This window comes from Saimiri boliviensis, chromosome 19 (assembly GCF_048565385.1).
Source record: "Saimiri boliviensis isolate mSaiBol1 chromosome 19, mSaiBol1.pri, whole genome shotgun sequence".
NCBI lineage: Eukaryota > Metazoa > Chordata > Mammalia > Primates > Cebidae > Saimiri > Saimiri boliviensis.
Genome location: NC_133467.1, coordinates 16,275,804 through 16,419,982, shown reverse-complemented (window position 1 = coordinate 16,419,982; position 144,179 = coordinate 16,275,804). Strand labels below are relative to the sequence as shown.

At 43.4% G+C, this 144,179-nt stretch overlaps 2 protein-coding genes and 1 long non-coding RNA gene across 6 annotated transcripts; 1 reads left to right on the top strand and 2 right to left on the bottom strand.

Moving 5' to 3' along the window:
- Positions 1-25,135: 25,135 nt before the first annotated feature.
- On the bottom strand, positions 25,136-66,120 carry SEC16B (SEC16 homolog B, endoplasmic reticulum export factor). 2 transcript variants are annotated; one of them, XM_074389533.1, is made up of 26 exons: positions 65,981-66,120; positions 63,817-64,179; positions 61,970-62,082; positions 61,077-61,197; positions 60,180-60,288; positions 57,844-57,988; positions 57,046-57,197; positions 56,592-56,653; positions 55,066-55,201; positions 54,353-54,587; positions 50,182-50,275; positions 47,688-47,769; positions 43,830-43,947; positions 42,521-42,632; positions 40,774-40,879; positions 38,065-38,205; positions 36,769-36,873; positions 35,862-35,937; positions 33,470-33,769; positions 32,558-32,625; positions 29,498-29,650; positions 29,231-29,329; positions 28,695-28,806; positions 28,492-28,568; positions 25,912-26,010; positions 25,136-25,297 (listed from the first exon to the last, which is right to left on the bottom strand). In XM_074389533.1, exons 2-26 carry the CDS (start codon positions 64,110-64,112, stop codon positions 25,226-25,228), a joined length of 3,183 nt encoding a protein of 1,060 aa, XP_074245634.1. In that variant the 5' UTR covers positions 64,113-64,179; positions 65,981-66,120; the 3' UTR covers positions 25,136-25,225. The 2 variants fall into 2 exon arrangements, with proteins under 2 accessions (XP_074245634.1, XP_074245635.1); XM_074389534.1 differs by having other exon boundaries at positions 28,695-28,803.
- An 84-nt stretch (positions 66,121-66,204) lies between these two features.
- On the top strand, positions 66,205-69,620 carry LOC141582122 (uncharacterized). Its single transcript, XR_012514956.1, has 3 exons — positions 66,205-66,545; positions 67,532-67,612; positions 69,333-69,620. It is a non-coding gene; the product is annotated as an uncharacterized LOC141582122 (long non-coding RNA).
- A 12,192-nt stretch (positions 69,621-81,812) lies between these two features.
- On the bottom strand, positions 81,813-133,227 carry LOC101049252 (quinone oxidoreductase-like protein 2). 3 transcript variants are annotated; one of them, XR_012514954.1, is made up of 11 exons: positions 133,122-133,225; positions 132,920-133,028; positions 131,781-131,877; positions 130,247-130,305; positions 129,647-129,712; positions 128,736-128,845; positions 127,782-127,863; positions 123,361-123,542; positions 119,829-120,057; positions 105,160-105,316; positions 101,155-101,545 (listed from the first exon to the last, which is right to left on the bottom strand). XR_012514954.1 is itself a non-coding variant. In XM_074389538.1 (10 exons), exons 1-10 carry the CDS (start codon positions 133,169-133,171, stop codon positions 81,895-81,897), a joined length of 1,005 nt encoding a protein of 334 aa, XP_074245639.1. In that variant the 5' UTR covers positions 133,172-133,227; the 3' UTR covers positions 81,813-81,894. The 3 variants fall into 3 exon arrangements, 2 of the variants coding, with proteins under 2 accessions (XP_074245639.1, XP_010334473.2); XM_074389538.1 differs by lacking the exons at positions 101,155-101,545; positions 105,160-105,316 and adding an exon at positions 81,813-81,915 and having other exon boundaries at positions 133,122-133,227; XM_010336171.3 differs by lacking the exon at positions 101,155-101,545 and having other exon boundaries at positions 103,585-105,316; positions 133,122-133,224.
- Positions 133,228-144,179: the final 10,952 nt, after the last annotated feature.

The following is a 144,179-nucleotide window of genomic DNA, read 5'->3' as shown; positions in this document are numbered from 1 at the left end:
TCTTCAGCATTTCCAGGGGGCCCATTCAGAGATAACGTCAAGAAGCAGAAAGGGAACTCACTTCTCCCTGTGTCCCTGTAGAAGAGTGAGACAACATTTCTCATAAGCCCTCAGCATATTTATCACATCTCATGGGCCATAACTGTATCACATATCTATATCTAACCAATAACTGGCAATAAGAATGGGACCGCTATGATTATTAGCTTAGATTAGTGACACATAGAGCATGGTCCTCAGACCATGGTCCTCAGCAGAATCAGCATCACCTAGAAAGTTAGAAATGCAAATTCTGACTCCACCAGAAATTACTGGTGAGTCCCAGTAATTGTTGGTTGATTCCAAGGTGACTGATTCCAAGGCAGATTAAAGTTGGAGAAGCACTGGGTTAAACCAATCAAGACCTGCTTCTGGGTGAAAGTCTGCCTCCCTTGAAACATGTGATCATGAAAAAAGAGTGTGGATGAACAATACCGGGGCCCCTTAATGAGGGAGAAAGGAGTGATAGAAAAATAGATGTTGAATAGGTAGGCAACATTATCTGTTAGAATCACCATGTAATTATTCCCTTTTTTAAGACCCAGCCTTCTGCTATTACAAGCTTTTGTTGAACATATTCTCAGTAACCAATAACTGACAAGGATATTTTCAAAGAACATTTTTTTTTTTTGAGACTGAGTTTCGCTCTTGTTACCCAGGCTGGAGTGCAATGGCGCGATCTCGGCTCACCGCAACCTCCGCCTCCTGGGCTCAGGCAATTCTCCTGCCTCAGCCTCCTGAGTAGCTGGGATTACAGGCACATGCCACCATGCCCAGCTAATTTTTTTTTGTATTTTTAGTAGAGACGGGGTTTCACCATGTTGACCTGGATGGTCTCGATCTCTTGACCTCGTGATCCACCCGCCTCGGCCTCCCAAAGTGCTGGGATTACCAGCTTGAGCCACCGCGCCCGGCCTCAAAGAACATTTTTTATATGCTTAGGAAAAGTTTCTATTTCTACACAATATCCAACCAAAACAACGACTCTTCAGCAATGCACACACAGTCTTTAAAATTATTTCCCATAAAGGGTTTTATGTTATCCTCAGGACAGTTCTGTAAAAGAGAAAGAGCAGTTACTATTTTTATTTTCATTTTAGTGGTGGGAAAACTGAAGCTCAGAAAGGGCAGAATGACATAGCTCAAGGCCAGGATGCACTTCACAGGTCTTTTGCTGCAGATCTTCTGGAACATCCTCCAGCAGAACTTTGTGGGGGGTGACCTCTTTCAAAAAAAGTCTTACATGGAGAAAGCTATAAATGTTTCAAAGACTTTCATCTGCATGGCCTTCTCTGATGCAAGACATTGGAATTCCATCTACAAGGAAATTTGACAGCTAGAACAAATGGCACAGATTTCCCCACCACTGTTAATTGTACAACAGAGGGATTTCGCATGCTGCTGCCCAAGAAAATGAGCATTTTCATTCCCCACTATAGCTTTAATGAATGAACTAAAGGTGAGCAAAAGAGATGCTACCTTGATCACACTGAAATTACCCAAGAAGATATTTTTCTCTAGAAAATCCAAAGCATTTTTAATTCTATTTTCGTGAGCTAGAGATATGAATGTTTTTAAAAGCCTAAAGGGGGTGGGGGGAGGAAGAGGAGGAGGAGGAGGAGGAAGAGGAGGAGGAGGAGGAGGAGGGGAGGGGGAGGAGGAGAAGTAGGAGGAGGAAGAAGAAGAACAACAACAACAGCAACAACAACAGAAATAGCATGTACATTACACACTAAAATAAATAACACTGACTCTTCAGCCAGAAGACCCAGGCTGTCATATTCTTAAAGAGCCACCAAACCAAGAGGTCAACCCTCAAAGATCACATGGGGATCCGAGGGCAACAGAACCCAATAGACAGGGCCGACATACTTCTCAGCCTCAGAGGCTCCAATCCCCTTGTATTCTATCCATTCTGCAGGCCTGCCAGGAATGCCCTTCAGATCCTAAGAGCACTTTTTACTAGAGCAGTACTACCCAAGATGGAAATTCTATGAGCCTCCCAACCTCTATCCCACCCTGAGTCCACCCTGTGAGATTCTGGGGCCCAGGAGACAGAGGATGTCATATGATGGGAGCTTTTCAGAAGAAAACAATTTTCACCCAGATGAATCTGTCAGCAGATTTCAGTGGAAATCCTGAATAAAGAACAAGGTAACATTATCCTTACGTCCTTGCCCTAGGGCTTTCAAAGATAAAACAGTCATTTCCAGATTCTTTATTCCTGGCCCTGCTGATTTGCCACTACTTTTCTTCATTCTAGGGACTCAGTTTACCCAAAATGCCGATCTCTGAGCCTTGAGGTTCTATGATTCTGTGCTGGACCAGCTCTCCAGCTGTAGGTTTCAGCATCTTTCCAACATGATGTGGCCTAGATCTAATGCTTATCACCAAGATGCTCTCACCAAGAAGCACTTTGTTTTTGATAAAGAGATGTCCCTTCTCCAGCTCCACCGGGTCCTGGCCCATCTGCCAGGTCCCATCCCTGACCAAAGTCATGCATCTTCCCGCAGGTACCCAGGTGGAGGAGAACACATTCCCATCTCAGCCCTGCAGGAGCACAGGAGTTCAAAGCCCGGCGAAGAGCTCCAGCTCAGCTGGGTTCATGAATGCTTTATCACTGTTCCGCTGAGCAGTTACCCCCATGCCAAGCAAGTCAGAACAAGACTTCTAAGCTATGGTGATGGATGTTTGCAGGGAACCCGTGGGAGTTATTAATATTCATATTCCCATCACACTTTTGCAAGTAATGGAAGCTTATTTTCTGTAACAAATCATTAGGTGAGGAAGACAAGTGACCTCCTAGAATTCTGAAGCACAAGGTGTGGCCACCCAAGACCCAGACTGAGAGAGGAGTAGACAAGATGAGGGGACTGACGGTGTCAAATTTTCTCCTTCTGGAGGCTTGCAAGAGATCCTTTCAGTGAGTGCAGACTTTTGTGGGCCCCTACCAAGTGAGCAGTCGTGGGGCCTGGGCGCTGTTCACAGCCTCTCTCCTCTCACTGAGGGCAACAGGACTCAAAATGGGGTGTCTGAGACCGCAGGTGTGAGAGATGGAAGTGGGGAATTTGGATGTCTGGGTTGAGCCATCTCGCCTGCTATAGAACACTGAAGGGACCTGCAGACCCAGGACCAAAATGTCAAGTAGTCACGTGGGCCAGAGCGAGACTCACCCACTGCCACTTTGAGTTCAGGGGAGACCAGGTCCAGAGCAGCAAAGGATTGGAGGGTGGAAGGGTAGACGTGTACAGCAGCTAAAAGAGCCGGTCAATGGGTGTGGGCAGGAGAGCAGTGATTCAAACCGGCCTCTCAAAGCTGCCACTTCCCCTCTCTGCTCTAAGGAATAAAGTGCTCAGTCAAAACGGAAGTTGCGTTCATGCACCCCAACATTGCTCGCACTGTTCTGCACCTGGGTGCATTTCCTCATCTGCAAAATGGGCCTAAGAGTAGCATCTTATTTTGCTGTGAAAGTTAATAGTTAATATACACAAACATGCTTAGAAGAACGCCTGACATGCAGTACACTCCATTAAAAGTGAACTATTGTTACAACTACTATGAAGATTACCTGTGTCTATTTTCTTCTGTAGGCTGAGTTCTCCAGAAGCAGGAACTGTGTCTCATTATACTTTGTACCCCAGAGCCTGGCACTGTGCCAGACACAATTTGGTTGCATAATAAATACCTAATAAATCAATAACGTGATGAATAAGGGTGCATTCTCTAACCCTGCCATGGTGGGGAGGCCTCACTCCATCCCCAGGCTACATGGATTCATTTCCTCCTAACAGCATTCGTCATGAATCCCTTCAACAAATATTTTTTTGATCACCCGCTCTGGGCCAGGTACTGTTTTAAGTGCTCACGGAGCAGTGGAGGCTCAGTTATAAACAGAGTGGTGAGGGGAAACCTGCCTAAGAAGGTGATATTTGCAGGAAGCCCAAAGAGGTGAAGGAGCCAGCCACGTGGCCGTAGGGAGAAGATCCTTCCAGTCAGAGGAAACAGAAAGTACAAAGATCAGCTTGCTTTTACTGTAGAGCCTCGGGGGTGTCTGTCACAGCCATACTAAAATGGAGAGTGTTTTCTTCAGCACCCGGGTTGCAGAAGTCACTTGAGGGATGCGTCCTTCCACAGAGTCAAAGCACAGTCCAGGAGTACCAGCCCTTCATTAACTAAGCGGTGTTTGTAGAATGAAAGTGGCTTTCTCAGCCCAATGAGGAAGAACGCTTCTGAAAAACCCAGATCTGTTTCTGTCTATATATCACAAACCTCTTTTTTCCCTGGGTATATCAATTAAATAAGATATCTGGAAAACGCTTAGCCCGTTACCTGGCACATCGTAACTGTTTTTAATGGTTAGTACTGTTAGTCCAGTGTTCTCCCTTCACTTTCCCCAACCCCCACGCTTCCAAAATGCTACAAAGGAGGAAGAATCCTGGAGGGGCTTTTTGCTGCATGGCTACTTGGGGAGCGTGGGTGGCGATGGAAAGGAAAGCGACAACTGGCTGTTACTGTGTTTGTTCTGCCCCAGACTGTGAGCAGCTTGAGAGCAGCGATCTCCAACTCTGTGACTGTGAACACTGCCCAGAAGAGCACCTGGCACACAGTAGATGTTCCACAAATGCTGGATGAAGGAATAAATGACAAATACAGTGCCACACACTGGAGCATGATGCTGTGACGTGTTGCTTCCGGGAGCCCTGCCATGCCTCTCAGCCAGCAGGAGCCGGTGACACCCAGGGAGGGAGGCTTGACCCAGACCTCACATCTCAGGAGCTTAACTCTCCTACTGTTTCTCATGCACACTCCCTCAAATGCCACCTGGTGTGTGGGTTGCCTGTGAGTGGCAGCCCACAGAGGGGTTTGGGGTGATTTTCTTGCAGTTTAGCGTTGTTGGCGTTTAGATCAATCATCCCTTTCTGTAATATTAAACTTTAGCTCCGTGTTCTCAGAGAAGATATAAATTATTAAACAAAGGAAAGCAACTCTGGCTTCAGATCAGATGGTAATTAGCATCACCTAGCACTGAGACAAGCCCCTTCATGTGGTCCATGTGTCAGCATAAGGAGCTGAGGATTTGGCAACAATGCTCAAGCTCTGACTGATATTCATCTCAGTTGTGCCTGGACCCCAAAAGGACTAATTGAAACAATTCAGGCATTCACCCTCACTGCAAGAGGGAGGGAAGGGGAAAACGGGAGGAGAGGGAAGGAGAGGGGAGGGGAGGGGAGGGGAAGGGAGGGGAGGGAAAGAAAAAGTAAATGTTGGTATAAGAACAAAGAGAATTTACACTGACTGCACATCTTCTAGGTACCATACATGGTACATATAATCCATGGTATTCTATATACCATGTAGGGTACATGGCAACACATGGCTTCATTTTAATCTATCCATCATGAAGTAGGTGCTACACTCTCTGGTTTGCAGATGATGAAATCACAGTTCAAAGAAGTGAAGTGACCTACCCAAACGCACACAGCAAGCAGAGGAGCTGACACTGGAACCTGGGTGGTATGGTTTGGATGTGTCCCCACCCAAATCTTATACTGAATTATAACTCCCACAATTCCCACGTGTTGTGGGAGAAACCTGGTGGGAGGTAATTGAATCATGAGGGCGGGTCTTTCCTGTGCTGTTCTCATGTTAGTGAATAAGTCTCACAAGATCTGACGGTTTTAAAAACAGGAGTTTCCCTGCACAAGCTCGCTCTCTCTTTGCCTGCTGCCAGTCATGTAAGATGTGACTTGCTTGCCGTCCACCGTGATGTGAGGCCTCCCCAGCCATGTGGAACTGTGAGTCCATTAAACCTCTTTTTCTTCCCAGTCTTAGGTATGTCTTTATCGGCAGCATGAAAACGGACTAATACCCTGAGTCTGCCTCATACTAAGCTGCCTCTTCTCAGAAGATGGCATGGGACCCTGCTGGTGGCCATAGAGTCCATGCCAAAAGGCTCCATGGGTGATGAGCAACAGTGCCCTGGGAAAAGCTTGACTGTGGGCTACGCCCGTCGAATGAGTACACTGAGAAGGAGGAAGGAGTCTTTGCACATTTCAACAGCATCAGAATATTCTTTACTGTGGAAAGAGGAACAAAATCTTTCCTTATAGCAAATTGAGTGAAAGTCACGTAGTCCTAGAGCAGTTTCTCAACTTCTTCTTCACTATGGTCCCTCTAAAGCAGCCTTTTTAGATACTTTTTTCCCAATCATGAAATTTTAATACCACATATACACTGTATATTATATATACGGATAGACAGTGCTTTATACATAAAAATAAGATGTTTTGCTGCCCTTCCCTCTCCACACCCCAGCAAGCATGAACTTGGGTCCCCCTGAGAACACATGCCCTACGGCAAGTTGGAGTCAGCGGTTCTTTCATTCATTGCACGGCATTTGTTGTGGGCTTCATACGTGGGCTCCAGACCAGAGCACCTGACGCTCATTTTCCCTCCTGAAAAGTGCTGGGACTTATTCTAAATCGTCTCATCGAAGAGAAGGGCAAGCTCAACTGAAGTCAGGAAACACAGGAAGCTGGGAGCGAGGTGGAGTACAAGAAGTCCAACATGTGGCAGAGGGTCTGCGGGGGGTGGACTGCGGCTGAAGCTGGCTCAGTCCATCCAAGTCTGGCAGGACCTCGCCTCCACATTAGCATCCATAATGCCCCTGCCCTAAGGTACAAGACCCCAGAAAGGCAGACCTCACATGCCCCCACAAGAGCATGCTGAGGCATGACCACACTCACATTAAAAAAAACCCAGGAAATTGGGACAGGGAGGGTCCTCAATTCTCCTCTAACTAACGTTCTTATTTTACCAAGAGGTAAGTGGAGAAGAGACTCAGCCAAGGTCAGACTGGCCTCATTAATGGCACATGGACAAGACAGCATGTCCAGATACCCTTTCCAGGGTGTTCAGTCAAATCGAACACAGCATATCTCAGCAAAAGATGCTGATCACATCCAGCCCAGTGCTCTACTCAAAGCAGGCTCCACAGCAGGATAGAAATATGCAGAAGTTTTCCCCACCACACAGGTGGCGATAACAAATGGCTTGGAGCAGTGGTGCCTGAGATGCCTGGGCCCAGGAAAAGTGAGGCAGAGAGCCAACCATGCAAATCAACACCAACACACTTGACTCCACTCAGGAATCCTGCACTGATGTTGCTCACAAAACAGCAAGAAGCACCTACAGTAGTCTGAGGCGTTATTTGGTGAACACTGATGTCTGAAGCAGCTTGTTTGGATGCTTAGAGCCAGATAAGCAGAAGAAGACTTACCCTTCAAGCCACAGCTGTAATACCACCTCTTCAAGGAAGCTCTCACCAAACCTTCCCTCCATTCAATCAGAAGTAAACCCTCCCACCTCTCAAAACACTCAAGTTGTATCATTTTTGTGGCACTACATCGCCTTGCATAACAATTACTATTGGATTCACTTTTGCTTACAGTGTGTCTCCCTTTCTAGATTATAGTCTATATTGTAGGTGTAGATATAGAGCTAGACTCTGGGCATGGTGGCTCACACCTGTAATCCCTGCACTTACAGAGGCCAAGGTGGGTGGATCACTTGAGGTCAGAGGTTTGAGGCCATCCTGGTCAACATGGCGAAACCCCATCTTTACTAAAATTACAAAAATTAGCTGGGCATGGTAGCGGGTGCCTGTAATCCCAGCTACTTGGGAGGCTGCAGCACAAGAATCACTTGAACCTGGAAGGTGGAGGTTTCAGTGAGCTGAGATTGTACCACAGCACTCCAGCCAGGGCAACAGAGCTAGACTCCATCTCAAACTAAAAAAAAAAAAAAAAAAAAAAGAAAGAAGAAAGAAAGAAAGAAAAGAAAAGAAACAAAAAGTTATAGATGTAGAGATGTAATATATATTTTAGATTCTCCTTCAATGTCTAGAACTGGGCCCTGCCCCAGCATATACTTAGTAAGTATTAGTTGAATGAATATTCTTACGTAAAATCTATCAAGGGAAATAAAAAATTACAAATGATTCAACAAAATAGAATTCAAAGAAGAGAAGTTTTTAAGCATTGATTTTTCCCCCCCAATTCCAAAAGCAAATCCTCCTCTTGGAATTCAGAAAGTCACAAGAGTTGTTGACACAGGAATATGGGGGAAGGAGGAGTTAAATCAATCAGGGATCAAAACAAACGTCGTTATTCACCCAAGAGTCCCTTGGCCTCTGCCGGATGCTTTTTAGGAGGAAGAGATTTCACTTCTCAGGGATGATCCCCATAGAAGTGGCAGTGAAATTCAGTTGAAAGGGTAAATAAAAATAAAAGGGTTAAAAGAACACAATTGGAAAGTCATGTAGAACTCCCAAGTCAGACTTCTAATTGGTCAGGCAAAAGGGGATTGTGAATAGAGTGGAAGGCTGCATTGCAGAAGACCCTCAGACAGCCAACAGAAATTTGAAATTCTGAACACTGAACACCTGCAGGTTGGGAAGAAAATGCTACTTCAAAGTTTCCTTGTAAGACCTTTTTTACCCATCTGGAGAGACCACACACACACACACACACACACACGCAACACGCACGCACTCACGCATACCCACATATGCCTGGGATGAGAATGTTCCCAGGCCTTCGTAACCTTCCAACCACCATGTTGCCAACTGCTGTGCCCTTTGGTGCCAAACCACCTGCTTGATGCAACACAAGCCAGAAATTCCAGCTGAGCATCCCAGGACCATCAAAGTTCATACCAGCCAGGTGACTTCCAAGCCTGAGGGAACAGCCAGCTCAAACACTTCACTTGGGATCATGCCAAAAAGCAGCTGCCTAAATAACAGGACCATAAGCAGCTCCAGCAAGATATCCCCTCTGTTTGAGAAGGGTCACTGGTGCAGCCAGGATATGAGCTGTGAGGCAGGAAGAAATATTCAGGGAAAAGAAGCAGAGAATGTAATAAAGTGTATGTATTTCTTTCTGGGGAATTTCAAACCATCTTAGATGCAAATACCTAGACGTGACCAGTGACGTAGCTTCTCTTTGCCACTCCATAGCTAGCCTAATTCATAAGACAGCTAGAACTTATCCAAGATTGCACAGCTCTGCAACTCTCACTCTTAAGAATATACTATACCATGTCTTCAGTTAAGATCCCAGGGAAATCCTCATAGTTTTCATCTCACATGCTCTCACTGACACAGAATAACCCCTCAATCTCTCCATTGGGATATATGCATGTTTCTGAGTATTTATCCAATTCAGTAAATTAAATGAAGCCTTATTCAGCACCTGCTAGGTGGAAATCAGGACTAGATGCAGGGCCAGCTCCATCTGGTGGCAGGAGTCGGGGCTCTCCTCATTGCAGCTCGCCCCAAGGAGAAGGTGCTTGGGACACCACTGGCCATAAGGCTGGGCGGGATGTTCTGTGCAACGAACAAGAAGTTAAACCCTCTTGCATCCTTGGTCTGCTCTCTGCCTGCCTTGTTTAGTCTCTGTCTCCATTTCCAGATCAGGTCCTATTTTGTTAGTGTGGTAAATTAAGCCTTCAGCTTCCTACCAGCCCCCACAACCCAATGCCTCAGCGGTATAACTTAGGCCAGTTGTGCTCTAGGCTACACTTCCCTAGACCATCTCCCTGTTAGATTCAGCTGTCTTCATCCTTCCTACCACCAGGGTGTTCAAGATCTGGGGATGGGCCTCAGCACAAAAGACAAAGGAAGCCAGCTTTTAGTCCAGTTCCCGAACTCTTCAGGATGCAAAGAGGATACTGTGACACACATGGTGAAGCCAGCTTGCCCAGGCTCTGAGTTCTATGTGGGCTTTTAGTCACCACTCTGTAGCAATAAATAACGTGCAATTGTCTGACCTCATCTTCATGCATCTTCACCTCAAAACCAGGAGTGGTGAACGGTGACTGAGTGAGGATTCTGGTTTTCAGGATTTCACCCATGTCCATCTCCATTTTAAAGATACAAAGATCAATGAACCATGGTCCTCGCCTTCCTTTGAGGAACGTACAATCTAGTGGAGACATAGATTTCTGGCAAGTAGTCAGATAAAAGGTAGTCTGTACCCTGGGGACACAGAATAGGTCAGGATGGATTTCAACTAAAACATTAGAAGAGGTTTCACAGTCCTTGAAGGATGAATAGGATTCTGATGGCAAGGAAGGGAAATACGGTCCAGGTCAAGGGAACACACGAGTAGAAACTATGAAGCATGAAAGGGTGTGCAGTTTCGACTCTGACACACTGGGTGTAGGAAAGCTGACACCCTGGTTGTATGAAAGACTCCATATTAAATGACCTGGCCTTTATTCTTTAACAAGTAAGCAGACACTATAGGTTTGGAGTATTGATTTTCTGAAAACCCTTCCCTATCTCCCCTTAAACTCAGGGCTAGCAAATCCAGCTCATGGGCTTGGCATGCCTCTACTTGTCATGGTCACACACATCTCAGACTTAATTTGTCCAAACTCTTCCTTGTCTCCCCAAATCTGCTCTTCCTGAAGTCTTCCCCGTCTTTCTGCTGCTTGAGCCAGAAACCTAGGAGTCAAGTTACACTCCATTCTTCCTCTCACACTCCGTAGCCAATTCAACCGCAAATTTTAATAGCTTTAGCCCGAAAACATATGCAGAACCCAACCACTTTTTTACCACCATCTCCACGGTTACCACCTTGGTCCAATCACTATTATCTGTTGCCTGAATTATTGCAAGAGCTTCTTGTCTGCTACCCAGAATCTAATCTCCACTCAGAAGCCAGAAGGATCCTTGAAAAATGTAGGTCAGATTGTGTCCGTCACTTTTCTGCTCAAAACCCTTCAGTGGTTCCCCCGTAACTCCGAGTAATGGCCAAAGCCCTTACTTTGGCCTCTGTGTCCAACAAGACCTGACCCTACCATCCTCTCTGAGCTCTTCTCCTACCATGATCTCCTCCTGCCTCACCCCCACATGCTGGCCTCCTTGCTCTTACTCATTCACCAAGCATGCTCTGCCTCAGGGCCTTTGCACACGCTGCTCCCTTGGCCTGGCTGGTTGCTCTCAGGTACCTGCACAGTTCACTCTATCACTGCAGCCAGGGCTCTACTCAATCACCTCCTTGTCAGAGAGACCATTCCCTGGCCTTCACATGTGAAAAAGCAACTCCTGCAGCAATCACTCTCTTCCCCTTGCTTTATTTTTCTTTGCAACATTTCTTGCCATTTGATGTATTACACTTTGTTTTTCATCTATATCCTTCCACTAGAATGTAAACTCTGTGACAGCAAAGACTGTTATAGTCACGCATATATCTCTGTGACTAGCATGGTGGCTGGCACATAGTAAGTGCTCAATAAATATGTATGGTGAATAAGCCCAGAAGTACACTCAGTGCTATTTTGTAATGTGTAGATCAAGAAGGTTCATGTCTAGAGTCAGAGACACCATTAAAGACCACTGAAGAGGTTCTTATAATGATCCATGACAGTCATGGCTGAGGTCCAGGGCAGATCCAGGACTTGCATGTGTTTATACACACACTCATGTTATCAGAAGCATAATCTAGTGGGTCTCTGGTCATGTCTAGTAGCTTCAAGTCACAGCATTCCCAACTCAAAGGGACTAGAACACTAACAGGGTTCTTTATGTCCACCAACAAGCATAGAGAGAAAGCTTCCAGAGACGAGTAATTTAGCAGCTCACTGATAACATTAAGGACCCAGTTTTTTCCATCTTCCTGTTCAGACATTCTCAGCATTTTTTATGTCATCCTCAGAATTGTCCCCTCATGGTCACAAGACAGCTATGGCAGCTTCAAGCATTATATTCATTCACAACTAGCAATCACCAGCATCCAGAGACTATTTAAGAGAGAGCATCCCAGGGCCAGATGCAGTAGCTCACACCTGTAATCCTAGCACTTTGAGAGGGCAAGGCAGGTGGATCATGAGGTCAGGAGTTTGAGACCAGCCTGATCAACATGGTGAAATCCCATCTCTACCAGAAATACAAAAATTAGCCAGGTGTGGTGGAAGCCACCTGTAATCCCAGCTACTCAGGAGGTTGAGGTAGGAAAGTTGCTTGAACCCAGGAGGCAGAGGTTGCAGTGAGCTGAGATGGCACTATTGCACTCTAGCCTAGGTGACAGAGCAAGACTCCATCTCAAAAAAAAGAGAGAGAGAGTATCCCTTCCTCCCTTTCCTAGTACCACTTTAAGAATGAGGGGAGCTCTCCGGAAATCACAGAGCAAATTTCTCCTTCCATACCACTGGCAGAGTTGAATCCCATGCCCATTCCTAACCAGTGCCTGGCAAGGGAATAGGAGAGCTGTGACAACCTTGGCTTAATCAAGATTTATACTAGGGTTGGGAAGGACCACTGTCCCCTGAAACCAGTGTCTTAGGATCCCTGAACCAAATCAAGGTTCTCTTAGGAAGGAAGGAGGGAAGAAGAGCTATCACCTGTCTGTGACCGAATGAGTAACAGCCTGAGAGACATCCGGTTCCTCATCCCTGGGGCCTACAAATGCTGCTTTCTATAGCAAAAGGACTTTGCAGATGTGATTGAATCGAGGATCTTGAGATGGGGAGATAAACCTGGATTATCCGGGCACAGCCAATGTAATAAAAAGCCTTCTTAAAAGAAGGAGGCAGAGGGAAATTTGATGGCTAAGAGAAGAAGGCCATGTGATGAAGGAAGCAGAAGTTGGAGTCATGAAGCCACAGGCCACCGGGAGGTGGAGGAAGAGGGGAACGAGCCTCCGGAAGGTGGAGGAAACAGGGAACAGATTCTCCCCGGGAGCCTCCAGTAGGCCCAGCCCTGCAGACACCTGGATCTTACCCCTGCAAGACTCATTTCAGACTTCTGGCCTCCAGAACTGGTAATAAATGGATGTTACGTGAAGTCACTAAGTGTGGGGATGTGTTACAGTAGCCACAGGAAGCTGATGCAGCTGGGAAACCAACGATGTCTATCACAAGTAGAAAAGCACTGGAATCTTCAGGAAGCCTTTCACTCAACACCAGGGGCTTTAATAGAAATTCATCACAGCCCCGCCTGCTTCTGGCTTCCTCCATAGCGAGACGGCGGAGGCTGAGGCCAGCCCTGGGCCAGTTCTCTTCCACTTGGCTTGGCCTCTTATATAGCAGTAGCTTTAGAAAATACTATTTTCAGACCTGACTTAGAAAAATCATCTTATTTTTTTTAAGAGCATTTGCTTCCCCAGCTTTTTCTTTCTTTATTTTTTTCCCCAGTGGGAGGAGGAGAAAGAGAAGACATCACGCCCTTAAGTAGAGATAATTACCTTCAGGATTTTAAGACCTCATTCCTACTGCTTATGCCATTCTGATCAAAGTCAATCATGAATGAAAAACAATTTGGGGCCCTCTATTCACTAGTTCTTTAAATAATCTTTCTTCCTCTCCCCTTTGAGAAAAAAAATTATAATCCGAAGACTAATGATTAACTAATGATCATGTTTCACGTTTATATTCTCCGAGAACATCAGCATCATTAGGCAGTTGATGCATCTGCCACTTTTCTTGGTGAGGCAGGTCAGTACCATTCTCCTCTCTTAGCAACAGCCATGCAGGTGCCATGAGATTCAGCACTCACTCATCAACTTGTCATCCATCAGTCACAGAGTCCGGGCTGGAAACCAGGTCGACAGAACCTCAGATCTCCCCAACACACACAGGACCAGTGATGGTCAATGGCCTCCAGAGAAGATTGAGTTTAAAAAAAAAAAAAAATAGTTGCCGGGCGCGGTGGCTCAAGCCTGTAATCCCAGCACTTTGGGAGGCCGAGGTGGGTGGATCACGAGGTCAAGAGATCGAGACCATCCTGGTCAACATGGTGAAACCCCATCTCTACTAAAAATACAAAAAATCAGCTGGGCATGGTGGCGCGTGCCTGTAATCCCAGCTACTCAGGAGGCTGAGGCAGGAGAATTGCCTGAACCCAGGAGGCGGAGGTTGCAGTGAGCCGAGATCGCGCCATTGCACTCCAGCCTGGGTAACAAGAGCGAAATTCCGTCTCAAAAAAAAAAAAAAAAAAAAAAGTTTATCAATTAATAACAGGATTTAAATGGATTATTTCCATTCTTTAGGAGAGAGAAGATTTGTGTCTAATAAACAGAGAATAGAAGACAATGTGAAATCCAAGTGCTGCATTGTATGGCATAAGGCAATAGAGCTGCAGCAATTCAGAGAAAGGAGAGGTGATTAAGGAGGTATGTCCCTGAGGAGTTTTCTTTTTTCCACGTTGTATACCAGCTAGAATTGTCATAGCTCAGAGAGGTGCTCTGTATTACACAGAGCACATACATGTTCTACCTACAGACGAAACTGCGACTACATCCATGGCAGAAGAGAACACATTAGATGCTGGTGAATCGGGCCTCTGTGCCCCTCTGTTACTGACTGACTTTGATTTAAGAAATTTCCTACGTCTTAGTTATGGCATTGCTGCAAGCCTGTGACCCAGCCTGGATCCCTGCTCTGAAGAGACAACACAGAGAGGGACTTGTGCGACTTAAAGCATCTTATCATTTACTGAAATGTGCTATTCCTTTTAAGGAGCCCAGTGTCTCCCTTAAGGTCAACAAGTCATTTCAGTGAATTTTTTTTTTTTTTTTCAGAGAAGACAGAATTAAGTCAGTGGTTAAGTCACTAAGTCAGTGGTTCCAGACTTTCAGATTTTATAGACTCATGAAACATCCTCTCCTCTCCTTCTCAGAAAAGTGTGGGTGATTCAGGAACCTGCCAAAAATTAGGAATTTTGTTGTTTTGCCAAATAAAGGGACTTGAGAGAAAAAAAAGCAGCAGCTATCTTTTTAAAGACGAAACTTTAATGCCAAATAGAGTAAAAGAACCTAGTCTCAGAATTCTAACAGAGAATACATTTAGCTCTATGAAAATCCCACTCTATTGTTTTTATTTTTTCATCTCATTGCAGACGGGTGAAAACTTTGCAGTGTTCTGGCATGAACTGCACACTTGCGTTTGGAAACCACTGGGGTAAATGCTTCCTGAGGTCTCTGACAGCTCTTATTTTATAAGATCCCTTTTGCCATTTTATATTTTTATACAAATTCAAGAAAAGCCATGCCACATACCTATCTTCTTCCTTCAGGCCACAGAGGCAGACTGTGCCTGCAGAGGACAGTTCCTGAGAAAACAGTTTTATCCATCCACCCATCTACTCATTCATTCATTCAACATATAATAAGTACTTACCAACTATCAAGGATTATATTAGGAAATGGAGAAGCAAAAAGGAATTTCCAAGTCCTACTGACACACAAATCATGAGACAAGGAGACAAAGTTGCAGGAAGAGCTACAAAGCGGGGCCAGAGCCCACCCAGGCAGGACCGTCGGAAGGTGAGGCGCTTTGGGGAACAGGGAGGGTGAAGCAGCATGTACATTCTGCCCCCACCAAAATGTTCATCTTCCATTGTACATACCCCAGTAGTGATGCTGAGCTAACAGCAGGCATATCTTCAGTTAAGCAGACAATGATACATCCCACTCTTCTAATTCTGGAACTGCTATGCCACCTCATTAATATGTGAAAATGTGTTTAAAAGCTGCTGATAAACAGCTGCACAGAGGCAGAAATAGTGGCTCCCATCACATTTGCAAGCTTTATTGGCTTTCCAACATGGCGTAAGAAAGGAAGCCTTGCCTGCATGTATAAACTGGGTAATTTGCTATAATGCTCCACTTTATCGGTAGACATTTTGCCATATCATGTCTCCCCAGCCACAGTTTAAGGACACTTCTGTTTTACACAGCTCTGTAAACTGCCTCTTTCTTAGGAAGAACTGTCATGTTGACTAGCAACGTTGCTTTAACATTCCAATTTATCAATAAAATAGAAGGTTGACTAGCTTCTATGCATCGCACAGTTTTTAACAACTGAATTTCTACTTGCTCAGAGAGCCTTTGATTAAGGAATGAAGTGCTAGTTATATATGAATCAGTGCAAGCCCTGAGATGACTGAGGCCATGGAAAGTGCAGTTGTTAGGCAAGGGGAGCAAAATTTTATCCAAATGCAAGACCAGCCCAAAAGTTAGAAAAGAGGCTTATCCAAACTGTTACAGCCAGAGCAGATTTTCAAACCTCAAGGGCACCGCTTTCCAGCTCCAGGAGCAAAAGTCCCAATTTACCTGACCTCAGGGATGGCTCCACTTCGTATTTCTCTGGCTACACTTCCAGATAGAGAAAAAGTCCCACTGAAGCACAATCCAATTACCTTCTTTCTCCCGCCACCTCTCCCCTTCCTGATGACAGATTGATGGGCTCCTCAGGTGCCTCCTGAGTATGCTCTGAGACCTGGGACAGAAGCATTGAGCTCGCTGAATTGATTTCCACCTGCTACCTATTTAGACCAGCCCGTGGAGGTAATTTTCATCACTGACCTCCCCTTGACCCCCATCCCCCGCCCGACCCCATAGAGGAATTACAGCCTGTTGGGGGAACCCTCTGCTCTGGGTAAATACTAGGCTCTTTGCCGTTTGGTACCAGGTAGCAGCTGCTCCCTTCCTTCTGGGTTGGGGATTATAGATTTGTATAATTTTTATATTATGTTCGTTTTCTTGGCGGATGTTTGTCTCATTATTGGGATAGTATGGTAGAAAGAAAAAGGGTGTAACTCCAGGGGCATGGTCTGCTTGACAAAAAGCAGACCATAAAAATATGCATTTTTTTAATCCAGAGAAAGTGAAACTATGTAATTTAAACAAATGCTAAGAGCCTTTGATCCAGCAATTATCCAAGCAATGCTGGGAGCAGGGTAACTTAGAGACAGGATTTTTTTTTCTAGAAGCATTTAGATGACTCGCCTGGCACACACATCTCCTTCGGCCCGGTTCCCCTTGACCCCCATTCCCACTCTACCCCCTAGAAGAGTGCCCAAATGGGCTTATCAGGGTATCCCATCCCCATCTCTAAAAAAAAATGTGAGTGCTTCCGGGCAGTGCCCAGAGAAGGGGGCCTTAGAATTGCAAATACAGCATTAACTTTAAGCCCTTGGTATAAAATTTGACCTAATTAAGACACTAGTAGGGCAAAGCATTCCAACAGCAATTACACAGGTTCTAAAGGGGTGAAGTCGCTTTTAAAACCAAGAAATGCTTTCGCCAGTAATAAATGCCCCAAGGGTCAAATGAGGAATTGTGAATGCAGAACATCACTTGCCTTGACCTCAAGTAGGGGGCTTCCCTTCCCTCAGATGCCCCAAATGCCGCTGGCCTGGGGACGAAGCACTAGACTCTCTCTTCCCTAGACCTCCATCATCTCTTTCATAGTTTCTCAGAAGCTGCGAGGAGCCTTTCATTTTACCCGTCCTTACTAAGCTAATCTCCCTTCACGGACTTTGTTTGAGCACTTACCATACAGCGACACCTGTATCAGCTTCTAGCGATGCAGAAAAGGATCTAACAAGAGAATGACGTCACATGACACTCTCTAGACCAAATAGAATCTGTGGGCATTTCTTGCAACTTCTGCTGAAGTTCTCATGGTGGAAAATTATTCACTCAGTTCTGTTTTGAATATTGAGCATTTATCAGGCATGGGTACTGAGCAAGGTGCCAGAAATACAACAATGAGTAAGTTATAATATCATCCCAGTCCCTGAAAGTTACAAGTCTAGGGGAAAAAAGAAGCATACAATAAACACTTGAGACAACAAATAATATCCCTTGGGAAATTGGTACTTGGGAGATTGGTACTTGGGAAAGAGAGGCACAGAGAATCACCCCCGCTGAGACAGAACAAGACTTGAAAGTTCAGTGGTCCCTCAGGTTTACCCACTTTAAATTAAGTGAACCAGAGATAAGAGTAGAGGCCAGACTGTGTAAATTCAAATACTAGGTCCTCCACTTTCCGTGTGTGGTTGTGGGGTAGTTACTTGCCCTTTCTGTGCCTCCATTTCCTGATCTATAAAGTGAGCTAATCAAACCCCCTCTCTGAGTTGTCATCAGGATTAAAGACAACATATGTCAAGCACCTGCCTTGATTCTCTCCCAGTTCCATCATTAGCTGCGTAATGTGGGATGAGTTATTTGAACTCTGTGCTTAGCATCTTCAAAATATCTACTTCCTAGAGCCATTAAGAGAAAGTAATGAATAAACACATGTAGCCGCATATATAAAATGTATGGCACAAAATCTCAGTTATTAGTATTGATGTTTTTATTAACCACAAATATACGCTCAGTGTAATAATAAAAAAGTTTTATGTTTTAAATTATGTTCTCCTATTCAAAGGAAAAGACCATCAGCCTGGAAATCAGAACTTTAAGAGGATTTAGGAAAATTGATTCACCTCTCCAGACCATGGTTTTTTCATTGCTAGAGTCCCCTCCTTCAGAGCCTTCCTGACCAACTCCTTCCCTGGCAGGCCGACTTGGAGGCCACCATGACGCACCAGGAACACCTGGAGAAACTACTATCCTGGGTTGCACTGGGTCGCCTACTAGTTTCCTAATTTATCTGTGAGCTCTTGGAGGGGTGGGACTCTGACGTCACCTATGTATCCCATAGAAGTTCTAAAGAAATGTTTGTTGATAAAGCAAATCCCAAGTCTTCTGCTGAGACGTTTGGGGGCACTGAGAGATTCAACTGACCTAAAGTCAACCATCTAGCTAGCGGAAAAGTGAGCCTGAAACTGAAAGTCTTCTTGTTCTTACTACTGTATCTTCCCCCAAAGCTACAAAGTCAGCATCTACAAAGTGAGAAAGTGGGAACAATTGTTTTCTTTGCAAACAACTCTTCATGTTAGGGGTTTAACATCAATTGCCTTTAAATTGCAAGCTACTCCAGTGCATTTAAAAATGAATTTGATTTAGGAAATGCCACTGTGTCGGCAACTCGTCTGTAATATACCTGTTGCTCAAAGCAAATGAGGCCAGATCCCGACTCACCGCCTTAATTGATGAGTATTATTAGGATGACTAACGCCATCTGTGGGCTTGTGGTTGGTTGGTTGGTGTTGTTTGCAAAGAGAAGCAGCTGAAAAATTAAATAAAGAAATCATGACTGTAAGGCTCTCATTGGTTCTTAATTCATGAGTATTCAAATACTTGAAGTAGAATGAAATCTTGAAGCACAAAACTCAAATTATTTTCAATCCAGGACAATGAGGTTTTCTCATGACCCCAGGTCATGACTGTAGAACATTAAAACAATAAAAACCAGTGATTATCTTTTACATTCCAAAATGGGCCCTTAAAACTCAGAGACAAGTTTTAAAAGTCAAGGCCTTGGATTTCTAAGAACCCAGTTGTGGGAAACATAAAAATTAGTTAAAATTTTCTAGCCAAAAGTCTGGATGTATTGACACACAATCTGTTCTGTTCTGTGCTGGTAAGTGGGACTTCACGGAATCTTCATAGTATCGGCCACTTGGAAGATGCTTCATGGAGAGGCTGTCTTCTGGGTAATTCTCTCTTGGGAATAAAGATTAATTGTGAGGAAAAGGAGGTTAAAGAGGCGAGGACTGGAGATTAGGTGAAGAGAGACATTCTGAAAGGGGCCTCACAGATGGCACCCACATATGTGCACACACACGAAACCATTTACCCTCCTCAGCTTGGGCCCTTGCCTTCAAACGCGTTCCACTGCAGCATTCACAGTCCTTTCCGGCCTCCAAATCAAGAGCATGGAGAAGCTGGAAGTTAGGCAGTTTGGCAGGTCTAAGTCAGATCATCCTCCTTTCTTAGATCACGGTGCCATTTGTGATCACAGTACACTATTACCCTTGTTCATACACACTTTGTCTGTGTCCACCACAACTTAGTGCCACTGTAAACTTGGCCAACAGGTATGCGACCCTACATGGCCAGCAGTGAACTTCACCTTCATCTTAACCTATAGGGATGATATCCTTTGAACATATTATATATTTCCCCCCAAATTATATAAATCTGTGAAATTCCTATATTATTAAGGGATGTGAAGCCACAGAGTTATCCATACATATATTTAGTAATAAACAGTTCTCACATTATGCAGAAATTGTATAAAACAGTTCTCATATTATGCAGAAATTTCTGTGTTTACATGTCTGTCTCTCCCACTAGACTATAAGTATTTTAAATGTCAGAACCACTTTTGCTGAGAAAACAGAGCAATGTCTGACATGCTATTCAATTAATATTTGATAAGTAAGTGAACAAATGTATGCATGTCCAGGGACAATGTGGCTAAAAGCCCAGATTCTGAGATCAGACTACCTAGATTCTAATTCCAGCTCTATCCTTACTAGCTGTGTACGTCTGGACAAGTTACCTAACCTCTCTATTCAATTTTTTATTTCTAATAATATGTTGAAATCACAATACTATACACTGCATAGAAAGTATACGTGCATAGAATGTATGTGTCTGACACAAAGTAAATGCTCAATAAATGTTACACTATTATTATTGAAATCCAGAATGCCTGACCACTGTAGCTACCAAAAGACCCAAATCATTTATCTGGCTTAGTCTCCAACGCTACTGAAGAAAAGCCCATTTTGTAAGACCTCATTTCTTCGGCTGAGGCATGATTCAAAGGCCTTCCAAAATGTAAATGAGTTCCTAGGCGCAGGTGGTGGTGAGCAGCTGCTTTCCATCTCTGCTGAGGACCAGCTAAGAGTCTTAAAGAGCCACATGAGTAAAATGGGTATAAAGTATGAGAAATCACCTCCTAATGTTTGAGGAACCACAGGCTGAAACCTCAGAGGAAGCCAGGGAATCCCACTTTATTGAGATTCTTAAAAAATTGGGTAGGTAACTGGCTCTCTCTAAGATAGGCAGGGGCCAGGAAAACATCTCACAGTGAAATAACAAGCAGTTTCCAAAGGTCAGTTGAGTTTGAGTTAAACTGCTGTTGACCTTGATTATCTGGAAACATGAATATACAAAAAGGAAGAAAGCATGGGAAGCAGATTTCTCTATGATTGTAATGAAAACATTTTCATATGCTGTTAATTCTCATTCAGAATAACTTTAAATCTCATTAAGAAACCATTTCTAAAGGACATGAAAGAATGATGCCGGGTATAAGCCTGGCCAGTTAATGAAATGAAAACAGGCCTTGTTGAGGCCACATTTAGGGGCAACCTCAGTTAAGTACCTAACATTCTTTTGCTTGCAAATCATGCCTCCTGCAATTTCCAGCTTAAGAGAGCTAATAGAAGAGGGAAAAAGTCACTTCTACTCCACTCTCTGGGGGAAAAAGTGAGAGAGAAACATGTGATTGGAGAGACCCAAATTACACACCTATTATTCTTTTGAAGCAGAAGAGGGTTTCGAATATTCCCTCTTGGGTAGAAAATACTCTGATTTTAGTGAAGAAGTAGATTCAGTCTCTTGCTCCTCTTCTTGGTTGCTCAGAGAAAGAGACCAGAAAGAATGCAGCTTTCTCAGGGAAAACAAAGCTAGCAGAGCCTTTGATCCTGAGCAACATGAAGCCTGAGGAAGGGCTGAACAGAGAGGACACACAGGTGACTGAGGACTCAAGGCTCCTTTACAGTTCTGCAGCCACAGGTGGGGATCAGAGGGCTGGAATGGTAGCATTCATATGATAAAGACCCTGAAATGGAATTTAATGGTTTGTTCACTTTCAAAATTATAGAACATTAAATTTCAACGTTTGTATATAAATATTGAATTATATGTACATAGCAGAATTATAAATGTGCACACTGTTACTCAGCTTTCAAGGAAACTGTGGCTTATTTCCTATGACTGATCTTTTCTTCCTCCAAGCTTGGACCCTGTTGAGAAGCAGGTGAAAAAACAAACTTGCCAATTAATAATACCTCAGGCTCCTCCCTTTCACACGGTGTCTTTTGGTAATTCCTTTTTTTGAGAGAGAAAGAGAATTCCGTGCATTCTCTCTCCCCAAATAGCTCATGGAAAACAGGGCTATGGCCTTCATGGTGTGCCCTATTCGTTGCTGGTGGCTAGTCTGGCCCACTCCTGACCTCTTGCCTTTTGGGATACTACTTGTCCCATCTGCCCTTTGGGGTCATTATGCAATTATTCCCTGCTAGAGTCTACACTGCAGCAGGTGCAGGGAGCTCGACGCTGTGCCTCAGATCCCCAAGGCCAAGCTGCTATGGCTCCCCAGACACATTGAACAAGTTGCCAAGCCAAGGCTGGCTTCTCCTCAAGTCTTGCAGCCTCCCTTCCCAAGGTTACCAGGTAAGCTACAGAAGAAAGGCCACTAGCTCAACACACTCCCTTTCCTAGCAGTGTATATCCGTCACAACCTGCTCTATTTCCAAGCCTCCGCCTTATAAAGGGAGGAAAACAATATTTTCTTCTGACAGCCGCACTTGCTTTGTTTCACCACCGCACACCTTAACCAGTTGAAGCTGTAAAACAACCATGACCTTGAGCAATACCACCACCGCTACCCAAACAACACGGATGAGCAGCTAAGAACTCTGAGTGACCCCGGTTCCTCAGCCCCTTACTGGACCTAACATTCCTAACCAATGAGCAACTGGTCTTGTTTTAATCAAGCAGACACAGATTAATAGACACATTCTGACTTCGCCAGCGTAAAACCTTTCTACTGTGAATTACCACAAACACCAGGAACCTCCTCCCTTTCTAGTGCATAGAAACCCCTGGCTCTTCCTCTTCAGAAGATATGTTCATTGTTCTGTATTCCTGTGGCTGGGAGGTAACTAAACTCAGTACTTGCTTTGTTGAGCATGATAGTTGCCACTGGTTTTCCATGAATTCTCTTAACAGTAAGAGTAAGTGAGGACACAGGCATTCCACATCTGCACCTACCTCTTTGGTCCACACTCTCCTCCCCTAAAGTGCTTTTTTTCTAGGAGAAGCCCAGTAGATAGGACCCCCCATGCCATTGTTCCCATGGCTCTAAGCCTCATGGCCTCATGTTGGTATTAGAAGGGATGCAGGAAGAGAAACTGACTTGGCAATGACACATATCGAGAAGTATTTTTTCATCATTATTCCTGCCATACACAGATATCAAGAATGAAAAGTCTGTAGTCAGATCTTGCAGGCTAAAAAGAAACCAGTTCAGATCTTATTAGATTGCGAATTAATAATAAAAGACACTATATCATACTAAAGTATAGTTGAGCTTTGAACAATGTGGACATTAGGGGCAGAGTCCTAGAAAGTCAAAAATCCACTTAGGATTTTTGACTCCCCAAAAACTCAACGACTGATAGTCCACTGTTGACTGGAAGCCTTATGCATAACATAAACTGTCAATTAACACATGTTGTACATGTTATATACATTATATGCTGTATTCTTATAATAAAGTAACAGAGAAAAAAACCTGCTTAAGAAAATCACAAGAAAGAGAAAATATATTGACTATTCATCAAGTGAAAGGGGATCATCATAAAGGTCTTCGTCCTCATGGTCTTCACATCGAGGAGGAGGAAGAAGAGGGGTTGGTCTGGCCGTTTTGGACAGGCAGAAGCAGAATAAGGTTCCAGTATAAGCGGACCCACACAGTTCAAAGCCATTTTATTCAAGGGACAACTGTACTTAGCACACACCAGGCCCTTCTTAAGAGCCTAACTCATTTAATTTTTGCAATGTTCCCATAAGGCAGGTACTTTGATTATTATCAACTTTATTTTATAGATGAGAAAACCGAAGTGCAAGACAGTGATATAACCTTGCCCAAAGTTACAGGGTGAGCTATGGATGAGCCGCGATGCAAGGCTTGGCAGTGTGGCTCCTATGGAACTCACACACTAATGCCACAGCACCGCCACTGGGTGTCAGCATACCAAACTGAAGCAGCGGCAGCCTTTTAAGGAAAAAAGAACAGCATTTACTGAGAGCCTTCCAGGTACAAGACATTTATGCATATACTTTCTAATTTAAGAGGTTTACAAAAACCTTTTCTGGAACAAAATATACAACACTTAGTTTACTTAGCAAAGTGACTGACTTGCATCAGAAGAGCTTTTTGTTCAAATTTTGTAAATTGGGAAAATAATAATATTAGCATAGACTTAGAAGTTAAGAGGATCTGCCCCTAGACTCCTCATTAGCAAAGGGCTCCTTCCAGCTATTCGCACTTGATCACACAATAAAACCATTATTAAAAGGACTTCAGGGAAGAGACCACCAATGTACTTTCTTCCTCTGTAAAAATCAGCCAGAAACAAGCATTTGCTATAAAATTATCTGGGTTTAATTACTATCAACATCAGAACTATAGAACATTAAAGTACTAAACCTGTATTTACAATTACATGTATAAAAAAAAATGTTCTTTGTGAGGAGCAATTTCCAGCAAATCTGACAAACAGCAAGAGTCATTCCTATTTTGGGTCTGAAAAGAGAAATGGAAATTTCCAAGACATCCCCCTCCTCCTTCTCACTCCAGTGACCCTCTGAACATCAATTTGCAAAGGCCTGAGGTAGAAAGGGAGGTATTAACAATATCAGGCACTCATTCTTCCCCTCTTATGAAAGGGATGAATTTTTAGGAACCGTTTTCCATCATTTATTATACTGATGTGCCATCCATCTGCATCATTAGGTTCAGTAGTTACCATGACAATATGATGCCTACAGCACTCTAACTTGATAGCCACATGCCAGAATGTGAAAAAATAGGACCAGCTAAGAAAGGGAGAGAAATATAATTAATCTGAACCACATTAAAAAAAATGTGCACAAAACTAGGACCAAGAGGGAAAGTGCTGAAATATCATTGAGGAGGAAATTATCAAGGGCAGCAATAATCAAATTTCAGTGTAGAAACTTTGCTAAGTAGAGTTATGTATTGCTCTATTAGTAAGACAAGAAGAAATCAAAGTTGGTCTAGAATATTGTTCTGAGCCCCTGCCCCTCCCCGACCCTGTTTTCTGCCACAGGACCCTGTGGTATCATCTTTGACTCTAGCTGTTAGGGCTCTAATTTCCCTGAGGCTCTCAAGCCACCACTGTAAGTGCCACCACCATGTCACTCTGCTCCTGTGCAGTCTGCTATTAGAGCCAGACTTTCCATCTGCTAAAATAATTTCCATCATTCTGAAGCTAATCTTAAGAGACTGGACTGTGCTGTGTCTTGAGAGATCCTGTCCTGTTGCCTTCCAAGTGCCCGGTGGAGGCATCGGGCTAGCACAAACCTCTCGAGGGTCCGAATATGGCAGAGAGGGTCTGGGAGACTGAGAAAAGGAGAGCAGGAAAAGTTGCACTCTTGGGGGATGAGCCTGAGACGTGTGTTCATTCTCAGCAGGGCTGGGTGGGATAGCGACGCTGAGCTAGGCGATTTGGCCGATTCACGCTGGTGGCGGGGGGCAGCTGGAAAAGAAGAACAAATATGATACTGAGGACAACCCCAAACGTGACTCTGCCCGGGGCTGACTGGATGGATGGCGCTAGGGCACCCCGAGCCTCTGTCTAGAGCATTTCCCAAGGCTGTGTTCTGAGCATCTACCTCTACCTAACACCTTCACTTAAATATGGTGAAAAGAAATTTGATCTTATAAAGAGAGGAGGCCAAATGAGACACTAGCAGAGCTAAGTCGGCCCAGGTTGCTGAAGAACAGGGCGCTTAGCTTCTCTCAAAGTTTCCAATGATCCCTTTATCCCAGGAAGGAGTGCCAGAGCGCCCACACTACAGATACCCACACTGACTGTGCCTTCCACATCTCGAGAGCTATTAAAAGTTAAACATGTATTAATAACAACTACATTTCTTAGCCATTTTCTGAGTTCCAGGCCCTTCATATACATATCTATGAGCTAGCTACTACTAACCCCATTTTACAGATGCAGAAACTGAGACTTGGAGAGGTTAAAGAATTGCTCAGGAACTCACATACAGTAAATGGTAAACTGGGATGATAAACCTAGATCTCCTTAATCCAAAACCCGTGCTCCTGGCCAGCCCCTCCCCCGGAGGGCTTCCTTACCTGAGGGACCTGAGACGGGTTGTAAAGAGGAACAGCCCCTTTTATGGCAGGTGGAGGAAGCAGAACACCAGGGTCAGGGCAGGGCTCAAAGGAAGCACTCTGTGATGGAAAATCATGGAAAATCCCATCAGTGCCTGCCGCCCAGGTTTCAGAACGTTGAGGCCTTAAAGAAGCTTCTCGGGACTATGTGTTTTTTCCTTGGTGATTTCTTTGAGTTCCTTATTAACTCTCCAAAGGATATGAATAGGCATTTCTCAAAAGAAAGATATACAAATGGCCAATAAACAAACAAAAAAAGTGGTCAGCATCAGGGAAGTGTAAATTAAAGCCACAATGAGATACCATCTTATTCCTGCAAGAATATCCGTAACTAAAAAGTCAAAAAATAATAGATGTCGGCACGGATGTGGGGAAAAGGGAACACTTATACATGCCTGGTGGGAGTATAAATTAGTACAACCTCTATGGAAAACAGTATGGAGATTCCTTAAAGAACTAAAAGTAGAACTACCATTCAATCCAGCAATCCCACTACTGGGTATTGGCCCAAAGAATACAAAGTCATTATGTGGGCCAGGCACAGTGGCTCACACCTGTAATCCCAGCACTTTGGGAGGCCGAGGCAGTCAGATCACACAAAGTCAGGAGTTTGAGACTAACCTGGCCAACACAGTGAAACCACATTGCTACTAAAATTATAAAAACATTCGCCGGGCGTGGTGGCAGGTGTTTGCAATCCCAGCTACTTGGGAGGTTGAGAGGCAGGAGAATCGCCTGAACCTGGGAGGCGGAAGTTGTAGTGAGCAGAGATGGCGTCACTACACTCCAGCCCGGGCAACAGTGCGAGACTCCATCTCAAAAAAAAAGAAGTCATTCTATGAAAAAGACACTTGCACGACTATGTTTATAGCAGCACAATTCCCAATTGCAAAATGTGGAACCAACCTAAGTGCCCATCGACTGATGAGTGCATTAAAAAATGTGGCACATATATGCCATGGAATAGTACTCAGCCATTAAAATGAACAAAATAATGTCTTTGCAAGCAACATGGATGGAGCTGGAGGCCATTATTCTAAGTGAAGTACACAGGAGTGGAAAACCAAAAACCGTATGTTCTCACAAGTGGGAGCTAAGCTATGAGTACGGCTCATGGGGTTTCACTCTGTTGGCCAGGTTGGTCTCAAACTCCTGAACTTGTGTGATCTGCCTGCCTTGACCTCCCAAAGTTCTGAGACTACAGGCGTGAGCCACTGTGCCTGGCCCATGTAACGACTTTTTTGTCTTTGGGCCAATACCCAGTGGTGGGATTGCAAAGGCATGCAGAGTGACAGAATGGACTGCAGGGATTCAGAGGGGGAAGGGTGAGAGAAGGGTCGAGGATGAAATACTAAACATTAGGCACGACCCACATTCATGCCAATACCACTGGGGTGATGGGTGCACTAAAATGCCAGCATTCACCACTATATAATTCATCTATGTCACCAAAACCCTTGTACCCCAAAAGCTACTGAAATGATTTAAAAGAGAAGCATATCAGAAGGGCTTCTTAACAGAACTCAGGGGCTCTAGAGCAGGCAAACATGGTTCAAGTGGACACAACCAAGCCCTGGGTCTGGAGCAGCGATGTGGATAAGAAGACAAAGTTTCAACGAATTATCTTGATACCATCGTAAAAAGTAACCTAGCCAGGAGGCCGAGGCAGGAGAATTGCCTGAACCCAGGAGGCGGAGGTTGCGGTGAGCCGAGATCACGCCATTGCACTCCAGCCTGGGTAACAAGAGCAAAAAAAAAACTCCGTCTCAAAAAAAAAAAAAAAAAAGGTAACCTAGCCTTCAAAGGATCTAAAATTCTACAAGAGTGTTCTAACCAGACTTCAAGAAATAAAAATGTTTTTCTAGCAATAGATACAAAATCCATACGGATATGGACAACCCATCAAGAATTTATCACAGCCCTGGCCAATGTCCCCAGTGAACTCTGGCTCCTCCTGGGACAGGGAAGGAGGCAATTCCCCGGGCTTCACCTGACGAAGCTGTTATAGGTTGAACTGTGTTTCCAGGAAAAAAAAAAATCGCATGTTGAAGCCCTAGCCCCCCAGTACCTCAGAAAATACATGTCTGGAGAAACGAAAATCTAATCTCTGGAGATGGGGTCTTTAAAGAGGCAATTAACATAAATGGAGGTCATATGGGTAGCACAATCCGGTGTGACTCGTGTCCCTGTAAGAGGAAGAGAGCTGCACACAGACACCCTCAGAGGAAAGGCCACGTGAAGACGTAGAGAGAAGATGGCCGGGTACGAGCCAATGAAAGAGGCCTCACAAGACACGACCCTGCTGACACCCGACCTCGGCTTTCAGCCCGCAGAGCTGGGGAGGTCAGGTTCCTGTGGTCTGAGCCTCCGTTCTGTGCTACTTTGTTACGATGGCCTGAGCAAACTAACACAGCCAAGAAGCGTTCTTCGTGTTCCCCAGGAGTCAGCGCTGCCCAGGGCCCACGTCCAGCCCACCCTGAAAGCTCGGGGCTCACACACAGGCATCTGCTGGGGTCCGAGTCCAGCCCGGGGACTGCTCACCTCGGGCCCGCACAAGCCTCCGACCGCAGGGGTGGCTGCTCCCCCACCGGATACGGATCCTCGGCCTTCGCCCCCTCCTGGCAAGCAATGAGACAGAGCTGTTTCGTCTGCTCGGGACTGGGGTCCCCACTCCCAGAAGGCACCCCACCGTTCGGAGCACTGAAGGGACCACCCATGGCCCAGAGGACACAGAGTGGCGGTACCTGTGTCTCCGGAGAAGGCGCTGACAGCCGCCAGAGGTGGGGACTCGGGGGGAGGTGTCAGTGAGAGACCCAGGCCAGCCTGCTGCAGAGATGATGCTCTGGGGGTCTCCTGCTTTGTGGAGAAAGGAAGGCAGCATCGGTGACATTGGCGGCTAACAGATTCCCGCCCACCCACCTGTGTCCGCACACTGGCTATGGCGGCCTGGCTGCAAACTGCCGCTGGGTACTCCCCAAAGCCCCTTCTCCATCCCACGCTTCTCCTCAGTAATCCACTCTAGCTCCCTACTACTGACCCTCCCAAGTTACAGTTCTTCATCCTAACTTTATAAAGCCCTTTATAATCTGCCTTTGCCCTCACAGGACCAACTGATTTCTCACCATCTCCCATCACAAAACCTCTGTCTCATGTGGCCTGGCATAGAGCCGGATGCCAGCGCGGGGGGCCCGTAGGTGCTGAGGCAACTCCCTCTGAAAGGCCAACAGAGACGGGCATCCTCCGGCAACAGAGACGGGCATCCTCCGGCCACAGAGCCTACCTCAGAGTCAGGACTGTCCGATGAGTCCTCGTCGCCAGAGAGGGACGCGTTCTTGGTGGGCTTCGACCGAAACCAGCTGAACCAGCCAAACCCTGAGCTCTGGCAGGGAAGATGACATTTTATGACCTGTAGGTTTGCTTCTCCCCCGACTGTGGGGTCAACCCGCCCCAGCGAGGCAGTCAGAGCCCAGACTTCCGAGCCTGCGCCACCCTCAAGGAAGGGAATGGCTGGGAGGAAGGGCGGGGAGAGAAGAGCAAGTCTGTCCACCTTCTTGTGCGCCTTCCCGTCTCCGAGCGCGCCTCTCTGGGCAGCGTTCTGGGGACAGCTTTGTCCAGCCTCGTCGGAGGTCTCCTCCTCATGCTCCTTGACGGAACTGGTGGAACTCTCAGAAATACTTCGTGCTCTGGCAACCACTGGCGTCTGGAGTTAAGGAAAAGGACGCACGCTTGCATGGCACTTGACAGGTCACCAAACACATTTTCATGTACTCCCTCACCTGACCTGCGCCTAAGGCAGGGGGATTGTCTCTCAGGATCATATTTTACTGAGGAGGAGGTAAGGCTCAGCCATGAAAAACGACTTGCTGAAAGCCACAGGGTAAGGTCAGAGCTCAAGCCCATGGTATCCCCAAACTGACAGACCTCTGCCTGTCGTGCCACCTCTCCAGAAACACAGCTTTCAGAGCTATGCTGAGGCCTGGGACACGGGGTATGGACTGCTACTGAGGGAGATGCAGCGGGCCAGAAAACACCCCACACAGGCCCGCAAGCCCGAAAAAGCAGAGAATGTAGCAACCACCAAACCTAACTCATCTTACAGCTCAGTTCCTAACAGACTTGGTCAAGATCAACTGGGAACACACACACCAGAGGAGGGTAAAACACACACACGTCCCTTCACATTAACTTTTTTTTATTGTGGTAAAATATATACACATAAAGTTTGCCATTTTAACCATCTTTCAAAGTATGCACAGTGTCGTACGATCGTCACCATTGGCCATCTCCGGAATGTTTTCATCACCCCCGTTACATAACCCCCACTCCCCCTTCCCCAGGCCCTGGTCGCTGCCATCCCACTTTCTGTCCCTGAGTTTGCCTAGCCTGTGTATCTCATGTAGGTGGAGTCATACAACATATTGCCTTTTTCTGTAATATTTACATTTTACACTCTCAATAAAGCATAATTGATATAAACCTTAGGAAATACTTTGGCAAAATATAGAAAAAAACTTTGTATTTTACTCCAATGAGGATAGTGTTGATTTTGTGCCAGGCACTGTTCTAAAGGCTTTATATGTAGTGATGCATTTAATGCTTACAATAGCCCTATGAGCTATGTGCTATTATTATCTCATTTTATCTCTGAGAAAACTAAGGCACAGAAAGGTTAAGCAACCTGTCTAAGGTCACACAGCTAGGAAATGGCACATCAAAGGTTAAACATAGGCTGTCTGGCTTTCCTTCTAGGAATTTCTCCTAAGTGAATGACTCAAGACATAGATGAGGGCTTATCTGCTATGATACTCAGCACTGTGTGTTATACACGAGTGAGAAAAGGAAGGAGGAACAGAGGGAGGGAGAGGAAAGGATGCAACGCTCACAATAATGAACAACAACCTGAGAATGATCACCCAGAAGGCAAGCTCCTTACCGTGGTGGTGGAGGCCCCGTCAGCCTGCCCCCGCTGCCCTCCTCCCTAAGGCTCCCCACGCTCAGGGCACAGTGACACCCTTGCCCTCCCTTAACTACACCAAGGGAGCCAGTTCAGGGCCTGCACTCCTGCTGTTTGTCTGCCTGGAACACCTGTCCCCGGCATATTCACCTGGCTCATTTCCATGCTCCATCCTGACCTCCGCTTGAAGGCCTCCCAGAGACACCTTCCTTGGCGGCCCCCTCTAAAGTGAGACGCCTTGCGTGTATAGTTCTATTTGAGTCACTTCTGCCAGACTTGAGTGCCTGAGGCTAGGCTTGGTCTGACATGCTGATGCCTCCCCAGTCCCTTGCGACAGGACCTGGCACATTGCAGGAACTCAGTGAATATTTGCAGATGAACAGGTGAGTTGATAGCGGCACTTTCATACAATGAATTTTGTCATGACAATATTAAAAATCATATTTATGAATGACATAGAAAAATCTCATTATATAGGGTTAAGTAACAGGAAATAAAGCCTTGTATACGTATGTTCTTAGCCATTTAAAAACATGTAAGTGTGTAATGTATATACAGATATACATATACTTGTGTATACATATGCATATACAGAAAAAATAGTGTAAGAAAATAACCAAAATATTTTGTCTGCTGGATTGAGTGATGTTTGATTCTTTATATGATACTTCACCTTTAGATTTTTCTATAACAATAATGTATTACTTTTCAGTCAGGAAAAAAAACAAAACAGAAAAGTATTAAAAGTTCATTAAGATCTGTACCCGTTGAGCTACTTAATAAAATTGGCCATGCGCTATGGCTCCCATCTGTAATCCCAGCACTTTGGGAGGCCAAGGCAGGTGGATCACAAGGTCAGGAGTTTGAAACCAGCCTGACTAACATGGTGAAAGCCCAACTCTACTAAAAATATAAAAATTAGCCAGGTGTAGTGGCACATGCCTGTAATACCAGCTACTCAGGAGGCTGTGACAGGAGAATCACTTGAACCTGGTAGGCAGAGGTTGCAGTAAGCCGAGATCGCACCATTCCACTATAGTCTGGGCAACACCGCAAGACTCTGTCTTCAAAGAAGAAAAAGCATAGGATGTCACCCTCCAACCAGAGAAGCTGAAGAACATCTTAGGTTTGGGACCAACACTGCCCATTGCTGAGGGCAGGGTATGTCCAATCAGAGATAGATAGAATGATTCATCAGACACGGTCACCTCCAGGACCTCACAGCTGAACTGAGGAGAAAAGACAGAGGCAGGCACTGTCACAGCTAGCACAGATCTTTCTTTGAAATAAAACCAGGTAAAAATTAAAACAAGGAAATACCAACAGTCTTCCATGGCAGGGCAAGGTATGGCAAGCGTTTTGTGCAGCTGTGAGAAGAAGATGTCAGAAAACAGAGATCAGAGAGGCCAAAACAAACCAGCTCAGCTGCTCCCTCTCTCCCCACAGACACAGGTTGGTGGGGCTGAGTGTACACAGGAGCACAGCCTCCCGCCCGGCTCCCAGGAGTTGGAATAGGAAGAAGCAAGGGACCGTGTGGAAGAGAGAGCTGTGCAGCACTGAGGAGGAGCTTGCATGTGGCCGACAAACCAGGCAACAGTAAAAGTCAGAAGCATTCAGGTGGGCAGCCGCATCTTTTATGCTGTGTGCTCTCACCTGTGGTTTGGAAATGACCTCTTGGCCATCAGGAGGCTGGGAGGTTTCTTGAGACACTGTGTTCTCTCCTGCGTCACAAACAGAAATGAAAATAGCAATTGGAAGCTGTGGTTTTCCCATCTATCCTGAAGAAGGGTAACGCGGATACAATCAGCTTTCTTAACTGCAGTGGAAGCTCGGAGCCCGTCACCCCAAGCCAGTCACAGCAAGTGCAGAGAATGCCCGTGTGCTCGGCTCAGTCCTAGCCCCCCCAGGACATGCTATTCAACTCCTTCTCTACTGTCAAAGTCACTCTGCGGGAATCTTGGAAATCAGAGCAACATCAAGCTAGGTCACAGGGATCCTCCACCACCTTCCTCTCCATCTGAGTCTTCAACACGGACACAACCTAATCCTGGCAGGTCTAAGATCGAATCATTCTAGGTGGTCTCCAGCATCTCCCTGGCATCACTCAGCATTGCTCACCCACACTCAGCCCTTGTCGTTGAAGGTCTGATGGACCTGAAAAAACTCAGGACCAAGACAGAAACATGAGTTTCTGCTGGAGACGCTGAGAGTAAGCTCTTGGGTGTGGATGATTGCAGAAAGAGGACTTGGCCTACATTTCTCCACCCCGTCATCGCTCTCCTAGAAACTATGTCACCATTTGGATGGCAGGAGTGGCTCCACTTGTCCTGCCGTGCACAGGGGAGAGATGGACTGTGCTGGAAGATAGCAATCTCCAGATGTGTGCAAAGCAGCAGCACAGTGGCTGAAAACTAGCAGGCCCTCCGTAACAGGCACAACGCCTGCATCTTTGCCTTTCCCAGCTGCAATCCTACCTCCTCTGACTGATGTCAGCACCTCCCTTTCCTGCTTCCTCCCCACCCAGACCCTACACTCAGCGTGGCCCCACTAGTTGCCAGGTCTTACCAGGGCCCAGGTGTGTCTGCAGTGTTTCCTCCCAGACCGTTCCTCCAGGAGACCCTGTCGCTGCCACATTGCTGCCGGTTCCTGGTAGATGGGTCTCAAGAACTGAGTAAAGAGGTATCGATGCCCCTGTCTGTCCCGCACCCCCTCCTGCTGGGTAGGAACCCGGCTGGAGGGGAAAGGGCTGCTGTGAGCTGGGCTGGGGCAGGCAGGTGTGCTCAGGTGTCAGCCACAGGGCTGAGCGGTACCCAGGGGCTTCCGAGTAGCCTTGACGTCCAGAAAAGTCCTGGTAGAAAGTGTTTTCTAAGGACATAGAGCAAAGGTAAAGAAGTGAGACCTGAAATGTGGCATTTGCAGACTGATCACACCAGAAACATTCCTGCTCATGTCTTCTTTGGAAAGCAGTCACAAAGACAGCTGTCTAATGTGACTTCCAGCAACGTGATGACAAGTAAAACACAGAGTGATTGTAACACCCTCATTGCTATTTACAGAATTGTTTCCTTCACTCGTGTAGACTAAAAATAAAATCTCAAGCCCCTCCATCGACTGAACAGACCGCTCTTGGCCAAGGGGAATCCAGAAAAACCTTAAAAACTGAGTTCCCAGCCAGGACAGGATGGGAGGTGAGACACCCCTCTTTATACCCAGTTTAGACACAAGTGACCAGCATTAAGGCTAAAACAGAGATCTTAAGACTAACAGAAGAGACTCTTGGCGGCCAGAAGATACCAAATGATACACAGAACCTAAAGCCCTGCCAGGCAAGGGTTAAGCCCCGCACCCCTCCACCTTAAGAATAAACTGTGTTCTAACCGCCACAAGGTTTTTCTTTTTCTCTAGCAGCTAAACAAGCACTGGCCTTGAAATGAGCAATGTTCAAACAATTACAACTCATTCAGCTCACAAATGCTGACTAAATGAGCCTCTATTTCACCAGCCATGACCACAGCTTTGACTGGACAAGACTGATTTCAGTAACTTGCTCCAGATGAGAAGACCGCCAGCCATGAACTAGGGTCTGGCTAGTTGACAGAGGCTCTGCACTTGAGTGCCTCTGTGTCTCAAAAAGACCTTGAGATGCATAGGGTCTAACTGTAATCTGCTTAAAGGATAAGTCTCCACCCCAAGGTGAACATGGGTCATATGTTACATGCATGCTAGTTCATGATGCACGTGTGAGGACCTCCTTTGTGAACAGCTCCTCCTATAACCTGTTAAATAAGTATGTTTAGCCAATTTAAGTTCAACTTAAATTCTTTTCTTACCTCTCCTTCCCTCAAAGTGCCCGGCTATACTTCCCAGCCTTCGGGATGGCCACCTTGCAGGCTGGAACCCTTTTTAAAAAATCGTCTCCTTTCCAAATGTGTACATTGTATGACATTTCTTTTAACTTAACACTGCCTTGTATGATCTCTGAGCCTTTAGCCAGTGGGTTGGGGACAGGGAGGGGCTGAAATTACTATCCTATCCAACTCCACACCTTTTTATTTTTTGATCAATTATTTCTGAACTTCCTAATGGACCTGAGTATTTAAAACTTAGAAAGCTTCCAGTTAAAAACCCAAATTGTACTACAGAAATTGCTCTTAAAGAATCAAAGTACGTTCGCCCTGGAAGAGATCTTACTGTTAAGAAACTAAGGTGTGGACCTGTAACATGACTGGTCACAGGACTGGCATGGGCAGCCGACCCGACTGTTCCATCAGGCACCAGGAGGCAGGGCTCGGAAGGAAGCACCAACCACAGGCACCCAACCTGGCATTCCTCCACCCCCCACCTTTACAGATCCTGCTACACAGTGAGAAACAGAAGCTAAGACCGGCCCTGCCCTCCCTTCCCTCTGTTCATGCCTGAAGAAGAGAACTGGGCTGGGAAGAGAGGAGGGCCCTTTCCTGACCCTGCTGCGGGGGCACTTGGGGAAAGGGTACCGAGTTAACTAGGGATATGGTGCTTGGCAACCCATCTTTGGGAAGCATCCCGAGGGAAGGGTAGACACGCCAATCGCTAGCTCAAGACTCTGAAGGACTTCTGACATCCCCAACACTAACATGAGATACAGATGAACCACCATCTCTGGACTCAAGAAAATGTATCCAGCTGGAGAGATACTGACATAGGAGAGAGAATTAGCTAACAATACACTGCAACACAAAATCACTCGGGTATTTAAAAACCTGAATCGTGAAGCAGCAGCTGTTAGACTGAGGGGATTTAGACGTGTCGGGGATGTGAGGCTGCTGGGAGCTGTGTGGAGGAGGTGCCTGGACAGCGGGGCAGACTTACACAGGCACCCTGGGAAGGGAAGGGCGAGTGCTTTCGTGAATTACTTTGTCTCGTAGAATCAGATCCTGAGCGTTCGCTATGGATATGCTCAGTTCATCATTCTGGGTACCTGTTGTTGTTCCTCTGGCTCCCAAAATATCTGAGTGAGCAGGATGAGGATCCCCAATGTCTCCCGCTACCTTTTGCTGTTTAAAATAAAGTAAAATCTTTTTAAGCATCTCAAAGCAAAAACAAGAACAGGGAAACAAAGAGGTTCAAAACTTAAGCCAAAAAGAAACTTCCAGTGGGATTACAAGGTAGGGGAAACACTTGTATGCTTAGGGGCCTGGGGAGTCATGCAGATGGGGCCGCCAGCTCTGCTCAGAGCAGGCTGAGATGGCTGTAGACCAGAGTCATCCACCCTCCCCTGAAGGAACGAGCACATGAAAAGAATTAATCTGCAGGCCTCAGCACCTACCGCAGATAGAAGGGGTAGAAGCTGTGTGTGCTTTAAAAAATCCACCCTGTCTTTTCTTCAAAGCAGAATGGGAAAAAGAAAATGGAGGAGGCCCCGTTCCAATTACTGTTCCAATTACAACCAGCAGCTTTTGCAATTGTCAGAACAAAAAGAAAAGGCCCGGAAGTCTTTTAAGCAATTGCCCCATGTTACATGAAAGTGACACTGGTCCACTGTGATCCATTGTTCCTAGCAGAGATGGGGAAGCTTTGATGGTCATGAAACATATTCTCTGGGGTCCCAGGGAGGGGTGGCAAGAGTGACTGGGAAGAGTGACATGTGAACATAGGAAAATGCCTTCATACGGGGGACAAGCAGCGGCAGGGAAGCTCAGAGTCTCACGCCCTCCCCAGACACCTACTGTGCCTCATGGGTGATGGCAGAGGCCATGGTGAGACATGGGGAACAGGGACTTGGTAATGTCAGTGCCTACCTGTTCCATGCCTAGGGGAGAGAAGAGGGAAACGAAGGCCGACCGCCCCCCCTCCACCCCCAGTGCCCTGCCTCCTACCCCACTCACCTGCAGCTGCCTCCGAAGTCGCACTAGCCAGTCTGGCTCCAGGTCCCTGTTGCCACTGCGTCTTTCTAAAACCAGAGGATCTGACAGCTTCAGTTTCTCTGCTAGCTGTGCCAGGTTTCCAGATGGGTTCAGGGCAGAAAGGAAGACAGAGGAGAGGAAAGAGAGGGAAGAGAAATGGAAAGACAATGGGGAAGAGAAAACCAAGGAAAAGGAGAAAGACAGCCTTAACTTACTTGTAAATGACATTCTAAAGAATCACCAAAAAATAGCCAATTCAGCAGATATCCTCCCAACATTGCAGAACAAATAGATAATTACCCCGTCCTGGGTGTTAGATTCTAAATAAAATATGAGGAGAAACAGTAAGTCAGCTTCCTTTCTCTGCAAAGCCGTCTGCTCTGTAACAGTGTTTCTCAGACTTAAGTGTACACGGGAATTTTGTTAAACTTCTAATTGTAAACCTGTTAAAAAGCTAATTCTGATTCCAGACATCTGGACAGGGCCTAAGAGAGTGCATTTCTAACCAGCTCCCAGGTGATGCTAATGTTACATTTTTTTAACTTTGTATTTTAATGATTTAATTCCATAAATAAGTTTCAGTTACCCAAACTTTTCTAATCATCCATTCTGGATCCCTGAGCTCCTTGCAACCATCAACCTGTTGGCAGAAATTTCAGGGTCTGGGGAGGCTCACCACCACAAATTTTATAGGTTAAAGAATCCAGCACTTGGGCCTCATCTAAAGCAAAACAAAAATGTAAAGGCAGGCTGCTTTTCCACTCTCTAGCTAGGGGGATTTTCTTCAACTAATTGAAACAACCATTTGTCTGATTGTTGTTTTCTTCCCTGGGAACTAAAGCTTGGTATGTTTTTGTTTTCTATTTTAAATGTATCTCACATGTGATAAAATATTCCACGCATTTAAAAGCATTTTAATAAGGATCATTTCCTCTTTTAATCACTAAAATATATTTTCTAAGCCCAGGTCTTATAATTAGAATGGTTCACTGTAGCATGTAGTTTTACCGTACCAGAAAAACAGACACAGGAATGAATTTCTCGAGTAGCACACACACAGCTTCCGGTCTGCAGTCCCACCACCGCCCGCCCAGAGAGCCTCCTGCTGTGTGTGGCCTCTGCTTATCGCATCTGGGCATGCATACATGGTCAAAGCCGGCTGTGGGCTCTTTACGGCATGTTCAAAGAAGATGAAACGTGGAGTCTAAGCCGCTCTACAATGGCTTTCTCTGAATAGTGAAGATAAAACAGCTGCACGGAACCCTTTGAGAGGCTCACCTTGATGAGTTCCACCAACAGCACAGGGTGGCTGCTCTCTCCCCTGCTCAAGACAGCTGCACCAATGGCTTCGCAGTAATGCAAGGCCTGAGACACGAGGCCATAATCTGCCAGACGGGAAGCATAAAGGAGCTTATACACCTGTGAAGAGAAAAGAGTCAGCGACTAGTCCACCCAGGCAGGGAGGGAAAGAGAGAGAAATGTAGATAAGACTTCTTGGAAGTCAGCTGACTGCCAGCTTACACTAACTCTGGCATCCACATATCAAAAGGCTTGTGCCATTTGGAGCATTTTATCTGTGCGTGGGCACAACTCCATAGCCAGCCTGCAGTCCCAGCGTTACAGAGAAAAGGACAGGAGTCTCATCCGCTCAACCTTCCTAGGCCCGGTCACCATGTAAGGGGCACCGGAGTTCTTGTTTATTGGGTAGGCCACATCTCCAGAAAGCCTGATCTACAGGCACAGGACCAGGCACAAGAGGGACATTAAAAGCAGCAAAAACAGGCTGCCACCGTGGCTCACACCTGTCGTCCCAGCACTTGGGAGGCCAAGGAGGGTGGATCACTTGAGGTCAGGAGTTTGAGACCAGCCCGACCAACATGACGAAACCCCGTCTCTACTAAAAATTTAAAAATTAGCTGGGCATGTTGGTGCATGCCTATAGTCCCAGCTACTCAGGAGGCTGAGGTAGGAGAATCACTTGAATCCGGGAGGCGGAGTGCAGGGAGCCAAGATTGTGCCACTGCACTCCAGCCTGGGTGACAGGTGAGACTCCATCTCAAAAAAAAAAAAAAAAGAAGCAGCAGAAGCACCAAAAATAGACCCTGGTGCAAAGGGCATAAAGCTAATGGAGAAAAGTAAGCTCTTGTGGAAGCATGAGTGGCAGGGCAGGATCAAGTGTGAGGGCTTTGGTATCAGAAAGACCCAAGTTCAAATCCAAGCTCCATGCCAAGTGGAAAACATTGGGCTAGTTACCTCATCTCTGTGCCTCAGTTTCCTGTCTATGACATGGGAATAGTAACACTACCTGTGCCCTTGGTTGTTATGAAGATTCGGTGAGATAATTCAGGTAAAGTACAGAGAACAAACAGCATGCAAGAGATGTGAGCTGATAGCATATAACACCTCTGGACCTCTGTTTTCTCTTTGGTAAAAGAGGGTTAATCAGGCTGACCTCACAGGATTTGAAATAATACACAAGCAGTGTCAATGCCACAATGCTGGGCACGTAGACACATTCAGTAAAACAAGTTAATCTCATTACTATCAGCGTGAAGCAGCATCAAAAGAGCCAAGCACTGGGATGAATAAAGAAGGGAAAGAAAAACAGACCACAGAGCTAGTTGAGGACCAACACACTGAGCAAGCTTTTGCTGGAAAAGGCGGGTCTTTGGCAAAGCCCTTAAAGAAGAGAAGATGCTTTAGGACAAATGCCTTAATGCATGTGGGTTTAAAACCTAGATGATAGATTAATAGGTGCAGCAAACCACCATGACACACATAGACCTGTGTAACAAACCTGCACATTCTGCAAATGTATCCTGAAACTTACAGTCAAAATAATAAGAGACGATGCTAACTGGCCCATTTCTCTATGACACAGGAATTCCCTTTCAAGGCTTTGTGCTGTGTGTGCATGTTGTAATTATTGTTGTTGCTGCCGCTGCGTGCACCCTCAACACCAAGCACTGAAGGAGAAACGAGGAATTGCTGGCAAAGGTCTCTGCCTAAAGAAGATAATTAAGGCAGGAAGATAAGGTACCTGTGCATGAAAGGCAAGAAAACACAAGGCAGTGTGAGCTCAGTGTCAGTGGGGGGCCCTGGGTGCAGCCGTGGGAGCCACACTGTGCCCGCCATGACCTCAATGCTGAGAGCAGTTGCCGTGTGCCAGGCGCTGTTCTCATGCATTAGAGAAACTAACTCAATTTCATGCCAGCTCCACGACAAGGCACCACTCTCATCCCCTTTTACAGCTGAGACCACTGAGGGCTACAATCTCAGTCACACTTGTGAGCGTGGCCCAGGGAACCTGCATGGAGGAAGGGATGGTGCCGGACGTCAGAGCTCACGGAGGACTTAGACGGAGGAGGACATGATGTCAGCACTGGTCTTTACGAAGGTGACAACGGCATCATGTAGAGACATTGAGAAGAGAGGGCAGATGCCGCAGTGTGGACACCACCCGTATAGCTGAAACCCTGGGAGGGGCAAAGAAGGGTGAGGGCCAGGGCTGAACACAGAGGGATGTCCAGAGGTAGGGGGCAGAGGAGTTCAAAAGAGGCCAAGAAGGAGCGGGAAGCAGAGGGAGGCGGAGCAGCCACTGGGCTGGGCCTGCACTCCCACTCCCTCCGGCAGGGCAGGACAGCTGCAGAGACTGAGAAGAAGGGATTGCTTCTGGAGAGACAGGGCGAGGGAGCTGACAGCGGGAGTGAGGTGTGGGCCTGGGTGGCAGGCAGGACGTCCAAATGTCGGCGGTGAGGCAGGAGCCTCCAGCAGAGAGGCCTCTGCAAGGTTTTGCCTTCATGTTAGAAAATGCAGAATTTTAGGGGACATAAAAAGAAATCCTACACCCTCCCACGCTTAGGCTAATGAGGAAAAGTTCAGTAGATAACTTAGCCCCAGGTACTAAGTGCCAAAAAGCAAAGCTGGAAATACAGCTTCCTGCAGCTGCCTGACACAGTGACGGTGGCCTCATCTGGGCTCAGTTACCTGGAGAGAAGGGATGAAGGATTTGGGGCGGCCCAGCATCTGACAGTACTCGAAGATTTCCGTCCTCTGGATCGCCTCCGTTGTTGCAAATTTCAAAAACTCCTGACTAAAACCAGGGAATAACAATAAAAGAGATTGAGGAGTGGGGGCCGCGGGAGTTCAATCCTAGTGGATAGCCAAACACCAGCTGCAGCCTTTCATGGGAGAGTTTCCAGCCTGGGCTGATCCCTGTGGTGGCTTCAAGAGAAGAAAGAGACTCTGGGCTCCCAGAGTGAGTGTTTCACCTCCTCTTCCTCTCCCTCCGTGAGGCTGAGAAAGGAACAAAACAGGACTCGACAGGAGAGGAGGCACTAGGAGGCGGAGGCTGTGGAAAGAGGGTGCTGCCTGCCTTCTTGTTGAAGGGTAACTCAGCAAGGCAGGCTACCTTGAAGGGCACTGGGCCCTCCTCTTAAACACACAGAGAGCTGACCCCCATGCCCATGAAGCCTGCCGTGCATCTGGGAAGGGCACCCCTAGTTGGAGCAAATTCACACAAAAGAGGGGAGCCAGGTAACACTCCAGGAGCACTGAGACCAAAAGGCGTGGCAGAGTAGACAAGCACAGCTGAGCCAGAAATCAGACCTGCGTCCGTACCCTGGATATTCATTCCACCAGTGAGGATGAGGACGGAGTGAATGTGATCTGGTCGGGGTAGGTGGTGGGGGGCACAAAAGTCTCATGTGACCCAAAATCTCTCTCGTCAACAGCTTGCCATGGTGTTCAAAATCCCCAGGTTATTCCTCGGGGCTGAGCAGGAGAATCGCTTGAACCCGGGAGGTGGAGGTTGTAGTGAGTCAAGATGGTACCACTGCACTCCAGCCTGGGGACAGAGCGAGGCTCCATCTCAATTAAAAAAAAAAAAAAAGCAGCGGTGGGGAGTCGCTTTGCAGCCTGACTGCCTGGATTCTGAGTCCAACTCAGCCACACCCTGGCTGTACCATCTTAGACGGGTTATTTCACCTCCCTGTGCCTTGGTTTTCCGCCTCCGAAAGTGAAGATTACTTCACTTCTTCATAGGGTAGATATGTAACAATTAAAGGAAATAGGGCAAAGAAAACGCCTGGCACAACATAAGAGCTTAGTGAATCTTAACTCATATGGGGAGGGGGTGGAGAGACACAGAACAGGGACGAGCGCTGGGGAGCAAATCGTGCGGTCCCTGCATTCATTGCCGTGAGAGCTGATCCAGGGCGTCCTGCGGGAAAAGCCTAATGCTGTGGCCACAATGTCACCAGAGGGACACTAAGTCCTCACCCGTAGCTATTTGTAGGGACGCTAGGGCCCCAAAGAGGGACTAAACATGAACTTCTCCCACTCTGCAGTTTTGCCCCGGGGTGGGCTCTCAGAACAGGCCCAGGGCTTCCACACATAAAACATTGGGGTTTTGTGTTTTTTTTAAAAAGGAACAAAGTCAGCTTGTGGAGCCATGATGCCACCCAGTGGGCAAAGGGCACAATACAACACAAAGGCATCAGCCCACCTCTTTTCAGAGCAGGACCTGGGGCCTGAGGCCTCTGCTGATGCTGTAACGTGGGGCCCACGGGGCATCTCCTTGCACAGACCTGCACAGATAACAATCCCAGATAAGGGGGCCAGCGGTAGCTGAAATTCACATGAGAAAATGAAAAACGCATCCGTAAAACCCAACCTGGGCTAAAACAATCCTGTGGAAAACGTCCTTCCCATTTCCTTTACCCAGGTCACACACCTGTGGCTGCTGCCCAGCAAGACCAGATGGTCAGTCTTCACGGTGTAGTGGCCGAAGGGCACATGAGCCACGAGGTAGCAGAAGTGAGCTGCCTCCACAAGCCCCTTCCCAGCTGTGGGAGGAAGAGAACAAGACCCAGTCACAGAGCACACCGTGTGGGGACGCCTCTTCCGGGTGGATAGGAGAGAGATGCAAGAGTGGCCTCGGGGGTCTGAGGGGAGACGCCACGGGGGTATAAATGAATGAGCCTTTCACAGCATGCGTCACAGGCCCCCACACCCCACTCCTTCTCCCGCCAGCCCGTTTGGCCTCAGATGTTACATTTCTCTTCAGCCAGGAGAAGGCACGATTTTCCCCTTCTCCCTAAAGGATTTTTGATGAGGAATTCTCTAAACATTTTAGTCTTTCCTGAGGGTGAAAAATGAAATGCCTGCACCTGAGCGAGGAAGGAGCCAACTGGGAGTGGCCGTTCTAAAACTAGGCTTCCTGGGGCACCCTTGCTTTCCCTGCTAAAGTCAAACATAAAAATCACATTCATTACTGACATGTTCCCAGTTTTGAAATGTTCCCCCATACGTTCTCCACTGCCTCAAAATTGAGTTAATTCAACTAGATACAATACCTAGCACAGTGCCTGGCCCCCAAGAAGGGCTCGACAAACATTAGCTCCCTTCCACTCAGGGTGCCGCATGGCCTCCATCTGACTTGGCACAGCCTTACCCATAGCTATTTAACAGAGCAATATTTTTAAAAACCCCATGGGGGAGCACCATGGTTTCTAGATGCTCTGCTTCTTGGCTAAATTTGAGAATCACTGATCTGAAACATTCAGTAGCCCCTAAGTGTTTGTAAGGCCACATTCACAGAGAGGTGATGGAAAGCAAGACTACAGGGTTACCCAGTGTGGTTCAGGCAAAAAAGAATTTTCTATCTGATTGAACTGGGTCACTGAGAGATTTACGGCAACAGGAGGCAAGGTGTCCCATGTGTTAACTCCATCCACAGGGAATCTGACCCAAGGCTAGAAGATCAGCTGCCGAGAGGAGACTCCCACCACAGCAAAACACCAAGTCTCAGGGGCCAGGCCTGCATTCACTCACAGAAGAAACTCCACGAAACAGAGAGGCAAGGAGGACACGTGTTTCCCTGGAGTTTCTTTTCCCAAAACATGGAGGCTCCTGGGTCCAGGAAAAGCCTGGGGCATAGACTCTGGCACGACCCAGAATCTGAGACTCTAAGGGCAGGATATTTAAAGCTGGCCTGGTCACCCTCCAGAGGAGAGTAGAGGGACAGTGCTGGTGTCACTTACCCAGGGTGTCCCCCATGGTGATAATTGCACGCTGATACAGCTCCGGGTCCCCAGCCTGATTTGACAGAATCACAGCCAAGTGAGGCCTCCAGTCTCCCCACTGCTTTTCTCCACAACACTGAAAAGCAGCAGAAAAATAACTTCAATGTACAATCATTTAGGAACGGCCAAAACGTACATAAAGAAGAAGGTTGTCTATTTCCTGGTTCAGAAGTGGTCAGAGAACGCCCACTCTACCACCTGCAAGGCTGCCTTTCATTGATTCCGAGTTCTCATCTTTAACAAAGCAAAACTTTCAGCAGAACACAGATAGATACATATACATGCATGCATACATACATTCGCAGGGATACTGGAAAATGGATAAATAAAATGGCATTGCTCACTTACTGTTTTTCACATTTCTCCCCAGTGCCTGGCCCTCAAGTAGCTAGAGACAAAACTCAGAAAAACCCTGATACTTCAGTGGGAGAAGGAAGATCAAATATCCTTGGCTCATAAGTACGAGAGGCCACAGCCTGTCACAGATGTCAGGGGAACACGGGCCTGCTTAATATCTTACTAAATGGCTTATGTTTTCTGGCTTTACAAAGCCCATTCACACACATCCTCTTATTTAGTCTTCAAAGCAACGCTATGAAGTCTAGTTCCTATTGCCCCTTTAGGAATAAGAAAATCAAGCCAAGTGGCCCAACTAGGACAGTGCAGAGGCAGCAGAATTCCACCAGGGGGCAACAGAGAGTAGGCAGAGTGGTGGAAATGTACAAAGCCCCGCAAAAAGCGGTGTTTTCCCTACCATCTCTCCCTAAGGCTGTTCTACTAAATGAAGAAGAATTTCAAGGCAGAAAATATCAATAAAGAAACAATATAATGTAATGGAAACAACAGGCCCCAACTCGAGTCTTGCATCTTACTAGCTTACTTACCTTGAGCAGGTTTCTTAATGTCTGAACCCTTCATTTTCTCATCCCTAAAACAGAGATCATAATTTCTACCTAACAGGATTATTGTTGATAATAAAATAAGATAGTTGTGTAAAGCACATTGCATGGTGCTTCACATTTCGTTTGCACTTAATCAATTACATGTAGATATAAATACAGACACATGCACACACACTGCTGGAAGCTCAGCCAAGGAAAGAGATGATTTGCACACCCGTCTACCTTCCAATAATAACTAATATTTGGAGGTTAAAATTACTTGGTCTTTGTAATTATCCTGGGGAATAAAAGATGCTTTATCCAACTCAATTTTACACTCACTCCTTGTTGATCTGGTCAATGCAGAGTGAAGAGGATGATGACAATGATGGTGATGATAAATCACAATAATAATGGCAGTTTTCATGTGTCACATTGAACCACGAGCCATATCCTGTGCTAAGCACTTCTCCTACTAACAATCACATGTGCTAAGTACTATCATGACCCCCATTTTAACATGTAAGCCAAGCTCCTTCTTGCTGGATCTATAGAAACCAGCAAAAGAGAAGGAAATCCCTGGCTAAACACACACAAAGAAAAACTTAGAGGTCATTATTCTGTCTCCTCATTGGTGATTTGAAAAAGATCACTATAAATCAGATCAATGGGGAGGTGCAGGGGGATGCAGATGAGAGAGAGAGAGAGAGAGCGCACACCAAAATGCAATGGGCCAAGCATGGTGGTTGATATGTTCAGACATTTTTTCTCCTTTAATTTTCACAATAACTATTGGTTAGGCACCAAAATCCCCACAAAGATGCAAAACTGATGCTCTGTGAGATTAAGAAACAAAGCCAAGTTCGCTGGCAGACAGGCGTACAGAGTCTAGGTTAAACTTGTGTGAAACCCACACAAGTCTGTGCTGTCCAGTTGCCGTGATTTTTCACCACCCCATCCATCACATGGAACTGAAGTCCAGCCCGTTAGCAAATGCTAAAATTCTGGGAAACTCCCTAAGATCAAATACGGCATTGGCACATCACCTCTGGCTCCTCCGTTTGCTCACCTAAAAATAGGGGAAATTTAGCTAACTCTACTGTTACAAAAAACCCAATGGACCATAGCTAATGATATCATTTCCTGCATTTAGTGTTTCATGACATAATGCCATTCCACTGTGGAGCACAGGCCATTCTGCTGAACTGTGAGGCACACTCTTTGCTACAAAGCAGCTGGTTGGTTTCATGATGGGGCATGAAAATCATTTCTCTTTTCTTGGAATTTGCCACAAGCAATAAGAAGGACCAAGAAAGGGAAAATGTGAGGTCGATTCTTATTAAAACTAATATTCACCAAAAACCCAAGCCTCAAGATCCGAGAAGAAGCTGCCAAGAGTAATGGAGATGGGACAGAGGTGCCTCCACAGGAAAGCTGAGAGGACACAAGAGGGAGAGTACCCCACAGCTCTCCCCACTGGCTGCGGGGCAAAGGCACACATGGAAAACTGTGGGTCCTGCAGAAAATGCCAGATGGCCTGGAATATGGCCTGGTTCGTCCTCTGCACAAACCTAATACAAATAACTGGAAATATATACCCAGGAAAGATTCAACTCCTTTAAAGGCACGTAATATGAGAAAACCAGCACAGAATGTGTGTAAATACACCGTAAGACAGAAGGAGGAAGGTAACTTGAGAAATAGGAGCGAGGACATTCACCACAAACATGTCACCATGAAACCAATGAAAAATTGTCACCAAACATTTTGTCGTGAATTTAAGTAAAACAATGAAACAATTGCTTATATGAAGCAAGAGGGTAAATCTGAGTAATAAGAGCTCAGGAAATAGATGGTGGATAACAGGAGATGACTGGAATGTGTAGAGCTCAGGAAGAAATAGGGGGAAACTGAAGAAATAAAGACAGAAACACAGGGGCATGAAAGCAAGAGACACTGGCAAAAACATAGTGACAGAGGAAGAAAAAAAGGAGGGAATGAAAGCGGGGTAGGGAGGGAGGGAGGGAGGAAGGGAGAACGGGAGAGAAAGAGGGAAGGAAGGAGAAGGAAGGAGAAGAGAAGGGAAGAGGGGAGGGAGGGAAGGAAAGCAACAGGAAAAAAGAAGAGAAATCATTAAATAAAAAATTCTAGGTATAATTCATATGTGTATATATGTGAAATACGTGTCCATGGAAAAGGAAACCAGAATAATGGAACAAAACAAGTATTGAAGGACATAATCCAAGAAAATGTTCCTGAGCTCTAACATATGAACATACATATTAAAAGGGCATGCTATATATGCCCCAAGAAGAAACGATTCAAACCGTCAACGCCAGGACATCACCTAGCAAAGTGATTGGCCGTCAAAGGTAAGGAAGGAATACACTGGGGCCAAAAGAGCAAGTCTCCTGTGATGGGGAAGCTACCAGGCTGGCTCAGACTCTCAGCCACATCAACTCTAGAAGGCTGAGATCAGGTATGTCCAGCTCTGAAGTGCCAGCGTGCAGTGGTGGGAAGCACTTCCTCCAGAACTGCCAGGGGAAGCCTGCAGAATAAGCACGGGTCCTCTTGCCGTTCACGGCACAGCAGGCAGCTTTGACATTTTGGAAAGGTCGAGGTCTTCAGAGTCAGACAGACCCAGACAGATCCTGACCCCACTACTCACTATCTCTTATCTTGGGTAACTTTACACCTCTGCAGCTCAGTTTCCACATCTGCAAAGCAGAGAGAATAACTCCTACCTCCATGCATTAAACCAAATAAGACGCATCAAAGCACTTAGCACAGGGCCTGGCACACGGTAAGTGATTAACGAACTATTAATATTAGCATCACGTTTCTTCCTGAAAGCCATTGCTGCGTTCCCGAGCAGTCCCCACCCCCTCAAGCCCTTAGGATGCCAGGGTGGCAAAGGAATCCTGTCATGGGGTACCGTGGCTGCCTGTGGAATCCTCCCCGACATGAGCTGGAAGAGGGTCTGCAGTGGGTCGTTGAGCGCCAGCGTGCTGGTGAAGCTGTGGGAAGAAGGACGGTCAGTGAGGACCCCGCCCAGGGAACCTCTCAACTCACTGCCCACGAGGCTCAGGGCCTCGCGGAATTCTATGAGATTTTGGCAGCTTCTTTAGGCACGTGAGCATCTCCTTGCTTTCTGCTGTGCCTCTGTCACATCCTTTGAGAAGAGATGGCAAGGTCTGCGCTCTCCCGCACACCCCAGCTAGATCTCATTGTTGGGGGTATTTTCTGCACCTTGGTCTTGATGGCCTAACTCTGGAATTACCATTTCCGTAGGCCTTCTCCCATCACTGAGATGACCCGCTGACATCTCAAAGGCCCCTGGAGAGCCGCGGCAGTGTATCTGGAAGCTCTTCTCCATGGGCCCCCCCATTCCCAGCCACCCTGATCTCCCACTCCCTGCAGCCCTCCTCCGCGCCAAGCCCACAGCGCTTAGTGCCGTTTTTCTGGCTCATCAAGAGCCTGGGTCTGTAGTGCTTTTGCTCACAAGCACTAAATAGCCATTTTCAGTAACCAAAGAGGCGTGGAACAGGGGCCAGAAATGATCCTGCTGATGACAAACCATGGGATATGCTTAACAAGGATATAATAAGCTCTACAGCTGATTTGAGATTTAAGCTCACTCAGTGAGAGGTATTTTTCACAGTTCACTGGGCTCCATCAAAAATCAATGGCCCAAGGCAAAAAAAAAAAAAAAATCTGTAGCAGAGATGTATGCTACAATGTGGGGCTGTGGGAGGTTCCTTTTCAAAGCCTGAAGGAAAATCATCCTCAGAACACCGTCCTTTATTTAACAGCACCCTTGCCACAGGAGCTCCGAGCACGTATCATAACACAACTTCTGCGTTCCTCACCATTGCAGTCTCAGAAGATAATAAAGTGCACCACAGTGTCACCAGTCTGCAGGAAGACTGAGGACTGCAGCCATCATGAGACTCAACCGAGGCCGTCATTCAGAACGCGCCCCCGCGGTGGTGCCGCCATTAGGCCCCCTGACTGACCTTAATGTGGAAGTATCATTTTTTTTTTTTTTGAGATGGACTCTTGCTCTTGTCACCCAGGCTGGAATGCAATGATCTGACCTCTGCTCACTGGAACCTCCATCTCCCGGGTTCAAGCAATTCTCCTGCCTCAGCCTCCTAAGTGGCTGGGATTACAGGCACCTGCCACCACGCCCAGCTGCTATTTGTATTTTTAGTAGAAATGAGGTTACACCATCTTGGCCAGGCTGGTCTCGGACTCCTTACCTCAGGTGATCCGCCTGCCTCGGGCTCCCAAAGTGCTGGGATTATAGGCATGAGCCTCCATACCTGGCAGAAGTGGTGTCTTCTAATTCAACCTCTGCCCAACAGGATTTATGGCCAATTCAAATGTAAATGAAGCTGAGAGGGTAGCTTCACAGCTTTAACCAGCGCTAGAAGCTAAACACTTTGAGCTAGCATCTTTCTTGTTGTCTGACCCAAGTCTGCCCCTTACAGGACGGTTCCTCACCCCACCCACCATATGCTGGGTGAAGCCTGACGGACGCATTCAGAAACCCTTCTCCCTCCAGCACACCGAGACCGGCCACCTTCATCTGATCCCAGCTCTCTCGCTCTGTTCACTCTGTTTCATGTCCTTATTCCAAACTCCTGGCTACGGACCCTTGCTTCCATCCCCAGCTCATCCTAGTTTGGGCATTTTTCCTGGTCCACACTGGCAGCCAGATCACAGTGTGCTGGCGTCATTTCTGACTAAGCACACCCCTTCAGTCTCAACACCTCCCACTGCTAACGATGCAGACTTCTGGATCTAATTGCCAGTCCTATAACTCCTCTTCCCACCACAGCTCATGACCCTGCTACCCCACACCCCTGCCCTACTCTCAGTATTCAGAATGTCATCCCAAGAATAAGCAGTAGGAACTGCTTACATCAAAGACCCTCAGTCCCAAGGCTCTATCAGGTAAACTGGAGTGCTCGCCTACCCTTCATTATTGGAACGAGCTACAACAGCCCCTCCCAAAGAGAGAAGGCTACTGCAATGTAAAAACCGACTTAATTTCTACGGGAGCCACGGTGGCTAGGCCTGCTGTCCTGGCACTTGAGGAGGTGAGGCTATGTGTTCAAGGCCAGCCTGGACAGCATAAAAATCCCTCATCCATTTAAAAAAAAAAAAAAAAACCTACTTAATTTTTGGAAACTCTGACCCAGGCCAATTTTGCTAAAACTTTTTATTCAATTTAGCAGGTAGAAAGAATGTATCTGTGTCTAAAACAGAGAAATGCTGTGTCCAGCTCAGAAAAGAGAACATGGAACGATCCCTGGAGTGGGAGGCTCCTCAATGCATCCGGCATTTCTCCACACCCTCATCTTCCATCTTTGGCAAGGAGGCCTCTCTGCCCCACTGGTCTCTTTTGTTAAGTCCCGACTCACCCACTCATGACCCAGCTGTAGGTCCTTGGGTCCATCTTGCTGGACAGGAACAAGGCGTGACCCCACAAGTGGTTCTTCATGGCCCACTCCAAGGCTTCCTGAAAACCAAAACAGCACATTCAAGAGTGCCTTTCCCACCTTCCACTGATGACATGCGTAAGCCCCCATGCTTACGCACCGCTGCCTCCCGAGCAGTTGAGGCTGGGCTTCCAGAAAACCCTAGCGCCTCACACAGGAACGTGGACAGCCAGGAAGTTGATGAGGTCGCCTTCACCAGCCTTCACCTTATCAACATCCACTGTGCTATTTCATCAGCTTCCCCTCAGACATGGTTGCTGGTTAGCCTCATCTATTTAGCAAAAGTTTCATAGCACTTGAATATCATGACTACGGTAAATACCAACATATAGTATACTGGAAAAATACTAAAAGAGGAGATTTTAAGTGTTCTCATTAGGAAAAAACATGATAAATATGTGAAGTAATATATATGTGAACTAGCTCCATTTAGACATTCCACAGTGTGTGTGTGTGTGTGTGTGTGTGTGTGTGTTTATATATAAAGAGAGAAAATACATGGTATATTCATAGGAATATATGGTATATTCATATACCATAAATATATACAGTTTTTGTCAATAAAAAATAAAAGCAAAGATACAAAAAACAAGAAATTAAATATTTAAATGTAAAAATTAATACCAAAAGTACTTCAACGTCATTTTTATGAATTAATTTTGAAGTAGGAAAAGCCTTTCTAACTATGACGCCCAGAAACTTATGATTTTACATAGAAAGCCCTAAAAACATAAAGAGCTCCAACGAATCAATAGGTGAGGATCAAAGACTCAATAGAAAAATGCAGAAAAACTATGACAAATTCACAGATTAAAAAATATTCAACTTCATTGAATTCATTTCGAATTGCATTGGATTGAATTGAACATATTCATTTCAATAAGAAATTCAGGCCCAGCACCGTGGCTCACACTTGTAATCCCTACACTTTGGGAGGTGGAGGCTCACTGGGGCCCAGGAGTTTGAGACCAGCCCTGGCGACCCAGCAAGACCCCATATCTATAAAACATTTTAAATTAGCCGATAATTTTTTATTTCAAGACAAGATCTCTCTGTCACCCACGCTGGAGTACCATGCCATGATCTCAGCTCACTGCAACCTCCACTTCCCAGGTTCAAGCGATTCTCGTTCCTCACCCTCCCGAGTAACCGGTACTACAAGCTATGCCACCACGTCTGGCTAATTTTTGTATTTTTTGTAGAGACAGGGTTTCTCCATGTCGTCCAGGCTGGTCTCAAACTCCTGACCTCAAGTGATCCGCCCGCCTTGGCCTCACAAAGTGCTGGAGTTACAGGTGTGAGCCACCATGCTCAGCCTTTATTCACTTCTCAGATTCGCACTTACCAAAGAGTTTGAAACACACTGTGGTGTGAATGTAGGAAAATAGCCACTTTTTTTGCATTGCCGGTAGAGTGAATTGGCATAACCTCTAAAAGGTAATTTGTCAATAGCTATCAAAATTACAAATCATATCCTTTGACCCAACACTTCTTCGTCTAGAAATTTATCTTACATATATTCTCTCATACTGGGCAAAATGACAGTGATTATTCATTTCAACATTGTAATTGCAAAAGATTAGAAGTACTCTTAATGTCAAGCTATAGGGGGTTTAGTTAAATTAATTATAATTTATCAGTGGAAGACTATGCCAACATAAGAAATAATGAGAAAGGTATGTACATAGGCTATAGAGCAGTGGTCAGCAAAATAGAGCCTAAAGGCCAAATCCAGCACACTGCCTATTTTGGTACAGCCCATAGCCTCAGAATAGTTTTTACCTTTTTAAGTGATTGGAAAAAATAAAAATAAATAACTTTCATTATGCATTAAAGTTATATGGTAATTCAAATTTCTATGACCATAAACGAATTTATGAAAACATGGCCATACCCATTCATTTATGTATTTTCTGTGGCTGCTTTCATATTATAAGGGCAGAGCTGAGTAGCTGTAATAGACTGTGGCCTGCAAAATGTAAAATGCTTACATTTTATGGTTTTTACGTCTGTGCACTTATGGAAAATGTTTGGCAACCCTAATAAACGTGTTTTCTGAGATATTTTGTAAAATGAAAAAGGGAAGGTACAGAAATGGTATATACTAGGCTAATTTAAAGGAAGAGAAAATAACAATATATGCATAAAATTTTTCTGGATATTTCGGAGAAATTGGGTGACTGGGGGAGGTGGCAGCATCATTTCCCAGTTATTTTTTTTTATATTTTAATTTTTGAATTAAATTGATTCAAATTTATTTTAATCATCTATCCAAATACTTAAATTTATATGAATTTTGTAAAGTATAATCTTAACTTCAAAATTAAGCTAGAAATCAATCTTCATCTGTTTAAAGTACGGACAGTCCCTTCTTTATGAGTTTTTGACTTTACAGTGGTGTGAAATCAATACACATTTGGTAGAAACTGTACTTCAAGTACCCAGACAACCATTCTGTTTTTCACTTTCAATAACATATTCAATAAATCACATGAGATATTTAGTACCCTATTATAAAACAGGCTCTGGGTTAGATGATTTTGTAAGTTAAGGTAAAGGTTCTGAGCACTTTTAAGGTAAGCTAGGCTAAGTTATGATGTTGGGTTTGGTGTATCAAATACATTTTCAACATATGATATTTTTTATTTAATGATGGGTTTATTGGGATATAAACATTGCAGTCAAGGAGCATTTGTATTTAATATTAATAGGCAAGCCTTAGGTTTAACAGCAGGGATCTTTGTAAACAAATTTCCTAGAAATTAATTTGGTGTATATGTAAAAAACCTTTTAAAAGTGCATACCCTTTATATACCCAATAATTCCACTTCTAGGAATACATACTAAAAAATTTAAAAGATCAGGAAAGACTTATGTAATAAGATGTATAAATGGCTTAATTTATAATGGTTGACAAAATTGTAAACAGTCTAAATACTCAATAATAGTAGAATAGCCAAATAAAATATGATACATTGATATGATGCAATATTGTGTAACTATTTTTTAAATGGTGCTACTGGAGCATATTTAAAGCCATATCATCTTAAGTTTAAGAAAAGAAATATGGCCGGGCACTGTGGCTCACGCCTGTAATCCCAGCACTTTGGGAGGCCGAGGCAGGCAGAACACAAGGTCAGGATTTTGAGACCAGCCTAGCCAATACGGCAAAATCCCATCTCTACTAAAAATGCAAAAATTAGCCGGGAGTGGTGGTAAGCACCTATAGTCCCACCTGCTCAGGAGACTGAGGCAGGGGAATCACTTGAACCCGGGAGGCAGACGTTGCAGTGAGCAGACATTGCACCACTGCACTCCAGCCTGGGTGACAAAGCGAGACTGTCTCAAAAAAAGTTAAAAAGAAGAAGAGAAATAAACAATTACATATGCAGGTTTATTTTCTTTTTACTATATATGCATGGAAAAATGATGGAAGTAAATATATCAAAATGTTAACAGGTATTACCTTTTTTCTTTTTAGTTTTTTTTTTATTTTTAATTTTTATGGGTACATAGTAGGTGTATATATTATGGAGTAAAAAGATGAGATATTTCGGTACAGGTATATAATGTACAATAATCACATCTCGGAAAATTGTGTATCCATCCCCTCAAGCATTTATCCTTTGTGTTACAAACAATCCAGTTATGATCTTTTAGTTATTTTTAAATGTACAATTAAATTATTATTGACTATAGTTCCCCTGTTGTGCTAGCAAATACTAGGTCTTATTCATTCTAACTCTTTTTTGGCACCATTACCCCTCCCCTCCTCCCTCCACCCACCCCGACTGCCCTTTCCAGCTTCTAATAACCATGCTTCTACTCTCTATCACCATGAGCTCAATTGTTTTGATTTTTTTAGATCCCACAAATAAGTGAGAACATGTGAGGTTTGTCTTTCTGTATCTGGCTTATTTTACTTAATATTTCATTGTCTTTTAATGGTAGAACTATGGGTGTTTTTATTTTCTTCATTGTGTCTTTCTGAACTTCTCCCATCCTCCTTGAAATGAGTATATACTATTCACATTATTGGAAAAGGGGTGAGTGGTGGAGAAGGATGGTGATTGCTTTTGGGGGAAGGGCATACTTGCCTTCTTCCTTCCATAGTAGAGCAGTCTAGTGAATTTCTCCACAATCTGCGCAGGTGTCTCCACACTTGGGGGGATCTCTCCAGTGAGCAGGTTCGGGGTCCCAGAGCTCAGCACTGGCCAGTCCTCATCGGTCAGGCTGATGAGGTTGGCCACAGGGGGCTGCCGTTTGTACTTCTCCAGCTTCTTGCAGTCTTGCATTAGCAGCTCAGCGATGTCAGACCCCACCATGGACTGTAGGGCAAAGAGGATCATCGGGGGAGAATCCTATGAGTCCTCAAGCTGGCAGCTCCAGCTGGAGACAGAAGGCACTGGAGCCTGCCTTCTTCACAAAGAGGCCAATTATGCAAGCATAAGGCAGTCCTTTCTGGGATTGCTATATTTCAAACTTCAGCATCATTATCGTGGTTGTCTTCTGCCTGTCAGGAGCTACAAACCTTACCAGGAACATTCACAGTTTCACAGGTATATTATTTGGCTGGTGCAATAACCCAGAAACTGTACAATATTCCCAGACCAAGGAAGAAGATCATCAGGGGAAAGATTTGCATTAGCAAACTGGCATCGACATTTGAGCGATTTTTTCCCTTGGGGCAATTTGTGGCTTCTTTCATCCTGCTTTTCATAATCATGCCATAAACAGAATCTTATCTATCCCAAGAAAACTTAAATTTCAGCCTGCACCCGCTCTCCCACCAAAACAGTAACTCACCCCATTCTGGCGACAGAGGAGAACCAAGAGTTGCCACAGTAGAGCTGAGTCTCTGCTCCCCAGTGTCTCAGATCTGCAGCTCTGAGCTGCTTTCTGCTGGCAAAACGTCATAATATCCACCTTGTGTACATCTTCCCTACATGGAAAAATTTTAGGGAGCAAAGAGTGAGCAGGCAGATACTTCCCTGTTTCGGACCCCAGGCTCCTCCTAAGTGTGCAAGTGCTGGCTGGGCTGTGGTTGAGATGGAAGTCTGACAAGCCAGGGCTAAGGTAATGAGCCTGTAGCTATAGGATAGTTCTTTTCTTCTAGAACAGGAAGAAATTTCAGAGATTCTCTCATGCACCCACCTCCCCCCGCATTTTACAGACGAAGAAGCAGAGGTTCAGAGACCTGAAGTGACTACACAGGACAGCAAGTAAAAACAGACTCTGGAGTCAGACCACCCTGGGTCTAAATCTGGGTCTGCTCCTTCTCTGTTTAGACAAGTTTCTTACCTCCGCTGGGCCTCAGCTTTTTTTCCTAACATAGGGACAGTAAAAGAACCTATCTCCATACAAAAAGGAATTAGAAAATTGTGGGGCATATATTAAGGGGTCAGTATGATTGGCATTATGATTTGCTCAAGATCATCCAATAACATCAGAGCCAAGTTAAGCTTAGTACCCCCGTGTCTGAACACCCGACTTGCTTTTTGGCCCTATATCTGTACACCTGTATCTAAGAAACAGACTACACTCATTTTTACTTGAAGGAACTGTCAAATACCATATGGGGAATATTTTTGTGTAGTAGTGATGATACTTTCCATGTGAGATTAGTCTCAAGCATAATCTCACGTGAGACTCACAGGCAAGCCTTGGATAGGAAGAGCAGGTGTCACACCACTTCTCAGGGGGAAAACTAAGGTTCAGAGAGGGCTAGTTGACCTGTCCACCATGGGACTCCAAGTCAGTAGGATGCCCTGAGCCTAGGACCCAGGTGGGCTGTCACCCAGCAAGGTCTCTCTCCTCAACAGAGATGCCCTGAGTTACATTTATCAGAAATACGAGACATTTAAAAGCAGTCCCGGCTCAGTACGGCAGAGGGCTCACTTGCACACTGTTCTGTAACTTGAACACTGCCGATCTTATTTCCTTCTCCAGGAAAAAGCCACTGTGACAAGAATTGTTTCTGCTATGATCCACTTGTCAGTGACTTCCCAGGATATGCTCCACTTTTCTGCTAACATCTATCAGCACATGGAACACCAAAACTTCCTACCATGCAGCCTCTGCAAAATGGAACCGATTTTAGATTTCTAAACTGTCAAGCTAATTTTTATTTCTGTCTTTCAGCTATTGAATGGCTTGCCAAAATGGCTCAGGCCACATTTGGTTCTATCTTGTGGCACAGAGAATTCCACTCCAATAAGGACAGATATTTTTTTTCCAAGGAAATCGAGAGCAAATCTCCAAAATGCTGATCTGGACAGGAAGATTCTCTAGGTTTCCAAAGCCCTTACTCGGCAGCTCTTACAGCAGTTTACCTAATCAAGGGTCCTGAGAAACTTCTCATCTCCTCTTGCTCTTCAGAGTCATTAAGAATAACCTGGAATTTAAAAATCAGACTTTTGTCTTTAAGACTGCATCCACCCTAGGCCCCTATTAGTCAAGTCTAGTATCTGACTCCAGGGTCCTAGCATGGTCCTAGGATGTGGCTCAAGGCCTTGTGGAGAAAGCAGAAAGAAAAAAGTAAATCTTGTTGCTAAAGATGAGCCACTGACAGCACAGGAAAAACATAACTCTGGCATCATTTCTTTCAGAGAAGAGCCCCACCCATTCCTGTACCCCCTAATCCAGGGGGTACATGGCCCAGTTTCCCACAAGAGTGTCCCATTCCTGGAGCTGCCCCGACTCAGGTTCAGGAAAGCAAGGTAAGCATGTCAGGAGTAGATAGGTGGGCAGTGTGCTGGCATTTCAGGGACACTAGATCTTCTTTACCTCCATGCTGTGCACTTCAACAAGGGCTGCTTGCCCGTCAGTGAGAGAGCTGGGACCCACACACACCAACTGACCTCCTGGCCCAAAACTCACAGGAACATGAGGGACGTAGAACTTCATGGGTGCTTTGGGACCAGCTGAGGAGACATACTCTGACCAACAGACACAGATGGACATCGTTAGCATTACTTCCATCACTGTTCTTTAGTTTAGGAATATGCCACAGACGTATTTCTGCCCAAATTCTGCCTGAACCAAAATAAGATTCTGGGTGGGTTGTATAATCAGAAGAAGTCCATGTTCCCTGCTCCAGTCAGATTTAAGCCGCTGAGAATGTGTCAGAATACAATGCATGGGCTTGATGATTCAGTCCAAATGATAATGCACTCAGCCCAGACTCCGTGATGTCGAGAGCCCAAGGAGTCTCTGGCTTTTGTGGCCTCTATCACCATGACAAGGTTCCTACATCCAGACAAAGCAATGATGCTTTGTGTCCTCCTTTTGCTTTTCCTAATTCTCTCTGCTCTTCACTTGTCTTAAAAGCAACACTGAGTGCCTCCTTCCCCAATCTGATGATGGATAGAGGCAGTGTTCCCTTCCAGGAATCAGCTATGATGCAATTACCATTACCAGCAAAAAGATAGAAAATGGAGCCAAAGTTGACCTCTCTGCCCAGGAAATCTACATAAGCAAATGAGGCCGACAATGATCCATCTTAAGGCTGACTTTCCCAGACACTTGCCACCCGGCCTTTCCACATCAGATTCAAGCAACTCTTGTGATCATCTTAGAACCCACCAGCCTGAACTGGACTCCAAGCTGCTAACACTGGAGGATCATCCTGCTCGGAGGCATCTGTGATGTACTGACTGAGCTCATAGCTGCTGGAGCTGAGACCGGACTCACGCTGCTGGAGAAGGTTGGACTCACTAGCCAATGATGGCTGAAAGTTAAAAAAAAAAACACATAGGAAGAAGTTTCAGAGAGCTGGTCTTCTCAAGCGTTCCTTCAAAGAAACAAAATACATACAGTGAAAGTGGATGTGTTGAAAGAAGAAAAAGAGATAATCAAGTTGACAGGCATTTGCCAAAAAGATGTATTATGACCCAATGGAAAGAATGCAGGCCTTAGGGTCAAGGAGCCTTGAATTCAAATCTCAGCTTTATCTTATACTCAGCTGCTGTGCCCCTAGACACATAACTTAGCTTCTCTGAGCTCAGTGCTTTCATCTGTGATATAATCATATCTGCCCTATATACTTCAAGCAAGTCATGTACTAATTCACCAACTATTTAGTGAGCACCTGTTATGCTCCAGGTACCATGCTTTCCCTTTGGACGCAGATGTAAAGAAATTCACAGGGCCAGGTATGATGCCTCATGCCTGTAATCAGAGCACTTTGAGAGGCCAAAGCAGGAGGATCACTTGAGCCCAGGAATCTGAGATCCCAAATTGCCATAAAGCAAGACCTCATCTCTACAAAAATAAATAAATTCATTCATTCATTCATTAATTTAGCTGGGCACGGTGGTGCACACCTGTAGCCTCAGCTACTTGGAAGGCTAAAGTGGAAGGATCTCTTGACCCCAGAAGTTCAAGGCTGCGGTGAGATATAATCATGCTGTTACACTCCAGCCCAGGTGACAGAGCAAAACTCTCTCACCAAATAACTAAAGAAATAAATTCATTGAATTTACAACTCATGTGCATACAAGTAAAATAATGGGTTCAAAAGCTCTTTGAGCCAAGCACAGTGACTCACACCTGAAATCCCAGCACTCTGGGAGGCTGAAGCAGGAGGATCACTTGAGGTTAGGACTTCCAGACCAGCCTGGCCAACATGGTGAAACCCCATCTCTACTAAAAATACAAAAATTAGCTGGGTGTGGTGGAGCACATCTGTAGTCCCATCTACTAGGGAGGCTGAGGTGGGCGGATCACTTGAACCAGAAAGGTGGAGGTTGCAGTAAGCCTAGATCAAGCCACTGTACTCCAGCCTGGGTAACAGAGTGAGACTCACCCTCAAAAAAATAAAATAAAATAAAAAATAAAGATCTTTGTACACTGTAAAGTGTTATGCATATTTATGTGGCTGCTGTCATTGTATTGTTACTATTAATCATAATAATATGTGTCCTACCCGATTAAGCACTCAGAATAGAAAAGAAATTGACCTCAAAAATCATACAGACCTAATAAGGGAGATAAGATTAATAAAGACTTTCAAAATTAAGAATCCATCCCTGGCCAAGCATGGTGACTCATGCCTATAATCCCAGCACTTTGGGAGGCCAAGGCAGATGTATCACGAGGTCAAGAGTTTGAGACCAGCCTACCCAACATGGTGAAACCCCATCTCTACTAAAAATACAAAACTTAGCCAGGTGTGGTGGTGGACACCTGTAATTCCAGCTACTTGGGAGGCTAAGGCAGGAGAATCACTTGAACCCAGGAGGTGAAGGTTGCAGTGAGCCAAGATTGTGCCACTGTACTCCAGCCTGGGCAACAGAGTGAGACTCTGTAAAAAAAAAAAAAAAAAAAAAAAAAAAAAAAAAAAAAACCACACACACACACACACACACACACACACACACACATCTCTGTAGTATCATTTGCCAATTTTTCACAAATCTAAAATTATTCTTAAAAAAAAAATTTTTTTTTTAAAGATCTCCTTTTTGTGGCCCAGTTAGTGCATACAATAAGATTTTTAGAGGAGAGAGATGAATGAAGATTTAGAAAAGGTTTCAAGCCCTGCTTCTCAAACCTGAATTCAAAGATGCTACCAACTTCCCACTTTCTGGGTTAAACCAAATTGCTAGTCCCCTGGGTTCCCTAACACCTAACACCTGGTGACAGCCTCCTCTCTATCCCAGTATGTTGGAGTAAGCTGGGTGACATTTCTTGATCCTGTCAATTTGCCGAAAATGCAAAGGAGTTCAGTTCAGGGTGTTGGATGCATAAGACTGAGGCAGTAAGGAAGTAAAAAAAAGAAGGCACGGGCAGAGGTTCCGTCTAAAAGGAAGGAATGGCCACTGGACACCCATCGCCAAGGGCCCTGTCCTGCCACATGCTGACAGTGTCAGCTGTGACACATGGCCACAGTCTCCAGCCCCCACGTCACTTTAGGTTACCTTATTTTTCTGGGCCCCAGCAGGCAGGCTCCCTGGAAACGGCTCCCCAGGCCACTCCTGTCCAGACTTGGAAGCAGGGCTGTCTTTATAAGGGTTCCTACTGTTAGATCTGCAGCAAAACGACAGGAGCAGTGAGCAGGGTCCTGGGCAAGCCAGCAAGGCTGAGGCACTCTCCGCTGGAGGCTGACCCGCTCCAAAGCGGGGGCAGGTGCCATGTCGGCCTGGGTGCCACCGGAGAAAGCATTTTCCTCCCACTTGCCACCTCAGTCTACTAATCCCAGTAAAACAGGAGTGCTTGAGTTCCACAGCTCAGTGACTGGAAGTGGCCTCAGGCCCTGATGAGAAGGCCTAGTCTCTACAGCTTGACGTTCTGGAGTGACTTAAATCAGAGTGTTTAGGTTGGTGAATTCCAGGGCCTAGAGCACCAGGAGAGATGCTTGGGCAAAACTCTCTTTCCTGTCTTGTCTTATCACAGAGAGATGTCCCATTGTCAGGGCTTAGGAGTAGGCTGAGGAGAAGCACCCCAGCCCAGGCAAGTTCTCATGACCTAATCATGAGAACTTTAGCTAGGCCATATCTCCTAAGGCCAACACAGAATGAGAGTTCTCTTTTAGGACAGACCTCAAGTAACCTCCCAGGACTCAGACTCACTAGAACTTGGAGCCTGCAAGTTTATATCTGCTTTTCCTAAGACCGATGTTTTTAACGTTCCCATTCATTCAATAGACATTAATAGCTGGCCAGGCCCATCCTGGGATACTCCCATATCCCTGTGGCTAAAACAAAGGTACACGCGCTTCTGGAGGTGAGAGGCCAGCAACAGATGCCGTAAGATTTGCCCGACATAGTCTGAGCTTGACAACGTCATGTCAAACTGGCCTTTCCTTTCACACTTACTGGAAGTGGGTCTCACTGTTTGTTCCAAACGAACTGTGCTGGTTTTCATAATGATATTCATCGCGGTACTTCTGATCTTGGTAATCTTCGTGCCAGATATAAGGGCTCCTTTGCCTTGGCACTGCACCCTCAGAGAAAACAAAATCAAGGCAGGTCACTTCCTGTTTCTGAAAGTTCTTAGAAAGGTATTAGTGAGCTGTGAGGACTTCCTAGAGCACAGTAGGTCTAAAAACATATTTTCCAAGTTGAATACATAGATAGGTGAGAGCTAATGATGAAAGTCCACAGGATGCCTCTCAGTCCCCTCTGAACCAATTAGCATGGCTTTATACAACTGCACAACAATGGGGATTTGTGTGTGTGCATGTGTGTGTGTGTGTGTGTGTGTGTGCATGTGTGCATGTGTGTGCCTGTGTGTGTGTTTGTGAGTGTGTGTGTGTTCAATGTTGAAACAGGTTTATCTTTGCTAGCAGTTGAGAAGCTGCCATTAAGACACACCTTATCCTGTTATTATAGGGTAGAACACTCCTTGGGTGCATATCTGCTGCCCTCAGGGTGAAGTGATAGCCCAGCAGAGGTCCTTAAGAACTGACTTCACTGTTACTTGGTCAAAGACTATAATCTTGGCTATAACGCAAAGTAGGAGAAAAAACGTGGATGAAGCGCCAAATCCCCGCAGTGCTAGTAACAGTAGCATCATCTATGCATACAAAGGAGAACAACTCCATTACATCTCAGGACATCTAGGAAGAGTGTTACTGCTGCGGTCTCTTCTGGCCAAAAAAGGATGCCCAAGCTGAGGTCTGAACATGGCTCCTCTGGTCTCTCCCCTGCCTCTCAGTCCAGCTGCCCCATCCCCAAAGCCCAAAGGCTTCTCGGAGACTTTTCCATACCTCTTTCTTCCTGCAGCCGCTGTGGGGGTCCGTGATAGTAGTAACTTCCATAAGCATATTCCTCCCTCAGTACGGGAGAGTGATAGCTCTGATATGAATTCTCATAACCTGGCCTAAAATATCACAAAGAAGGCCGGTCAGTGGAGGACAAGGGTGGTAGAGAGAGAAACCAACGGAGGACTTGACAAACTAAACAGTTTCAGAGGGTGGAGTTGTGACCCAAGCTAGAATCTGCTTGAAAGCCATAGTTAATTCTAGGTCCTGCAAACAGAATCAGAGGAGTCAGGACTTTGTTGCGTAACAAGAGCAGAATTTTTATAGTAAAATCTTTTTTTACTTAAAACTCTTTTTCTAAAAGTATCTTTTTTATTTGAAACTTTTATTTTATAGTAAAACTCTCACTCCCCAAATACATACATATTATCTCAGAAAACTCTGTCCTGACATCTGAGAAAACTACCTCCTGAGATGACTATGTTAAGTCTCCAATATACCATTGTAATTTCCATGCTTGTTCCAGATGGAATTGAAATTAAAAAGTCCAACTGGACTATCTTAAGTCTGATTACTTTTATTGCCTCTGTCCTGAACATGCCTCTCTTTGAGAATTCAACAATCCAAAAAGACTGGGGAGAGGAACATCATAATATTAAAGTTTTTATCTATTAGCAATTTTTTCTTTTGAGTCAGAGTCCCACTCTGTCACCTAGGCTAGAGTGTAGTGACGTAATCTCGGCTCACAGAAACCTCCACCTCCTGGGTTCAAGCGATTCTTCCATCTCAACTTCCCAAGTAGCTGGGACTACAGGCGTGCACTACCATGCCCAGCTAATTGTGTTTTGGGGTTTTTTTTTTGTTTTTGTTTTTGTTTTTGTTTTGTATTTTTAGTAGAGATGCGGTTTTGCCATGTTGGCCAGGCTGGTCTCAAACTCCCAACCTCAGATGATCTGCCCACCTTGGCCTCCCAAAGTGCTGGGATTATAGGCATGAGCCAGCCACTGCACCCAGCCCAATTAGCAATTCTTCAGTATTTCTTAGGGAAAAAAAAAATTCTTTATAATAATTGTTGTAATTTCAACCCTGAATCTAAGCAGGTAAGTAGCACCCCAAATGGAAAAGCTAAAGAAGAATATAGATGGCTTCCAACACTCCATGAAACACTGAGTCCAGGGCTACAGACCAGGGGAGCAGGAATTCCAGAATCTCCAACCCGGATAGAATGACCTCACTGGAACCTCTTCCTTCTGAACCTGGAGCCTGAGAGTTTGTATCTGCTTTCCCTAAGGCCAATGTTTTTAAAGTTCCCATTCATTCAATACAGACTACCGGTATGCCTGTTATACTCCAGGAACTGTCGTAGGCACTAGGACTCTTCTTGGTGCTGGTAGCGTCCTGCTAATCCCAAGGCAGAGTGGTCCAGTGACAATGAGAAACTCCTTAGAGGGAGCTCCAAGAAAAGCTTTTCCGTAGTCTGCATATACTACCTTTTGCAATCCCAGAGCAAGAAGGTTCCATTTGCTGTCTTGAATGTCACCAATTTTTCTTCCCTCTACCCCGCTCCTGCTTCACTAGCCGTCAATACCCAATCACATTTGTGATGGCTTCTTTAAGAAGCTCCACTAGGGGATAAAGAGGAAAGAAATACTATCTCTGATACTATCTCCACCAACAACCAATTTAGGAGAGGACAGGGTTTAGCTAAAGAAATGTAGTAAGAGAGAAAAAGAAAAAAAAAAAAAAAAAGAGAGGGGTGGGGAGAGAAATAAAAGGAAAAGGAAGAAGGAAAAGAACAATCTATTCATAAGCATTTAGGAGAGTTGCATTCATTCCAAGCCCTAAAGCCATACCTTGAGTACAACTGATTGGAATAAGCACCTTCATAATAGTCAACCCCAGGCACAGGCTGATGCCAGTCCCCAGGCCTGGATGCAGAATAGGGCTGTTGATGGTCTTCCCTGGGCCCCTGCTGTTGCTGGGGGCTCCCGTGGTTGTCTTGCCATTGGTGGAACCTCTCTCCATTGTGCCGAACTTGAGGGACAGACCGATGATGTCCATCTCTCTGAAACCCACGGTCTGGATCCTTTGAGGGGGCTGTAGCCCTCCCTCGTGTCTGGGGCGGCCTCTGGGGAGCCCAAAGTTCCATCCCTGATTCTCTGAATTTGTCTTGGGTTTTGAGTTAGTTATGTAGTTATTTTTCCTTCCTGCCAACACTGGAAAAAAAGGAAATTATCATTTGAAGACTGTATCCTAACATGGTGGTTGATTAGGTTTTCTGAAAAGAACAGCTATGGTCCTTGAAATCTGTCAAAAAAAAAAACCATATGGGCATGGATACTAAGAAATCTGAAAAAAAAAAAAAATCCCAGATACATGAAGCAAATAACAGACTAGACCATTATATTTATATTGCTTAAAAAATTAAAAAGTACATTCGGAACAACGACAGATGGGAGAGGCATAAGAGTAATAGGTACAGCTAAAAATGCTATCAAGGAATCCCAGTTGATGTTTCTTCACATATTCCCCCAGCAAGTGTTTGTTTAACACTGACAGTGGAGGCTCTGTGGTATCAGAAATAGAGCGGGTCTTGGAGAAAGCTAGATCAGAGTTCAAATCCTAACTCTGCCACTTAACTAGCTAGTTCATTTTTTCAAGCTTCAACTTCCTTACCCAGGAAATGGAGACTGTAATAACTACCTTGCAAGGTTATTCACAGAGTTGACATAACCTATGCAAAGTGTCTAACATGTTGCCTGATATATAGTAATTGCTCAATAAATAACAGTGCTATCAAGAATAAAAATTGGGGTGGTATGAGTGGCTGAAGATGTTTATTAAACAAAAAAAAAGTTTTCACTGACCTCTTCAAGATGCACCTTTTCTGAATCCTTACATTAACCCCCTCAAAGAATAGAACCTATGTAATATGGTCATACCTGTTCCTCCTCCAGAGGAGCCAACAAGAGGCAAATTTGGGACTGTTTTCATAAGCAAATAGCCATGTCTTAGGATTCTTCCTGGCTGGAGATTTTAAAACCTGGAAGTCTCCCTACCGCCAAACTAATTTTCTCCATGTATTCCTCAAAATGAGACATTGCTCCAGGGACTGATTACCTTCCAGGTTCCTCTGCCCATAGCACAGCGTCGCAGGGTGTGGGGGTTGCACCCACGAAAGGAAAGCACACCTCAGACCTTCCTCTTGCTCAGGGATTCTCTTGTGGCAGAAGCATCCACAGGCTAGGTCAGCTCCCTAGGAACTGTTTTAGGTTGCAAGATTCTGATCAAATCAGTTAACTTGTTTCCACGACTGAAGCTCCCAGTCTCATATAAAAATTCATATCAGAACAGAAGGTCAAAAGGGTGGATGTTGAAATCGAGACATCACTCTGCTCAAACACCAGGGAGCCAAGAGCTATGAGACAGCAGAAGACACAAGAAGAGCAAGGTGCAGAGAGGGCCTCCCCGCTCAAGGTCACTTCCAACCCTGGGGGAACCTGTGGCTGCCTTCCCGTGTCAGCTCACTCCCTTGAAAAAGCCAGGTGCAATGACAGCCTTTGCCAGCAAATCCCAGGAAAGGCCAAATGTCCCAGATACAGGGAAGGGCACATGAGCCTTTTCTGAAGGCTGGTGAAACTCAAAACCATCTGGACCACGGAAGTGGAATGAGAAGAAAGCTGCTTTCCCCCTGTCCCCAGGCTGTCCCACTAGGCAGCCCTTCTCCCACTGCAAAGGCGCAACAGCCAATCTTTCCACTGAAATCACATCATTTTGCTGCCAAGAGACATCAACTCCAGCAAATTAGTCCTCAGATTGTATTTAAGGACACCAAATAAATAGCCCCTTCGATTCTCAAAATGAAGGAATTACATCTATGATGACAAACCGCACTCGCAACATTCACATAAATGACCTTTCCTAGTCCCGGTAAAGGCAATATTGGCTTTCATAATCTGACAGCACAGCACGTCCAGCTCAAAGAAGGGAAAGAAGGGAGCGAGTGTTCCCACACACCTGCTCTGACGGCTTCCCACCTTCCTTCAGCGCTGCTCCAGGGACCTAGCCCAAGACTGTCTCCTCTCCTCTTGGAGATGGTCAAAGTCCAGGTGCCACATCTACCAAGACTCACTGGGCCCTCAGATGTACAGCACGTTAGTTACCTTTGCAACTGCCCAGCCTCCATGGAGCTGATTCATTAGGGCAAAGTACAGCCCAGATACCGCAGTCTGGGACCAGCCTGACTTGACGAATTTGCTCTGAACCCTGTCAGAGACTGGCGCTTCTGTTTGCCTGAGCATGGGCTGAGCCAGGTTCATTCACACGAGAAATCATCCAAGTTCCCACAGCAATCACATAAGAGAGACACCAGGAAGAGGAAGCCCGGAAGCCCCGGGGCAGCCTGGTCTGGTGAGAACAAGCACCACGTTTGGGGTGTTAACTCTTGGCTCTACCACTAGCAGGTTCTGTTGCTTAATCTCTCTGAGTTTCAGTTTTTTTCTCTAAAATGGGAATGACAGTGCTTGGCTTATGAGGGTCATTGCCAGGATTAAATGTTGGTAAAGCAGCACATGATACATAGGTAAGTATCCTCTGCAGATCAATATTATCTTTTCCTTTCCAAAGAGATAAGTAAATTCCACTGGCTGAAGCCGGTGGGGAAGGGGGCACACTCACTGGTGGGAGTAAACACCTGGTTTGCCCAGTGTGGGTTTTTCTCGTGTATGTTTCTCTCCACTAGGCTCTGGTTATGTAATAAATTACTTTATCTAACTAGAAGGCTGATTTCTATGACCAATTTTTGAACTGAAGGCACTAAAAAGTTTTCTATTATAACAAGAAATTAGTTTTTCACTTTTGAAATACACATTTCTGGTCAGGCGTGGTAGCTCACACCTGTAATCCCAGTACTTTGGGAGGCCAAGTTAGGTGGATCACCTGAGGTCAGACAAAACCCCATATCTACTAAAAATACAAAAAGTTAACCAGGTGTGGTGGTGGCCACCTGTAATCCCAGCTACTCGGGAGGCTGAGGCAGAAGAATCGCTTGAACCCGGCAGGTGGAGGTTGCAGTGAGCCGAAATCGCGCCATTGCACTCTAGCTTGGGCAACAAGAGCGAAACTCAGGCTTAAAAAAATAAAAAAGAAATATATATTTCTTCTGTATTATTAAGGTAAACTCAGAGAAGTACATGACTACTTCTGACTTAACATTTTAAAATTCTGAATCTGCTGTTTTAAAAAATCCCAACGGTGTATTCTTTCTCTCAGCAAATGCTTACTGCATTCCTATTAAGGGCCAGGAATGGACACATAGAAATATAAAAGACACCTAAGTTCTTCTTTAAAAAGCTTAGAACAAATTAGCCTCTCATGTCTGTCATTACTAGTCCAAGGAAAACCACCCCTCTTGGATCTGTCCCATGGTCGGATAGGGTCATGTATCTAAGCTACAAAATTTTCTCTCAGTCCCTCGGCTGACTCTAGAACCCAGAAACTGAATTTAGAATTCTCTGACTGTAGCTAATGGTTTCTTTTTTTTTTTTTTTTTTTTTTTTTTTTTTCAAGATGGAGTCTTGCTCTGTCACCCAGAGCCAGAGTACAATGTTGCAATCTCATCTCACGGCAACCTCCATCTCCCAGGTTCAGGTAATTCTCCTGCCTCAGCCTCCTGAGTATATGGGATTACAGGCGCGCACCACCACACCCCGCTAATTTTTGTATTTTTAGTAGAGATGGAGTTTCACCATGTTGGCCAGGCTGGTCTCAAACTCCTCACCTCGCGATCCACCCACGTCAGCCTCCCAGAGTGCTGGGATTACAGGCGTGAGCCACACACTCGGCAGTTAATGGTTTCTTACTTCACTCCCGGGCTGTGATATTTGGCTCTCTAATGGCTGCACTGTTGTTTTTAATCCTTCTGGGAAGAAGAACCAGAGAAACACACACACGTCGACAGCAGGAATCAGAACATGGGTGATTATTACACCAACTTGATACCAAATTATATGTTCTGGTATATCACAATAACATTCACAAAAGTTCTTGATGTCACTCTTTTAGCATATAATGTGACATTAGTCTTGCCCTATAATGCCAGCTGCATTATTAGAATGTTAACTTTGGAAAAGACCTTAGAGGTTATTTTAGCAACTTTGCTTTTTTTGATGATAAAACCAAGACCCAAATAAGTGAAATGATTTACCCAAGATCACAAAGTTAACTAGAAGTTCAGTGACAATTACACTGGTGTGCTGTAGCTGCCTTGCACAGGGTTAATAAAAGCTGATTATTAACTATTCAGGAATTGTGTGAGCCAATTGTTAAACCATGGAATACTTGAAATCCACCATAGTGGGAGTATTTACACCACAGAAATTGGCAGATGCTACAAAGCAAGGTTGTTGGCAGGTTGTTTGTTTCTTTCAGAGAACCTGTTAAGCAGCATACCAATTTTAACCTCCAACTCTTACTTCCTGATTCAGTGTTCTTGCAATTACAGAATTTTCATTTCTGTAACTAGCCTTCATTGCACATCTCTGGCTTAAACATCTAGACAAATTATTCCAAATGCTTCTTTTGTGACATCCCAGAGCATCTCTAATTATCTCTAGAGTTATTATAAAACTCTTCAAACACTCACCAACCAAAATTAATTCTAATTAGCTTTAATTATTCTACATAGACATATGGCATACAACAGTTATATGGGTCACAAAATTAAACAGATTGTAGTGGGATCTCACCACTCCAAAGGGCTTGGGATTTGTCATATCCTACCTTCCCAGCCTCACATAACTACAATTACTAAGTCTTTCAACTTGGCAACTCAATTCTTCCTGATTTCTAAACCAAATTGGCCCAGCTTGACAATACATTAGGAGCTCAGTTCCTACCAGGAGGTGGACCAGAATAGGTCTGGCCACCCCAGGTCCTGGCTGCAGTGTCCTTGGATAATCCGGTAGGCTCCCTCATGCCCAGATGACTATGGTTTTCTCATTATCCTGCCCCAAGTGCTCTGTCCTCATACCTGATTCCTGCTCTGCATTCCAACTATGAACCAGAATTGGAGTGCTGGAAGTTTACTAATTTATGTAAATTTCCTTTCCCAGTCTCTATTCTCTCTTCCAAATGGCAGACAGCACTGTCTAGGGTCTAGCTTCAAACAACGGAAACTACCTGCTGTGGATTGAATGTTTGTTTCCTCCCAAAATTTGTATGTTGAAATCCTAACTCCCAATGTGATGGTAATAGGAGGTAGGACTCTGAGAGGTAATTAGGTCATGAGAGTGGAGCCCTTGTCAATGGAATTAGTTCCCTTATAAAAAGTTACAAGAGAGTTTGCTTCTCCTCTCTCTCTGCTCTCTAGTATGCAAGAATACAGCCAAAGATGGCCATCTGCAAACCAGAAAGCAGCCCTCACCAGTCACCAGATCTGTTGGAATCTTGATCTTGGACTTTCCAGCCTCCAGAAGTATGAGAAATAAATTTCTGTTGTTTAAGCCACCTAGTCTATGGTTTTCTGTTACAGCAGCCCGAACTAAGATACCACCCTAGTGTGACACCTGTCTAGCAAAAGTATTATCACTGCTCATGATGCTGCTAACGTCTAGCCACCAGATTAGCGCTGACGGATGTGAACACTCACCTACATCTAGGTCAGGTCTGCCATGAATCCTTGAGCACTGTGATTTAATCACTGGTTACTCTTGCAAAGGACAGCTCAGCATTTAAGACATCCCCCAGGCTTCATCCTATGTCTTTACTGAAAGTAAAAATTTAGTAAACAAACTGAGAAGATCTACATCAACGAGGTATCAGTAGTTATCTACTGGGTAATGGAATTATGGATGATTTTATTTTCTTCCTATTGCTTATCCATATTTTCTAAGTTTTCTACAATAAACTCATATTATTTTAAAAGGCAAAATTAACTAACATAATTTTTAAACAATAGTGTTAGTTCAACCACCAAATGTGTTATTGGCACATCAGTAACTACTTAGGCATTCAAGCCACTAAAATGTGACAGTGCTCAGAGCTTTCAAGATTGATTAACTGTGCTCAGTCTGCTCTTCTTGTTAGAAGTTGAGTCATTTATTCAGTGAGCAAGTGTTTACTGAACACCTACTATATGCTCATCTTGACATGCATTGGGGATACAAAGATAAATAACATGCAATACCTGCCCCAAAGAAGCTCTCAATTCAGTAGAACAATAGACATTGAAACATAATACAATAAATCACAATATAATGCGATCAAAATACAATGCAATCATCATTCTAATGATATACCACTGATTTTCCTAATGGAAGAAGCACAGGGGAAAGCAGGAGACTAGAAACGGGAGATGTGCTGTTCGAGGCTATTCCACAGATCAAGCAAGAGAGATAAATGCCTGAACAAGAGCAGCTGTGGGGAGATTGGAGGAGAAGGGACATACAGAATATATATATGTTTATAAAATGTAATCAACATGCATTGATGCTCTGTTGATAGTAGAAGATGAGGGAGAAAGAGAAGTCAAGAATGATCCAAATTTTCAGGCTGTGGAGATGAGCTGATGCTGCTGTTTTTTTGGTTTTTTTTTTTTTTTTGGCTAATACTCTTAGAAGTGGAGGCAGTTTGGTAGGGAAGATGATGCGTTCAGTTTTGCACATGCTGACAGTGAGGAGCCTGTGGGACACAGATGAGTGTGGTCCCTAAGTAGTTGGCTGTAATAAGCTCAAGAGAAAGGATGGAGGGGAGATGTGGTGGTCGAAGCCAGATCACCTATCACAGGCAGACAGGATTGTTGACGAAAAGCTTAGTAGACAAGTCTGAGGAAGGAGCTCTGAGGTGGACACGGGAGAAATGGACACATAAAGATAACACGGAGGTGCCAGAAAGATAGGCAACAAACCAAGAGAGGAAGGTGTCCCAGAATCCAGACGTGGTGGTTTCAAAAGCAGGACAGCGGTGAACAATGCCAAACCTAGGAGGAAGATTGAGAAAGGCAACAAGCAGAAGTGTGTTCTCTGGATCACTGGATTTGACAACTCAGAAGTTTGATTATCTTAACAGGAAGAATTTCAGTAAGGCTACGGTCAGAAGTAGGGGGATTAGACATAGAAATCACTTCTACAGCACATGGAAAGTAAAGAAGAGGAGACAGCAAGTTAAACTCCTCTTTCCAGAACCATAGCTGTGAAGAGAAGGGCTGGGCTACCATGAGGCACTCAGGTTTGAAGAATTGGTTTAGGGTCGACTAGACAAGAGAGAGTTTCTGCTGATTCATATGGAGAGACTTGAAATACACAAACACTGAAGAAACAAATCTCAGAGGAAATTGGTCACATGGGATCCAGAGCACAGGAGCAAAAGATAAACCTAGCTAGGAGGAAGGGCACATGCTCCTCTAAGACAGGGAAAAAGAGGTGAAGATGGGCATAGGTGGAGACAAGTTTGAACATTAGGGGACCAGAAACGAAGAATTCCTTGTGGAGTAGAATGCCAGGTTCTACTGGTATTCATAATACAGTGCAAACATAATACAATGCAATACAATACAATGCATTTGCTAAGAGACCTAAGAAACATTATGAAGGTTTGGAATGGCCGGCGTGGAATACAGGAGTGGGCTTTAACTAGGAACCTGTGCTCAGAGTGAGAAGTGGGCTGAAAATGCACCTGTTATCGGACACCTCCAGGCTGACTTCCGGCTCCATGGGGATGCCAGCCTTCTGTGCTTTGTTCCATGCTATATTTGCAGTGCCTTGGACAGTGCCTGGCATACAACAAGAGCTCAATAAAAGTATATTTATCAATGAATGGACACCTTAAATGTACAGCATCAACAGCTTGGACTGTATGACTGTACCCAATAGTTTTCCTAGCCTGAGTTTAGAATTAAACATTGAAAAGAGTTTCCAGAGAAAGTAAAGGCGAATGCTGGAGCAGTGAGTTTAGGGGGTTGACCTAAGAGTGGATAAAGGGATGCCGTGTGGGATATAAACCAGATACAAAGAGATACAAATTATCTGCATACTTTATTAAAATGACGTCCCTAGCTATACTTAAGAGACTCACTCAAACAAGACAGTGAAAGACATTACTTTATAATAACAATTTATTTTTAATTCTTAACCAAAGTGGGAATGATGGGATAATGGCCACACATGTTTTCCAGCAACATCTGATGCACTGCGGCTCTTTTTAGTCCATGTAGCATCTCATATTTCTGACTCTAAGAACGAATCAAAGGATGATGGTTTAGTGCAGAGCAGCCTTTTGACTCCAGCTAAGCTGCTCTCTGGAAAGAGTCTGGGATACAAAGCTCATGGCCTCAGCCAGTGTTGGCCGCCAAGACCTCAGCCCCTTGCTTCAGGTGGCTGGGCAGCAGACAAGACGCAAAGCATCCTGTGCGGCTCAGCTGTTCTAGTTATTAGAAGGAGGTGTGCCAGGAAAAGACGGTGCCTGTGCCAGCAACAATTAGCCTGGCACGGATGCCTTAAGCTACCAGTGCCAGTCCTGGGATTGTGACTCTTACCACAACCTTAGAAGTGAAGGTTTAGGCACAATGCAGGCTTCCTACAGGACCAAGGCACCCTGTGGATATACCTGCACAGGACTCCTTCAGATGCCACCTCCGTCGCTGCCTGCAAACCTGCCTGCTCTGCCAATCCACTTCTGCTGCCAAGAGCTGGAGAAGCAGTCTATCATTCAAGAAGAATGACTCTATGCTTCCTTATTAGCCCTAAGCTGGCAGAATTGGTCCAACCTCCTCCTCTCTTCACCCCTCCCATTTGATTGATGCCCCCTGAATCAAGAACAGTAGGCGGCAGATGGATGCTGCTGTGACTTCTGACCCCACGTCAAGCTCCAGCAGGCAGAGGTGACTCATAAACCCACTAAATGAGGCAGGACTGGAATATTCTTGGAACATTCTCTCAGCTGCAGGCTGAAAGGATGTAAATTCCCCAAAGGAGCAAGACAACTTGGTGGTCCTGGAATAAAGCCGTCCAGGTGCAAATCCCAGCCCCACTATGCTGGCTGTGTGAACTTGGGCAAGTTACTCTGCGCCTCCTTTTCTTCATCTGTAAAATAGGGATTATAATAGAACCTCCTACCTCACAGAGTTATTATAAAGGTAAAATTAGATTAAAGCCCTACAAAGTGTTTGGCAAATCACACAATTCACAATAAATGTTAACTGTTATTATTTCCCTGGAAATATCATAAATTGCCTAGGAAGTGTTCTGCACAAGTCATCCGTAAGGGATTAATTGATTATTCATCACTACTGTGAAATCTACAACTTCTCCTTGACACTTAATCCAGCGCCCCCATTGAGCCATGAGATTAAGAAGAAACAGAGATAATGTGTTTTCTCAACAACACAGAAAAAAAAATAATGGGCTAAGATGAAGACAACAAAATTAGAAACTTTAAGAAAAGGCAGCCAAGTTCTTCTCACACTGGAGTACTTGCTGCTTCAGGAACAATTCGGAATGCCACGAGATACTCACCAATTTTATTTCCTACGCAATTTTAATAATATCTTCATTTAAAACAAATACAAATGTTTTTGAATGAAATTCAAATGTGCATTAATTTTAAAGATGAAGCATGATACTTCAAAGAAATTTGACGTTTGCAATGAGACAGATGCATATACACACACACATACCCTGTACCCCTAGAAGTTACTCCCTGCCATTTGATGGAAAATTTTGAGAGATGCACTCTAAACAGAAGCAGACTTCAGACATACAGAGCCAATGAACTGGAAAGAATCTGTGGAAAGTCTCCATCTCTGCAGGTGAGCCAGTGTGTAAGCCAGACGGACTCAGGCCAAGCTCCTCATGCACACACAGCTCTTTCATTTACACAGTCATAGAACTTCAACTACTCTCTACTGCTGGATAAAAATTATCGCATTATTTAAGACACTACAAGGTACCCAAGGGGCCAGTGACACTCTCAGTTTACCTGAGATGGGTGGTGTTTGTCCTTCAAGGAAGGTAGGTCCTCTGGCTCTGTACAGAAACACACCCCAGTATTTGAGAGTCCAGGTGTTCTTCCTGATGCATGACACACACAGTCACATATGTGACTCGGACTCTCACTGCAGCTGTCTGAATAGGTAGACAGCACCCACACCACTCAGCAGTCTGCTCCTCTCCTGGTAGAGAGTCACGATCTTTTTTATATCTCCCTAAAAACTGTCCTTTCCTTAGTCATTTTGGGAAGTAGCAAAGGCCCAAAGGAAACAAGACAGAAATTAAAACCTGGATTTGGTTGTAACTAAACCATTTGCTAGCCATGTGCCTTTGGAAAAATCTCATTTGAAAGGGCTGTGATGTGGATGAAATGATACATGGAAAAACACCACTGCAAGTGCCTATTAAATATAGGAGTGGGTTTTCAATAAAACTTTGCTTTTCTCTCTTTCACGTTTCTTACATTCTGTTAAAGGTGTCACAAGCTAAACTATATTGAAAGCTCATGACTTTGGTACACTATGGGAGTTAAGAGCTCAGCCTTTGCAGTCAGAATTGGATTTGGATTCCAATGCCTCCGCTGATCAGCTATGAGACTTCACACAAGTTATTTAACCTCTCAGGCTAAGTGTCCCCACTTGCTAAATGAGTGTGCAATAATGGATGTCTTCACAAGGTTGTTGTAGAATAAATGAGATAATGTACTGTGCATGGCATGAAGGAGGCGCACAATTAGTATTTGGCAAATAAATGAATGCCTGATCTAGGAAAGGCACTCAGCCTTGGTAAGTGTTCAACAAATGATTGTCGTCAATGTTGTTTAAAAGAGCGTAGTGCTTTTTCTAGTTGGGCTTTGTGGCTTACGCTTATAATCCCAGGAATTTGGGAGCCTGAGGCAGGGGGATTACTGAGGCCAGGAGTTCAAGAAACCTGGTCAACATAGTGAGATCCTGTTCCTACAAAAAAGAAAAAATTAGCTGGGCGTTGTGGCTCACATCTGGTCTTAGCTTGGGTGGAAGGATCACTTGAGCCCAGGAGTTCTAAGCTGCAGTGAACTATGATCACACCACTGTACTCCAGCCTGGGTGACAAAGTAAGACGCTGTCTCAAATAAATAAATACATAAATAGCAGAAGGTTTCTAGGCTGTTCAGAGTATATGTTCTTATTTAGCTTTAATTATAGCAGTTCATATTTAACTTTTAGCTATTCTTCATCATTGACATAATCTAATCTGAGTTATCGTTTTTAATTTTTATTCTGCCCTCTCATAATAATCCATTGCAGTCATAGCTTATCTTTCCCAGAGATGCCTATCCTTAGCTCATTATTTTCATTACCCAGTGGCATCAGTAGACTGTCCATTTTAGAGGCAATAAAAGTGACACTTTTACCAAATTCACAGTGTGTCACTATCAGTCATCAAGTAGAGGAAAATCAACCACAGGACTTCTAGTGGAAGGCTTTTGCTCAGAAGAGCATATGTCTTAATGATAGTCATGTAATATATTTAACACAAAAATGCAATTATTTAAAATCTATTTCATGTGACTATAATAACTATAACCTTCAAGATTATTAGTCAGTGTAAATAGGCTCATTCAACCTGATGATTGATAGAGTAGATAGAGATTTAATCATAAAAACAAGAACTCAAAGATTAATTTCTGACAAATGGGATAATTTCTCCTTGTCCCATTTCTCAGTTAATAAAGGCTCATACCATTTTGCAGGTTCTACTGCTCTGTCCACTGTTCCATATACAGAAATGGCCCACATGTGTACAGTGTGGATGCAGACGTGTTTTAATGCCACTCACATCCCTTGCTCTCTCACTCTGGAATGAGTGACTGCAAATATACCAAAGCTCCCCAGCAGAGCTGTTCTAATGCTAAATTTAGCACATCAGGGCAATTTCCATAGAAGCCATTTATGATGCCAAAAAATAAGTTCAAGTTTTAGGTTCTGGAGGACACTGAAGGGCACAACAAGATGATTCTCTAAGTGTATTAGTCCATTTTCATGCTGCTGATAAAGACATACCCAAGGCCAGGCACAGTGCCTCACTCCTGTAATCCCAGCACTTTGGGAAGCTGAGGTGGGCAGATCACCTGAGATCAGGAGTTCGAGACCAGCCTGACCAACATGGAGAAAACCTGTCTCTACCAAAAATACAAAATTAGCCAGGCATGCTGGCAACGCCTGTAATCCCAGCTACTCGGGAGGCTGAGGCAGGAGAATCACTTGAACCCAGGAGCCAGAGGTTGCCGTGAGCCGAGGTCACACCATTGCATTCCAGCCTGGGCAACAAAAGCAAAACTGGCTTACCAAAAGGGAAATTTACAAAAGAAAGAGATTTAATGGACTACAGTCCCATATGGCTGGGGAGGCCTCACAATCGTGGCAGGAAGCAAGGAGGAGCAAGTCTCACATCTTATGTGGATGGCAGCAGGCAAAGAGAGGAGCTTGTATAGGGAAACACACCCCTATAGAACCATCGGATCTCCTGACACTTACTGGCCATCACAATAACAGCATGGTAAAGACCTGCCCCCATGATTCAATTATCTCCCACCAGGTCCCTCACATGACATGTGGGAATTCAAGATGACATCTGGTTTGGGACACAGCCAAAGCATATCACTAAGCATACATGTCTGCTGTCATTACAAGGGAAATGGCTGCCCATTTAGCTTTTATCATACCAGTTATATGATAAAATGTCATATGATCCAATTTTAGCTTGTATCATATTTTAGATTTTAAATAATTGCACTTTTGCGTTAAATATATTATATGACTATCACTATTTTCTGGGAGCATCCGATAAATGAATGTTGTAGATTCTCCGCATGCAACAACGCTCCTGTGATGTAGTTTCTGTTCGAGCTTGCTACAAGTATTCCCTTTTACACTTAGGATGCAATATTCTGTATGCCCTGTAACATTATGACACCATGACACTGTGTCCTAGTGCTGATCCAGATGTCATTCCTTAAATAAATTATGTCACTAAATGAATCTAACTGTGGTATAATTTCACGCCTGTGAGAATTTTTCTAAATTATCTTTTTCATTCACCTAATAATATTTTAGACAATATTAATTCACTTATTACCATAGAAAGACTTTTCTCCCATATGAACTGAATCTCCATAGCTCTTCCAAGAAAGCTGCTAAGCCTCAAACTATATGGAATAAACCCAAAACAGTTCGTGCTCCTATTTAATAACCAAGATGGGTGGGAAACCCATGAGTACTTTATTTACTGTGTATTCCTTGGGTATCTGCTATGCGCCAATCATCATTTTAGGTGTTAAATTCAGGCCACACTAAGTGGACAAGGTGAACTGTTCCTTATTTTCTTGGAGTTTAGAGCCTAACGGGGACACAGCCTAGGTAACAGGCAATTCCATTGTAAGTGCTAGGAGAGGATGACAGTGAGAAGCAGATGTAATGCACAGCAAAGGTGTCAACCCTCGCCAGAGAAGGTTTCTCGGGGAAAAAAAAAAAAAAATCTGTCTCAACCGAGACCTGAAGGATGAGAGTGCCTTATCCTGGAAAGAGAGAGAGGAGAGCAAGAGAGAATGTGTTGTGGGCAGAATAGACATAATGAGGGCTAAGAGGCAAAGGAAGACCTGGTACATTTGCAGCATCGTAATGGGTTTTATGCTCAATGTGTTTCGAGCTTAGAATGCAAATAAAAGTTGAGAGTTGATACTGAAGACTGTCCCTGCTTGGCACCTGGACAAGAAGAGTGGAGTGTAGAAATGGCAGGCATTCCTCATAAGCATGTGCAAACCCCCTAGCTTTTATCATATAATTGCTGTGATAAAAGCTAAAATGGGATCATATGACATTTGATCATATAACTGGTAGGATAAAAGCTAAATGGGCAGCAGAGGAAGTGCCTGTCCCTGAACTAGATGTTGAGCTAAGGCAATGCTGTGTGACAAGCTGTTCAGCAAGGGGAAAACTCACACTAGGTGAGCAATCAGTTACTGAAGAGGGTATCCACTGAAGAGCTTTGCAGACACTTATGGTGAATCCCTGCCATTTCTGCCAGCATCCTACACTCTGGCTGCTGGTAATAAACTATCAATTTTCCTTTTAGGAACTTCCCTGCCCCATCTCAGTTTAGTTGTCATGTGTGAGACTGGCCCCATCTCTTGCTCTAAGGATGGGAACAAAATTTAGACCTGGACAGTAATAGTCTTGGATCTCCCTGGCCATGGGATTAACTCAGCAGTCAGCACATGTCCAGAGACATTCCAAAAAGCATGCACCCAGAACTTATGCTTGAAGTACTGGGAAAGAAGGATGTTTCTCACTGGGTTGACAGACATAACAGAATGTCAACCTAGAGCAGCAAACAGCCATCTGCCCACCATTTATTCATTTAGTAATTGATGGCTGAATAACTACTAGGTGCCTCGTGTTGGAGGCATTAGGAATACAGAAATAAAAACATAATTCTATTTCTCTGGTTTTCACCATCAACTGGAGAGGCAAATAAAGTCAACTAATCACTTTAGTAAAATGTGGTAAGTATAAGGGTAGAAGTTACATACATTATTATATGCAGAGGGAAAAGCAGCCAACTCAGAGAAAACTACGTTCAGGATAGGCCATGGTGAGTTGGGGGTGTCTAAGGCAGTGAATTTGAGTCAAGAGCTCCCAAGAGAAGTCTGCAGAGACACACATCTGCGGTGGGCTGTGTTCATTTGTTTATACTTCACTTCTCTCATAAAGATTTGTGTGCTTTGATTTAGGCATTATCAGCACACGTGTCAAAATCATAGATATAAATGAGATTGTCAAGGAAGAGCACAGACTTCAAAATAAGAAAATAAGAGTTTAAGGTAAAAAGTAGAAGTAAATGAAGGTAAAAAAGAGAAGTCAATGAAGACTAAGAAGACAAAGTCAGAACAGCGTCAAAGGCAACCAAGGGAGGAGAGACTGTCAAGAAAGGGGTGAAGACGACACACACAGTAAGACATCAAATTACATAAGAAGTGCAAAGTGCCCACTGGAGTCCACAGGGTAGGTGAAAGGGTCCGAAAAGGGAGAGAACAGTGAGGGACTGTTTTTGTTCATTGGCTGGTTTGGTGGGTGGTTGGTTTGTATGTTATAAAATGGGAGAGACTTGAAGATGTTTTTTATCTGTGGTGAAAAGCCGATGGAAAGACTGAAGACGCAGGAGAATAAAGGAACTGAGTGATGAGTGTGGTGGTTCCAGAGGAGGCTCATGGGGATGGGTAATCCAAGAGAAGGGATTTGTCCCGGGTCAGGAAGTGCACCTCTGTCTTGGAGAAAGGAGGGAGGCAGCAAGGGTATGACTGCCCATGTAGATAATTTTGTGAGCTAGGCTAGCAGGGCTGAGGGACAGTAAGTCTACATACAAATCGTGCTTTTTAAAAACAGATTTGATCCATCATTCTGCTAACATGTTAGGAATCTCCCATAATTTCCAAAGTCAAAAAGGACTGAACTGATGGCGGCGAGTTCTAGAAGCTAAGGCCATACTGCACTGCTTCCAAGGGTGGGTATTTTCTGTTCCCACAGCCTGGCTGATTTTTTCTTTCTTTTTTTTTTTTTTTAGACTCAGTTAAATTTCTTTTAAACCTTAAGCCTATGGGTCACACTTATTTCAAGCAAATTCATTTTCTTAAGAGTCAGGCTTTTGTGTCTTTGCCTCTCAAAAGTCAGCAGCAGCTAAAAAGGCACTTGTTCCCATCAATAGCTCAATAACCATATGAAAACAGAAACAGATATTTAAGATGAGTCTGTGTGGAATTGCTCCCTTTAAGACATCTTTCTCAAAAGCATCTATTCCTCCTATCAACATTGCACTGTAAATGGACCCATCTAGGAGAATCCTTTAAATTTCTGTTACAGAATATCTCAATCTGATGAGGCCCGGCTGGTGACACGTGAGATCTATTTCAGAAATAAAGCGCCTGTCCTCGAATTGGATGTGGAGCTAAGGCAATGCTGTGTGAGAAGCTGTTCAGCAAGGGGAAAATTCACACTAGGTGAGCAATCAATTACTGAAGAGGTTATCCATCCCAATGCATTCATTTTATAGCACATAAACTGAAGCCCAGAGTGCCATATGGTTCACTGGGATCAATGCCAGGACCTGAATCCAGGTCCCCCGACTCCCAGCCCAGTGTTCATTTCTCCTCTCGCAACATCTGCTGTTCCTGCTGGGCAGCAGACTTCGCAAGGGCAGTGACCTACCTTTTCCATCTTGTTCACTTAGGTATCCCCCGCACAGAGAGGTGACAATAAAAGATATGTTTGTCAATAAGTTAACCACACTCAGGTTAAGCCACTGTTGGTCACTTATGAGATTTTTTGCAGAGCCAAACATCAGAGTTAAAGGTCTCGACAGAAAGGAAAAAAAAATCACCAATCCATAAATATGTGGTTTATGAACTTTGAAAATACTGGAAACTCTAAATAGGACTTCCAGTGTGGAAGTCTTGGCAACAGAAGCCATAGAGCCACCTCTTGTAAAGAGATCCAAGCTGGAGTTTCATTTGTCATGGAGTTGGCAGGCACCACACCCCTAGTCATCTATATAGTCTGAGTACAAAAGTTTCCACAACTCCCCTAAGTCAGTTTTAACCAACTTGAATCCTCCTTAAAATAGTTAACAGCCTCTGTCCTCTCCCCAAGCACTGTAACTGCTAAGCCTCCTTTCGTCTTCCCATAATCAAACCTGCCTGAAGTTTTCTGGTAAATTGAAATCACGTGCTCTTTCGAACATTAACACTACATTCCATCCCCCAGGGAACAGCCTTTGCCAGAGTACGAAGGAACTCCAAGGAGTCAGGGTTGGAAAGTGGCATTGCCACAGTTGAAGTTAGTTTTTTCAAGCAAAACCCTGTGAAGTTCTTCGTTTTGCTGAAAACCATGTGCTGGCTTAATGCCTTTCTATTCTGGATGAGACCAAATGTTTCTCAAATGAGTCTGCTAGAAGGGTCTCCAATGAGAACTGTATTCCCTCTTAGCATTCTTCAATTTGCATTTGGTTTGTGTTAATTGGTTAATGGTGAAAATAAGTACTTACATCGATTGCCCCTAAATCAGGAGCTGCTGCTGCTGCTTCTGCTATATCCCATCATCACAGCCTGCTGTTACTCACAGCTGGCAGACACTGTAAACTGTGTTGCCACGTCAGCTGCCCAGAACCTTTCTGCTTCAGTAGCAGTTTCCCATCGGAATGGCTTAATATGCAGCTCCTGAGGCTGGAAACATGATCTGACCACCATATTGAGAAGGTCTGTATAAAAGAGGCCACTCTCTGAAATTACAGAAACCGCACACTCCCCTTTGTGTTTCTAAATGAGAATTCCAAAGAGAACCTAACCATTATATTGAACTCCTAAACAATCAGGACAGCAGGTTAATAATTGGCAAAAAAAAAAAAAAAAAAAAAAAAAAAAAAAAAAAAAAATTCCTTCAGGATTAAACATTGAAAAACTGAAAATTAAGGACTCAGCATCACCGATGTTAGTTCATTATAAAATTATTAGTTTGGAGTAGCAAAAAAAAACCTGAAAAGGTGAATGCTCATAAAGAAAGAAACAGTTGGATAGTGATATATTTATGTTGTGAAGCATTAGGATACCAAATAACAAATAATAAAGCTATGCCAGTTTACTTGGGTTTCTATGACATATTACTGAGTGAAAAGGTGTATTATCCCTCATGCCATTATAATGTACATACAGAATTATTTCAGATTATTTATGAGTATGTAGGTATTAAGGAAGACACTTTATTTATGTAATCAGAAGAAATAATAAAGCTGTCTTTATTATGTAAGAATCATTGACAAGTGGTAACTTGCCTGAATTCTTATACTTCTAAACCCTTTGCTGAATCTTAAATGGATCTGGGTTTTTCCTCTCCCTGTTCCAAACACATAAAAGAATCCTTAAAGATGTCTTCTGTTTATCTGGAAAAGAAAAGCCATGCAAAAGAGAAAATGTAAAATTCTCTTCTAGCCCAGACCTCACACAACCCTTCCCTCCTTTGAGCTTGTTGTCAGAGGCAGGTCACCTCTTCACATCCTTTCTACAGTAGAGGGAGGGACCCCAGAGCACGTTGCTGACTGCTGTTCAATCCATACTATCTCAGATGGTGCCTCCAGGGGTGATTCAGAAATTATTTTTAAAACTACCAATTGAGGAAAAGAGGAGACTTAGAATTGATCAACCAATCCCTGCATTTTAGCACCAGCCAAAAACAGAGAAATAAGCACTTACTGATCAATAACCAAATAACCAACACATCTTACATAATTAGAATACAAGAGAGGTCATTGTGTATTTCTTGGCCACTTTTTTGAAGTAAAATGAAGTAAGCTGGGCAAGATGGTTCATGCTTTTAATCCAAGCACTTTAGGAGGGTGAGGCGTGATGATTTCTTGAGCCCAGGAGTTTGAGATCAGCCTGGGCAACATAGTGAAATCCCAACTCTACTAAAATCACAAAAATTAGCCCCGTGTGATGGCACACACCTGTGCTCCCAACTACCTGGGTGGCTGAGGTTGAGAGGCAGGAGGTCGAGGCTTCAGTGAGCCAAGATCACACCACTACACTCCAGCCTGGGTGACAGAGTGAGCCCTTGACTCAAAACAACACAAAACAAAATTATGTGAGGCATATGAATGTACCTGGATGTTAAATTATCTTAATTATATAGACAATGGAAGTTTTTTTAATTGGGAAAATTATAGAAAATTCAAGTTGTTCAATTGCCTTAATGGCTGTGTATGAAGTACATACACAAGTATGACACAGAAGACACATATGTATTAGGTATTTATTATCCTGGAATAGAGGAAGTTCTCAATGTTAAATAGGGAAAGGGTCTGATTTTGGTAAAATTTCTGAATTGTGGAACTGTTTTTAAAATAAATTTTTAAAAAGAAATGTTCTTTTATTTCAACTACAAAAATAATTCAAAGTAGAGTCCTAAAAATGTTTTGTAATCCTAAAGGATCTTGTCTCAGTTTATATGAGCTGCTATAACAAAATACCACAGACTGTGTGGCTTATAAACAACAGGTGTTTAGTCCTCTCAGTTCTGGAATCTCAAAAGTCCAAGCTCAAGAGGATGGCAGATTCAGTGTTTCATGAAGACCCATTCCTCACATGCAGACATCTCACTGTAACCTCACATGGTAGAAAGAATGATTGAGATCCCTTACACCTCTTTTGTAAGGGAATTAATCCCCTTCATAAGGGTTCTCCCTTCATGACCTAATCACCTCCCAAAGTCCCCACCTCCTGATACCATCACCTTGGGGGTTAGGATTTCAACATATGGATTTGGGGGGAAAACAACCAAACAATAGCATTTATCTCAAATTTAACCCATCATTTTAGATAAAAATTAATTCAGGTCAGGCACGTGGCTTTTGCCTATAATCCTAGCCCTTTGGGAGGCTAAGGCAGGCAGATTATTTAACCTCAGGAGTTCGAGACCAGCCTGGGCAACATGGCAAAACCCTGTCTCTACAAAAAATACAAAAACTAGCCAGGCATGGTGGTGTGTGCCAACTTGGAAGGCTGAGGTGAGAGGATCACTTGAACCCAAGAGGTTGAGGCTGCAGTGAGCTGTGATCACACCAGTGCACTCCGGCCTGGGCAACAAAGTGAAACCCAGTCTCAAAAAAATAAAATAAATTAGAGATTCAGAAAAGTTAAATAATTTGCCAAGGTCATACAGTAGAACTCAGGGCTTTTGGCTTTCAAAGATCCCACAACATTGTGCTGCAAATATTAAAAGCAGATCTTGTGAAAAGTGGCTTGTCATAATTAGAGAAGACACTCAGAATTACCATATTCTTGCTTTGTATGCAAAGACCACTTCCTGAGATTTATGCAAAGAATACTTAAATATGGTCTGCATTTGCCATCTTGTCTTGCAATTATTCTACTTTAGATTGTTAATAATTACTCAACTGGATGAAATTAAGGATACAAGTAGATATCCATAAAGAGCAGAATGTAAACAAATGCCAAGTATGTGATATCAACATTAAGGGCTATGAGAGGTCAGGAGTGGGCGATGAATTCAAATTAACTTGGGGTGGTGAAGAAAAAAAGATTAGTGAAAAAAGAAACAAGAAGGAATATTAAAAGATTTGTTATCTGTGAATGTTGCACATATTTAAGAACACTTGTGGGCAGGACTTTCAAGATGGCCGCCTAAGAACAGCTCAGGACTTCAGCTCCCAGTGAAAGTGCAGAGGGTGAGTGGACGCCGCATTTCCAGACGAACTCTTATTGCCCACAGACCAGGAGATACCCAGGCAGAGGGGTCGCCAGCGTCGCAGTCCCAGCCGGTGCGGCTGTTTTGGCCCCCGCGGGGCTGATTCCGCCCGCGCGGCTGCTGTGACCACTCCCTGTTGCTGCAGTTCTCCGTACAAAAGCCACTGGTCTGGGAGCCCTCTTAGCTGGCAAGCAGAGCCCTGAGACGGCAGAATAGCCCATTCATCTGAAATAGCGAGTCAGGCCAGGAGATTCCTAGGCAAAAAATCCGCCAGGAGCCGGCGCCGCGGTTCGAGCCGACTCCGTGAGTCGCAGCACGGGAGATCCCGGCGCCTTTTCAACAAGCGACCGGAACGCGGGGTCGTTCAACTTAAAAGAAAAGACTCTGAGTCAGGGAGCCAGGTGATCAGGCTCGGTTGGTCCCACCCCTCCACCCCCAACAACAACGAAAACAAAAACAGTAATTGGAAACCCTCTGGGTTGAGCCCTTCAAACCAAGCACAGCTGAACCGGGACGATCCGGCTCCGTGGGGGAGGGGCTTCCGCCATTACTGAGACTCTCCACCGCTACGGAGGCAGGCTGCCGTTGCCGAGGCAACCCGCCATTGCCGAGGCAACCTGCCACAAGAGAGAGAGTCCGCCATAACAGAGGCGGGGCCACCATTGCCCAGACAGTTCTAACTACGCCCATATAAAAAGGACTACAGGGAAGAGCTCAGGGCAGCTGGGCGGAGCCCACAGCAGCTCAGCAAAGCCCCTGCGGGCAGGCAGAGGCTAGGCGTGCTGCTAGCTGGGCGGGTCCGACCTGAAAAAAAAAAAAATCAAAAAAGGCAGTAGTGCAAGGGAAACTCATAAAGCTCCAACTCCCTGGGACAGAGACAGACAACAGGTGGATAAACCCACAAAAATGGGTAGAAACCAGCGTAAAAAGGATGAAAACCCCCGAAACCAGAACACCTCTCCTCCTAAAAGTGATCACAACTCCTCACCAGCAAGGGAACCAGACCGGATGGAGAAGGAGGGTGATGAAATGACAGAATCAGACTTCAGAAGATGGGTAGTAAGAAACTACAATGAGCTAAAAGAACATGTTCTAACCCATCGCAAAGAAAATAGGAACCTTGAAAAAAGATTGGACGAACTGCTGACGAGAATGGACAGCATAGAGAGGAGAATAAGTGAATTGATGGAGCTGAAAAACGCAACACGAGAACTTCGTGAAGCATGCACAAGCTTCAACAGCCGAATTGACCAAGCAGAAGAAAGGATATCAGAGGTCGAAGACCAACTCAATGAAATAAAAAGAGAAGGCAAGAACAGAGAAAAAAGCGCAAAAAGGAATGAACAAAATCTTCAAGAAATGTGGGACTATGTGAAAAGACCTAATCTACGTCTGATAGGTGTACCTGAATGTGATGAAGAGAATGAATCCAAGCTGGAAAATACTCTTCAGGATATTATCCAGGAAAACTTCCCCAACCTAGCAAGGCAGACCAATATTCAAATCCAGGAAATACAGAGAACACCACAGAGATATTCCTCAAGAAGAGCAACCCCAAGGCACATAATCGTCAGATTCACCAGGGTTGAAATGAAAGAGAAAATGCTAAGGGCAGCCAGAGAGAAAGGTCGGGTTACCCACAAAGGGAAGCCCATTAGACTCACAGCAGATCTCTCAGCAGAAACCCTACAAGCCAGAAGAGACTGGGGGCCAATATTCAACATCCTTAAAGAAAAGAACTTTCAACCCAGAATCTCCTATCCAGCCAAACTCAGCTTCATAAGTGAAGGAAAAATAAAATCCTTTGTGAACAAGCAAGCACTCAGAGATTTCATCACCACCAAACCTGCTCTACAAGAACTCCTGAAAGAGGCTCTACACACATAAAGGAAAAACCAGTACCAGCCACTCCAAAAACACACCAAATGGTAAAAAAGCAGCAACACAATCAAGAATCTGCATCAACTAACCAACAAAACAGCCAGGTAGCATCAAAATGACAGCATCAAATTCACACATAACAATACTATCCCTAAATGTCAATGGACTAAATGCCCCAATCAAAAGACACAGACTGGCAAATTGGATAAAAAGCCAAAACCCATCAGTGTGCTGTATCCAGGAAACCCATCTTACATGCAAGGATACACAAAGGCTCAAAATAAAGGGATGGAGGAAGATCTACCAAGCAAATGGAGAGCAAAAAAAGGCAGGAGTTGCAATTCTCATCTCTGATAAAATAGACTTTAAAGCAACAAAGATCAAAAGAGACAAAGAAGGACATTACATAATGGTAAAAGGATCACTGCAACAAGAAGAGCTAACGATCCTAAATATATATGCACCCAATACAGGAGCACCCAGATACATAAGGCAAGTTCTTAATGACTTACAAAGAGACTTAGACTCCCACACAATAATAGTGGGAGACTTTAACACCCCATTGTCAATATTAGACAGATCAACCAGACAGAAAATCAACAAGGATATCCAGGACCTGAACACAGACCTGGAACGAGCAAACCTAATAGACATTTACAGAACTCTCCACCCCAAATCCACAGAATATACATTCTTCTCAGCACCACATCACACCTACTCGAAAATTGACCACATAATTGGCAATAAATCACTCCTCAGCAAATGCAAAAGAACAGAAATCATAACAAACAGTCTCTCAGACCACAGTGCAATCGAGTTAGAACTCAGAATGCAGAAACTAACTCAGAACCGCACAGCTTCATGGAAACTGAACAACTTGCTCTTGAATGTTGACTGGATAAACAATGAAATGAAGGCAGAAATAAAGATGTTCTTCGAAACCAATGAGAACGAAGACACAACATACCAGAATCTCTGGGACACATTTAAAGCAGTCTCTAGAGGAAAATATATAGCAATGAGTGCCCACATGAGAAGAAAGGAGAGATCTAAAATTGACACCCTATCATCAAAATTGAAAGAGCTAGAGGAGCAAGATCAAAAAAACTCAAAACCTAGCAGAAGACAGGAAATAACTAAGATCAGAGCAGAACTGAAGGAAATAGAGACACAAAAAACTCTTCAAAAAATCAATAAATCCAGGAGCTGGTTTTTTGAAAAGATCAACAAAATAGACAGACCACTAGCCAGATTAATAAAAAAGAAAAGAGAGAATAACCAAATTGATGCAATAAAAAACGATAAAGGGGATATCACCACAGATTCCACAGAAATCCAAACCATCATCAGAGATTATTACAAACAACTCTATGCACATAAACTAGTAAACCTGGAAGAAATGGATAAATTCCTGGACACCTGTAACCTCCCAAGCCTAAACCCGGAAGAAGCCGAAACCCTGAATAGACCAATAACATGGTCTGAAGTCGAGGCAGCAATAAAGAGCCTACCACCCAAAAAAAGCCCAGGTCCAGATGGGTTCACAGCTGAATTCTACCAGACATACAAGGAGGAGCTGATACCATTCCTTCTGAAACTATTCCAGACAATCCAAAAAGAGGGAATCCTTCCCAAATCATTTTACGAGACAAACATCATCCTGATACCAAAACCCGGCAGAGACTCAACAAGAAAAGAAAATTTCAGGCCAATATCCATGATGAACATAGATGCAAAAATCTTCAATAAAATACTGGCAAACCGATTGCAACAGCATATCAAAAAGCTCATCCACCATGATCAAGTAGGATTCATCCCGGGGATGCAAGGCTGGTTCAACATACGCAAGTCCATAAACGTAATTCACCACATAAACAGAACCAAAGACAAAAACCACATGATTATCTCGATTGATGCAGAGAAGGCTTTTGACAAAATTCAACAACCCTTTATGCTAAAAACCCTCAATAAACTAGGTATTGACGGAACGTATCTCAAAACAATAAAAGCTATTTACGACAAACCAACAGCCAATATCATACTGAATGGGCAAAAACTGGAAGCATTCCCTTTGAAATCTGGCACTAGACAAGGATGCCCTCTCTCACCACTCCTATTCAATATAGTACTGGAAGTTCTAGCCAGAGCAATCAGGCAAGAAAAAGAAATAAAGGGTATCCAAATTGGAAAGGAGGAAATCAAATTGTCTCTATTTGCAGATGACATGATTGTATATCTGGAAGACCCCATCATCTCAGCCCAAAATCTCCTGAAACTGATAAACAACTTCAGCAAAGTCTCAGGATACAAAATCAACGTGCAAAAATCACAAGCATTCCTATACACCAGTAATAGATTTCAAGAGAGCCAAATCAAGAACGAACTGCCATTCACAATTGCTACAAAGAGAATAAAGTACCTAGGAATACAACTAACAAGGAACGTAAAGGACCTCTTCAAGGAGAACTACAAGCCATTGCTCAACGAAATAAGAGAGGATACAAACAGATGGAGAAACATTCCATGTTCATGGTTAGGAAGAATCAACATCGTGAAAATGGCCATACTGCCCAAAGTAATTTACAGATTCAATGCTATTCCCATCAAGCTACCAATGACCTTCTTCACAGAACTGGAAAAAAACACCTTAAACTTCATATGGAACCAAAAGAGAGCCCGCATAGCCAAGTCAATTCTAAGCAAAAAGAACAAAGCGGGAGGCATCACACTACCGGACTTCAAACTATACTACAAGGCTACAGTAATCAAAACAGCATGGTACTGGTACCAAAACAGAGATATAGACCAATGGAACAGAACAGAGGCCTCACAGGAAATACAACATACCCACAACCATCTGATCTTCGACAAACCTGACAAAAACAAGCAATGGGGAAAGGACTCCCTGTTTAATAAATGGTGTTGGGAAAACTGGCTAGCCATGTGCAGAAAGCAGAAACAGGACCCCTTCCTGACACCTTACACCAAAATTAACTCCAGATGGATTAAAGACTTAAACATCAGACCTAATACCATAAAAACCTTAGAAGAAAATCTAGGCAAAACCATTCAGGACATAGGTGTAGGCAAGGACTTCATGACCAAAACGCCAAAAGCAATGGCAACAAAAGCCAAAATAGACAAATGGGACCTAATCAAACTCCACAGCTTCTGCACGGCAAAAGAAACAGTCAGTAGAGTGAATCGGCAACCAACAGAATGGGAAAAAATTTTTGCAGTCTACCCATCTGACAAGGGGCTGATATCCAGAATTTACAAAGAACTAAAGCAGATCTACAAGAAAAAAACAAACAAGCCCATTCAAAAATGGGCAAAGGATATGAACAGATACTTTACAAAAGAAGACATACAGGAGGCCAACAAACATATGAAAAAATGCTCATCATCACTGGTCATCAGAGAAATGCAAATCAAAACCACATTGAGATACCATCTCACACCAGTTAGAATGGCGATCATTAAAAAATCGGGAAACAACAGATGCTGGAGAGGATGTGGAGAAATAGGAACACTTTTACACTGTTGGTGGGAATGTAAATTAATTCAACCATTGTGGAAGACAGTGTGGCGATTCCTCAAGGACCTAAAAATAGAAATCCCATTTGACCCAGCAATCCCATTACTGGGTATATATCCAAAGGATTATAAATCATTCTACTACAAGGACACGTGCACACGAATGTTCATTGCAGCACTGTTTACAATAGCAAAGACCTGGAACCAACCCAAATGCCCAACGATGATAGACTGGATAGGGAAAATGTGGTACATATACACCATGGAATATTATGCAGCCATCAAAAACGATGAGTTCACGTCCTTTATAGGGACATGGATGAACCTGGAAACCATCATTCTCAGCAAACTGACACAAGAGCAGAAAATCAAACACCGTATATTCTCGCTCATAGGCGGGTGTTGAACAATGAGAACACATGGACACAGGGAGGGGAGCACTACACACTGGGGTCTGTTGGGGGGAAATGGGGGAGGGGCGGGGGGTGGGGAGGTGGGAAGAGATAGCATGGGGAGAAATGACAGATACAGGTGAGGGGACGGAAGGCAGCAAAGCACACTGCCATGTGTGTACCTATGCAACAATCTTGCATGTTCATCACATGTACCCCAAAACCTAAAATGCAATAAAAAAAAAAAAAAAAAAGAACACTTGTACTACACATGCTCTAATTGATAATATTGACCTTTAGTTTACATGGAGCTTGGGACCCCCAATTCTAAGACAATATTGCAGTCTCACTTCCCACACATATCCCTGACTTAAGAAGAGATACACTTGGAATATGTGCATAAAGCATACATCCACATACTCATAAACCTGCATTTTCTTTGGTTCAGACAGCTTGGATAAATTAGGGAAGTTACTAGATTTGTCTGCATGCAACTAAACAATAGAATAAAAATGAAAGCAGGAGGCTGAGGCAGGAGAATCACTTGAACCTGGGAGGCAGAAGTTGCAGTGAGCCAAGATCATGCCATTGCACCCTAGCCTGGGTGACAAAACGAGATTTCATCTCGAAAAAAAAAAAGGAAAAAAGAAAAAAAAAGATCAGGCATGGTGACTCACACCTGTAACCCCAACATTTTCAGAGGCCAAGGCAGGAGGATCATTTGAGGCCAGAAGTTTGAGACCAGCCTGAGGGACATAACAAGACCCCCATTTCTACACACACACACACACACACCCACACACACAAAAGTGAAAAATGCAATAACTGATGTGCTCCTAAATACACACCTTTTGGATTTCATAGGTATATCCTTTCCAATGTCACCAGCAAATTGGAAGTATTAGCTCAGACTTCACTAAACCAAACCCATGGCAGAAAATAAGTATAAATGTTTCTTCTTGAAAGAATTTTAAGCTCCACTACTTAAACTAAATTACTTATTTACAATAGATGAGAAATTTCATGTTTACCCACCATAAGACTGATTCAAATATTTTGAAAACATCTTGAACTCCCCAGGAATGACTGTAAAGTGTGAAAAAGCCCCTTTTTAGAGCAAAGGCAGTATATCACCGTGGTTACGTGTGTGGGCTCTGAAGCTACACTGTCAGGCTGGGTCCTGGCTCTGCCACTCTCCAGTTCCATGACATCAGGTAAATCATTGAATCTCTCTGGGCCACAGCTTCCTTATCTGTGATATGGGGTTAACAGTAACTATCTCAAAGGTTGTTGTGAAGAGTGAATCATTACCAGTAAAGCATTTAGACAAACACTGCAGCCTATGGTCTCTACCTCTAACCTAATAGTAATTAGTAAATTGTTATGCTATTATTTAACAATCGTTGAGTGCTTACAGTTTTCCAGCTTTGTGCTGTTTCTTATATGTATATAATGTTAGACAACCCCACACAGCAGCCCTTTGATGTAGCTTCCGTCATCCATTCCCTTCTGTTATAGGTAAGAAAACCGAAGCTCAGAGAAGGTGGGTACTTTACTCAGTGGCCCACAGCTAGCAAGGATAGAACCAGACTTTGAGCCCAGGTCTAGTATGGATCAAGAGCTTGAACTTTTGAATCCCAGTTTATACTTCCTCCCAAGTCAGCGGTTCAAAAATACTTAACATAGACCCATTGCTCGGCTCATCCATTCGCTGGTTCATTCGCTGAGAGCCAGTTGTATGCCAGGCAGTATTCCTGGTGTCGTAGATGTAGAGGTGAACCAGACGGACCAGAAGGGTGCTGCCTACATGAGCCTGAGATCCAGGGAGGGAGACAGACAAGTGAACAAAAATAAACCTATCATGTAATGCCAGTGGGGGTAAGTGAATAGGGAAGAGTCAGAGGATAGAGAGCATCAGGGCCCAGGCGGGAGGCTACTTTAGGCAGAGGAGTCAGGGAACACTTCTTTGAGAAGTGGAAATGAATGCAGTGAAGGGTTTTTCACGGCAAGAATGGCAGAGGGAAGTGTGGAAGACAGAGTGACTGTAAGTGCAAACGTCTGGAGGCAGACGAGCTGGCCTTATTGGAAGAGTGAGGAGGCAGAGATACTAGAGGGAGTTGGTTTGGAGACAGAAGGTGTAAAATAGCCTCTCAAAGAATAGGAAAGTGAATTAACTAGGGAAATGAGGCAGCACCAGTAGGCACCACTGAGAATCCACTTGAGCTCTGTGCATAAAATTAAGAGCAGTAAGCCAGCTATATATTTTTATCCAGCCACACTCTGAGATTTGGTGCCTGGATACAGACCTGAATCGATGGGTAGAGTTTTACCAGGTTTGAGGTTTGCCAGGGGAAAGCATCGGAGAAAGACAAGAGCCAGGGTGTTGAACAGGGACCATGGACCCAGGCTGTGAAAGGAAGGATGGAAGGGGAGCCTGAGGGTCACGACGGACAATGAAAAGGTATATAGATGAGTGAACCTGGCGAGGCCAGACGATGGTTGGAGTTGGGGTTCTAGAGGCAGGGAGCTGGAGTGGGGAGGTGGTAGTCAGAGTGGGATGCCAGAAATCATCATTTTTGAGGTTGGAGCAAGTACTAGGAATGCCAATCACCACAGCATGACCAGAGTGAATGGCTGAGGCAGGAAGAAGGGCTGCTGGCACTAAGGAGGCCAAGAAATCAAGAGGCCAGAATACTACTTGGATCACCAGCTTCTGAAACCCGGCCACATACTATAATGACCTGGGAGCTGTTAAAAAATATGAATGCCAGCCAGGTGCAGGGGCTCACACCTGTAATCCCAGCACTTTGGGTGGCCGAGGCAGGTGGATCACTTGAGGTCAGGATTTTGAGAACAGCCTGGCCAACAGTGAAACCCCATCTCTACCAAAAAATACAAAAGTTAGCCGGGCATGGTGGTGTGCGCTTGCAGTTCCAGCCACTCGGGAGGCTGAGGTGGGGAATCGCTTGAACCCAGGAGGCGGAGGTTGCAGTGAGCCGAGATGGTGCCTGCACTCCAGCCTGGGTGACAGAGTGAGACCCTGTCTCAAATAAAATAAAATAAAAATACACATGCCTCCAAGCCCCCAAAGATTTGAGCTTAATTGGGTAGAAATGGGGAAAGGAGAGGAGAGAAGTGTAATGCCAGGCATTTTTAAAATCTTCCCAAATAATTTTACAGCCAGGGGTGGGCCTGACTGACATACGTGGACAATCAATCACCAAGAGAGGAGGTGAGGAGAGCAAAGGAGAGCCTGCAGGGGCTCAAAGCTTCAGACCACGGCACAGAAGACTTAAGCAGATTCCCATGGCCTGTGATTCCAAGCTGAAGGGCAGGTTAGGGAGAAGCAACAGCCTGGGAGTGGCCATGAGGAGAAATGCAGATACCTACCCCACCTTCAGGCTCTGGTACACTTGAGGGGTGTCCCCCTGTCCCCAGGAGTGAGTCAGGCATCATTTGGAGCACAAGAGTGAGGTTGAGGACATACAGGAAGCGGGTGGGGGTCAGGAGCCTGGGAGCTGAAGTCAAATAAGGAACCATCAGAGCTGTGTAGGGGAAGGGCCTGGGAGCCCCGTACTCAGGTAATCACCAGGTAAGGTACGGTGGGATTAGAATCGAGGCCTTACAGGGGAAGGTGGTAGTCGATTCTAATTAGAGCCTCTCTTTTATATTTTGACTCTTTGGCAGCATATTACTTTCCTGTGGCTGCCATAACAAATTACCACAAACTCTGTGGCTTAAAACAACAGAAATATATTCTCCAAGAGAATGCAATCACCAAGAGAAGAGGTGAGGAGACCAAGCAGAGCCGGCAGGGGCTCAAAGCTTCACTCAGTGGGAAGAGAGACAAGAATGACGGCAGGCTGGGGAGGAGCCCACAGCACCGGAGGTGGAGGCTTACACAGACTCCCATGGCCTGTGCTTCCAAGCTGTGGGGAGGGTTAGGGAAAAGCAATAGCCCGGCAGTGGCCATGAGGAACAGTGCAGCCTAGAAGTCTGGATCGAGGTGTGGGCAGGGCCATGCGCTCTCTGCAGCCTCTAGAGGAGAACGCTTCCTGCCTCTTCTGGCTTCAGGCGGCTCTCAGGCAGCCTTGACATTCCCTGGCTTGCAGCTGCATCAGCCCAATCTCTGCCTCCATCTTCACACGACCATCTGTGTGTGTGTTTGTGGCCAAATCCCTCTCTCTTCTTACAAGGAAGGCAGACACTGGACTCAGCATGGCCTCATCTTCACTTGATTACACTTGCAAATACCCCATTTCCAAATAAGGTCTCATTCACATATGCGGTCACATTCACATCACAGGCTAGGACTTCAGCACATCTTTTGGGGGACACAATTCAACCCACAGCAGGTAATTGGTAAAAGCGATATAACAGCTGGGAATGGGGGTTTCCACCCAAATAACACCGGCTCTTTGAGCCACTATGAATTCCACTGAGAATATGCCACAGCCAGAAGAGGGTCAGCCATAGGCCTCCTTTCTGGCCCTCCGTGTCAGGGCAAGAGGAAGACAGTCTTGGCCGGCATACACACAGCTCCATGGGCCTCCTCCAACCTGCTTGAGAGAAAAAACAAAGCTCCAGCGGGAAAACCCATCGTCATAGTGGGCCAACAAGCCAAACAAACTCTCTCTGTTCATAGCAGGTCAACAGTGTCTTTGAATACACATATATTTGATGAGAAGCCACAATTACACAGGAGAATGAAAGCCTAAAAAATGTCCTGCTATCTCATCATTAGCAACAGGCAGTGAAACTGGACCAGTCAAGACAACACAAATAACCTGTGTTGTGTGGCAGAACCCAAATTTTGTTAAACGGGTAATGTACTCCATCCATCAATTATCAAGAATTAAGTGCCTAATATTGAATGTTAGCACAAGAAAAATAAAATCCACAGCACCCTCCTGTGCTTAGCCACCAGCTGGGGATGTGAAGAAAATGAGAGCCACATATTAAAGACAAAGTATAGTTAATTGTTAAATTGTATGATGTAGATAGACTCAATAACAGAAATATAAAAATAGGAGAGGTCAGTGATTGAGGATTACTCATGTTGGGCCTTCTGGAGTTTGGTATTTCCATTCTGTATATTCCAGTCACCAGGTTGGCTGGACCCTAAACCCTCTACATTCAGTCTGTGAGAGTCTCAGCATTCCTGATTTACAGGTGAAGAAACCAAGGTTCACAGACATGAAGTGGCTTGCCCAAGGTCAGACAGTATACATTTCCAAGTCGAGAACTGAACACAAGTCTTTTATCTGCAACTCCAAAGCTTGTTCTACAACTCACTGAAGGATGAGTAGGGTTTGGATAGGTAAGGAAAAATAAGGAGGGTGTTTCATGTATGGGAAATAGAATTAATATTTTATTATCACATTTAGCTCATCAGCTCCTGAGAGCTGGCCTGAATCCCCAGATGAGAAGCGGCTGTCAGTCTCTTAAAATACCTGCTCTTAAAATATCTGGGTCAGTGAGAAGAGGATCACAAGGTCTCCTTGTGGGTATTTTTAACTTAAAAAAGATAACCTTTAAAGCAAAGGAGAGGATAAAAATGAAATTAATAAATAAATCAGAATTTTTACAAGCTGAAGTCAAAAGAAAACTGTTCTATAAGGAAGAGCAGGTTATTGACCCTGACTTGGAAGCTGTAGGGAGGTATCCCGGGTGGATCTCAGTCGTTCCTGCCTCCATCAGGTCTGTAAAGGGTGGCCTGGAATCAGAAAATGGACCTGAGAAATGAGCAGAAATGCCAAGCAGGAGACATGAAGAGCTAGTGCCACTTCCTCACACCGCCTCCGGAAAGGCATTGCCCTTCACCCTGTCTTGAGAGAAGAAAGGGGGAAAGAAATTCAGCAAACCTCTACCAGCCTCTACCACTGGCTCTCACAATTTTCAGAACAAAAGAAAAGGAAGGGGACTCTCTTAAGCAAGCATGGTACATTATGTGAAAGTGGCACCAATAGACATGTAAATGCTGTTTTAATATTGAGAAAGGTATTCTGAGCGCTGCTTTGTTTATTGTGACAAATGAGCAGTAACACTTAACACCCTGCACAGCTTTCCCATCAGCTCAAAGGTACTAGGAATGAGGAAGGAATTCTAGTTGTACGTGCCAGAAAATATGTCTGCCAGGTCCTCAAAGGGGGAGGTTCCTGCAAAGCACCCTACTGTGTCACCTGTCAAAGGCAGCACATGAGAACAGTAGGTTTCCCTCAGGTCTGGGACAAGACAGGCACTTTGCTGCACTGAATCCCGTGCAGGGAGAAAGTATTAGATATAACAGAAGTCCTGCATCTAAGGAACTGACTGCCTGGTCGCATCTCTAATCCAAGACCTGGATCATTTCACCATTTGCTGAACATCACTGAAGAACAGGACTAACATATACAACGCAGCAAGTCAAATATGCAAATATATGGCTATCTGAGGACTGACTTGCTATGGGAGTTCTGAGGAGAGAACGATCAATATAAGCTGGTTTCACTGAGGGAATGACAGAATCTTGGAACAGGGAGACTTGCTCCTCCAGGCTCTGGTATGCACCACAGACACAACGGTGCACAAAAAAGTGTCCCAATCCCCACTTTCATAGAGCTCATAGTCTAGCAATCAGTCTCCTTACAGAAGATGGTACTGGTGGCTCAAGACAAAGGCTGGCACTTATCTAGGGTCTGTGATGTGCCAGGCATTATGCTAAGTGCTTCACAAATATAATCTTACTTTATCCTCATAGCAACTCAGTGATACGGCCATTACTATTATCATCATTTTATGCATGGGAAACTGAGCTCACAGAGTTAATGAGTGATGATGCGAAAATTCCAATCCAAGGTTTCCTGGCTCATGAGCCATTCTTTCTCCTCTACACCACATGGGAAACAAGATCAGATGAGATTGTATGATGTAGTGCTTGAAAGCCAGGAGAAGCAGTTCATATCTGCTATGGAGGGGATAGGAAGTTATCTGCTGTCGGTTCTCTCTTTCTGCTGCTGTGTGCCCCCTCTGCCAAGTCATATTCCCAAGAGATACACATGGAGCTCAAAGGATCCTCCCCTGCTCCCAGATCTCCTTCAGCTTTCCTGCCTTAGTGAACTGCAGAATTTTTCTCTCTCCCTTAAATCCTAAACCAATGATAGCCATAAGAAACCAGTCCTCGCCAGGCGCAGCGGCTCAAGCCTGTAATCCCAGAACTTTGGTAGGCCGAGGCGGGTGGATCACGAGGTCAAGAGATCGAGACCATTCTGGTCAACATGGTGAAACCCCGTCTCTACTAAAAATACAAAAAATTAGCTGGGCATGGTGGTGCACGCCTGTAGTCCCAGCTACTAGGGAGGCGGAGGCAGGAGAATTGCTTGAACCCAGGAAACGGAGGTTGCGGTGAGCCGAGATCGCGCCATTGCACTCCAGCCTGGATAACAACAGTGAAACTCCGTCTCAAAAAAAAAAAAAGAAACCAGTCCTCATGGTTTTTCTCATCCAGCCCCTGTACTAGCCTTTTTCAGAGTTCCTAAGATCCACAGGAACCCTGGAAGTTACCCCAAATCAAACACCCCCCTCATCTTTTAAGTGGCATTTTATCACTCAAAACATCTAAAGGAAAAGAAAAATGTTTCTCCCTACCTTTAGTTCTTTAGTTCACCCACCAGATCTTCCCAGAGAGGGAAAGGGGTATCAGAAAAGGGGTGTCTGCATTCTCTCCACCTCCCTAGAGGACCAGAGATTCTTCTCTGCCCTCCATCCTCTCTATTTCTGAGTTGGCAAGTACTGCTCCCTAACTAGGCTAGGGTCAGGAAGGGCACGGTAAAGCTCATCCCACCTGAACAGCATGGAACTGGAAATGCTACAATAAAAGAAATTCTTACGTTTGAAGGATAAACCCATTTATCAATGGCAAAACACTTTCAGAAACACCACGTCATTTGAATCTCTCATACTAGGTAGTTGATATTACCTTCCCTCCTTCTTTTTTAAACAGATGAGTAAACTGAGGTATGTAGAAGAGAAATGATTCTCTAAGGTCACGGAGGTAATACTTGCAGCCAGGCCCCTGAGCCCAAATTCTGTGCTTTCTACTCTCCAGCATGTACACTCAGGAATCTTGATTTACATAAGGATGCCAGATAGAGACAGCAAAGTTTAATAGTCATTCCCTATGGTCATCTTAACAGATTAGGGAGACTTAACCAAATAGTTTTGGTTTCATTTTATAATCTCCTATAAATCTATCCTCCAACAATATAAATCTCTTACAATATTTGCTTTTAGTCTTAGCAAACTTTAAGAGCAGTAAGTTCTATATGTTTATTCTTCTTCTATTAAAAAGTGCTACTTTTACTTTGCCCTAAAATATTTCTTTAAAATGTTAAAGTTGTCCTTAGTTCTTATGCTGTGGGATTTAATAAGTTCCTATTTTTTATCCTAGGTTTTCATTATCCTATAAATCTCAATCATATTTCCCTCTCAGCCTCTGTCTTTCTTTCCAGAATGAAGACTGCTAATCCTTTTATCATCACTCACAAAGAATGTTCTCTACCCTCTTGATCAACTTACATGTCCTTCTCCAGACCTTGCCTGGCTCTGTAATTCTTTGAGGTACATCAGATCACTGGGCTCCCATCACTCCGTCTAATCTTCTATATAAAAGAGCACAATGGCTTTAGCTAAAATGTAAAAATATTTGAGAGACCATTTTAAAAATCAAACAATTCTTTTGCTCCATGTCAGCCCAGCTTATGCTGAAAAAATATACATTTTTTGCTCCAATAAAATGAAATGAACTCTGAAATGAATTTAAATACACTGGTAAAAGGCAACCTTATAACCTATTATGAAAATAACTTGCAAAGCACTTTTACATACGTTATCTCATTTGACCCTCACATGAACCATGCAAGGTAGGGAAAACATGTGATCCTTATTTTTCACATGAAAAAAGTAAAAAGGTGATTAGACCAAGATCAAAGAGCTGGAATTAGAGCCCCAGTCCCTGGCCCTTCATAAGAGAATAGTGCTTTTGCAGCTGTGCACTGCATCCTTCCTTATGTTCACTTGTCATTTATTTTAAATCACAAACTACCCCCTCGAAGACGTTTGGTGATAAACAGCAGTTGTGAAATAAGTCATGGTTCTATTAAAAGGAAACATGTTCAAGGCTAGTCTATACTCTATTCTTTTCTGGCTCTACACACTCTCCATGGTTCATCTTAGCCACACCACAGGTATCAATATCACCTCCTTGCAAATGATTCCCAAAGTTATATCTCTAGGCCACACCTCTCTTCGGAGCCCCAGACAGGTATTTAACATGCCCTGTAAATCTCAATAATTACAAAACGTAACCTTTTGCCCTATCATAGCTTCTCTCCACTGCCAAAACCCAATTCTGATGTCCGTTTTCTCAAACATCTACGAGCTAAGAGTCATCTTGACATTTCCCTCTCCTTCCCCCACCCTACTCCATATCCAATTTAACATCAAGTCCTTTCACCTTCATCTCCTGAATAGCTCTGCCTTCTGTTCATTTCTCTCCTTCCCCATCACCACCACCCCAGTCCACGATACAACCATCTTTCATTTGGACTTTAGTGGACTCCTAACTGTTCCTCTCTAATCCCTTCTTCCCACTATGGCTGGAGGGATTCCAAAAGGCCATTCCGGTCATGCTGCGCCTGTCCCATCTCTGCTTACAACACTTCAGTGGCACCCCTTGCTTTTAGCATAAAGTCAAAACTCCCATAACTTGTTTGCACATCCCTGCCTAACCTGGTCCCCACCACCAGCCTCATCTCACAACAGTGGCCTTCATTTCTCAAGCTTTGGCCCCACTAGACTCTTTTCACCTCCCTTTATTCACTGAGCTTTCACTAGCCACAGGGTCCTGGAATATTCCCTTTCTTCCCTACCTAAATCACTAGGATTAAATTCCTAGAAGCTTCCATCTTCAGATAGAGGCTCAAGGGTCTTTCCTCAAGGAAGTTTCTTGATCTTCCCGAGTTGAATTCCTCCATTAGACCTCAGATGGCACCAGTTTAGCATGACTTTACATATCTGATTAATGTCTGTCTCCCCTACTAGATTTGTAAACTTTTGCTCACACAGAAGCACATAGATAAATGCTTATGTGAATATGAATAAGCCCACGAATGAGGAAATGATTATATATCATATACCTCACTATGGAATACTAAGCAGCTGCTAAAAAGAGATAACTCTATATACTAATACGAATGTCTATATTATTAATTTAAAACAGCACATTACAGAACAGTGTGCATACTGTTTTTAAAACTTACATGTGTATATATTTATTTTTTTAAAAAAAAACTCTGTGTTTGTTGGGGGCGGGTGTGGGAGGCTGTATTGAAAAAGGTTTGCAAAACTCAAGACTAACAACAAATTGCTTGAAGTGCTTGCTCTGGAAAATGGAAATGAGACAAGGAAGAGGAAAAATAGGATAACAATTTCTACTTAAAAATTTCTGGGTTTGACTTTATCCAGTGACCATATAGTACTGTTGTAATTAGTTTAACAATACGATTTTAAAAATAATGATACAGTTCACCAAAGTTCAGGAAACTGATCATTTCTAAATACAGTGAAAAAGAGGTAGAAAAGCTACTTTGTATGATCCTCAACAAGGATACAGTTCTAGAAACAAGCTAATTTCCAAGCCAGACCTTCAATCTAGCAGTAAGTTCTGATGAAGAAGCAAAATGGAAGAGAACAATTGGAAATGCCAGAATTTGTTTGTTTAATTAGGTTTTACATCACTTTTATAAACAAAAGAGATTTCAAAAATTTATTGCTGTCCTGGCATGGTGGCTCACACCTGTAATCCCAACACTTTGGGAGGCCGAGACAGGCAGATCACTTGAGATCAGGAGTTCAAGACCAGTCTGGCCAACATGGGGAAACCCTGTCTCTACTAAAAATATAAACATTACCTGGGCATGGTAGAGAGCACTTGCTACTTGGGAGGCTGAGGTATGAGAATCACTTGAACCAGAGAGGTGGAGGTTGCAGTGAGCCAAGATCATGCCACTGCACTCCAGCCTGAGTGACAGAGCAAGACTCTATCTAAAAAAAAAAAAAAAAAAAAAAGGCATTGATTCCTTTATATAAACTTGGAAGGAAAATTAGAAAAAAATATAATAGCATGAATTTTTCTTAGTTTACTCCAATTATTTTAAATTAAATATAATTGAGTACATGAAAGCACCTTGCTATCCCTCACTTCTCAAATAACAGCCCTTATTATCTTTACCGTAACTCAAATAGGAAGGTCATTTTCTAACTTCACACAGGTTACAGAGGAAAGAGCAGGAATAAATATACAGGTGGTGCACAGATAGGATCATTCCACAGATAATGGCAGAAAACCTCACTTTGATTGTGCAGGTGGAGAGACCCACAGTTTCTGAAAAGGGGGAGGTGGGCGTGCGGGCACGATTCCTCCAGCAGCAGCCTACGAGGAAGAGCTGGGAAAAAAGTCTGTGAATATAGAATAAATACTGTCACTTGGAGCTGCATTGATTCTTTTTTCAGACTAACTAATGGCTCAGATGGTAGAACAACCAAACGATGACTAAAATATGAGTCAAATGCTTTCAAATCAAATCATTCCAATGAAACAGGAACAGAGGCAAGCAGAGAACAGGTCATTAGAGGTTCTAACCAAAACTTGTTAAATCTAAAAAACCTCACTCTCCTAAATGACTGCCTCTTTCTATCTAAAGTCATTTTGATGTTAGTGAACTGGGGACAATAGATCTTTATTACTTGTGACACCTACTGATCAGCTCTCAGCAGCGGAAAAGGCAGCTCCTGGCTGGGCTTATATACTTTTTCCAATCCTAATTTGTCTTCTCTCTCACAATCTATCCAGCATGTCTTCAGTGATGCCAAAGGCTGTTATAAAACTCTAAAATAAGGCTCAAAGTTTACTTTCTTAATATTTTTGAAAACCAACTTTCATTTAAATATAAAAATAGCTCATATTAAAATGAAATGGGGTTGGGGGAAGGGAGGTGAGAGCCTATTATGAAATGGAATCACAGGGCATGAAGCTCCCAGAAGGCTGAAACTAACCCCCTGTGACACGGAAGAGGTGGCAGCATGTGCGCTGGCCCTCGTGGAAGTACCATGTGGCCCACAACACACTCGTGGGTGATTTCCCTGACATCTTTCTCCTCCCCCTTCCTTCTGCTAATTTCTTTGTTTTGAATTCTTTCCTCAAATGTTAATCCCTATCTTACCATTCTATTCTTCCAAAAAAATATGTATTTTTCTAAACAAAGCCTCTTACCACATTTATTGGAAGCAGACTTCATCAAGAATAAGTGGAAGTACACACATGTCTCTGTTGTGTCAGGTGCCTGTTTTTATCCCTATGCCACCTCCTCCTTTTTGAGAATTATCACTCGTGCAATAGGAGGAATAGAGCACAATGCTTAGCACCCAGCAAAAGTACAGGACCTCTCCCAGAAAACCAGGATGCCAACAGAGACTGGAGCTGACTTCAGCCTAAGCTAGGCAGGCTACACACATTCCCTGTTCTCCACCCTGAATGGATTCACTTAGAAAGGAGGATAACATGATTTTTTAAAACATTTTTTATTGCTATAAGACATATATATAATTTGTCATTTTTACCATTTTTAAGTGTACAGCTAAGCAGTGTTAAGTACCTTCCCATTGTTGCACAATCGTAATCACCATACACCTCCAAAACTTTCCATCTTCCTAAATGGAAACATTGTATCATTAAACAATAACTCTCCATTCTCTCCTCCCCAGCTTGCAACTGTCATTCCATATGCTGCACACTGAGTATCCCTTTTCTAAAATTCTTTTTTTTTTTTTTTTAATGAGACAGAGCTTTACTCTTATTGCCCAGGCTGGGGTGCAGTGGCACAATCCCGGCTCACTGTAACCTCTGCCTCCTGGGTTCAAGTGATTCTTCTGCCTCAGCCTCCTGAAAAGCTGAGATTACAGGCACGTGCCACCATGCCCAGCTAATTTCTTGTATTTTTTTTTAGTAGAGACAGGGTTTCACGATGTTGGCCAGGTTGGTCTCAAACTCTTAACCTCAGATAATCTGCCTGCCTCTGCCTCCTAAAGTGCTGGGATTACAGGCGTGAGCCACTGTGCCTGGCCCTATCCAAAATTCTTGAGATCAGAAGTGTTTTGGACTTCAGATTTTTTCAGAGTTTGGAATATTCGCATTATGCCAGTTGAGCAGCCCAAATCCAAAAATCTAAAATCTGAACGGTTCCAATGAGCATCTTCTTGGAGCATCATGTCAACATTCAAAAAGTTTCAGATTTTGGAGCATTTCCCATTTCAGATTTGGGATGTCAACCTGTACTTCCTGTTTCTATGAATTTCACTACTCTAGGCACTTCATATAAGTGGAATCACATAGTATGTCCTTTTCTATCTGGCTTATTTCACATATAATATCTTCAAGCTTCATCATACTGTAGCACATGTCAGAATTTCATTCCTTTTTAAGGCTGAATAATATTCCATTATGTGTATACCACATTTTGTTTATTCATTCATCCATCGATAGACATTTGGGTGTTTCCAGAGCAACATATTCTTAATTTAATCCCACAATTCCGGACTTACAGGTAATTTAAATTCAATTCGACTTACTGAGCATTTGCTAAGGGTAACTCCCTATGGGAACTACTGTGGGAAGCACAGGGGTAAATCATACATGGTGCCTGCCCTCAAGGAATTTACGATACACTGGGAAAAGAGAAGAGAAAGCAGTAGAAGTAACCAGCATTTGCTAATTCCTTGCTATGTGCCAGGTGCTTTACCCAATCACTGCATGTAAAGCTCCCAATGACTCGGCAAGGTAAATATTGTAATATCCACTTTATATAAGAAGAAAAACGAAGGCACTGAGACCTTAAGTAACCACCTCCAAAGCTGGGATTTAAACTTACATCTTGGATTCCGAGGCCTATATTTATTCCACTACACATGTCGTTCCTTGTGATTCAAGGCCGAATTTGACAACTGCTGGGGAAGAAGCTACAGGAAGGTACAAGAGAAGGTACAGGAAGAAAAGACTGCCCCTTGCCTGATGGTAAAGGCACATGACAGGGCTAGGTGTTAGAGGTCAGGAAGGTTTATGTTTGACAGAAATGGAGGGTGGAAAAAACTGCACAAGCAGAGCAAAATAAGAGAGGCAGGAAAGTTCAGTACATACTTTAGGCCCAGTGGAACTGTGGGCCATAAGGCTGCAAAGCGGTGCTGGGAAAAGTCATCGTCATAATGAAATGCTAGCTCAAAGAGTCTGAACTCCACCATCAGGAAATGGTGAGCCACTGTAGGTTTTCTGAAATGGGACATGGTCAGAGTTATACTTCGGGAAGATCACCATGGCAATAAGGCATCACAAGGATGGAGGTGGTGAGGGTAGTTTTTTTTTTTTTTTTTTTTTTTTTTTTGAGACGGAGTTTTGCTCTTGTTACCCAGGCTGGAGTGCAATGGCGCGATCTTGGCTCACCGCAACCTCTGCCTCCTGGGTTCAGGCAATTCTCCTGCCTCAGCCTCCTGAGTAGCTGGGACTACAGGAACGCGCCACCATGCCCAGCTAATTTTTTGTATGTTTAGTAGAGATGGGGTTTCACCATGTTGACCGGGATGGTCTCCATCTCTTGACCTCATGATCCACCTGCCTCAGCCTCCCAAAGTGCTGGGATTACAGGCGTGAGCCACCGCGCCCGGCGAGGGTAGTTTAAAGGTAGGAAAAGCAGTTAGAAGGTCACTGGTGACAGCAAATGAGGTATAAATAGAATGAAAAAGAGGATATGGATGTGAGAGATATCTCAGAGGTAGGAATGACAGAACTTGGCAATAGTGATTTCATAACGCATTTCATAAAGCATCAAGTAGGCTGACCATACCTTCTGATTTGCCTGGGGTATGTCTTCCTGATGTAAGGACTAATGGCATCCTTTCACTCTCAAAAAGGCCCAAGTTTGGACAAGAAATTATATAACCATATTAATTAGGAGCAATTAGTAAACAGAATCAAAGTTAACTCCAGGATTTTAAACCTGGATTAGTAAGGAAAGTGGTAACACCTTTGGAAACATAGAAGGGAAATCAGGTTTCCAGGAAAGACGCTGAGTTTTGATCTGGACATGTTAACTTTGCTGCTGAGGTGAGGATTTATTTAAGAGCAAGAAGCACCTTGCCCATGGATTTCCCCTGTATCACATGAAGGAAGGCATCATTGACCTAAAACAAAACGCAAAAGAATGTAGTCAGATTTGCATATATGGATATTTCAACAAACATTTGTTGCTGGTTCACTTACTAAGATAACTAACATATTAAGATGTATCTCCAATGAACTATAAATAACTAACTATGCAACACTAACTAATTATCACAAATGCAAAGGAAAACAATAACATTCAAGAATGACCCAAGCTCAGTATTTCTATCTAAATGTGTAATTCTCAGTGTTGTCAAATACATGCCAGACAGTAAAAAGTCCTAGACTTTTCCATATTCCACTGTAATAGTTCTTCGTTTTCTAGCTTTTGAAACAATGGAGCCACTGACAGAAGAATCAATATTTTTATGTTTAATAATTTTTGTTGTTTTATTAAAATTGTCCTGTTTCCTATGTAACTGAAATTGTAATCTATCTTGAATCTTTTTTAGGAAGTAAAAGGTTACAAAACATATTTAAAGCAGCTACAGTAATCAAGGCATTGTCATATTGGTGAAAGAACAAACAGATCAATGGAATAGAACAGAGAGTCCAAAAATAGATCCATACAAATATAGTCAACTGATCTTTGACAAGAGAGCAAAGCAATTCAATGGAGACAGAACAGTCTTTCAACAAATGGTGCCAGAAAAACTGGATATCACATGCAAAAATATGAGTCTAGATACGGATCTGATACTCTTCACAAAAACCACCTCAAAATGGATCACAGACCTTAAATGTAAAATGCAAAACTAGAAAACTTCCAGAAGAAAATATGGGGAAAAATCTAGGTCACCGTGGTTTAGAAATGAGTTTTTACATACAGCACCAAAAAAGCACAATCCATGAAAAAAAAAAAAAATTGGTAAGTTGTCTCCTTAAAGTTAAAAACGTATGCTCTGCAAAAGGCATTGTTAAAAGAATGAAAAGACAAGCCACAGTCAGGGAGAAAAATCTCTGCAAAACACATATCTGATAAATAACTTGATCTAAAATATACACAGAATTCTTAAAACTTAACAATAAAAAGCAGGCAAAAGATCTGAACAGACATGTCACCAAAAAAGATATACAGATGGCAAATAAGCATATAAAAAGATGCCCAACAGCATGTGTCACTAGCGAACTGCAAATTAAAACAACAATGAGATACCACCACATACCTGCCAGAATGGCTAAAATCCAAAACACTAACAGCAAATGCTGGTGAGGATGTGGAGCAATAGAAACTCCCATTTGCTGCTAGAGGGAATACAAAATGGTACAGTTGCTTTGGAAAACAATTTAACAGTTTCTTACAGAACTAAACACATCCTCACCATACAATCCAGCAATTTCACTCCTAGGTATTTACCCAAATGATCCAAAAACTTATGTCCACACAAAAGCCTGCACATAAGTGTGTATAGCTGCTTTATTGACAATTGCCAAAACTTGAAAACAACCAAGATGTCCTTAAATAGGTGAATGGAAAAACAACCTGTGGTACATCCATACAATGAAATATCATCCTGTGATAAGAAGAAATGATCCATCAAGCCAAGAAGAGACATGGAGGAACCTTAAGTGCATATTTCTAAGTGAAAGAAGCCAGTGTGAAAAGGCTACGTGCAGTCTGAATCCAACCATATAAATTCAGAAAAAGGCGAAACTGCAGAGAAAGTAAAAGAATCAGTGGCTGCCAGAGATTGAGGGGCTGGGGGTAAGGATGACTATGTAGAGTGTGGGGGATTTTTTTAGAGCCGTGAAGCAATTAAATCTAGACAAAAAGCAATTAAATCTAGACAAAAGTGATAGTAGCATGACAAATGTGGAAGAAGACTTTTGCAAAGTCTCAAACTAACATCTAGAGCTTTGCCACTCAAAGGGCGGTTCAAGAACCCCAGGCTTCTGCATCACCTAAGAGCTTATTAGAAAGGCGCGATCTAGAGTCCCATCCTATCCCCATTGAATCATAATCTGAATCTTAACAAGATTGCCAGGTGATTTGTATGCACATCAACGTTTCAGAATACACAAGGAACGTTTGCAACTTAGTAAGAAAAAGACAGGAAGGCCAGGCATGATGATTCATACCTGTCATCCCAGCACTTCGGGAAGCCAAGTTGGGAGGATCACTTGAAACCAGGAGTTGGAGGCCAGCCTGGGCATCACAGGGAGACCCATCTCTATTAAAATTGTTTCTAAAATTAGCTGGGCATGGTGGCACATGCCTGTAGTCCCAGTTACTCAGGAGGCTGAGGCAGGAAGTCACTTGAACTTGGGAGAATTGCTTGAGGCCCAGAGGTAGGCTTCAATGAACCAAGATCCCATCACTGCACTCCAACCTGGGTGACAGTGCAAGACCTCATCTCAAATAAACAAGAACAAAACCCAAAGAGACAGGAAGCCAAACAGAAGACTACATCAAGAGCTTAAATTGCAATTCAAAGCACTGGAAACCTGAATGGATACCAAATATGTAAAGAGATGCTTAAATGTATGAGAAATCAGGAAAATTCAAATGAAAATAGTAAGATGCCACTTTACACCTTATCAGTTTGGCAAAAATCTGAATGTTGGACATATCAACAGGGTGGCAAATAGACAAGAATTCTCATGTGCTGCTGACAGAGGCACAAACTGGTCAAGTCATTCTAGAGAGTAATCAGCAGTCAAATTAAGTATGCATACATCCTATGACCCAACAATCTACACCTGGGAAAATAACCCCAAAGTGACCTTTGCACAAGTCCCTAAGGTTACACATATAAGGCTGTTTACTGCTGTACTGATTATTATGGCTTGATTAGGGAATCAAGTCAACCTCAACGTTCATCAGTAGAGAATGAATCTGTAAACTGTGGTGGATGCACATCACGCACCACGATGTAGCAGTGGGAAGCAATGAACTGGATACAGGAACAGCAACACAGATGGATCTTAAAAAGACAGCACTGAGAGAGTTTATGAAACAGAACAAGGTCTGGTGCCTAACACCATTTATGTAACTTAAAAAGAAATTAACACACAAATTAACTCTATTTGTTTTACAAGGAAATGTAAATCCAAAGATACATGTCAAACTCATCAGACTGGCTCAGAAGGAAGGAAAAAGAGTGGGGAGAGGCAGTGGGAAATGAGGGTAAAGGGAATAAGTAAATACAGACATTCATAAAATTACCGACATAAGAACAAAAGATCAGCTTTCCATGACCCAACAATGAAAATGTGCTTTGAAATGAAGAGTATGATTAATCAACCCTTTCCATTTGAGATTCTCCAAAAAAAAAAAAAATACGAAAAATAAAGTAAAATGAGTACAGGAACAAATCAATCATGGTAATCTCTCTGCTGTATGAAATCCCTGGTTTCAAAAACATCTATCTTTCAGAGCTCTGTGCCTTACAGAGACCTTTCCCATCTAAGCGAATTTAGACTCTCGACAAGGAGGTGGAAGAGGTCTAAGACAGATGTTTGAAACACTCATCCCACTTGTCAGTCATTTCCAGGTGACTCACAGCTGCATCAGTCTCCCTGTCAGTTAGAAGTCACTTGTTCCCAGAGATGTGTCATAGCCCAACAATAGAAAATACTTGAGAAAACAAATATTATTAGAGCTAGTGATACTTTTTTGCTGGCATCTTAAGGGAATGAAGGATCTTCTGCAAATAAATGTTAACATAAAAAGAAAGCTGTCCCCTCAAATGCTCAAGCTAATTTTAATCATGTTGCATATGAATCTTTATTAGAATGTGTCACATATTTCTGTGACTTCTATATCAGAGAATACTGGGGGAAAGCATAATCTTCTCGTTCCATGACTTGAGCATTTCAAAATTTTGAACATCCATTATTTTATCTTCTGTTTTTCCGATATTCTGTAGCCTCTCCATGTCCAGTTGCCACTTCTGTTGTAACTGTAACTGCTTCTAAAAATAACCCAACTCTGTCCCTTTCTACCTGGTGGTCTCTGTCCGGGCAGGGACAACACACTGACTCCCAGTGGTGTTAAGGACTGGAATTTTAATCACAGTAATAAGGATCTGAGTGAGAAACTGAAAAGTAAAGCTTTAGACCAGTCTTTTGATAGCTACTTCAGATAGCCTAGGGACACTTTCCTCCTGGATTACGCAGGCTGTGTTACAGAGAGGAAGACTGTACAATACTGATGCCTAGATATAACAGATACACAGGCTGTTCCCAGTACCCTCATTTTCTGCCTTCATTTGGATGAAGCCATAATTAAATTTGTCTCTGGAGAAATGCAACCTGGCACTTGGAGCAGGCTAAGAACATTGCTTTTGTTTTAGGATATGAAGGTTCTGCTGTTGGAATTTTTAACTAGTTCTTCAATCAGGAATAATCAAAGTAACTTAGAGTTTTCTAAATATATCATATTGATGTGTGCATTCATTAGAAACTGGCTCTTCCCCTGAGATCTTCCCAACTAAAAAATAAACTCTTTATGAGCAAGACTAAATCCTACTTTTTATTGACTGACATACAGTGAAGGTTTGATGAATAAATTACAAATTAATGAATATACCTGAGATGAGTGGGACTGGGTTTTTTTTTCTATTAGTTTTTGAAGTCAGGTGGTTTTTGATTGCATGGATAAGTTACTTAGTGGTGATTACTGAGATTTTAGTGTACCCATCACCCAGCAGTATACATGGTACCCAATATGTAGCCTTTTATCCATCCCCGCCACAAACTTGCGCCACACCAAGACCCCAAAGTTCATTAACGTCACTCTTAGGCCGTTGAGTCCTCATAGCTTAGCTCCCACTTATAAGTGAGAAGATACGATATTTGATTTTCCATTCCTGAGTTACTTCACTTAGAATGACCTCCAGCTTCATCAAGTTGCTGCAAAAGGCATTTTAAAAATTTCTTTTTGTGGCTGAGAATTCCAGGATGTACATTTACCACATTTTCTTTATCCACTCACTGGTTAATGGGCACTTAGGTGGGTTCTATATCTCTGCAATTGCAAATTATGCAGCTAAAAACATGCATATGTATATCTTTTTCATATAATAACTTCTTGTCCTTTGTGTAGCTACCCAATAGTGTGATTGCTGGAGTGAATGACAGCTCTACTTTTAGTTCTTTAAGGAAATCTCCACACTGTTTTCCATAGTGATTGTACTAATTTACATTCCCACCAGCAGTGTAAAAGTGTTACCTTTTTACCACATCCACACCAACATCTATTGTTTTTTAACTTTTTAATTATGGCCATTCTTGCAGCAGTAACATGCTATCTTGTGATTTTTATTTGCATTTCCCTGATTATTAGTGATGTTGAGCATTTTTTCATATGTTTGTTGGCTGTTTGTATATCTCCTTTTGAGAAATGTCTATTCATGTCCTTCCCCCACTTTTAATGGAATTATTTGTTTCTTTGTTGCTGATTTGTTTGAGCTCCTTGTAGATTCTGGTTACTAGTCCTTTGTCAGATGCATAGTTTGCAAATATTTTCTCCCACTCCGCGGGGAGTCTGTTTACTCTGGTGATTTTTTTTTTTTTTTTGCTGTGCAGAAGCTTTCTAGTTTAATTAGGTCCCATCTATTTATCTTTTGTTGCATTTGCTTTTGGGGTCTTAGTCACGATTTATTTGCCTAAGCCAATGTCTACAAGAGTTTTTCTGATGTTATCTTCTAGAAGTTTTTCAGGTCTTAGATTTAAGTCTTTGATCCATATTGAGTTGATTTTTGTATAAGATGAGAGACGGGGATCCAGTTTGTTTTTTCTACATGTGGCCTGCCAGTTTTCCCAGTACCATTTACTAAATGGGGTCTCCTTTCCCTAATTCATGTTTTTGTATGCTTTGTTGAAGATTGGTTGACTATAAGAATTGAGCTTTATTTCTAGGTTCTCTATTCTGTTCCATTGGTCTATGTGCCTATTTTTAAACCAGTCGCATGCTGTTTTGGCAACTATGGCCTTGTAGTATAATTTGAAGTCAGGTAATGTGATACCTCCAGATTTGTTCTTTTTGCTTAGTATTGCTTTGGCTATGTGGGCATTTTTTTGGTTCCATATGAATTTGGGGAATTTTTTTCTAGTTATGTGAAGAATAATATTTTGATAGGAATTGCAATGAATCTGTAGATTGCTATGGGCAGGAGGTCATTATCATAACATTGATTGTTCCCATCCATGAACATGGGATGTGTTTCCATTTGATTGTGTCATTTATGATTTCTTTCAACAGTGTTTTGCAGTTTTCTTTGTAAAGATCTTTCACCTCCTTGGTTAAGCATATTCCTAGGGTTTTTGAGGCGTTTTTGTGTTGCTTTTTTTTTTTTTTGTAGCTGTTATAAAAGGGACTGAATTCTTGATTTGATTCTCAGCTTAATCACTGTTGGTGTACAGTAGCGCAACTGATTTGTGTACAATGATTTTGTATCCTGAGAATTTACTGAATTCATTTCTCAGATCTAGGAGCCTTTTGGATGAGTCTTAAGGGTTTTCTGGGTATACAATCATATCATCAGCAAATGGCAACTGTTTGGCTTCCTCTTTTCCATTTTGGATATCCTTTATCTCCTTCTCTTGCCTGATTGCACTGGCTAGGATTTCCTGTACTATGTTAAATAGAAGTGCTGAAAGTGGGCATCCTTGTCTCATGCCAGTTCTCAACAGGAATACTTTCAACTTTTTCCCATTCAGTATAATGTTGACGGTGGGTTTGTCACAGATGGCTTTTATTACTTTGAGGTAGGTCCCTTCTAAGCCTGTTTTATTGAGGTTTTTATCATAAAGTGATGCTGGATTTTATCAAATGCTTTTTCTGCATCTATTGAAATGATCATATAGTTTTTGTTTTTAATTCTTTTTATGTGATGTACCACATTTATTGACTTGGTATGTATGACCACATTTCATCTCTGCATCCTTGGGATGAAACCCACTTGATCATGATGTGCTATCGTTTTGATGGGCTGTTAGATTTGGTTATCTAGTATTTTGTTAAGGACTTTTGCTCTATATTCACAAGGGAAATTAGTCTGTAGTTTACTTTTTTTGTTATGTCCTGTCTTGGTTTGGGTATTAGGGTGATATTGGCTTCATAGAATGACTTAGGAACCATTTCCTCTTTCTCTATCTTTTGGAATGGTTTCCATGGGATTGGTACCAATCCTTCTTTGAATGTCTGGCAGAATTCAGCTGTGAATCTATCTGGTCCTGGACTCCTTTTTGTTGGCAATTTTTTTTTTATTACTGATTCAATCTCTCTTCTTGTTATTGGTCTGTGCATGGTTTCTGTTTCTTCCTGATTTAATCCAGGAGGGTTGTATGTTTCTAGGAATTTATCCATTTCCTCTAGATTTTCTAGTTTGTACTCGTGTTCACAGTAGCCTTGAATGATCTTTTGTATTTCTGTAGTATCATTTGTAATATCTCCAGTTTCATTTCTAATTGAGCTTATTTGGATTTTCTCTCTTCTTTCCTTGGGTAATTTTGCTAATTGTCTACCAACTTTGTTTATCTTTTCAAAGAACCAGCTTTTGTTGCATTTACCTTTTGTATTCTGTTGTTGTTGTTTCAATTTCATTTTGCTCTGCTCTGATCTTTCTTATTTCTTTTCTTCTTCTGGGTTTGGGTTTAGTTTGTTCTTGTTCCTTGAGTGTAACATTGAGTTGTCAATTTGTGCACTCTCATGCTTTTTGATGTAGGCATTTAATGATATGAACTTCCCTCGTAGCACTTCTTTTGCTGTATCCCAGAGATTTTGATAAGTTGTGTCAGTATTATTCATTTCAAAGAATTTTTAATTTCCTTCTTGATTTCATTGTAAACCAAAAAATCATTCAAGAGCAGATTATTTAATTTCCATGTATTTGTATAGTTTTGAGGGTTGCTTTTGAAGTTGATTTCCAGTTTTATTCCACTGGGGTCTGAGAAGATACTTGATATGATTTTGATTTTCTTAAATTTATTGAGACTTGTTTTGTGACCTATAATATGGTCTATCTGGGAGAACATTCCATGTGCTGATGAGAAGAATGTACAGTACTACAGTTGTTGGGTACAATGTTCTGTAAATATCTGTTAAGTCTATTTGTTCTAGGGTATCGTTTAAGTCGATTGTTTCTTTGTTGACTTTCTGTCTTGATGATCTGTCTAGTGCTATGAGTGAAGTACTGAAGTCCCCTACTATTATTATATTACTATCTCATTTCTTAGGTCTAGCAGTAATTGTTTTGTAACTCTGGAAGCTCCGGTGTTAGAGGCATATAAATGCAGGATTATAATAACTTATTGTTGGACTGATCCTTTCGTCATCACATAATGTCCTTCTTTGTATTTTTTTAACTGTTGCTGCTTTAAAGTCTGTTTTGTCTACAAGAACAGCTACTCTTGCCTGCTTTTGGTTTCCATTTGTGTGGAACCTCTTTCTCCACCCCTTTATTTTGAATTTACATGAATCCTTTTGTGTTAAGAGAGTCATTTGAAGATAGCAAATATTTGGTTGGTGGCTCTTTATCCATTCTGCCATTCTGTATCTTTTAGGTGGAGCATTTAGGCCATTTACATTTGATGTTAACATTGAGGTGTTAGGTACTGTTCAACTCATCATATTAGTTGTTACCTAGATACTGTTATTTTCATTGTGCTATTGTCTTACAGACCCTGTGAGACTTATGCTTTAAGGAGGTTCAACCCCAGCCCACAGAAATGGGATTGTTTTAAAAAGGTAAAAACTTTTGGCTGGCAGTACGTTGTTAAGGTGAATTATATTCATCACATCATTGATCTAAGTTTATCTAAATCTTAGATCCTCTACAAATCTAATGGAATGGTGAACAATCAAGGAAACAACTGACAAGACTGTGTTTTGGCAGACGCAGAGCGACTGGAACTCTCATACACGGGGAATGCAAGATGGCACAAGCACTGTGGAAAATAGTTTGCCAATTTATTAAAAACTAAACATGTAGTAGCAAACCAATACAAGCAAAATCCCAAAATGTTAAAACAGACAGCTCAACTTTGGGGACGTTTGTATGCCAGAGCACCAGTTTCTAATCCAGAATACAGCAAAAGAAATAGAAAACCTATTTCCTATTCAGTCATAGAAAACCATATCCTATTCAGTCACAGGATATGGACTTCAGTACTTCACTCATAGCACTAGACAGATCATCAAGACAGAAAGTCAACGAAGAAACAATTGACTTAAACGATACCCTAGAACAAATAGACTTAACAGGTATTTACAGAACATTGTACCCAACAACTGTAGTACTCTACATTCTTCTCATCAGCACATGGAATATTCTCCAAGATAGACCATATTATAGGTCACAAAACAAGTCTCAATGTGATACGGGCTTTGGTAGGAATGTGGTATCAGTGGCCTTGTCTTCAGTCACAGGATATGGAAACTGAAACAGAATTGCTTCTGAATAACTGAGGCATAAAGAAAGAGCTGCTGATAACATTGAAGTTGCCCACTTTTGAAGGGACATCAACATCTGTTATTTTTAGAACTCTGCACAGATTTATTTTAGCATTATCATTAAGAAGCAGCTACAATTCAATCCTTGCCTCATATCATTCTTGCTTCATAATGTTATCTAGGCAACACTAGAGAATGAGGAGAAAAGTAAAACCAATTAAACATTTGTGTAAATTGTTTTAAGTTAAACATACATCTGGCATATAGCCCAGAAATTTCAGTCCTAAAATATATAAAACCATACATCTACACCTATCATGAATGTTTATAGAAGATAAATTTATAATCACCAAAAACTGAAAACAATCAAATGTCTGTATACTGGTGAATAAAAAATTTAAAAACTGTGGTACATCCATACAATGAAATACTACTCAGCAATAAAAAGGAATGGATTACTGACACATGCAGCAACACGGTGCACCTCAGAGGCATTACACAAAGAGAAAGAAACCAAACTCAAAAGGCTACATACTATATGATTTCACTTATATGACACTCTGGAAAAGAAAAATTATACAGGAAGAAAACAGGTCAGTGACTACCAGTAGCTGTGGAGAAGGAAAAGGAGACTAATTATAAGGCGCACAAGGGAACTTCTGGGGGTGATGGAAATGTTCTTATATTTCACTGTGGTGGGGTAGCTATATGCTCTATAGATTTGTCAAAACTCAGAGAACTGCACATCTAAAAAGGGTGAATTTTATTATATGTAAATTATATCTCAACAAACTTAACTTTAAAAAAAAGTTAGGCAATGTGGTATTTAAACATAAAAATAAATAAATTTTGGAAGTTGGGCATCAGCCTGACCCTTAGAAAATAGAACCTAATCAAAAGTTATTCCCTAATGCATCACTAAGGGTTGCAATCCCAGAGAGGCAAGAGTAAAGGAAAAAGTGAAGCAAATCAATGAAAGAAGGAGGGAAATTACAGGGCATTATATTATTGGTTTTGAATTGGTTGTAGCTTCAGGGGGATATGCAGTTGGCTGTTGTTCTCACAGGATATCTATATAGAAGGCCCTGGATAGTAGCAATGGTTGTTCACACACAAAAAAATGCTGGGTGCAGTGGCTCATGCCTGTAGCCCCAGCACTTTGGGAGGTTGAGGCGAGTCAACCACCTGAGGTCAGGAGTTTGAGACCAGCCTGACCAACATGGTGAAATCCCATCTCTGCTAAAAATACAAAATTAGCCTGGTGTGGTGGCAGGTGCATGTAATCCCAGCTACTTGGTAGGCTGAGGCAGAAGAATCACTTGAACCCAGGAGGCAGAGGTTGCAGTAACCGAGATCACGCCACTGCACTCCAGCCTGGGCAACAAGAGCAAAATTCCGTCTGAAAAAAAAAAAAAAAAGAAGCGGGAGCCATATGAAATAGTCAACAGGGAGGAGAAAAAGCAAACAATTTATCTCCTTTCATTCCTCCCAATGAAAAGCTTGCTCAATGGAGTGAAATACCCGTACTTCTGCACTGCATTGCCCAGCCCCTGCATACAGTTTCTGGGAAAGCCAGAGGCTTCCACAGGTCCATCTGGATCAAACCTCTGCATCAGAGCTGCAGAAGCTCCTGTATGATGAGCAGAATGGAGCCCTTGCCTCTAGGATCAGCTTTCAACCCAGGAAAGCACAAGGCCATTAACGATGTTAGGAGATGCATCCCAGGGTTTGGGCTGTATGAACCATAGGATCAGCTACAGGAGTCATCACTGGAAAAGAGTGACAAGTGGCCAAGGCCTGGGTCAGGTGGGACCAGCAGATATGGGAACTTTGACAAACTGGGTCTAGAACAATGGGCTATAATTAACAGACCTTCTAAACTAAAAGAGTAGTTTCATTTTTAAGAATATGCCACAGATACACAGAGAAAATTTCAAGCAATTTCTATCCATTAACAATTTCTATCCATCTGTTCATATGATGATCTCACCTGACCTTTAAATAATAAATAAGCTCAGATCTGTGAGGTTAAATACCATGTCAAGCTGACATGTTCAGGGACCACTCCATACAGAAAACAGACACTGCACATCTAAATAATGCCCTCCTCTGGACAGATCACAGGACCAATGCATGATCCACCCACCACGGCATGGATATAATCCTTCAGAAAATAATAAATTCTAAGTAGCATTCAAAATCTAAAGACTGTCTTACAATCCTTCCCTCTGAGACATCAACACAAAAATGTTGCAATGCAACATGCAAAAACGTCCCCAGTTGTGGGAACTGAAAAAGCTCAACTCCGTATTTTAACATGGCAATATCTTATGCTTTTAAAAAGTTACTATAATCATTATGTGCTTTTACATGTATCATCTTATTTAATCCTCATAATCACCCTAGGAGGCAGAGTATATTGCTGCTCCTGTTACAGATGAGAAAACTAAGGCACAAAGATGTGTAATTTGCCCACAGCATCTGAACTTTGCTGGTCTGAGCCCAGGGCCCCACACTCATACACAGTCATTCAACAGATATGTGAGTGCCTGCCAGAAGCTGGAGATAACGAGGTGCAGATAGCACATGACCCTGCTTGTACAGAGTTTATGCTCTATGGGAAAGACGAGCATTGGACAAGTAATCACAAGTAAATAAAGGAGAAGCAGAGTCCTGTGGAAGTTCACACCCTGTGCCTACTCAAAAATCTACAGTGCAAAGTTTGTGGTCATATTGATATCAACTACCAAGGTTAAATCGGCAAGTACACATATTCAGGAGAAAATACAAGCCAGTCAGATTCACTAGTGCTTTTTAGTTTGTATTTTCTCTATATACACCACAGTGGTCATTTTCCAAACGTAAGCAGGTCCTGATAAAAAACTTTTTCCAGTATGTTAAACAATTTACATGGTTACCAATTTGCTCATTTAATATTTTTCTTACCCAGGCTTTAAAGTTCAATGAAATTAATTATATATCCATTTAACCATCTTGATTTTCAAAAGAACAAAGAACAAAATATATAAATTCTGGTACTGCCCAGGAAAATATAAGAGTACTGGTTACTTTAACTATAACATAGTTCTTTCGCACAGATAATTCTATGATAAATAGATAAACTTCATTCTATAAAATAAGGCTTCTCAGAAGTGACTTCTTGGCTTGTTTGAGGAGAGAGTTTGACACAGTCATAAGAAACCCAGATTCTGGCATCAGATGGACCGAGACCAGATTTACTTTCTACCTATCACTGGGCAAGGCTCCTAGCCTCTACAAGTCCTGATTCTTTCACCTGTAAATGTAATAAAGTTGCTGAGACCTCAAAGGGTTGTTGTGAAGGTTAAAGGAGATAATGCATGTAAAGTGTTTAGCATAGTTCTTGACCCATAGTAAGCACCTAATGTATATGAGCTGTCACTCCTATTATTAATCCTCTAAATGGTTTGCATATTGAAAGAAACAGCAAAAGAAGAAACGGTAAATGGATGGTGTATGAATGAGATGCTTGAAATGTATTAGGGAGCGTGGCCTAAAGAGCCACCCAATTACACCAAGGGCAGCAGAGTGAGAACAATTCTATAAATCCCGTACGCTGAGCCCTCACTGGAAAGGAGAAGGGCAAATGGAAGCTGACAGGTGGTTAGTAATTACATAGTCAATTCATGTTTACAGAGGTGAGAGAACTTCAACGGGGATAATTAAAACCATAATCTACCTCTGGCTTTTATTCCTGCCTAAACAGCACCTAAAAGACCTTGAGGGAGAAGAGACAGTTCAAACTGACATGTGTTTCCACTTCTGTATACCTGATTGTCCTCAGCCCTTATCAACGGGTATAGATTCAGGTAAAGCAAACGTCCGGTTAGAAGTCACATGATAAAAGCCGCAGGATGGAAAGGGACTCAGAACTTGGGGTTTTCAAGTTTTTAAGTCACAAGACCTTTTCTTAAAAGTTTGAACAAAGTAGTTAAAATGTGCAGCTACTCAAACTCGAGCAGCGATGGTGTCCCAGAGAACAAGCAGCTCACATCTACACCTGCTGCCCCCAGCCCCACATCCCTGCTGTGGCTCCTACAGCACAGTCTGAAAACTGCTCATAACATCCTTCCATGTAATTTTAGAGAGGCGGAAACCGAAGTCAGAAAAGCAAAGGGACTTCCACAAAATGACACAGCTGGAGGGACAAAGCTGTGACTGGCATCCAACCAGTATTCTACAGTTAGGTTCTCTTCACCACTGAACACCATCTTCCTGACTTACATACTAAAAAGACAAAGAAAATAAGCCATGTTTGAAAAGAATCTGTCTCCTCACAGGAAGAAACAACCATGGAAGGCTGGTTAGCCATGAAGTCTGGCACCGACAGCTTGGACTCCACTAATCTGCATTTGAACAAAATATCACCTCCATCTATGGCTGACAGGAGTTACCAAGACAGTTTTTTGAACATTAAAACAAATTAAGTCAAAAAAAAAAAAAATAAAGACTTCACAGTGAATGCCTAACAGATTCACATTTACAACTATATTGCATATGCATGCTTACAGTTACACTCTGGAGGAAGCATAAGCCACATTAATGAGATTGGGGGGAAAGAAAAAAGGGAGTGAATAGCCAACAAAATTAACTACAGTGACTAATGGATGAATTACAGTCTTATGATGCCAGGCACGATTTCGTGTTCTTTTCACAGAACCCCAACTTAGATCATCTGGTTGTGCTTTAAAGCATCTATATTTTAAAACCAAATGTCATGCCAAGCACTTTCTTAGACTTATATGTTGTAGAGTTCAAAGTTCATATCAACACGTATAAATCATTTTCTAAAGTACCGTAACTTTCCCCTATTTGAGAGAGCAGGGATGCAGACAGAGCCCTCAAATTTCAGCTTCACATGGCCTTCAGGGATTCAGATTCACATTGGGCCTGAGTCTACTGCCAAACAACCCAGAAGACTGGGAAAAATCCTGTGGCCCCGACTTCTGTGCAATTCCACTTGTTTCTGTTGCATTTTCACCTTTTTATTTTATAAAAGGAGGATTTATAGTATCCAGAGATAAATTTATGCCCAACAGCTTGACACAAAGTATTTCCTGGCCTCATCTGCATCATATCCCTTAAGTACGTCTCACCTCCTCCAGCTTGAAAACCATTCCGACATATGGTTGTATGCGCCCTTGCTGGCAGTACTGAAGCAACGAAGACAGACTCTTGGAGAAGACAGGAAAGTTTGTTTCTTTGTATTGACCATAGCGCAGGCCCATGGCAGAGACATTCTTCAGGAGTAGAAGGTTGGCTGGCACAGAAGCAATGTTTCCTCCAGCAAATCCCACCACCACAAGCCTGCCCTCCCATGCCAGGCTGAGAGACAGAGAAGAAGAAAAAAATTATTAAAGAAAGCAACATATATTCACACCCATTAGGATGGCTAGTCTTATAAAATAGTAAGTGAAAAATGTTGGCGAGGGAAATTTAAGCCCTTGAGCACTGTTGGTGGGATTAGAAAATGGTGCAACTACTACAGAAAACTGTATAAAGTTTCCTCAAAAAATTAAAAATATGTTTAGCAATTCCACTTCTGATATATATCTAAAAGAATTGAAAGCAAGGTCTCAAAGAGATACTTGCATACCCGTATTCATAGCAGCAATATTCACAATAGCCAAGCGGTAGAAGCAACCCAGTGTCCATCAACAGATAACTGATAAGCAAAATGTGATATATACATGTAATGAAATATTATTCAGGCTTAAGGAAAGAAATTCTGTCACATGCGATAACATGGATGATCCTTGAGAACATTATGCTAAATGAAATAAGCCAAACATTAAAAGATAAATACTGTAAGATTCCACTTACAGGAGGTATCTAAATTAGTCAAATTCATAGAAACACAAAGTATAATGGTGGTTACCAAGGGCTAAGAAAAGGAAGGAAAGGAGAGATGTGGTTTAATGGCTATAGTTTCAGGTTTACAAGATGAAAAAGGTTTTGACATCTGTCACAGAACAATGTGAATATAATTAACACTACTGTACATTTGAAAATGGTTAAGATGACAAATTTTATGTTATCTGTTTTTTACCATAATAAAAAAAAAAGAAGAATAAAAAAAAAGCAATGTACATTAATTTTCACAGAGAAAGAAAGAGCAGAGGTTACCAGGGGTTGGGGAAGGGGAAAGAGGCAGTTAATGTTTAACAAGTACAGAGTTTTTGTTGGGGATGATTATGCAACATTATGACTGTATTTAATGTCAGTGAATTGCACACTTATAAATAATTAAAATGATAAATATTAGGTTATGGCATGTTTTACCACCATTAAAAAAAAAAAAAACCAACATGTATTAAATCCACAGCTGGGAACTCGTCTTGACCTTGCAAATTGGGAGGAGTGAACCTTCCTTTATTACTTTGGGCTTCTCAGCAAAAAAAGAAAAAAAAAAAAAAATATATATATATATATATATATATATGGCATATATATTTTTTCTTATATATATAAGGCATATATATGCCATAAGCAAGGGATTAGGAAGCCAAAGGAATTAGCCAATTTTATAAGGGGGCCCACTTTAGAATAAAGGCTGTCGAACGAGGTGCAGTGACTCAAGCCTATAATCTAAGCACCTTTGGAGGCCAAGGCAAAAGGATCACTTGAGCCCAGGAGGTCAAGACCAGCCTGGGCAACATAGTGAGACCTTGCCTATACAATGTATAAAAATATTAGCCAGGCATGGTGGCATATGCCTGTAGTCCCAGTGATATGATTTGGCTGTGTCCCCATTCAAATCTCATTTTGAAATGTAGTTCCCATAATCCCCGTGTGTCATGGGAGGGACCTAGTGGGAGGTAACTTAATCACAGGGACAGTTACTCTCATGCTGTTCTTGTGATAGTGAGTGGGTTCTCAAAGGATCTGATGTTTTTATAAGGGGATTTTCCCCAGCACTTCCCTTTGCTGCTGCCATGTGAAGGAGGACACGTTTGCTTCCCCTTCCACCATGACTATAAGTTTCCTGAGGCCTCCCCAGCCATGCTGAACTGTGAGTCAATTAAATCTTTATATAATATATATATATATATATATATATATGTGTGTGTGTGTGTGTGTGTGTATATATGTATATATATATGTGTGTGTGTGTGTATATATATATATATATATATATATATATATAAAAATTACCCAGTCTCAGGTATGTCTTTATTAGCAGTGTAAGAACAGACTAAAACACCCAGCTACTTGACAGGCTGAGGCAGGAAGACTGCTTGAGCCCAGGAGGTCAAGGCTGCAGTGAGCCACGGAGCCATGATTGCACCACTATACCACTATGCTCCAGGCTGTGCAACAGAGTGAGATGCTGTCCCCCTCAAAAAAAAAAAAAAATCAAGACTATCTATTCAACTACCTCAACCATTTTGTGGAATAAAATTGGGCATATAGACAAATGTCACTCCATAGGTTGCATTGAAGATTATGAACTTAAGAAGCAGGAAGAAGAAGAATACACTTTAATGAGGGAAGAACCAGTTGCCTTATACAAAGACTTACTTTAAGATTTAGGATTCCTTTAATGCATCTGCCTCTTTGGAGAATTTTAAATAATCTACAGAAATTCACAAGTATTCTGTAGCCCAGTATGAAAAGTCCCCTACAGTACCATTGCTAAGCAATGAGTTACAGAAACAACTTTTGCAAACATCTTTGATATAAAATATGTGTATATTGGTTTGGTTTTGGCTTTTTGCTTTTCTTCTTTAGAAGGGAAATGAGAAGCTATTGCTAAAACACAATTATCCAGAAGGCAAGGAGGAAGGCAAGAGATGGGAGAGTTTTACCAGCTCTCTCTCCTGGCATTCCACTTGGACTACACACTCACTTTGCTTTTTCTTTAAGCACAGCACCAGGCACGGTGCAGTGATGAACAAACATATAGATTGCCTGCCATTCAGCTCAGGGGCTAGAGAACCAACTGGATCCCTTTTGTGGGTCGGCTGCTCTCTCTGCTTCTGCTGCTCCTACTAGAAACTGAGATAAACTACAAAATTATGCTTGCCAGGATGACATGAGAAACGAAACCAATGCTATCGGAGTCTACTCCAGAATCCTTGGTTGAAAACAGAATGAGAACTGGTGTGATACAACACTCCTACTAAATCTCCAGTTATATTTTTTAAATAAAACAAGTCAAGGAAGTATCTATACTGCTGGCTGCTTTAGAAAGCAGTAAGATGAGAAGAGCCTGTACCTTGGTCCACAGTGAAATGGGAAAAGGGGAATTGCCACCCCAGTAATTCTAATATCTGAACAATACCCTCTGCAAGAATTGCCCACAGACACGGATATAAAATAGTCAGTAGGAGCTGGCACAGCTGAATTTAACACATGCATAATTTCTAAAGCATTTGGCATTGCCAACTAGAGTCTGCAGTCATTTTTTGGATATTTTCCAGTTGGGTATTTTGTTTTTGCTATATATAAGCATTTCCTGATTTTCTCTGCTTCTATTCCTTTTCACCCACCCACTCAGCTGTTCTCGTTGATGTTGATGCCTACAGGAGAAGTGAACAGCAAAGATGAGAGAGAAGCAAGGACAGAAGGAAGGCAGAGATCAGGAAAGGTTTCAGCTCAAGCTCCTGGGCAGACCACCCCACACACCTGCGGAGAGCCTCCAGGAAGACGTCTCCGCCCACCATGTCGATGGCCACATTCACCCCGCCCTCGCCCACCAGCTTCCTCACTGCATCCTTCAGGCTGCCCTGATTGTAGTTCACACTGGACTGAGCACCCCTCTGCAGCACCAGCTTGCACTTCTCGTCACTTCCAGCAGCAGCTATTACCTGCATCAAGAACACAAGGTATCTGATTATCCAGAATGTGTCCCAAGAAAGGGGCACCCCACCTACCCCAACTCCAGCCAAACCATGCTACTCAAGGAAAGCATTGTGACTTTCCTGCCCTGTTGGCCTTGAGCACACACATCAAGCCCAACACAGACCATCCTACTGGCCCCTCCATGCCCTACTGGCCATGAGGTCCACATTTCTAGAAATCCTGGAACCCTAAAGGGGTAACTCGAAGGTGGTTTGAGAGACACTCAGAAAGTCTTCTCAAATGCAAATGAAAATCACCATTTATTGAGCACCAGCTATGAATCAAGCAGTAAGGATACAAGGTGGATCCTTTAGAGCTAAGAAAGCAAGATACAGCAGAGTGACGGGGGAAATACAGAGGGGTCCAGAAATGTAAACAAAAGGCACCCAATCTAGATCTAGAGGGTAAGGAGTGACTTCCTAGAGGGTAAAACATGATTCAATAGAAAAATCTTGAGTTAGAGAGGCCTTAGTCCAAATCCTGGCTTTGCCACTCACTAGTTATGTTACCCTAGGCAAATTACTTAATAAGAACTAATGCATTTTGTTACTATTTGCCAGTTACTACTCTAAATGTTTTACATATATGAATAACTCATTTAATTATAATAGCCCAGTGAAATACACAGTATCATTATCCTTGTTTTGTAGATGAAGAAACTGAGGCAAAAGTAGTTAAGTAACTTGTTACCCAAGGAAGGTGACAAAAAATGGGAGATAGGCCTGGCACAGTGGCTCACATCTGTAATCCCAGCACTTTAGGAGGCCAAGGCGGGTGGATCACGAGTCAAGAGATCGAGACCATTCTGGTCAACATGGTGAAACCCCGTCTCTACTAAGAATACAAAAATTAGCCGGGCATGGTGGCACACGCCTGTAGTCCCAGCTACTCGGAAGGCTGAGGCAGGAGAATTGCTTGAATCCAGGAGGTGGAGGTTGCGGTGAGCTGAGATCACGCCATTGCACTCCAGCCTGAGTAACAAGAGGGAAACTCCATCTCAAAAAAAAAAAAAAAAAAAAGGGAGACAGAGCTGGAGCCCAAACCCAGGTAATTCATCTCCAGAGTCCATGCATTTAACCTCCATTTTGTTTGCCAGCTTCTCAAGGTTTCAGTTACCTCATCAGTAAAGTAAGACATTTTAAAAACTATCTCCAGGCACAAGCTCAAAGAGAAAAAAAAGAAAAAGAATTAAATGGTACACTGTATATAAAGCGCTTGGAAAACAAAGTGTTAAGTAAATTGAAGCCATTGTTATACACATGCAATCATTTATTCTATTTGAACCTTATAAGAACATTATGAAGGAAGTATAATTACTAACAGAGACACAGACTCAGAGAGGTTGAGCAATCAACCAGGGTCGTCCATGAAGCACGTGTTAGAACAACTATTCAAGCCCACTGCTGTGTTACTCCAAAGCCCATGCTTTTCCACTCCATCAGCCTAGGAGAAAACCCTATCTAAGGCCAGACACAGATGGCATAGATGGTAGTGGGCCATACTGTGGGGAATTCTAGGGTTTGGAAGTCTTCAGAAAAGCTGCAACACTCAAGTCTTGCCTAGACGCGCCTCATGATGGGGCAGCACCCACCAGCCCAAGCACTTTAGTCTCAAGGTTAATTTGCAATGGTATACTCCAAGAACACTGGTGCCCTTGAAAGATGCCAAATGGACTCATAGGTATTTGAAACTGAATGCTTCCCTCAAATGCTCCCTGGTGGAACCCTGAAATAGCTGCAGTTCACTGAGGGCTATTAGCACACAGTGCCACAGTGGGCACACTGCTCTAGGGTCAGGCACCTGAATTGAATCCCAAGATTCTCACCGGGTCTCCATGAGACCTGCAGTGAACCATTTTCTCTCTTGGTGCCTCACTTTCTTGATTTGTGAAATAGGGATAACAAACACTTATACTACCCATTTCCTGGGGGCTTTTGAGGATCAAGGGTAAGATAATTGCTGTGGAGGCACTCTGGAAGCAATATGAAATGCTGTAGACTCAAGGTGTAATCAAAATGACCTGTTCCACATAGGTGGCATGGTAACATTTATATTTTTGTTTTCTTTTGTTTAAAACCATTATTGCTGTGAAAGAAAATACAGCATAGATTAATTTTAACATATTAATTAAAGTGAGCTTTTCTCTCTACTATTTATAACAATTTGTAACTATTTAAAACAATTTGTACAATTTTATCTTCCTAGAAATGTTAAATAACCAATAGCTCTAGACCAGGCGTCCCCAAACTACGGCCCATGGGCCTCATGCGGCCCCCTGAGGCCATTTATCCGGCCCCCTGCCGCACTTGAGGAAGGGGCACCTCTTTCATTGGTGGTCAGTGAGAGGACCACAGTATGAGGTGGCTCTCCAATGGTCTGAGGGACAGTGAACTGGCCCCCTGTGTAAAAAGTTTGGGGACGCCTGCTCTAGACAATAAAGCCAATTACAGTTTCTTCCCCAAACAGGAGCTAAAAGCTCATCCTTTTAACATGAAATGTGTTCATATTACTTGAGGAGCTTCCTGGTATCTATGATTACTTGCAGAACTCACATGTCCTCCCGAACGTAACTTAATATGAGAAAGGAGAGATGTCCCTTAAAGGAGTACCAGACCAATCCAATTATCTCCAAACCTATATATACCTAGCTGCCCTCCGGATATCCAAGTGCATGCTCCACAGGAACCTCACATTCAACACGGCCAAAACCCAACTTACTCTTCCTGGCCGTGTTCTCAATCTCAATAGATGGCAACTCCACGAGTTAACTTAGTTTGCTGCTCCTTCCCACTCAATGTCTAATAATAACAGGATTCTTTTTAAAGTGATTCTTACTGACATGCCCCATCCTCTAATAGGCATTGCACGTGTAATCTCAATATTCCCACAACAACTCCATGGAGAAAGCATTCATTTACAAGGGAGAAAACTGACGATATTAAGCTGGAGGCAGAGCTGGAATCTGAACCTATGTCAGGCTAACTTTAAAGGCCTTGTTCTTTTGACTGGAGTAGGATGCTCTCCAGGTACCAAATTATCTATTTTTTCCCACGTCAGTATCTCTCAATGCATTGCTTCCATTGCGTTGGTTCAGGCATCCTATCCTAATCCTGGCTTGGAGTGCTCTAAGAGCCTGTCCTATTGCTTCCAGACTATGCTTGACCTTTCCCCTATCCCTCATCCCCATGGCTACCGGAGTGAACTTTTCCAAATGCAAAAATTTCATGTCACTTCCCTACTTTAAATCCTCAAATGCTCCCAATAGCTTCCAATAAATGTTCAAATTCTTCAGCCCCACACAAGGCCCATGATGACCTTATCTCTGCCCTCCTCTCTAGAGTCACCTCCCACCATTTCACCCCAGGTCCTTGGCTCCAGAGATGCTATTTGCAATTCTCTGAATGTACCATGCTAGTTCCTAGTTCTCTGTCTTCTAATAAGCCCTCCCACCACTAAAAAAGGCCTTCACTTACCTTCTTCCTCTATCAATTGCAACCCATCCTTTAAAAGTCAGTTTAAATGTCCACCTTCTACAAGAAGTCCCCCTTTTCCAACACTCACAGCTTCAGAAAGATGCTACTGAAGAGACCTAAGTCTTTTTCCCATTATTCATTCATTCATTCATTCATTTAAGAAAAAGTTCTTGAGAGCCTACTGTGTTCTAGGCACCATGCTAGGTGCAGGACTACAGGGATGAATCAAAGAGACACTGTCACTGCCTTTATGGGGATTACAGTCCAGTAAGAGGAAGACAATAACCCAATTAACGACACAAGTAACCACACCCTTAGCTCTGTATTATGAAAGAGAAGTAGAGGGTGTTATAAAATTATATATACAGAGGAGGGAAAGGGGACTCACCTAGACTGAGGGGCAGAGAATACTTCTCTGAAAAAGTGACGTTTGAGTTTAAATCTGAACGACAGCTCTGAGCATTAGAGGTAGAGAAAATAGCATGTGCAGAAGGCATGAAGCGAGTCAGACCTTGCCAGGGTCTAGTAACTGGAAGGATGAGTGATTTGCTCCTAGGCCCCCTCCCTCGTCTGTAAGAAAATAGATGGCAAGACCCTGGTCTGGGTTACTTTATATCCCCAATGCTTTGCACGTGATTTTTAACCAATGAATGAATATATTGTTGGAATAAATATATGTTTGAAAACTGGAGTTAGGATTTTTTTTTAATGGAGACTCTAACATACAAATACCTTGGCCTGAAGAATATTTGTTGCCATATCTATCACTGCAAGGCCTGTGGCTCCAGCTGCTGCTGTCACTAAAACAACTTCTCTGTGCCAAAGAAAGATGAATGTTACTCCAGAAACCTTCAAAAGTCAACCAGTAATATGATTTCACAAACATTTTAGAATTAACATTTTAAAGCAAGAATGTTAGAGATCATTTCATTCAAACCTTCATATACATCTATTCTCCACCCTGTAGGTTTATGGATCTGACTTCTAGATTCATGCTAATTTGGTTCAGATTTGAAGACTTCCCAGGAAAAAAATTCCTAAATCTCTCTAGGTAGCCTATCCCTCATATCAGTGGCAACCCTTTCTTTAAGCTACCATTCCAATTTATTCTCCAGAAATTCTATTTTAAAATCCTTCTCATATTAGATACTGCCCAATGTTAGAAGGCGATGACCATGTAATGGCCACTGCTCAACCAAACCCACCTCTCTGAAGCAATTCTGAGCATCAGCTCTCTGAAAACATCAAGAAGCAATATGCATGCTCCAGGCAAAGAGTCAAACGTCAGCACCTTTTCTTCTGAAATATCCTACCTAACACACTCAACAAGGCCTCAAAGAAACAAATACCATGGGCCTCTATTAAACTCAGAGTAAAATGGGTTTGAAGAAATCAACTCTCTATACTTTAATGCTTTTTTATGAGATGATCTCCAGAGTGGTCACGTTTAAGAGAGGAATTTCTCCAAATTCACACTGGCCAAGTTCACGGTCTATCATTTCCTCTCAGATAGAGAGACGTCCTCACAGTCATAAAACCCCAATCTCAAGTGGCTACCTCCCTTTGGCTTTTCCTCCACCAAAAGGAAGGGAAGGGAAGGGAAGAGGTGGGGCATGGCCTTGCTGGACACTTCTGATATCAAGAGAAGGGTATTTTCTAGCCTGGTGTCATCTACACAGTCCTTACCCAGGCTGTGTATGGGCCCGATGCTCAAGAGCAAAAAGCGCCGTACCATAGGATACAGGGAGGACAGCAGCTTCTTGTAGGGAGACCTTTTCTGGGATCTGCCACAGGTTCTATAAAAGAGGTAACAGGGACTTGTGGATTAAGCATATGTACCTAGTCATAAAGGCTGCTCAGTAAATATTAGGATTTGAATATTAGGATTTGATTCAGTGACTGATTTGCAAAGGGAAACACTTGCCCATAACCAAGCCCAGTAGAAGTCAAGACTAAGCAAGCTGTGGCAGAGTTCAGGACTTGAAGGCTTCAGACTTCAAAACCCCAAGGCTGGCATCTGGCTGAGGAAGGAGCCAACAGGTAGAAAATGGAACACAGATCGATCACTCTACTGTGATGGATGAATGGTATGATGTGTCAGTTTTCCCTTAATAAAGATGGCGGAGGACGGTGGGGCAGCGGGTGGGGAGAACAACTGTGTACTGTTCATCGCCAGGGGGCACCATTCACACCCTGCACAACCATTCTAGACTACCCTGGCTGGCTCCATTCCCAGAGTGTCTCTGTCATAAGCTTTGTGTGAGGAGAAGCCCATTACATTCAGCTCAATGCCCAAAACCAGTTTTTCTACTAAAACTACCTAGTCCAAATGAACAGCCAGCTCAGGGACTCAGAAAGCAAAATGCTGTTCTTCATTCAAACACTCAACACAAGCAAAGCTCTGCAAAGTGTTGTCATGTTAATGAAGAGGAGTTTAACATTTGAAAAAATGAAGTGCTTAGCTGAGAAACAAACATGACCAAATAAATACAACGAAAAAGAAGGAGAGGGGAAGACTGGAATGAGGGATAAGTGGAAATTAAAGAAAACTAAGGAGAAAAAAATGTCCAAGCATGAATCTTGAGCAGTATGGATACCTTCTGATCAGTGATGCATTCTTCAGCCATACAATTAAAGTTTCTTATGCCAATAACTCTATCTCCCTAAAGAAAAAAATACCATTAAGGATATGTGCAAATATATGACCTTGCATTCCCTTTTCCTGAATTAATCAAAAAAAAAAAAAATCCACATCGCTGACTCTGTAAGACACAGGTTGGTCTTAATTATCTATTCAGAGTTAATGTTTAGTAAATAAAATAAGGATTGTCTCAACACCACCACCAGGTTGCCAAGCCAATTTGAGTGAGACCATTTGAGACAATGAGATCGAGTAAGGGAAAGGTTGATTTGAATTAGAAGCCCAGTCTTCATTTCACAAGAGGCTCAAATTCTAAGTCCTCTCGGTTAACAACCGAGGTGTTGCCTTTTATTCATAATAAATGTTTAAGGCAGCCAGGAACTTCCAGTGACTTATTTTACCCAATTCAGATTTTGTTTCTTGCCTTTTTATTTAGGTTTCCCTTTGGTGTCTGCAGGCAAAAACCAGTAGAAGCAAGACCCTTTGTCTACAAATGAAATTAGCACATTTTTCATAGCTACACATATATTGATTCCCTAGACTTCAACTAATTTACCTCTTTAACTGTGCTGACATCTGTGCCTGTCTCCAATACTGTCCCAGAAAACTCCAATCCTAAAAACATATTGTTTAAAGATTAGGTTATCTGTAAAGTACAACACCATGGAGATGAGAAAACACTGATTGACAGGCCAATCCATCAGCTTTTGGAGCTGAGAGAGTTTACACGCCCCTCCTCCTCTCCACCTGCGGGTAGGGAGGTAAGGGTGTTATACAAACATAAGATTTCATGATCATAACCTGGGAAGCTACAGCAGTCCCAATCTTACCATGACACAAATGAAAATTTCAAGAATGTGCAAAAGCACAGAGAATCACAGGTACACAGGTACTTCTAACACTAATCACTGGGACCTTAACTCCTATGGCACCCAATGATGCCGATCATCATATTTATCTGTTTTCAAGTCTCTTCTGCTGACTACAGGGCCCTCAAGGACATGAATTATGTTTATTCAGACAGTATTTGGCTCAAGTGGATGAACTGGTGCTTTCCGCCGTTTCCTCTTTCACTTCTGAAATTTCTGAATTAATGATCATGGTTCCCTACTTGGGCTGCCAGGGGAATAACTCAACTGAGTATGACATCTTCTCCTGCAACCAGCATTTCAGCAAATATAAACAGAAGGAGATGGTTCCAACTATTGAGACACAACCAAACACCCTGAGACTAAAACACGGTAACTATTTTACAGTCACTGTATATTTATTAATATATATCTGTATAAAATATACATGTGCTATATACTTGCTAAGCTATACTTACAGCCCTTTGAATAAATTTCAACCACAAAAATCAGTCACTTGTCCACATGCTCGGATCTAGAAGTAGATTAGGAACAAAAATCAGACAGTGGGTTGCCAAGAAACCCACAATCTTTTCTTCTCTCTGATCCTTTGGTATTAGGCTTTATTGGGAATGTGTCTGTGAGGCTGCAAGTTTTAGCTTCAAACCAATGTCTGTGATCCTTCAATGAAGAAACAAAATTGGAGCAATATCAACCAAGGAAAGGGAATGACTAGGACCAATGATAATTTTAGTGAACAGAATTTTGGCAAAAATTCATTTGTTCATTTATCCATATTTAGAGTATTAATTGAGCACCTACTAAGAGCCACGTACAATGCTAAGCTGGGGGATATATATATTTTTTTTCTTTAGCATTTATTTTTGATTTCCCTTTTGATTTTATTTTCATGAAATGGGTGAAGCTATACAGAACTTGGCTTCAGAGCTGGTCATCTCGGATAAACCTGTTGCCTTCTGAGTTTTTCCCATAGTAAACGTAGCGACACTTCCCCAGGACACCTCGGTGACTGGTGAGTTCTACGCAAGACAGGCGTAGAAGCTGCCCTCATGAGGCTCACAATCTAGTGACCCTAATTCACAGTGAGACGGACACATCCAAGTGAACCATCACTGATGGCAGGCAAACACCAACAGAGCACTGCCTGAGTCCAAGGGTATGGTTCTGAAAACGCTGTTATCTTTTTTTTCTCAAGCAGTCTCTTGGTCTCCCCATACTTACCCGGTGTGAAGGGAAGATGGGGCTTTTCCTGATATTGACCACGGCAGACCAAAATATCAGCAAAGTTAACGCCACAGAAATTGACATCAACTCTGACCTGCAAAGGAAATAGAGCAGCAAAGCAGAACACTACACATCCATGGAGACAACGTTCATTCAATTATACCGAAATAGTTACTGAATGACAACCATACGCCAGGTACTGAAGTAAGAGGTGGGATACACTCATGAGGCAAAATGGGCAAGGTTTGTGCCTTCATGAAGCTAAAGTGTAGCAGAGAAAACAGACATTAACCAGATAATAATGAAGATCCATATATTAAAACTCCAGTACAATACACGGGGCACACATGTGTTCTCAAGCCACCCCACCTAGATTTAAGAATGATTCGAGAATGAATGTCGTTCAGCATGTGAATCCAGGAAGCAGATAGGCTGCCATCATGTGCTCAACCAAATAATCCGTGTTAGCCATGTTAGCTCACAGGCTCCACGCCAGTGACACCTCAGGGCTATGGCTGCCTTTCTCCCTCTCCCTGGGGGTCTCCAGCACTGAGGCCTACTGCCTGCTCGACGCTGTCTGAGGCTCTCATCTCCTCACCAGATGGCACTGTGTTACCAGAGAGGTCAAAAGGCACGGCCAAAGTGACGGCCACATTTCAGTGGAACAGCTAGCTGCCCACACCCCTAAACGAATCCAATCCCAAATCTCTGCAGTACACCAGAGGCATATGTTCACATGGAAACACGGGGGTTACCGGGCTGGTTTGGGGGAGGCAGAGGCCAGATAATTGGATTCCGGCACTTACGTGAACGAAGCAAAGGATGAGGTGCAATGTACCTGTGTTAAACCAGTAACTTGCACATACGAAGTCGTGTGCAAATCAGAAATCTCTGTTTCTAAGGCAACAGCTCTGAGCATTGAGAAAGAGGCCTATAGGCGTGTTTTGGGGAAACAATCTTCCTTTGGCACTTTGGACCTTGGAAAGGGATTCAACCTCCTAGCCCAGGACGAAGTTGCCCTCCAGTCTCTCGGTCGCCCTCTCGCTTGGGAACTGGGAACTTGATTCAAGAAGGAAGCCTGAGGGGAGTGTGCGGTAGCGGGGAGAAGGGGAGAAGGGGATAGGCCAGCCCCCTACCTCGTGAGGCCCGACGGGGCGGGGGGCCACCTCTTCAATGGTCAGGGGCTTCTTCAACTCTGTGCAAATCGCGGCGCGGTAGTGCCGGCCGCAGCCCTGCCCAGCTCTCCTGCAACACAGAACGAGGGCCGGGTCACTGGGGCAGCCCCGCCAGGGCACCGCGGGACCGCTTGCGGGGCTCAGGGAGGAGTCGGAGTTGCACCTGTAGCGCCGCGCCCGAGGGAGGCACCGCCTGCAGAGAACCGCCGCCATGCCGAGGACCGGGTCGCGCGAGGGGCGAGGGGGCGTGGCCAGAGCGCGGCCGGAAGGGCCGGACCGCCCCGCCCCGCCCGGGACAGCGGAAGGGCGTCCTCCGAGGCCGCCGGGCTGCGCTCCCCGGCCGCCAAGACCCGGCGCTGGCGGAGCTGCTCCGGCCCGGGGCGCCCGGCTCCTCCCGCTGCCGAGCCCGAACGAGCGCGCGAGCCCCCTGTTGGGCGTCTCTGGAGGTGGAGCCGGCGGGAAGAAAAAAAAAAAAAAAAAAAAAAGGAAAACAGCAGGAAACGGAATTAGATGACGCGAGATTAACGTTTGCTGGCATTTTTTGTAACAAATTTGGGAGACTTGGTTTTTTGCTTTTTTGTTGTTTTTTTTTTTTAATTATTTCAACTTTATTTTAGAGGGGCTACGGGTGCAGTTGTTACCTGAGTATATTGTCTGATGCTGAGTTTCGGGGTACGAATCATCCCGTCACTTCGGTGCTGGGCCTAGTACCCAATAGTTTTTTCAACCCTTGCCTCCCTCAAAATTGGGAGACTTTTTAAACTACTCTTGGCGACATTTAAATAGTAGTTTGGGGCTGGGTGGCTCACGCCTGTAATCTCAGCACTTTGGGAAGCCATGGCAGGCGGTGGCCCGCGTCTGTGGTCTCAGCAACTCGAGAGGCTGAGGCAGGAGGTTCACTCGATCGTGGGAATTGGAGGCTGCAGTGAGCTATGATTGCACCACCCTGGGCGACAGAGACCTTCTCTATAGATTAGAAAGATAAGATAAAGGTCCTTGGGTCCTTTGCAATGCAAAATCCTAAATGCACAGGTAAAGGCTTGATTTTATTTGTTTGTTTGTTTGTTTGTTTATTTTTGAGACAGGGTCCCGCCCTGTCACTCAGGCTGGAGTGCAGTAGCACTATCGGCTCACTGCAACTTCCAGCCACTTAGGGTTAAACCATCCTCTGCCTCCCGTATAGCTGGTACTATAGTCGCACGCCACCACATCTGGCTAATTTTTGTATTTTTTGTAGAGACAGGGTTTCACCATGTTGCCCAGGCTGGTCTCGAACTCCTGGCCTCAAGCGATCTGCCCACCTCAACCTCCTGAAGTGCTAGAATTACAGGCGTGAGTCACCACGCCCTGCCAGGTAAAGGCTTTAAAGTCAGCATGTGAACGCCTTGTTAGAGTTCAATTCTTGTTACAAATTTTCTCATATTTACAGGATCATTTACTAGTTATTAACGATCCAATGTTGAATGAGCCTACACAAATCCAAAGAATACTTCTAATTAAAATCAAGCTAAAGTCCACCACAGGGAGAGTGGAAGGCCACTGGTTCTCATGTCCCCAGTGCCCGTATTAGGCTTGGCACCTAGATGCTCAATAAATGTTCATTGTTTCGCAGACCAACACAGACCATTTGCACTAGATGAATAAGCACACTCTGGAAGAATTGAAAATATACAATATCATCTGTGAAATACTATAAAACTGGGTAGATCTCTATTGCAACAGTAACCAAATATTTATAGGGTATCTATATAAGAGAAGCACACATTATCCTGGAGAGAATATTTCATTTGACAGGTAACTTTTAAAGAGAGCTTGATGCCTTTAAAAGACATCTGGCAGAAAAAAAGTCATCTCAGATTCAAGCCTATCTCTACCGCTTGTTTGTGTGGGTTTGACATTGACACTTGTTGGCTCTCTGCCTCAGTGAACTCCTCTGTAAAGTGAATACATTGGGCAGAATAATCCCTAAGTTGCTAAATTATTTCTATTTTTTGACAGAAACAGAATTCCCAGATAAAGCATAACCTGGAAGGCATGATCAGGAATGGAATAAAGGGAAAATGAAAGGCAAAAATGAAGTAAGAATGAACTTCTGAAATTATGGCGTGAAGGCTTTGAAAGAAAGAAATCTAAGAGCAAGGTTCTCACCTTGGATATACAGTAGAGCTTACTGTTATTTTAATAACACTAGGAATTTGAGAAGTCATTTGAGTCCTCTCTCCCTAGCTGAGAAGATGAAGAAACTTGTGTTTCCAATAAGACATGAAAGCACTTTGTGAACTGTTAATCATTAGGCATGTAAAATCAAACCAGGAATAATAAAATAAAACCAGGAATAATGGAGAAATACTAACATTATCATCAAAGTGAACATTCTGATTGCCAAATAACAGTGAGTGGCTGGGCACAGTGGCTCACACCTGTAATCTCAACACTTTGAAAGGCTGAGGTGAGTGGATCGCTTGAGGCTAGGAGTTTGAGAACAGTCTGGATAACTTAATGAGACCCCCCTCCCTACCAAAAATACAAAAACCTAGCCAAATGTGGTAGCACACGTCTGTAGTCCCAGCTGCGTGGGAGGCTGGGGCGTGAGAATCACCTGGAGGTTGCAGTGAGCCGGGATTGCGCCACTGCATGCCAGTCTGGGTGACAGAGTGAGACCCTGTCTGAAAAAAAAAAAAAAAGCAACAAAAGAGTGCACATTATTAAGTATGAAACCAGGATTTATTGCTCAGAGGATGAAATGAGTTAATACATATGGAAAATGTTTTGTAAAATATTACATATTTATACAATATATAAAGCAAGCAGCTCTTAATCAAGCTCCATGAAAGCAGCAATCATTTAATCTCCTTTATGTTTTCATTACTTTGCACAATACCTGACACAGACATTTAATACATGTTTATTTAATGAATTGTTCAATAAACACTGAGTTATCCATTATCAATTTTCCACATACAAAAAGTATCTTTAAGAATCAAACTCTAGGCCGGGCGCGGTGGCTCAAGCCTGTAATCCCAGCACTTTGGGAGGCCGAGGTGGGTGGATCACAAGGTCAAGAGATCGAGACCATCCTGGTCAACATGGTGAAACCCCGTCTCTACTAAAAATTACAAAAAATTAGCTGGGCATGGTGGCACGTGCCTGTAATCCCAGCTACTCAGGAGGCTGAGGCAGGAGAATTGCCTGAACCTGGGAGGTGGAGGTTGCAGTGAGCGGAGATCGCGCCATTGCACTCCAGCCTGGGTAACAAGAGCAAAACTCTGTCTTAAAAAAAAAAAAAAAAAAAAAGAATCAAACTCTAGGCCGGGCGCAGTGGCTCAAGCCTGTAATCCCAGCACTTTGGGAGGCCAAGGCGGGTGGATCGAAAGATCAAGAGATCGAGACCATCCTGGTCAACATGGTGAAACCCCATCTCTACTAAAAATACAAAAAATTAGCTGGGCATGGTGGCGTGTACCTGTAATCCCAGCTACTCAGGAGGCTGAGGCAGGAGAATTGCCTGAACCTAGGAGGCGGAGGTTGCAGTGAGCCGAGATCGCGCCATTGCACTCCAGCCTGGGAAACAAGAGTGAAACTCCATCTCAAAAAAAAAAAAGAATCAAACTCTAGCTGGGCATGGTGGCACGTGCCTGTAATCCCAGCTACTCAGGAGGCTGAGGCAGGAGAATTGCCTGAACCCAGGAGGCAGAGGTTGTGGTGAGCTGAGATCGCGCCATTGCACTCCAGCCTGGGTAACAAGAGTGAAACTCCATCTAAAAAAAAAAAAAAAAAAACTTATTTTTAATTGTTTTTATGGAAAATTTCTCAATTATGAATTTCATAATATCCTTGTCTTTCTCAAATAATAAGAAAATAGTTGGGACAAGAATATTTAGAGAAATCAACTAGTTTGGAGAAATCAGTCAAGACTGCATTCTGCATTTATAACAATATCTGAAAAAAATAGTAAAAGCCCCATTAAGAAGAATCTTGGAGGGAGATGAAAGTATTTTCGGTAATTGAGGTGATTTTAAGCACATATGCAAAATAACTTTCACATTTCCAAAGAGAATCAAAGGTATGTGACAAGACATTTAATAGTAGTTGCTATAGTAGCAAAAGAAATATTTGGTCTATCCATCAAAGTGCTGCCACCACACCCTGCTATCTAGTTTTGGTGATTGTTTCTGATTATTTTATTTTATTTGAAGGGAAGACAGAAAGGGGACAAGAAGAATAAAATTTGAGTCCTGGGAGAGAATCAGACCAAGCAGCTAAATCTGAACCATCTATCCTCTGGAAGGAAAGAAAGAAAGGATAGATAGCTGCCCTGCAAACCAGCTTGAGGGCTCATTAAGGAAGTAAAAGAGTAACAGACGACTCTTCCTTCTGGTACAGCTCACATGAAGAGATAATATTTAACATCCAGAAGCTGCTGGAGGGCTGAGGGTGGGGAAGCAAGCCAATGCTGAATACACAAACAGCTATGTTTTCACAGAATAATAGACAAACAATATATAAACAATGTAAGCACCATGCAGGACTATGCGGAAAATGCAAAATTATCTTCCACAGTTAAAATGCTTTAACCAGTAGATTGTCAGTCCCTTGAGAATATAGACTGTCTCAGTAGCCTCGGCGCGTACCACCACTCCTGGAACATTGCAGGTTCTCAGCAAATGGTAGGAAGGTGTGAGTGGCTGCCAGCCACAACATAACTATCCAAAGCCACGAATCCAGACAATTTTAAGGGTTATTGCACCCACTTCCTTAGCTAAGTATGCAGATGCTGAACAGAATCTCATCTTCTTTATGAGTAGTTCAGTATTGCCATTTTAGATATAAATGCTCTTCTGCCACAATGATGTCCCCCCAAATTCCTGAGGTGGGTAGGAGTAGTTTGCTTTTTCACCGCATTCCCCTAAGAAGGCTCTTTCTGACTGTTGCAGTTGGGGTTAACTTTTAACAACTTTAGAAATGTACTTTGGCCATTAATATATAATGCATATTGACCTACTCTATTCCGGGAAATGTGTAAGATTTCTACGTAAGTTTTTTGCCCCAAAAGTCATGGAATCATAGAATTTTGGAGTTGGAATGGGTCTTGGAGATACTCTAATCAAACCACTTCATTTACAAGTAAAAAATCTGAGGTTAGGGGAGAGGCTGCTCTTAATACCATGCTCTTTGGATCTCACTCCTCTGCAGTATTCTTAATAGTGATAAAATTTCACATTTTCCTAGTTCTTCATAGGCCTCAAATCTCTGTCATCCAAATTTTTCATCCTGCTAACCATGAGAGTCATAATAATCACGAGTAGCACTGGCTAGGTGTGGTGACTCACACCTATTATTCCAGCACTTTGGGAGGCCTTGGCAGAAGGACCACTTGAGGCCAGGAGTTTGAGAACAGCCTGGGCAACATAGTGAGATCCCAACTCTATTTTTAAAAAAGTAGAAAAATTAGACATGGTAGTATGTGCCTGAAGTCCCTGCACATACTGCTGAAGAGGGAGAATCGCTTGAGCTTAGGAGTTCAAGCTTGCAGTGAGCCATGAGTGTGCCCCTGGACTCCAGCCTGGGCAACAGAGGGAGACCCTGCCTGTAATAAAAATAAACAAGTAAACACGTAAATAAGCAGTAGCACTTACTGGTTATTTCTGACAAACCAGTCACTAAGTGCTTTTGCATGATTTCATTAATCGACCCCCAATAGTTCTATGACTAGGATACTATTATTTTTGCTCTTTTATAGATCAGGAATATAGGCTTAAGGAGGTCAAGTAACTTGCCCAAGGCCACATAGCTAGGAAATGGAGCAGTTTAGAATCATCCTAATTGCCTGGTACCAGAGCCTCTACAACAGTATCCGGCTGCCTACTGTGCTTTCCCTGACAAACACCCACGAAAGCACACAAAGAAGGTATTATACAATATATTTTAAAGCAATGCTTTGCTTGCAGTTTTAAGCCTCATTTTATAGGAATTTTACACGCATTCAAGCCTAGAAAACAGATTAATTCCCTGAAGGAGAGAATAGAGAAGGCAGCCTCCAGGGATGCCTGTAGTTAAGGGACAAGAGCAGAAAGGGAACTTAACACATAATTAGGGTCACTACACGATTCCGTACAGCCATAAGCTCGAAAATACACTTATTTCATTTAAATGTGAAGTGTATTGCACAAGATTAAAACTGTGATTATGTAAAGTTGTTTTCATATCCACTCACTCACAAACATGATTTGAATAAAACAATGTGCTGACAGGGTTGCCTGGTTACCAGTCATCACTTAAGCAGGTACCAGCAGGCATTTGGGCTACATTCCTGGCACCCAGATGGGCCAATTTGGAAGCAGCAGTGACCTGGGCAATGGCTGCTGTGCCTCTTAAAACCAACCACGAGGATTAGATGCAGGGAACTGTCTTCCACCTTGAACCATCATTGTTAATTCAGTTGACAAATTTTCAAGCATTCTGGCAACCTTATGAAGCTCTTCCAGCTCCCACTTCCCCCCAAAAGAAACAAATTATTCCCTTCCATATGTCCCCCCAAAGAACTTTGTACCAACCTGTACTAGCTTGCTAATCTCAATGTTCACGTGGTATTTATCTACCCCCCACAGCTAAGCTGCGAGCATTGTAGATAATTCCGAGGACAGCATAGCGAAGTGAAAAGAATTTGGGCTTTGGAATAAGACGTACCTGTGTTTAACTCCTGAGTTAACTACTTACTCACTGTGACCATGCGAAAGTTACTTAAATGAACCTCCATGTCCTCATCTTTAAAAGAGGCAGAATAATACCCACCTCAGGTGGTGGTTGTGAGAATTAAACAAAGTAAGCACGTTGGTGGCAGCACTCAATCAATAGCAGCTTTTGTTATGAAAACACCATCCCTGCCCTTGAGCCTCTCACTGTCTAGTGGAGTGAGGTTCGAGTAAATAGACATCTCAAATGCCTGTGATACGTTCTGTGATGAAGGGCTGCGAGAGGGATATGGGAGCAGAGAGGAAGGTCAGCCTACCCTAGCCAGAGAGCATCATTTCAGGAAAGCCTCACAGAATAAGAATGAAGAGGGCTCAGCTAAAAGTGTCCCAGGCAAAGGAGTACACATGACAGAACATGGCATGGTCAAGGAATTGCAGGTGGTCATTTACAATGGAAGTTATAGTTCGAGCTGGAGAATGACGAGGGATGAGGCTGCTGTAGAAAGAGCATAGGTTTTGGAATTCCAGCAGTCAGGAGTTCCAGCTTCACACTCCAACCTCATATCCTCAACCAAGTGACTTCTTTCTGAGTCTGTTTCCTTATTTAGAAAATGATGGTGATTATATGAACTAATGTATGTAAAGTCTCTGGCACAGAATATGCATTATTTAAATGATAACAAGTATTATTTAACTGTGTTTATCTAGGATACATTTGGTGGTTGGTCCGTAGTATACATTCCTATTTTTTTATTGATTCAGTTGAAGGTGGAATGGGTGAATCATTCTCTTACTGCATATTTTTTAGACACTTTCCATCTGCCAGTCACGGTTCTAGGCACTGGGGACACAGCAGCTAACAAAACAGACAAAAGTCTCTGCCGTGGTGGGACTTGCAGTTCGTGAATCGAGATGGGAAAGGGGGCGCAGGTGTCCATGAGGGAACAGTGTGCTTCACGGTCCCTGTGTCTTTATGGTGCCCTGATGAAAAGCTAATAAACTGACAAGGCGAAGTTCCCAAGAGGCCTGGATGTTAGTTCCACTTTGTCATAACAATGAGGAGGCTCTCATCCTCTCCCTTAATCACTTCTCACTTATCAACCCCCAGCTTCCTGTTGTGATCCAGGGGAACTGGTGAGTTGTGTTGTTTGTCAGGAAGAAATGTCAAGGAGAGCTCAAGTCATTATTGGGCTCTAATGTCTAAACCGATGGCAAGAGGAAATAGGAAAGCAGAGCACACCAAAAGGCTATGGAGAGGGAGATTTGCCGGTCTCAGCAGCCAGGTGATAAGCGAGCTCAGATGCCTTGTGACGATGTGTGGAGGTCTCATTTCAGCAGCAGGATAATCATACTTCGCATGTGTGTATCTCTTTAGAGAAAGGGTTCACCCAGGGGATCTCCTTTAATCCTCAGAAAGGTTCTGTGAGGTAGGAATTAACCCCATTTAATCCCATCTCTCTCCTCTAGGTTAACTCCTCCCTCTCCACTGTGGCATATCACAATGCCCCCGTTTCAGTCATAAACAAAAACAACCAAAGGCTTCCTTCATTCCTTATCCCTGTCTAACCATTATCTCTTCCTCATAGCCAAGTCCACCAAATATTAAGAACATGCTTATTTGGGCCGGGCGCGGTGGCTCAAGCCTGTAATCCCAGCACTTTGGGAGGCCGAGGCGGGTGGATCACGAGGTCGAGAGATCGAGACCATCCTGGTCAACAAGGTGAAACCCCGTCTCTACTAAAAATACAAAAAGTTAGCTGGGCATGGTGGTGCATGCCTGTAATCCCAGCTACTCGGGAGGCTGAGGCAGGAGAATTGCCTGAGCCCAGGAGGCGGAGGTTGCGGTGAGCCGAGATCGCGCCATTGCACTCCAGCCTGGGTAACAAGAGCGAAACTCCGTCTCAAAAAAAAAAGAAAAGAAAAGAAAAAAAAAAAAGAACATGCTTATTAACTCCATTGCTCCCCTTCCGTTTACTCATCATACTGTGATCAGCCCCCAAAGGCCCCGAAATTGTTGTGACTTCCCATATGCCCAGTCCAAGGGACGCCCGTCGGCCCCTATCATAGTTGGCTTCTTTAACATTTGAAGCCATTCTCTGCTCTTCCTCCTCCTGCTTCCCAGCCTGCCCCTTCTTGGTCTTGTCCTCAGGTTCTTCTCCTCCACCAGGCCTTAATGCTGTCAACCGGAGTTCTTTCTACCACCCTTCTGTGTGAGTGTGTCTGTGTGTTGTATATTTCTTATTTCTTTCTCTCCTGCTCTGCAAGTGAACAGGATTGCCTTAAAATCCTGCTCAGCCTTCTGATTTGCGAAACCCTTTCTAGCAGCAGTCTGACTATCTCTCACCTTCTCCTTCTGCTGCCCCACCTTGAAAACACGCGCATTCCCCTGCCTCTTGGTTTCACAGTGGCTCTTCTCTAGCTTCAGTAACGCTCACATCACATTGTGCTGTGACCGTTTGTATGTCTTCCCCCAGGAGATTATGAAAAACTTCGGAGTCAAGACTATGACTTTGCTATTTTTGTCTTCTCAGTGCCTGGCTAGGTACCTGGCCCAAGGTAGACACTGAGATTTAGAGGTGTTTGGTGAATTCGTAAGAGTCAAACCTAGAGCAATTGATAAACAGTCAGGGCCTGAACCCCATTCTTCTGACTTTAAAGGTGGTAGTCTCTCTACCTCAGCAGAGAAAAAAAGCACTGTTGCAAGTATTTAATTATAAGTGCCTTGAGCCCAGTGAATTCCATAAATTAAGGGGCAAGATGGAGGGGAGGATTTCCTTTTTCCCACAAACATTGCCCCAGCTACCGGGTGTGGAAGGATTGTTTGGCATTTGTAGCCTTCCTTTCACATACCTCAGGATAAAAGAAGAAAAGAAAAAAAGAAAAACCACCCACCTCCCCTCTCTTCCTCCCAGTGGACGGTCGTCACCATCACTTCCTGTTAAGCCAGGAGGCAGGAAGCATATCCTAGCTCCTGAAACTCCCAGTTTCCCTCAGGTTTCCTCACAGACCAAGGGGTGGAGAGTGGTTTAATAAGATGCCTTGTAGCTGGACCTGCCCTGGATATGATCTCTACCATCCTGAAGCAATACTCCTGAAGAAATCTTCATAAAGTGGTCAAAGATACACCTGGAAGGAAGGAAACTTTGCCTTCACCAGTAATAAACAAGCCTTCTAGGGAGAGGCTCTGAAATCAGACTATGTGTGCATTCGGCAATTACAAGTTGAAGTTCCACCCAAATACACACAATCAAAGGCTTTAACCAAGGCCATCATTACGTGTGCAGGGCCCTCCTGCTGTTTGGGCAACATTTTAGTGCTGCAGTGAAGCAAGAGAAATGTCATCAAAGTGACGAGGTACTGAGAGACCCGTTCGGCTGTGCCTTTTTTTGACCTGATGATTCACTTCACCTTGTCGTTTATAATGCTACAGCCTGGGAGGGAAAGAAGGAAATGAAGAGAAAAAGAGTAGGCTGTGTTGTGCATGTAATTTGTTTCACCATTTCAGACGGCTTTTTAATGAGCTTTCTCATTAAGGGCTCCGTAAGTCTATGCTTAAAGTCTTCCGGACAAGCAAATAAGCAAGACTGAAATCAAATGGAATCAGCCCAGCACCTCCTAGTTTGATTCAAAGCTACAGTCACAGGGAATGGGGGTGCTTAAAAAACATTATTTGTGAGAACAGAGATTTGATAACTGTTTCGTCTTAAAACATTTGAAAATGAAGGCCGGGCGCGGTGGCTCAAGCCTGTAATCCCAGCACTTTGGGAGGCCGAGGCAGGTGGATCACGAGGTCGAGAGATCGAGACCATCCTGGTCAACATGGTGAAACCCCGTCTCTACTAAAAATACAAAAAAATTAGCTGGGCATGGTGGCCCGTGCCTATAATTCCAGCTACTCAGGAGGCTGAGGCAGGAGAATTGCCTGAACCCAGGAGGCGGAAGTTGCGGTGAGCCGATATCGTGCCATTGCACTCCAGCCTGGGTAACAAGAGCGAAACTCCGTCTCAAAAAAAAAAAAAAGAAAAAAAGAAAAAAGAAAATGAATGATGTGGTTTTAATTAATCCCCATGAAAATTCCAACATTCATCAAGTATTAGAATATTAGAGTTTATCTGTGATAGCATTTCTCTATTCAGCTGGTTCCCATGGAGAGAGGTAATTGTCCTGTGCTATCCTAGCCCTGAGTTCATATTTCTGGTAGAGTACCCATTGCATTGCATCAGAGATAATGTCCCCTCTAGGCGCTGACCCCTGTATGATAGGCAGTCAGCCTTACTCAGTCCTCCTGTATACTTCCAGAGCCCAATACAGTGTCCAGACATACAGTAGACACTCAATAAATGTAGTTTTACCATTTAAACGAATTCATTAGGTACAATTAATACATGAACAAGTACATAAAAGACTTAGACTTGAGTAGTAGACTTCACATCAGGGTAATTAATCACCTCGCAAGGTTCAACATTTTGATTTGCGAACCGTCCCTTATTAAAGCGGCAGCCTTCAGTTAAAATTATCAAGAGGGAGGC

Excerpts from the sequence above, each read along its gene's own strand:
- SEC16B (XM_074389533.1), bottom strand. The coding sequence starts at position 64,112 with ATGGAACTTTGGGCTCCCCAGAGGCCGCCCCAGACACGAGGGAGGGCT. Across the intron at positions 57,989-60,179 it reads CTGGGGCCCAGAAAAATAAG|CCATCATTGGCTAGTGAGTC; the intron begins GTAACCTAAAGT and ends TTTAACTTTCAG. Across the intron at positions 32,626-33,469 it reads GCAGACACACCTGGGCCCTG|GAGAGAACACAGTGTCTCAA; the intron begins GTAAGACCTGGC and ends TTTGTGACGCAG.
- LOC101049252 (XM_010336171.3), bottom strand. The coding sequence starts at position 133,171 with ATGGCGGCGGTTCTCTGCAGGCGGTGCCTCCCTCGGGCGCGGCGCTAC. Across the intron at positions 133,029-133,121 it reads CCTCGGGCGCGGCGCTACAG|GAGAGCTGGGCAGGGCTGCG; the intron begins GTGCAACTCCGA and ends TCTGTGTTGCAG. Across the intron at positions 123,543-127,781 it reads CAAATATTCTTCAGGCCAAG|GTAATAGCTGCTGCTGGAAG; the intron begins GTATTTGTATGT and ends TTCTTGATGCAG.